General features: G+C 46.4%; 1 protein-coding gene across 1 annotated transcript; it reads left to right on the top strand.

The window, feature by feature from the left end:
- Positions 1-20,517: 20,517 nt before the first annotated feature.
- LOC309563778 (pancreatic triacylglycerol lipase-like) lies at positions 20,518-97,122 on the top strand (the record flags this gene model as incomplete). The annotated part of the gene is made up of 9 exons (XM_082268382.1): positions 20,518-20,566; positions 22,352-22,506; positions 91,565-91,690; positions 91,768-91,902; positions 92,078-92,186; positions 93,466-93,585; positions 94,238-94,354; positions 94,442-94,560; positions 96,972-97,122. The coding sequence occupies 9 exons, from the start codon at positions 20,518-20,520 to the stop codon at positions 97,119-97,121; spliced, it is 1,080 nt and encodes a 359-aa protein (XP_082124508.1). The 3' UTR covers position 97,122.
- Between the last annotated feature and the right edge of the window lie 47,057 nt (positions 97,123-144,179).

A 144,179-nucleotide genomic window follows, 5' to 3' on the forward strand; every position in this document is an offset into this window, starting at 1 on the left:
ATAAATAATACAATCTAATATGAGATATAAAAACATAACACTATAATAACAACATTCCTGGTACACTGTAGTCACGTGATGCTACAGTGTGACCCACTAACATTTGTGCAGTGTGTTATTTAATCACGCTGCAGGGTCTCCCCCTCCCACGCCGGCCGCGTGGGAGGCCTTGGTGAATGGGGCTCTCCCGATGTATAAACTTACCTACATCAACAGAAACTGTCCCCACAAGTTTGAGAAAATTTGGCAGCCCTGGTTAGATGGCACAGATTAATTCCTGGTCTGCATGTTACTATTTAATTGTGATATTTCTGTTTCTGTGAATTACATTTGTCCCTCCTGTGTTCTCTACTCTTTATTACTGCTGAGTTCCCCCTATGCAATTGTATTAGTGCTTCCGGCACACCTACCCTTCCCCTATTGATTGATGCTGTACAGCTTCTACAGCTACACGTATATTGTATACTGTTATTTGTTCCTGTTTTTTCTTTCAATAAAGAGCAATCTTGTTTGTAAAAAAAAAAAAAAATAACACCCCACTTCAATATGTGGCATTGGGGGGGCATTGGTGTATCACACCAGTTCAAAAAATTGGCCAATGAGTTTGGCACTGTGTGTACCAGACTTCACTCAGCAAACGAGGCAATATCGTTGCATGACACAAATAAACATGTAAAAGTATACTCAGAGAACACCCCACTTCAATATGTGGTATTGGGGGGGCATTGGTGTATCACACCGGTTCCAAAAATTGGCCAGTGAATTTGGCACTGTGTGTACCAGACTTCACTCAGCAAACGAGGCAATATTGTTGCATGACACAAATACACTTGAAAAAGTTTACTCAGAGAACACCCCACTTCAATATGTGGTATTGGGGGGAAGGGCCGCTGATAGGGGAGGACCACCAGCCCTCTTGTAGGGGGCCCTAGCACACAGGGGGCCCACACAGAGAGGGGGATTAGTGATGGACAACAATTACAGAAATCTTCCTCCAGCACCTGAATCTGATCTGTCCCTCTCCCTGCTATCAGCTTTTATCTGTTGAGAAAGAGACAGTTGTCCCTCACTAATCCCCCTCCCTTGTGTGGGCTCCCCCTCCCAGCACTGGCTCTAATGTTATCTCTGCTCAGGAGTTTATTTGTAAATTGTAACTTTGTTTCTCTCTCTCTCTGTCTCTCTGATCACTGAGCTCCAACTGCCCAGCCTGTATATTTTTCTCATCTCATCTTCATTTTTATTTAACATAGTTTTTTTTTTTTTTTAGATTTAGCAGGAATTATGCGAGTTATGTTATATTTGTGTCTGATAATAGTGATTTTGTTGTAATTTTAGCTAAATATATCTTTAAAATTTTCTTGAGGGGGCCCTGCCAGGTAGTCTGTACGGGGCCCCGCGTTTTCTAACAGCAGCCCTGTTGGGGGCCACAGGTTTATCACACCAGCTCTACAAATAATTGGCCAGTAACTGTTGTCACTGCGTGTAGCACTGTTTACACAGCAAGAGGCCAAATTTTTGCAGGACTAAAATACACTCTTATGTGTATGTTATATATAATTATACTGTTAAATAACACCCCACTTCAATATGTGGTATTGGGGGGGGGGGGGCATTGGTGTATCACACCAGTTCCAAAAATTGGCCAGTGAGTTTGGCACTGTGTGTACCAGACTTCACTCAGCAAACGAGGCAATATTGTTGCATGACACAAATAAACATGTAAAAGTATACTCAGATAACACCCCACTTCAATATGTGGTATTGGGGGGGGGGGGGCAATTGATCTATCACACCAGTTATAATACATTACAAGTGCTTTTGTCACTGTGTGTAGTGTTGCTGCAGAAACGCTCAGTCTCACCACCACACCTGTCACAATGCTGCACAGTGCACAATAATACTACTAATCCACTATAATATGCTTTCTACAATGTATATTATACTGTGGATTACCCCCCCCCTCCCTTTCTAGTGCTCTGCACAGCAATACCAAAACATTTGCAGACCTTTAAATTACTTTTGTGGACATTAACAGAGCGATTTGTGTCACTGCTGACAATCTCTAACTGCCCCTACAGCAACCACTGGATACCTTTCCCTATACTAAAGAGACTGTAATAGACCCTATAACGACATTGCAGCACTTTAAATTATTTTTGTGGACATCAACAGAGCGATTTGTGTCACTGCAGATGACGATCTCTAACTGCCCCTACAGCACAGACTGAATAACCTGTCCCTATACTGAAGAGAGACTGGACCTATACCGAAATACCAGCCCTGAAAAGGACTTTTGTGGACATTAACAGAGTGATTTGTGTGACTGCAGCCGATCTCTAACTGCCCCAAAAGCAACGGATACCTGTCCCTAACCTGAAAAGAGACTGTAGAAGGCCTATACCGAAATACATGCCCTGAAAAGGACTTGTTTGGATCTTCACAGTGCTATATGTGTCTAGCGAACTCTCTCTGATGAGCACAGCAGACCTCTTCCTACACTGGCAAAAAGCGGAATGTGAAATGGCTGCCAGGTCAGGTCTATTTATAGGGTAGGGGGACTGTCCAAGTGCTGGAATGTTTCAATTGGCTGTCCCGTTCCACCTGATGGCTATGTCATGGGTCAAAGTTCTCCCTAATGTAAACAAATGTGGCCGCCACGAACGACGTCATGTGTTCGCAAATTTGGCGGGTAGCAAACAAGCAAAATTCGCAAGGCCATCTCTAATCAGGAATATGAAACTCCAGTTAACCAATCCCAGCAACAGTTCTTTTGGGATCAAGGATATACATAAACACAAGATGATCATTGTAAGTCCCCTTCCCATTGGCAAATGACTTGACTCAACCCCCTAACTGCTACATCTGCAGGTCAGCTTTTTTTGTTGAAAAAACACTTACTGAATCACCAAGTGAAAATGGCCTAAAAATTAAAACTAATTTTTAAGAATTGGTAAACTGCAATGTTTGCTTTTGTGTTTTTTTTTTTATTCCTTTTTAAGCAGGTAAACGCTAAATAGCGCTGAAAGATACAGTATTTATTGAAGATATTGCTGATCTTTTTGTCCTGAAAATCGAACTGCTCGATTGTCATGCTAGCCTAATGGCTTGAATAAGCTCTACTAGCAACAAGATTGCTGCACGCTGAGATGCAAAATATTCTTTCTTTATTAACCTAGCCAGCAGGAAGAAGTTTTATTCTGACATGCTCTGCCCTAGGCTCCAAAGGAGAGGTGTCAGCATCTGAGATGTGATTGTGTGGAGCCTGATCTCGCATGTGAATTCTTAGATGTAAATAGGGTAAATAGTTGGTGACCCACAATAAGTATGCAGATGCATCAGTAGCTGATGTTTCAGGTCAGCAATTTGCTGCTGTTTGGGTATCAGCCAGGTGGAGCTGCACGATTAATCGTTACAAAATCGCGGTCTCGATTCAACCCCCCTCACAATCTTAATCCAGCATTTCCGCGCTTCAGTGCAGAGCTGCTGCCAAGCTGCACAGAGCTGTCAAAAAAAAAAAAAAAGAAGGCGGCAAATGTTTATCAACATTGCTCAGTGCTGGGAGATAAAAGGAAACATTGCAATATTTGGTTCTTTTAGATCTAAGGGATGAACTTCGATCTGTAAATGAGGGCAGTTTAACCACTTGAAGACCAGGCCTTTTTGTGACACTTGTTGCTTACAAGTTAATCAGTATTTCTCTAATCATCCTCCAGAGCAGCATCTGAGTTTGGCTCCTGATAGGCACCTGAAACTGGAAACACAATAGTCCACCATTATAAAAATGTCAGTCACACCTGTATGGCTCAGTTTGATTGTGTTTCCTCCGGATCCACAGGAGCTGCAGACGTTTATTTTTTTCTCCAGTCTCGGTGCTAATTGCAGGGGACTCCTATCTATCTCAGCGGGCTTTGGGTTGTGCAGGTCAGGGGCAGCAACTCGAGCCAAGCTGGCCTCCGCCTGAGGTTTCACCCCTACTCAGGGGTATGCAACCACCCCCCCCCCCCCCCCCAGCAGCAATAAATGTCGATGGTATTCCCCCAAAAGACCACTGCAACTGGAGTCAAGCCAGCTGTTCAGTCACCAGCATCTTAAGGGCTCTGGCTGACCATGAGCTTACCCTCTGGCCGCCAGCCTCATCAGAGAACAGCCAATCCACATTGCTGGAGGAGCAAGATGGCGGCATCATTTCCAGAGCCCCGCAGCACTTTCGGTGATGCACTTCTGGTCTGCAGCCATTTTGGTGAAGTCGGAACCCCCGGAGCTGGATGACAGAGCAGGGCACTTCTGCTTTCGTCATTTCCGGGCGGCGGTGCGTTTTTTTTTTAAAACAAGAAAGCGAAAAGAAAGGTAAAATGGGGGAGGGGGGGAGGCAGATGGACTCTCTTCCCTAAAGCAACACACATCGGGAAACCAGATGGCTGTGTACCAGCCTGCATGGGGTGAGCTGGGGGTGGGTCTGGAGCTGCAGCAGGAAGCAGTTGAAAAGTCCCTATGCAGGGCTTCTTTCTGAGGCTGACAGTGTCTGATGCTTCTCCAACCTGCCCTATAGAGCCTGCTTGTCAAGACAGCTCCAAGGTAAGCCAGAGCACTCTGGGGTTTCCTCTGTCTTTACCTCACTACAAACTGTTACTGTACTTATGTTTATGTAGCACCCTCCTAGACAGGTGCTAGGTAAAAGCATCTATTAGCTCCATTCTGCTTATCGGGGTAGCTTGTTCTGTTAGTTTTGCCAGTCGCAGGTGTGATTTACTGGGTCTGGGGGAGTGTCCCCACTGTATCCAATGAGGGAGCTTGTTGGACAGTGGAGGAAACCTAACCAGTATGGCACCAGGGTTTGTGGCTTTCTCAGTGGGTGGGCATTGTTGCAATGCATCCTGGGATTGGCTATAAACCTGGAGGGAGCATGTGACAGGTCGTCTTTTGGCGGGAGCAAAGTCCCAGGAGGAGGGGGACGGCTCTCTCTCTTCCTGCAGGTGTGAGGAAGGTGGTTCAGGCGGTCGGCCTTGTGAACCCAGTGTGTGGAGCTGAGCTGTAGATTATCCAGAGCGCTGACAAGTGGAGTCGCTGGCAGAGACTGTTGGGAAAAACAGTATTGTGAATACCAGGAGTTCTGATAAGAGTGGGGACCATTCCAGAGAGGTCAGGGGATCAAGGAGCTAGCTCACACTGGGAGTGTTACTGTGACAGTACTCACCATCACTGGAAGTTAAAGACAGGTGATTAATGGTTTGAATTGCTTCAGATGGGACGGTCATATTTGCCAGCCATATCTCCATATAGGAATATAAAGATTTATTCCCATTTGCCATGAAATCTGTTCTTCCTAAATGCTGTGTATCGTACATATCTTTCAATGTCAGACAGGTTTTCCTTTTGTTGTGTATGGGGAGGGAATGTGGATTGCCCTTTCGCATTGTTAAGTGTTAATGACCTTCCATTGTTCTGTGTCTGGCTATTGTGTACATTGATTGCCCCCTGGGGCTTCTGTCTCATTACACATAACAGTCCTTCTAATCAAGCTATCGGACCAATCCCTGCTGACTCATTTTCAAGTCCTCATTTGCATGGCTAAGGAGGACCTGAAGGAGGACTACATGTACTTTACAATTGACCAATAGGAAAACGGTTGTTGGGGGCGGGATGTTCCAAATTCTATATAAAAGTGTGTTGTGTACTTCCAATAAATGTCTTCCTGTTTGAACTTACATACAGCCTGCCTGGTGTTTGTTCTAATGGATTCCGAACGGCACATAGCTGTAGTTTGGATCCCGGAGCCTTGGATGAACGAACCATCAGACGTTGCGATCTGCAAGCTGACTCATTAGTAGCAGAGGAGTGTCGGGAGAGCGGAAGCAAGCGAGCAAGGGTCTCGTTACAGTTACAGTAAAGGGGGTGCCAGGAAGGGCCCTGAAGTTATTCAGCAGTAAAGTACAGATTACCTCAAAAAGTTCATTCAGTTGGAGTTGGAGTATCCCACTCATTCCCTTCTCTTATCCAAGTTCCAAATAAAAACACAAAAACCAAAGATACTGGACTGTTTCCTTTCTGAGCTAAAACACTTAGGAAAATGTCAAACTGTCATGTTGTTGCTAATGGTAACCCAGGGGATCCTGTAATCAGGAGCTCCCAAGGGAGTAGTGCTACATTTATGTATGGCAACCGCCTGTCTCACTGGGTCCTTTGTGCTTGTTTACAGACAAAGACCCCAGAAGAGAAGGGCAAAGACCAGTAGCAAGACATGCGCCTCTTGCGGGCGCAGGTTTCCTCCAGAATGGGAAAAAAACATCATGCCAAAAAATTCATCAGCAAAATGGTGGCTAAGAAATCACAGGGGTCCCTAAAGACATGCTCAACTCTTTGAAAAGGTAATAAAAATCATGATTGGGCTACTACGTTCGGTTATAGAAAAGTTGGAGGTTCCAGCCACACCAGTACCCAGTCTTTCAGTAAGCCATCCATCCCCTCATGCAGCGGGGAAGAGGTCGACCTAGCTGAGCAGGAAACCATTTCATATAGCTCAGAATCTGAATACAGCCTATGCTCTGACTCAGATGATGAAGACCCAGCATCAGAAGGCACCCTTTTTTTTCTTCGGAAGACCGTTGGCTGAGAGCCATAGCAGATACACTGGGCATAAATGAGTGAAAAGTCGCAGAGCTTTCCTTACACGATAAGATGTACAAAGGCTTACGACCAGAAATAATAAAGAACCATTTCCGGTCATGAGAAGCTGAAAAACCTAGTCAAGAAAGAATGGGAAGAGCCAGAAAAGACGCTCTTCACATCAGCTGCGATTAAGCACGAATATCTTTTCGCAGAGGAGAATAGGGAATCCTGGGCAAAATGCCCTAAAGTAGATGTCTTCCTTGCCAGTCGCAAACAAGTCCTACTTGGCCTTCGATTCTGGGACCTTCAGTGATCCCATGAATAAGAAGATGGAGGCACTGCTAAAAAGAGCTTGGGAAGCTGGAGCAGCGAACCTAAATCCGGCCATAGCCCACACTTGCACAGCTAGGACCTTGCTAGTCTTTGAAACAATTTTGGTGCCTCAGGTCAAGGGGGGCGGGACTTTAAGGGCCAGTCAAGTAGTAGACACGTAATAAAAGTATATAACAATTTATTTAAAGAAAATTGAGCAAGATATTATGTACACAAAGTAAAAAGTCATCATTTGTGCCAATGGGTTATAGACCCATGTGAGAGAGTGAGGTAAAATGAAGAGGTGACAAGGTGAATGGTGACTTGGAACTCTATCTATTTGCTCAAATGTGTGAGCTTATGTAGAGAGAGTATCTCAGGTACTTCCGACGCGTTTCGGCATTATTTGTGGTATATTGCCTTTATCAAGGAAGAGGAGGAGTCACCATGTCTGAAAGATATGGTTGATATATATCACAGAATTGCATTATTAGGGTGATACAACATAATTTGTAATTAATATAATAAGGTAAGTATGCACATACATGTGACTGGGTAGTCAGATCCCGAACCTTTGTATTTTCCGCTCTCCCAAAACTGATCACACAGGATTTAGGAGGATTTGCTATCTGAAAATATGAGATAATAAAGAGTGGTGATGGAGTGAAGTTTATCTGGCATAGTGTGGGGAAGTGTTTTTCACAGACTTACATGGAGTATTGATGCCGTCATATAAGGGAACCTTGATTACCTGAAATGTGAGGATAACACATTGTATCAGGAAATGGTTAATTGTGCGTGATTCACTTTGTTGTGCCAAGGATAAGTAATAGCCAGGGCTCGTAACTTACAATTATAATTGTTCCAGTGGGGGAAGCTCCAATCTGAGGTTTCAGTATTCCCAGTAAAATACAGATGGTCTGTGAAAAAGGGGTATTCCTTCTGGGTACCTCCTGCATAGTAATAATGATGGCAAGTTTATGCTGGAGTAATGTATAATTTTAGCTTTAATAGAGAGCTGTATAAAAAGTGTAGTCACTTACAGTTGTGGGTGTGTATTAGAGTATGCCACCAGGGGGAGCTCCGGTTAATGATTCCGGTGGTTCCCTGGTAAATGGAAAAAGTGCAAGTGAGCCATGAAGTAGCGGCTTTTAACACTTGAGGAAGATACATCCGACAATGCATAATATAGCATTGTCGGATGGATAACTTACGATTAGTTGCAGGAGGTAAGGAAGGTCCGGGGAAAGCACGTCCTAGGCGTCCGTCACGTTCCCTCTGCTGGAGGGAAGTGGCGCCCTATTGTAAATCCCCAGCTATTTATACCCACCTGCGCATAGCGCAGCGGGACGTCATGACGCCGATCCGGCTTCCGGGTCGGCGTATCGGTGTGATGCGCATGCAGATGGGTTGCGCGCGCATCTAGCCAGTGACGTGGTGGGGAGAAAGCTGTTCCGTAGCCGCCGGCACAGGGCTTGGATAGAGATACCACTCCCCATTGGGGGGTGCTGACGGAGGATACGATCCCCGAGTTCTCTATCGTTCCCCAGAGGGTTGGTCCTCTGGGATTACCTGTGCCGGGTGGGTTTGGGAGAGGCAGAAAAGAGTCCGGCTCTGGGATGCACAGACTAAATGGAGTCACATTGTGAGCAATATGCAATAAACAGTAATGCATTTAAAGAGAAATAACAAGTGTAAAAATGACAATTAATGATAAGTAGAAGTGTATACAATATATACAGCAATGTAAATTACTTCAAGAGGGTCAAGGGAAAACTCAAGTCAGGGGATATATTGGGCAGGGATGGGTAAGTCCCGACAAATAATTGGGCATGTTGTTGTGGATTTGTTTGGATACTGTCAGGGTTTGTAAGGGGGAGGAAAAGGAAAAGAGAGGAGGGCGTAATGGTTGGGGATTTTCATTTAGAAGTTATGTGGGAAAATGATTATTCAATCGGTTTTTCCGGAGGTAAAGCCCTCTAGGAATGGGCGATAACTCTCGCTTTCATTGAGTCCTGGGGGTCTGGTAGCATTAAGTTTTTTTATCCAGCGCATCTCAATTTGTAGAAGGGACTTATTCCAGTCCCCTCCTCTGGCTGGAATGTGGATGCGATCTTGTGCTGAAAAGGACACTTTGGGCATCTTGTATTTATGATAATAGGCTACGTGGCGGCCTAATGGAAGGTAAAAATTACCAATAGTCATGCTTTGTACATGTTTATTTACTCTGGATCCGAATTCTTGACGTGTCTTTCCAATGTAGAATGCGCCGCATTCACAATTCATGATGTAAACTACCCCCATGGTTTTGCAGTTAGCAAAATGGTGAGGAGTGAATGTTTCGCCGTCGGGAAGAGTGAAATTAGTGGATTTGCGTATTACTGCGCATTGAGCGCAGGAGCCACACGGAAAAGTCCCTTTGGTTTTACATGGATCTTTTTTGGGTTTCATTTCGCTATGTACTAAAGATTTATGTACAGAATGAGTTTTTTTGTAAGTGATTAGAGGATGATCGGGTACCAGATCTTTGAGCGTAGGATCTTCGGTGAGGATGGACCAGTTCCTTTGTAATATATTTCTGATTTTTTTGTGTTCATTAGAAAATCGCATGATGATTCTAGTAGACGATGATTCTGTTTTGATGTCTTTCCTTTTCTTATATAAGATCTCTTGTCTGTCCTGTTTATTGACCCGATTAAATGCCTTTTTGAGGCACGTTTTGGAGTATCCTCTATGTATTAATCTGTCGGTTAGGGCATTGGCTTCTTTTTGAAATTCTGAGGGACTGGTACAGTTTCTCTTGAGTCTTAGGAATTGGCTGTACGGTATGGATTTTTTGAGAGGGTCGGGGTGGAAGCTTTTGGCGTGGAGGATTGTATTGCCGGCAGTTTCTTTTCTAAAAAGGGTTGTCATGAGGTTACCAGAATTGTCTTTATAAATATAGGTGTCCAAAAATGGTATTCTTGTTTTGCTGTATGTCATAGTGAAATACATGTTGAATCTGTTTTGGTTCATTTTGTTGAGGCATTCGAGTAAAAGTGTTTCTGGTCCGGGCCATATGAGGAGTACATCATCGATGTATCTTTGCCATAGTAGGATGTGACTGATGTATATATTGTTATCGTCTGATGTTAGGAAGTCTTCTTCCCACTCGCCACGATATATGTTTGCGTAAGTGGGCGCACAGCTTGTGCCCATGGCAACTCCGCATGTTTGTACATAATATGTACCACAAAAGGAAAAGATATTATGATTGAGTATACATTCCAACATCTGTAGGATAAAAGAATTGAAGTTAGTGTCATATCTGCTTTGTTGTTGAAGTACTTTCTCGACCACTTGTAAACCTTTGGAGTGAGGAATATTATTGTAAAGTGTTTCGACGTCAATGGTGACCAGAATGGCGTCTGTTGGTATGGATATGTTGTCAAGGATTTGAAGTAGATGTCCAGTGTCCTTTATGTATGAGGCCAATTTTGTGACAAAGGGTTTGAGATGGGCGTCAATCACTTGACTAACTTTTTCGGTGATACTACCATTTCCGGAGATGATGGGTCGTCCGGGTGGGTTTAATGGGTCTTTGTGCACTTTGGGAAGTGCGTAAAATGTTGGAACTCGAGGATGTTTTGTTCAAATGAACTCCCAAGGGGTTTGTGTAATAGTTTTATTATTATATGCTTTGTCGACAAGGGTGTAGAATTTTTCATTGGAACTGTGTACCATTAAAGGAGAGATTTGTTTGTAATATTTTTTGTTTTGCAGAATGCTGAGGCACATTGCCTTGTAATTATCGTTACTCATAAGTACTACATTGCCTCCTTTGTCTGAGGGCTTTATTGTAATGGATTCATTATCTTGCAATTCCTTTAGTGCTTGTTTGTGTTCCAATGTTAGGTTAGTTGGGTAGGTGATTTTCCGTAATTGTTCTATGTCTTTGGTGGTTTGTCGTACAAAAAGTGCGATGGCGGGGTTTGTGTTGAGTGGGGGAAAAATGTGCGATTTTTTCTTAAATTGTGTGTTTGTCGTTGGTCCTGTATTGTTTTCTTCATCTTCACTGTCAATGGGTGGGTCTGCATCTTCCAGATTGTCTAATCCTCCTTCCTCTAGAAGTAAATTGAGGTCTCTGATGGCCCGGAATTCAGCAGCTGTTAATGGTGTGGGTGTTGGTTCTGTGGCGGGTTTTTTACTGTATGATACTTTTAGGAGCAGATTCCGAGCAAATAAATTGATGTCTTTAATAACTTCAAATTTATCCATGCCCTGATTGGGGCAGAATGAAAGCCCAAGAGATAATACTTCTTTTTGTGCTTATGTAAGTATATGTGGAGAGAGGTTGATAACGTTTAGTCCCTCTGGTCCTCCGGACCTTGCTAGTCTGGCTGACTCGGCTGCAAGAGCTGCCAGAAGGAGAAACCCCAAAAGAAGTGTTAGTAAGGACCATACCCACACTAGCCAGAGCAGCAGCATTCCCGCAGATGCTGAAGTTGTGAGGGTATCGGCCAGGATCACTGGCCTAATTAATTCGGCCAGGAGAGCCCTGTGGCTAAAGTCGTTGGGCGGAAACATTGCTTTCAAAAATAGATTGTGTGAAATTCCCTTCACAGGCAATTTACTGTTTGGACCGGACTTGGAAAAGGTTCTATACAGAGCCACAGCCAAAAATAAAGTGTTTCCTCAAACCAGAAAAGCAGGGCAAAGCATCCTTTCGTCCGTCCAGTAGATTTAATAAAGAAACGGGACCAAGGAAGTGCTGGACACAACAAAAAGGCAAGGGAGACTTTATCCTCAAACAGTAGCGGAACTATCAGGGTCGCAGCGGTCGCGGTTGCGACCGGGCCCTAGAGTTCCGCTACCTGAGGGGGGGCCCGCCAGCCCCTGTTTTCTTACAGCGGCCGCGGCGTGAGGGGGCCCGTCCGTCCGCCTGATGACTGTTTTCGCTAGTGGTGGCTGAGCGAGTGAGAGACTAGGCTGGATGCCGCCTTCCCCGATCGTTGTGCGGGGGGGGGGCGGAGAGGAGAGGTACAGGTATGTCATGTGTGCAGTCAGTGTACTGTAAAGCAATCTACGAGTACCTGCATTCTGTGCATCCTGCTGCTGTGCTGCCTGCACCGCCCTCAGCCCTGCCGATCCTCCAATCCGAGAGATGGCTGATGCAGTGAGGCAGCAGGGGTGGACAGTCACTGAAAGTCAGCTGACCAGCTGACACCAATAGAGTGCAGGGGGAGGAGGAGTTCTCCCCTCTGCCAGACGAATGTGAAGGGATCAATGCTGTGTCTGCCTGAGCCTGAGTGACTGACTGCTAATCGTAAGTGAACTTCAACTTGCCTTCCCAAACTCCACCCTTGCTGGCTTACTGGCTTGCTGCCTCTTAATGATCCCATCCCATGCCTGGCACAGAACAGATCTCATCCTCTACAACAGAGCTTTTGGGGGTGTAGGGATGAGATCTGCGGTGGTGGGGGGATGGGATCAGTAAGACAGAGGTAGTGGTGACACCACATCCCACCCCTCCTCCACCTCCCCCCCACTGAACCCTCTCTACCATCAACCCTTCACCACTGCCATTGATCCCACCCCCTCCAATCCATCACCCCCTCTCATAACCACCATTGATCCCACCCCAATATCCACCCACCCCCCTCACCATCGCCGCCACTAATCTCACCCCCCCTTCACCACCCCTGATCCCACACCCCTCCCCACCACCGCCGCCCCCGATCCCACACCCCTCCCCACCACCATTACCGTCCCCGATCCCACACCCCTCCCCACCACCATTACCGCCCCCGATCCCACACCCCTCACCACCATTACCGCCCCTGATCCCACACCCCTCCCCACCACCGCCGCCCCTGATCCCACACCCCTCCCCACCACCGCCGCCCCTGATCCCACACCCCTCCCCACCACCATTACCGCCCCCGATCCCACACCCCTCCCCACCACCATTACCGCCCCCGATCCCACACCCTTCACCACCATTACCGCCCCCGATCCCACACCCCTCACCACCATTACCGCCCCTGATCCCACACCCCTCCCCACCACCGCTGCCCCTGATCCCACACCCCTCCCCACCACCACCGCCCCTGATCCCACACCCCTCCCCACCACCATTACCATCCCCGATCCCACACCCCTCCCCACCACCATTACCGCCCCCGATCCCACACCCCTCCCCACCACCATTACCACCCCCGATACCACACCCCTCCCCACCACCATTACCGCCCCCGATCCCACACCCCTCCCCACCACCATTACTGTCCCCGATCCCACACCCCTCCCCACCACCATTACGGCCCCCGATCCCACACCTCTCACCACCATTACCGCCCCTGATCCCACACCCCTCCCCACCACCGCCGCCCCCGATCCCACACCCCTCCCCACCACCATTACCGTCCACGATCCCACACCCCTCCCCACCACCATTACTGCCCCCGATCCCACACCCCTCACCACCATTACCGCCCCTGATCCCACACCCCTCCCCACCACCATTACTGCCCCTGATCCCACACCCCTCCCCACCACCATTACTGCCCCTGATCCCACACCCCTCACCACCATTATCGCCCCTGATCCCACACCCCTCCCCACCACCAATACTGCCCCTGATCCCACACCCCTCCCCATCACCATTACTGCCCCCGATCCCACACCCCTCACCACCACCATTACCGTCCCCGATCCCACACCCCTCCCCACCACCATTACTGCCCCCGATCCCACACCCCTCACCACCATTACCGCCCCCGATCCCACACCCCTCCCCACCACCGCCGCCCCTGATCCCACACCCCTCCCCACCACCGCCGCCCCTGATCCCACACCCCTCCCCACCACCATTACCGTCCCCGATCCCACACCCCTCCCCACCACCATTACTGCCCCCGACCCCACACCCCTCACCACCATTACCGCCCCTGATCCCACACCCCTCCCCACCACCATTACTGCCCCTGATCCCACACCCCTCCCACCACCACCATTACCGTCCCCAATCCCACACCCCTCCCCACCACCATTACTGCCCCCGATCCCACACCCCTCACCACCATTACCGCCCCTGATCCCACACCCCTCCCCACCACCATTACTGCCCCTGATCCCACACCCCTCCCCACCACCATTACCGTCCCCGATCCCACACCCCTCCCCACCACCATTACCGTCCCCGATCCCACACCCCTCCCCACCACCATTACTGCCCCTGATCCCACACCCCTCCCCACCATTACCTCCCCTGATCCCACACCCCTCACCAGAAACCAGAAACATAAATGTTTTACTTTGTTATATTGCAAAAAAATAAAAAATAGGGTCAAAAACATGCTTTTTCGGGGGGGGCCCTTCATGATTTCTTGCACCGGGGCCCTGAGAAATCTAGTTACGCCACTGTCCTCAAACCTTCCATTCCAAGAAACAAAAAGCAATGACTGTCTCCAGGTGGGAGGCAGATTGGCGACCTTTGCTCATCAGTGGAGAAAGATCACAACAAGCAAATTTGTCCTTTGCACGCTAGTAGAAGGGTACTGGATAGAGTTTTCCACTCGTCCCCCAACCAAGTACCTGGAGACAACACTCCTGATAGGCACAGACCATGCAGATGCTTTTTTACTGCCCCTGATCCCACACCCCTCCCCACCACCATTACCGCCCCTGATCCCACACCCCTCCCCACCACCGCCGCCCCCGATCCCACACCCCTCCCCACCACCATTACCGTCCACGATCCCACACCCCTCCCCACCACCATTACTGCCCCCGATCCCACACCCCTCACCACCATTACCGCCCCTGATCCCACACCCCTCCCCACCACCATTACTGCCCCTGATCCCACACCCCTCCCCACCACCATTACTGCCCCTGATCCCACACCCCTCACCACCATTACCGCCCCTGATCCCACACCCCTCCCCACCACCAATACTGCCCCTGATCCCACACCCCTCCCCATCACCATTACTGCCCCCGATCCCACACCCCTCACCACCACCATTACCGTCCCCGATCCCACACCCCTCCCCACCACCATTACTGCCCCCGATCCCACACCCCTCACCACCATTACCGCCCCCGATCCCACACCCCTCCCCACCACCGCCGCCCCTGATCCCACACCCCTCCCCACCACCGCCGCCCCTGATCCCACCCCCCTCCCCACCACCATTACCGTCCCCGATCCCACACCCCTCCCCAACACCATTACTGCCCCCGATCCCACACCCCTCACCACCATTACCGCCCCTGATCCCACACCCCTCCCCACCACCATTACTGCCCCTGATCCCACACCCCTCCCACCACCACCATTACCGTCCCCAATCCCACACCCCTCCCCACCACCATTACTGCCCCCGATCCCACACCCCTCACCACCATTACCGCCCCTGATCCCACACCCCTCCCCACCACCATTACTGCCCCTGATCCCACACCCCTCCCCACCACCATTACTGCCCCTGATCCCACACCCCTCCCCACCACCATTACCGTCCCCGATCCCACACCCCTCCCCACCACCATTACCGTCCCCGATCCCACACCCCTCCCCACCACCATTACTGCCCCTGATCCCACACCCCTCCCCACCATTACCTCCCCTGATCCCACACCCCTCACCAGAAACCAGAAACATAAATGTTTTACTTTGTTATATTGCAAAAAAATAAAAAATAGGGTCAAAAACATGCTTTTTCGGGGGGGGGGGGCCCTTCATGATTTCTTGCACCGGGGCCCTGAGAAATCTAGTTACGCCACTGTCCTCAAACCTTCCATTCCAAGAAACAAAAAGCAATGACTGTCTCCAGGTGGGAGGCAGATTGGCGACCTTTGCTCATCAGTGGAGAAAGATCACAACAAGCAAATTTGTCCTTTGCACGCTAGTAGAAGGGTACTGGATAGAGTTTTCCACTCGTCCCCCAACCAAGTACCTGGAGACAACACTCCTGATAGGCACAGACCATGCAGATGCTTTTTTACTGCCCCTGATCCCACACCCCTCCCCACCACCATTACCGCCCCTGATCCCACACCCCTCCCCACCACCGCCGCCCCCGATCCCACACCCCTCCCCACCACCATTACCGTCCACGATCCCACACCCCTCCCCACCACCATTACTGCCCCCGATCCCACACCCCTCACCACCATTACCGCCCCTGATCCCACACCCCTCCCCACCACCATTACTGCCCCTGATCCCACACCCCTCCCCACCACCATTACTGCCCCTGATCCCACACCCCTCACCACCATTACCGCCCCTGATCCCACACCCCTCCCCACCACCAATACTGCCCCTGATCCCACACCCCTCCCCATCACCATTACTGCCCCCGATCCCACACCCCTCACCACCACCATTACCGTCCCCGATCCCACACCCCTCCCCACCACCATTACTGCCCCCGATCCCACACCCCTCACCACCATTACCGCCCCCGATCCCACACCCCTCCCCACCACCGCCGCCCCTGATCCCACACCCCTCCCCACCACCGCCGCCCCTGATCCCACACCCCTCCCCACCACCATTACCGTCCCCGATCCCACACCCCTCCCCAACACCATTACTGCCCCCGATCCCACACCCCTCTCCACCATTACCGCCCCTGATCCCACACCCCTCCCCACCACCATTACTGCCCCTGATCCCACACCCCTCCCACCACCACCATTACCGTCCCCAATCCCACACCCCTCCCCACCACCATTACTGCCCCCGATCCCACACCCCTCACCACCATTACCGCCCCTGATCCCACACCCCTCCCCACCACCATTACTGCCCCTGATCCCACATCCCTCCCCACCACCATTACTGCCCCTGATCCCACACCCCTCCCCACCACCATTACCGTCCCCGATCCCACACCCCTCCCCACCACCATTACCGTCCCCGATCCCACACCCCTCCCCACCACCATTACTGCCCCTGATCCCACACCCCTCCCCACCATTACCTCCCCTGATCCCACACCCCTCACCAGAAACCAGAAACATAAATGTTTTACTTTGTTATATTGCAAAAAAATAAAAAATAGGGTCAAAAACATGCTTTTTCGGGGGGGGGGGGCCCTTCATGATTTCTTGCACCGGGGCCCTGAGAAATCTAGTTACGCCACTGTCCTCAAACCTTCCATTCCAAGAAACAAAAAGCAATGACTGTCTCCAGGTGGGAGGCAGATTGGCGACCTTTGCTCATCAGTGGAGAAAGATCACAACAAGCAAATTTGTCCTTTGCACGCTAGTAGAAGGGTACTGGATAGAGTTTTCCACTCGTCCCCCAACCAAGTACCTGGAGACAACACTCCTGATAGGCACAGACCATGCAGATGCTTTTTTACTGCCCCTGATCCCACACCCCTCCCCACCACCATTACTGCCCCTGATCCCACACCCCTCACCACCATTACCGCCCCTGATCCCACACCCCTCCCCACCACCATTACTGCCCCTGATCCCACACCCCTCCCCATCACCATTACTGCCCCCGATCCCACACCCCTCACCACCACCATTACCGTCCCCGATCCCACACCCCTCCCCACCACCATTACTGCCCCCGATCCCACACCCCTCACCACCATTACCGCCCCTGATCCCACACCCCTCCCCACCACCGCCGCCCCTGATCCCACACCCCTCCCCACCACCGCCGCCCCTGATCCCACACCCCTCCCCACCACCATTACCGTCCCCGATCCCACACCCCTCCCCACCAACATTACTGCCCCCGATCCCACACCCCTCACCACCATTACCGCCCCTGATCCCACACCCCTCCCCACCACCATTACTGCCCCTGATCCCACACCCCTCCCCACCACCATTACTGCCCCCGATCCCACACCCCTCACTACCATTGCCGCCCCTGATCCCACACCCCTCCCCACCACCATTACTGCCCCTGATCCCACACCCCTCCCCATCACCATTACTGCCCCCGATCCCGCACCCCTCACCACCACCATTACCGTCCCCGATCCCACACCCCTCCCCACCACCATTACTGCCCCCGATCCCACACCCCTCACCACCATTACCGCCCCTGATCCCACACCCCTCCCCACCATTACTGCCCCTGATCCCACACCCCTCCCCACCACCATTACCGTCCCCGATCCCACACCCCTCCCCACCACCATTACTGCCCCCGATCCCACACCCCTCACCACCATTACCGCCCCTGATCCCACACCCCTCCCCACCACCATTACTGCCCCTGATCCCACACCCCTCCCCACCACCATTACTGCCCCCGATCCCACACCCCTCACCACCATTACCGCCCCTGATCCCACACCCCTCCCCACCACCATTACTGCCCCTGATCCCACACCCCTCCACATCACCATTACTGCCCCTGATCCCACACCCCTCACCACCACCATTACCGTCCCCGATCCCACACCCCTCCCCACCACCATTACTGCCCCCGATCCCACACCCCTCACCACCATTACCGCCCCTGATCCCACACCCCTCCCCACCACCATTACTGCCCCTGATCCCACACCCCTCCCCACCACCATTACTGCCCCTGATCCCACACCCCTCCCCACCACCATTACCGTCCCCGATCCCACACCCCTCCCCACCACCATTACCGTCCCCGATCCCACACCCCTCCCCACCACCATTACTGCCCCTGATCCCACACCCCTCCCCACCATTACCTCCCCTGATCCCACACCCCTCACCAGAAACCAGAAACATAAATGTTTTACTTTGTTATATTGCAAAAAAATAAAAAATAGGGTCAAAAACATGCTTTTTCGGGGGGGGGGGGCCCTTCATGATTTCTTGCACCGGGGCCCTGAGAAATCTAGTTACGCCACTGTCCTCAAACCTTCCATTCCAAGAAACAAAAAGCAATGACTGTCTCCAGGTGACCTTTGCTCATCAGTGGAGAAAGATCACAACAAGCAAATTTGTCCTTTGTGCACGCTAGTAGAAGGGTACTGGATAGAGTTTTCCACTCGTCCCCCAACCAAGTACCTGGAGACAACACTCCCGATAGGCACAGACCATGCAGATGCTTTTTTATCTGCACTAGAAAACCTACTAAAACAAAAAATTATTTTGTCACATACCACCGAAAGAAGAAAAAACAGGAGTTTATTCACACAGCTCAAACTTTTTAGCATTTTTACATGTGCCGATTTAAAAACCCTTTGAACCATGGGAAGAATGCTCAGATAAATACCTTGCCATAAAAACAGTACTCCTGGCGCTTGTGTCAGCGAAATACAGGCTCTATCTATGTTAGAAACTTATTGTCTGATTCAGACAGATAAAATAATCCTCACCCTAGACCCAGCTTTTCTACCTAAAGTCTCTTCAACATTCCACAGACCATTATCCGCTCCCTTCCAGGTTGGATGGATAGCAAGAAAAGTAATACATACAACAAGCTAGATGTAAGGAAAATTCTAATAGCTTACCTTGAGAGGACTAAGGATTGGCGAAAAACAACTACACTATTCGTTCTCCACACAGGAGTCAACAAAGGGAAACAGGCCTCAAAGTACAATAGTCAGATGGATAAAGCTTGCTATTCAGGCAGTCTACCAAGAACAAAACCTTGCCCCACCGAGCGGAGTCAAAGCCCCCTTGACAAGAGCTTGGGCATCCTCAAGCCCAGAAAGGGCCAGGGCAGATATGCAGGGCAGCAACATGGTCAAGCTTCAATACCTTCGCAAGGCATTACCGCATCGACCAGCTATCCAGTCAGGACCCGACATTTGGTCACAAGGTGCTCCAGACTTTATCCCTTCAAGAGTAAGTATTGCTTGATACATCCCCTCAGATGCTGCCCTGGAAGACTATTAGAGAAAACAGAGTTGGGTACCTGGTAACTATTTTTTTTTTTCTAAGAAGTCTTCCAGGGCAGCACTTGTTGCCGCCCTAAATAATACAAAAGGGTTTTGCGGATTTATAAGCTTACTGCGGATTCCTTCGGTGTTTTACTATTACTGAGGCACACAGGTGTGACTGACATTTTTATAATGGTGGACTATTGTGTTTCCTGTTTCAGGTGATTTCCTGTTTCAGGTGGAAGGAGCCTATCTCTCAGATGCTGCCCTGGAAGACTTCTTAGGCTGCATTCACATGTCAGCGTATTGATCGTGGGCAGAATCACCGCGATTCCGCCCGCAATCCAGAAATAATTGCAAATCGCGGGACGCATGTGCGTTGCCCGTGATTTGCAATAGCACCCCAAACGCTGTGCGATGTTGCCGCGATTTCCGCCTACCGAATCGCGGTAACATCGCGCAAAAAAAATTGCGGGGCGCATTACGCTCCAAAGAAGCTCTTGTACTTTTTTGGGCGTAATGCGTCCCGCGATTTTTTTTTTGCGCGATGTTACCGCGATTACAGGCGGAAATCGCGGCAACATCGCACAGCGTTTGGGGTGCTATTGCAAATCACGGGCAACGCACATGCGTCCCGCGATTTGCAATGATTTCCGGATCGCGGGTGGAATCGCGGTGATTCTGCCCGCGATCAATACGCTGACATGTGAATGCAGCCTTAGAGTTACCAGGTACCTAACTCTGGTGTGTTTGTTTGTTTTTTCCTCAGATGATTGTCAAACTGGTTCTGGTGCTGTCCATAGCAGCTGCTATCAAAGGTATGTGTGATTTACTTAATTGTATAATGAGATTGTCTCATCTGAAAAATAACTACCGTCCCACTTGGGGACACATGTGGTATTTTAATTACTATAAGCCTAACTGCAGCCAAACTTCTTCTCCTTTTGGACAGAGCAGGAAAGGATTAGTCAATCAGGGTTTTATTGCCATCTGTGTTACTACTACTGAGTTTATGAATAGCAGAGCAGTGGTTTAAGGGGTAACTCCACTTTTGTGAGTGGGAGGAAACCAAATTAAAATAGAATATACTATTAATAGAAGTCATAATGTAATTGAATGTTATTAAATTTACTATTCCTTTTCAACCTGTAGCTCTGTAATTTTCTGTAAAATCGCGATATGTGAGATACTTCCAATGCCCCCTTTTCAGTTTACACCTGCCTACCTTTGGGTCCAATTGGGACTGCTAAAAAGGCTGGAGAGGACTTTATCATCTTCATTTTGCTGGGTGTAAACGGGTCATCTATCCATGTCCGCCCTGCAGATAGTGGGCGAACACAGGTGTAATCGGCCACATGTGAAAAGTGCCAAAGGGATGCAGACCCTGCCACTTCACTGGAACACTGCAAGTGCAGCAGCTGATTGATAATTTCCGCCCATTCATTTTGCACAGGGACACAAAATACTTCTTCAGAGTAATAAGAAGATAAGAATCTGCAATTTAGGCTTTCACAATAAAAATGTGGAAGCTGACTGGTTTCTATGCAGAGCTGCACCAGATTTGCATGCTCCAGGTTTAGTAAACATCCCACATTCTTTCGTGACAGTGGGACTGCTCCACTGTCAAATACACTGATCAACATGAAGGACACAAGGTACAGATTTATTATGCAAAATCTTGGGACAAAAGTCCAGACCAAAGTCAGTAACACAGATGGGCAGCAAACATAAGCAGGCAAGGGTAATCTAGAGGCAGGTCATATAGAAGCTGGGTCAATAATCAAGCAGGATCAAGGACCTCAGATGCAAGCTGAGACTATCCAGCAATGATACCATGTAGAGCACAGGTTTAAATGGTCCATTAGGTGCCGGTATCTATGGTAGATGTGAACATGGTCCTGACATGATCTGACACTTGGAACAAAATTTGGCCTGTCCCTGCTGAACCAGCCACATTTTGACCCACCTATTGCCAACTTTAGAATATAAACATGGAAGCTACCACTGTAGGCTTGTTTTCAAAGGTGATTTGGGGGCTGTCAACTTGGGTTTTAGTAAAGGAGTTAATGACTTAAGTCCACTACCACACGAAAGTTTGGTTGCTGTCACTGTTGACCCCTTCCTTTGAGAAGGTTGGCTCTCTGGTTATAATCCTGATGATTGGACTTGCAAACTTGCAAGCTTGTCCTGGGACAGTTATAGCATTGAGAACTAACCTCTGATTACCTGCATGTTTCAGGTCTGACTGAAAAGCATTAAGCCATTATGTCCTGTCAAACTTGGAATCCTATGCTTACTTTTGCATATATGTAACCTCTTTAAAGGGATTAGCTAATCCAGGCACCAGCATTTCGTAAAGGTGGTTAGCAATGGACTTATCATACCTTCTCTGCTTAGTATTTTTATGTGGTACAGGAGACTTCACTGGCTGCATGCCTTTTCTGAGGCAGTAACTTGCTATATATTCAAGCTACGATTGGAACACCCTCTTAGAGGAATTCTGCATATCAAGCCCCCATATTTTATGTAGGGGCTCAGTAGATTTTTCTCGTGATGGTGCAGTGAAAGACCAATCTATAATCTCTCTTGTTTTCTCTGTCCAGCTAATGAGGTCTGCTATGCAAGGCTGGGATGTTTCACAGATAACCCACCCTATTCCCGAACATTGATCAGGCCTATCAGTCGCTTACCGTCATCACCAGAGGCGATCAACGCTCAATTCTTTCTCTTTACTAGAAGTAATCCTGATCAGTACCAAGTAAGTCTGATCCAAGCTGACCGTACACAGAGAGGAAATTTCCCTGGTAAATTAAACTATTGTTTAGTTAAAGGGGTAAATTTATAGGGACAATGGTGTGTGTGTGTGTGTGGTATGGATTGCAAGATGAAAAACAACATGGGTTTACTTCAGGGAGATCATGTCAAACAAATCTTATAGATTTTTTTGACTGGGTGACTAAAATAATAGACGGTGGAGGTGCAGTAGACATTGCATATCTAGATTTTAGTAAGGCTTTTGACACTGTCCCACATAGAAGACTTATCAATAAACTGCAGTCATTGAGCATGGACTCCCATATTGTTGAGTGGATTAGGCAGTGGCTGAGTGACAGACAACAGAGGGTTGTAGTCAATGGAGAACATTCAGAACAAGGTCATGTTACCAGTGGGGTACCTCAGGAATCTGTACTGGGACCAATTTTGTTTAATATCTTCATAAGTGATATTACAAAAGGCCTCGATGGTAAGGTTTGTCTTTTTGCTGATGACACAAAGATATGTAACAGGGTTGATGTTCCTGGAGGGAAACGCCAAATGGAAAAGGATTTAGGAAAACTAGAAGAATGGTCAGAACTCTGGCAACTGAAATTTAATGTGGATAAGTGCAAGATAAGGCACCTGGGGCGTAAAAACCCAAGGGCAGAATATAGAATATTTGACACAGTACTGGCCTCAGTATCTGAGGAAAGGGATTTAGGAGTAATTATTTCAGAAGATTTAAAGGTGGGAAGACAATGTAATAGAGCAGCACGAAATGCCAGCAGAATGCTTGGATGTATAGGGAGAGGTATAAGCAGTAGAAAGAGAGAAATGCTTATGCCGCTGTACAGAACACTGGTGAGACCTCACTTGGAGTATTGTGCGCAGTACTGGAGGCCATATCTCCAGAAGGATATAGATACTCTAGACCAGTGGTTCTTAACCTGGGTTCGATCGAACCCCAGGGGTTCGGTGAGTCAGTCTCGCGGGTTCGGCGGAGGTCATTTCTGAACTGGTCTCTGAAAGACAACAGCAGAAGTCACACTGGTTTGCAGTAAATATTCATTATTATGTTTTTGTGTGAAAATCAAGTTTTAATGGTTTTGTTCTTTGTTATTTATGGTTTTATTCTTTAATGGTTTTGTTCATTTTGTGCACCTATGTATAAATATAAACCTATGTTTTGAATTTGAAAAAATCATATTTTATTTTTCCAATTAAGAAGGGTTCGGTGAATGTGCATATGAAACTGGTGGGGTTCAGTACCTCCAACAAGGTTAAGAACCACTACTCTAGACAGAGTTCAGAGAAGAGCTACTAAACTAGTACATGGATTGCAGGAAAAAACTTACCAGGAAAGGTTAAAGGACCTTAACATGTATAGCTTGGAAGAAAGAAGAGACAGAGGGGATATGATAGAAACTTTTAAATACATAAAGGGAATCAACTCGGTAAAGGAGGAGAGCATATTTAAAAGAAGAAAAACTACCACAAGAGGACACAGTTTTAAATTAGAGGGGCAAAGGTTTAAAAGTAATATGAGGAAGTATTACTTTACTGAGAGAGTAGTGGATGCATGGAATAACCTTCCTGCAGAAGTGGTAGCTGCAAATACAGTGAAGGAGTTTAAGCATGCATGGGATAGGCATAAGGCTATCCTTCATATAAGATAGGGCCAGGGACTATTCATAGGATTCAGATATATTGGGCAGACTAGATGGGCCAAATGGTTCTTATCTGCCGACACATTCTATGTTTCTATGGTAAGAGTATTGCATTGCTGCAAGTAGCAATGTCTGTAAAATTTAATGCAATATGGAAACCTGGAGGCCTTCTGTACACAGTTGGTGAATGGAATGCCCCAGAAATGCAATATCCTGCTATGTGATTGGCTTACTGTTTTTACCCAAAGGTCTGCACTAACATACAAGCCATATTTAGACCTCCTCCTGCAATAAAAAAATAGTTTTTGAAGAGCTGTTCCAAAGGGTTAAAGCTGTGGTAAACTCAAAGAAAAAGTGGGCCCCCAGGGATAAGTATGCACCGCATACTAGCACATTATGACACACTTGCCTTAAAATTAAGCCCTACAGTAGTGCACTGGTCTTTCTGAGTTCTTGGGCTCCAACTGTTTGAATGGCCAGGCTGTGATGGTGTCCCTTTTTTGCATGGGAGCCAGCATTCGAAAGATGGCATACTGTGTGCTTTCAGTTCAAAGCACAGTGCCCATGCACTGGTGATGTCACGACTGCTTCCATGCAGTGCTGGTACAAGGTCATTTTGAGCCCAGGGCGAACATGCCAAACTGCCCCAATCCCCCCCCCAAAAAAAAGTCACTACTCCTAGCACAAATCCTTTAGCCCTAAAATCTCCCCTCCTAATACCCCCTGCCACCCCCAAATTCCCCCTTCCAAAACAAATCCCCCCCATTCTCCATGTGGTGCCCCTCCACTTCACATGATACCACAGCACCCAGGGCATCCGTCCCTCCTGCCCACCCATTGTCCCGGCCCTGCTTCCATGTTAATATCTTTTATTAGTGTAGCAGGTTTTCCTGGCCTGTGGCCTGATGTGGGTCTGCCATTGTTACCGGTAACCTTTCCAGCCCATGTGAGCGGCGACCCTGGGTGTGAGAACTGAGACATGGACGACTCCGGCATCTTGGTTTTGTGGTTTTTATTGTAGAAAAAGGGATGGAAGAAGAGAATGAGTGGAATATTCCTTTAGGCTTCCTTGACACCAGCCAACGCCAGACAACTCTCCTTAACACTTAGAACACACTGTAGTTTGATAGAAGTGCTGGATCTTCGACAATAAGTCCAGAAGACTAGAGATGTACCGAACGGTTCGCCGGCGAACGGTTCCCGGCGAACTTCGAACGTTCGCGTTCGCCGCTGCGGGCGAACATATGCGATGTTCGGTCCGCCTCCTATACATCATCATTGAGGCAAACTTTGACCCTGAACATCACAGTCAGCAGACACATTCCAGGCCAATCAGCATACCTCCCTCCCACACCCTCCCACCTCCTATAAATAAGCAAGGGCAGCATCCATTTTAGATCATTTCTGTGTTACTGAGAGCAGGGAAAGTGCTGGTGCTGCTGCTGCTGTTATAGCTGGGGACAGTTCCTGGTCTTGTTAGCCAGTGTTCTTGGTACACTCCTGCTGTAAGGACAGCACCCCAAAAAGCCCTTCCTAGGGCTGGTATTTGAGTTTTTTTTGTATATATATATATATATATATATATATATTGTCCCCAAAAGCCCTTTTGAGGGCTGGTATTTGTGTAATTTTTTTTGTTCTGTGATTATATATATATATATATATTGTCCCCAAAAGCCCCTTTGAGGGCTGGTATTTGAGTATTTTTATATATATATATATATATATATATATATATATATATATATATATGTAGCATGTCCAGAACCAGAAAAAAAGATCATATAGGTGTAAAAGGGGTTCCCACCATCCCTGCTCTACTGAAAAATTATCTTTTTTTCTGGTTCTGGACATGCTACAGAGCTGAAACTTCACAGGTACACTTTTTAGACCCCCTAGACACTAAATCACACAAAAAAGTTCTTAAAAATTGTCATTTTTGATAGAGAGCCAATTATTGGGAAAAAAAAAATAGATAGAAGTGCTGGATCTTCGACAATAACAAAAAAAAACTTAACAAAAAAAAAATTTCTTTGGATTTATTGTCTGGGGGGTCTAAAAAGTGTACCTGTGAAGTTTCAGCTCTGTAGCATGTCCAGAACCAGGAAAAAAATATCATATAGGTGTAAAAGGGGTTCCCACCATCCCTGCTCTACTGAAAAATTATCTTTTTTTCTGGTTCTGGACATGCTACAGAGCTGAAACTTCACAGGTACACTTTTTAGACCCCCCTAGACACTAAATCAAACAAAAAAGTTCTTAAAATTGTCATTTTTGATAGAGAGCCAATTATTGGAAAAAAAAAAACTTAACAAAAAAAAAATTCTTTGGATTTATTGTCTGGGGGGTCTAAAAAGTGTACCTGTGAAGTTTCAGCTCTGTAGCATGTCCAGAACCAGAAAAAAAATAGAATCAGGGTTAGGGCTAGGGTTAGGGTTAGGGCTAGGGTTAGGGTCAGGGCTAAGGTTAGGGTTATTTTTAGTGCTTAGGGTTAGAGTTAGAGGGGTAGGGGTAGGGCTACCAACTCTAACCCTAAGTATCTCACCGTAACCCTAACCCTAGCCCCTAACACTAAACCTAACCCTAACCCTCTAACCATAACCCTAACCCTCTAACCTTAACCCTCTAAGCCTAGCCATAAAAATAACCCTAAACCTAACCCTAACCCTAACCCTAGCCCTAACCCTAGCCCTAACCCTAATTCGTATTTTTTTCTGGTTCCGGACATGCTACAGAGCTGAAACTTCACAGGTACACTTTTTAGACCCACCAGATGCTAAATCCAAAGAAATTTTTTATTTTTATTTTTTTTTTAATTTTTCCAATAATTGGCTCTCTATCAAAAAATTACAATTTTTAAGAACTTTTTTTTGTGTGATCCCTCTCCGGCATGCCACAGTCCAGGTGTTTGTCCCCTTGAAACAACTTTTCCATTACTATTGTGGCCAGAAAGAGTCCCTGTGGGTTTTAAAATTCGCCTGCCTATTAAAGTCTATGGCGGTTCGCAATGTTCGCCGGTTCGCGAACATTCGCCGATGTTCGCGTTCGCCGTTCGCGAACAGCGAATTTTATGTTCGCGACATCACTACAGAAGACCCAAGACTGTGAATTGTAGAATTACTGACACTGCTATACTGCAAAGTCACTGAATACTCCCCTCCTGCCTTGCTCTGGCTTGAGGTAGTACACTGTAGATTTCTGTAAAGCTGCAACTCTCAACTGTCACACTCTGTCCAATTCAGGGCCCATATGCAGGTGCCCCCTTTAACCTTGAACTCTTCGGGGTTCACTGACTATGTACCCCCCTCTGTAACTTCAAGGTCCTAAACCTAGGTACCCCCTTTCAGCTAGCTGGCACTGGATCCCAGAACCTCTTCCGGAGTGGTCTGACTCTGGCAAACCCCAGGGGAAATCCGCAGTATTCACGACTAGAGTTGAGCGGACACCTGGATGTCCGTGTTCGGCGGCTTCGGCCGAACTTGAAAAAAAAGTCCGGGTCCGTGTGGTTTTCCGAACTTTACCTGGACACCGAACCACATTGAAGTCAATGGAGACCCGAACTTTCAGGCACTAAAATGGCTCTAAAAAAACAATGGAAAGGGCTAGAGTGCGGCAAATGGCAGCAAAATGTAGTTAAGAGCATGGCAAGTGCTCTACAAAAAATGTGGATAGGAAAATAACTTAAAACAACAAAAAAAAACAGAAAAATAAAACAATTTTCTTCATCTGTGAAGGACGAGGCCCATATGGAGTAGGAGGGTGGTTGAGGTGGTGGTGGATGTGGCGGTGTAGGTGGAAGCGGCGGTAGAGGGGGACGAGGTAGCCAACACTGCTTTTTTTTAGTCATTTTAAATTAGGGTACACCCCAAAAGAGTGAGAAAGATCAAAAATATAACAATGGCTGGGTAAGGTCGGTATCCATCTCTATTCTGCACAAGGTACGGAAAAGTCCTGTGGGATCCATGCCTGGTTCATTTTAATGAATGTGAGCTTGTCCACATTGTCTCTGGACAGGCGACTGCGCTTGTCTGTGATAACGCCCCCAGCCGTGCTAAATACACGTTCAGCACCTCCAAGGCGTAAAGGGCAAGCTCAGGCCATGTGCCCAATTTGGAGACCCAGAAATTGAAGGGGGCAGACCTGTCATTCACTACATGTAGGCGTGTGCAGACATACTGCTCCACCCTGTTGGTGAAATGCTGCCTCCTGCTAAGACGTTCCAAATGAGCTGCTGGTGCTGCTGTTTGTTGTGGCGTGCTGACAAAGCTTTTCCACATTTCGGCCATGCTAACCCTGCCTTCTGAGGTGCTGGCGGTGCCCTGGTTGCGTTGGCGACCTCTTCCTCCTCCTCCTCTGCCTTGGCCTTGTGCTTCCACTGTGGCCCCGCTGTCAGGTGGGAATGCCAGCAGCATCGCGTCTACCTGCGTGCGCTTGTACTCGCGCATCTTGCGATCACGCTCCAGTGAGTGAATTAAGGATGGTACGTTGTCCTTGTAACAGGGATCCAGCAGCGTGGCCACCCAGTAATCAGCACAAGTTAGAATGTGGGCAACTCGGCGGTCGTTGTGGAGACACTGCAGCATGTAATTGCTCATGTGTGCCAGGCTGCCCAGAGGCAACGAATGGCTGTCCTCTGTGGGAGGTGTATCGTCCATGTCCTCTGTATCCCCCCAGCCACGCACCAGTGATGGCCATGAGCTGGCCTGGGTGCCACCCTGCTGTGAACATGGTTCCATCTCCTCCTCCTCCAGAACTGTGCCCCTGCTGGACAATTGTGTACCTGGCGTTTGTGGGTGCAGGAAACCACCCTCGGAGCCACTTGTGAATGACTGCCCTGAAAGCCTTGGAAATTATCCCTCTTCCTCCTCCTCCTGTGCCACATCCTCTTCCATCATCGCCCGAATCGTTTTTTGAAGGAGGCATAGAAGTGGGATAGTTAAGCTGACAACGGCGTCATCGGCACTGGCCATGTTGGTGGAGTACTCAAAACAGTGCAACAAGGCACACAGGTCTCGCATGAATGCCCAGTTATTGGTGGTGAAGTGGTACTGTTCCGCAGAGCGACTCACGCGTGCGTGCTGCAGCTGAAACTCCACTATGGCCTGCTGCTGCTCGCACAGTCTTTCCAGCATGTGCAAGGTGGAGTTCCACCTTGTGGGCATGTCACATATGAGGCGGTGAGCGGGAAGGCCGAAGTTACGCTGCAGCGCTGACAAGCGAGCAGCAGCCGGGTGAGAACGCCGAAAGTGCGCACAGACGGCCCACACTTTCTGCAGCAGCTCTGACATATCGGGGTAATTTTTAAGGAACCTCTGCAACACCAAATTCAGCGCATGCGCCAGGCAAGGGATGTGCGTCAAACCGGCTAGGCCCAGAGCTGCTATGAGATTTCGCCCGTTATCGCACACCACCAGGCCGGGCTTGAGGCTCGATTGCAGCAACCACTCATCTGTCTGCTTTACCATGCTCCTCCACAACTCCTGCATGGCGTGTGGTTTTTCCCCCCAAACAGGCAAGTTTTAAAACTGCCTACTGTCGTTTACCCCTGGCTGTGCTGAAGTTGGTGGTGAAGGTGTTACGCTGACCGGATGAGGAGGCGGTAGAGGATGAGGAAGCGGAGTAGGAGGAGTTAGGAACAGGAGGCAAACTGAAGCGCCCTTCAATCCTCGGTGGTGGAAGGACATGCGCCAAATTGCTATCCGCCTCAGGCCCAGCCGCCACTGCATTTACCCAGTGTGCCGTTAGGGAGATATAACGCCCCTGACCGTGCTTACTGGTCCACGTATCGGTAGTTAGGTGGACCTTGGCACAGATGGCGTTGCGCAGTGCACACCTGATTTTTTTCCCCCACTTGGTTGTGCTGGGAAGGGATGGCTTGCCTGGAAAAGTAGTGGCGGCTGGGCATGACGTACTGTGGGACAGCCACCGACATAAGGCTTTTAAAACTGTGCGTCTCCACCAGACGGAATGACAGCATTTCAAAGGCCAAGAATTTTGAAATGCTGGCATTCAGGGCCAGGGATCGCGGGTGGGTAGGGGGGTACTTCCTCTTCCTCTGAAGTGTTTGGGAGATGGAAAGCTGAACGCTTCCACGGGACATTGTGGAGATGGTTGGTGACCCAGGTGGTGGTGTTGCTGACAGATCGTCTGTTTGCGGTGTGGCAGGTGTCGGTATCACTACAGAGGTGGATGAAGAGGCCGAGACTGCAGCAGAAGAGGAAGCAGGGGGAGCCAGAGACCTTTCTTGGTTTTGAAGGTGTCTACTCCACTGCAGCTCGTGCTTTGCACTTAGATGCCTGATCATGCAGGTTGTGCTCAGGTTGAGAAGGTTTATGCCTCGCTTCAGGCTCTGATTGCACAGGGGGCAAACCACTCGTGTCCTGTCATCAGCACATTGTCTGAAGAACTTCCACGCTAGAGAACTCCTTTGAGCTGACTTTGGTGCGCTCAGTCCCTTGCTGCGTTGGGCAGTAGCAGGCGTAGTGTCTAGGGCACGGCCGCTCCGCTTCTGCACCCTGCTCCCTCTTCTTCTGTGCTGGTGGCTCTGTGCGACCACCGCCTCTTCCTTCAAACTACTCAGGTCACCTGCATAACCTTCATTCCATGTGGGGTCGAGGACCTTATCGTCCTCCACATCATCTTCCACCCAGTCTTCACCCCTGCCCTCCTTGTCAGTCTCCACAATTCTGAGTGCCCCAGCAGTTGGCACCTGCGTTTCGTCATCATCTGAGACGTGCTGCGATGGTCCTTCCATGTACTCATCTTGAGAAATAAGTGGTTGGGCATCGCTGCACTCAATCTCTTCCACTTCTGGGGCAGGGCTAGGTGAATGGCCCTGGGAAACCCTGCTGACAGAGTCATCAAAAAGAAGAAGAGACTGCTGCATGACTTGGGGCTCAGACTGCTTGCCTGATTTGCAAGGGGGTGAGGTGAAAGACGGTTGGACATCGGCTGCAGGTGCCAACTCTGACCTTTCTGCAGTAGACTGGGTGGGAGACAATGTGAAGGAACTGGAGGCACTGTCAGCAAACCAATCTACTATCGCCTGTACTTGTTCTTGCCTCAACACTTGTAGAGGCGCATTATGCCCTACCAAATACTGCTGCAGGTTCTGTCGCCTACTCACACTTGAGGAAGGTGTTTCACTTGTGCGTGTAGCTGGCACAGATCGACCACGTCCTCTCCTTGCAACAGGAGCTCTACCAGCAGCACCACGACCCAGGCCACGGCCCCTATTTGACGTTCTCCTCATATTTCTGTAATTTATGATCTTGCCCTAGAAAGGTGTTTATTGAATAGAGGAACAAAACAACAACAGTATCGCACGGGTGTATCTCACAGTCAAATATGCAAACTATGCCGCAATTTAATTTTTTTTACCCCAAAAGAGTGTTTATTAAATAGCGGAATAGAAAAACAGTATACAAATACAACGGGTCTATCTCACAGTCAAATATGCAAAGTATGCCTCAATTTAATTTTTTTCACCCCAAAAGGGTGTATATTGAATAGCGGAAAAGAAAAAAATTTATAAAACGGTGTATCTCACACGTACAAACACAGACAAGGCCCCGATTACAATTTTTTGTATCCTAAAGGGAGGATGAGGAAGAGGAGTTCGGAACAGGAGGCAAACTGAAGCGCCCTGCAATCCTCGGCGGTGGAAGGAGATGCGCCAAACAAATTTAAAAGGTGTATCTCACACGTACCGATACAGACTATGCCGCAATTTAATTTTTTTTCACCCCAAAAGGGTGTATATTGAATAGCGGAATACAAAAAAGTATATAAAAAGGTGTATCTCACACGTACCGATACAGACTATGCCGCAATTTAATTTTTTTCACCCCAAAAGGGTGTATATTCAATAGCAGAATAGAAAAAATTATATAAAACGGTGTATCTCACACGTACAAACACAGACTAGGCCCCGATTACAATTTTTTGTACCCTAAAGGCAGGATGAGGATGAGGAAGAGGAGTAGGAGGAGTTCGGAACAGGAGGCAAACTGAAGCGCCCTGCAATCCTCGGCGGTGGAAGGAGATGCGCCAAACAAATTTAAAAGGTGTATCTCACACGTACCGATACAGACTATGCCGCAATTTAATTTTTTTCACCCCAAAACGGGTATATTGAATAGCGGAATAGAAAAAAGTATATAAAAAGTTGTATCTCACGTACAAACACAAACTATGCCGCAATTTAATTTTTTTTACCCCAAAAGGGTGTATATTGAATAGCGGAATAGAAAAATTTTTATAAAACGGTGTATCTCACACGTACAAACACAGACTAGGCCCCGATTACAATTTTTTGTACCCTAAAGGCAGGATGAGGAAGAGGAGTAGGAAGAGTTCGGAACAGGAGGCAAACTGAAGAACCCTGCAAACCTCGTCGGTGGAAGATGAGCCCAAAAAATTTGAAAGGTGTATCTCACATGTACAAACACAGACTATGCCGCAATTTAATTTTTTTCACCCCAAAAGGGTGTATATTGAATAGCGGAATAGAAAAAAAAGTATATAAAAAGGTGTATCTCACACGCACAAACACAGACTATGCCGCAATTTAATTTTTTTTACCCCAAAAGGGTGTATATTGAATAGCGGAATAGAAACATTTTATAAATACGGTGTATCTCACACGTACAAACACAGACTAGGCCCCGATTACAATTTTTTGTACCCTAAAGGCAGGATGAGGAAGAGGAGTAGGAGGAGTTCGGAACAGGAGGCATACTGAAGCACCCTGCAATCCTCGGCGGTGGAAGATGCGCCCCAAAAAATTTGAAAGATGTATCTCACACGTACAAACACAGACTATGCCGCAATTTTAATTTTTTCACCCCAAAAGGGTGTGTATTAAATAGCGGAATAGAAAAAAAATTATAAAACGGTGTATCTCACACGTACAAACACAGACTAGGCCCCGATTACAATTTTTTGTACCCTAAAGGCTGGATGAGGAAGAGGAGTAGGAGGAGTTCGGAACAGGAGGCAAACTGAAGCGCCCTGCACTCCTCAGTGGTGGAAGATGCACCCAAAAATTTGAAAGCTGTATCTCACACGTACCGATACAGACTATGCCGCAATTTAATTTTTTTTACCCCAAAAGGGTGTAGATTGACTGGTGGAATAGAAAATAGTATATAAAAAGGTGTATCTCACACGTACAAACACAGACTAGGCCCCGATTACAATTTTTTGTAAACTAAATGCAGGATGAGGATGAGGAGTAGGAGGAGTTCGGAACAGGAGGCAAACTGAAGCACCCTGCAATCCTCGGCGGTGGAAGATGCGCCCCAAAAATTTGAAAGGTGTATCTCACACGTACCGATACAGACTATGCCGCAATTAAATTTTTTTTACCCCAAAAGGGTGTATATTGAATAGCGGAATAGAAAAAAAGTATATAAAATTGGTGATTTTTTAATAGCACATGTGAACACAGCAGTGTCTTATATTTTATGTCACGGTCAGTTGCAGGCTATGAAGGGAAAAAAAAAATTCCCCTTTAAATTTAAAATTTTTAAATAGCAGATTAGTACAGACTATGCCGCAATTTAATTTTTTTTACCCCAAAAGGGTGTATATTTAATAGCGGAATCGAAAGATTTTTATAAAACGGTGTATCTCACACGTACAAACACAGACTAGGCCCCGATTACAATTTTTTGTACCCTAAAGGCAGGATGAGGAAGAGGAGTAGGAGGAGTTCGGAACAGGAGGCAAACTGAAGCGCCCTGCAATCCTCGGCGGTGGAAGATGCGCCCAAAAAATTTGAAAGGTGTATTTCACACGTACCGATACAGACTATGCCACAATTAAATTTTTTTTACCTCAAAAGGGTGTAGATTGAATAGCAGAATAGAAAATAGTATATACAAAGGTGTATCTCACACGTACAAACACAGACTAGGCCCCGATTACAATTTTTTGTACCCTAAAGGCAGGATGAGGAGTAGGAGGAGTTCGGAACAGGAGGCAAACTGAAGCACCCTGCAATCCTCGGCGGTGGAAGATGCGCCCAAAAAATTTGAAAGGTGTATCTCACACGTACCGATACAGACTATGCCGCAATTTAATTTTTTTTACCCCAAAAGGGTGTATATTGATCAGCAGCAGGCTATGAAGGGAAAAAAAAAAAATTCCCCTTTAAATTTGTAATTTTTAAATAGCAAATTAGAACAGCAATCTGTAGTAAAATATAGCTGAACGCTGCACACAACAGACTGATAAAAATATATTTTTTTCTCCCTCCTCCTCCTCCTCAGTGAGCTCAAGTGAGGGCAAAAAGATTGTTCACTGCACAACCCCCCACACAGCAAAATCGATGTAGATCGCTAACGGACGATTGTTCTGTCCTGTGTCTCCTATCTGTCCCTGCCTACTCTCTCCAGCCTGTCCCTAAAATGCTCAAATATCTTTCCCTGCCTACACTCCGACCTGTCCCTGCATTCTTTTCGGGCACAATGTTGTTTTTCCCTGTCTGTCCCTAATCAGCAGCAGCCAGCACCGTTATGATGTGTGCTCTCTCCCTACACTACAGCAGACTGACGCACCGCGCTGTGTCTCTCGAGCTTATAAAGACCTGGGTCACATGCTTCAGCTGGCCAATCACAGCCATGCCATTAGTAGGCATGGCTGGGATGGCTTCTAAGGCACACCAGTTAAACGCTTGTTGATTGGCTGTTGAAAGCCCGCCATTAAAAGCGCGCCATTACATACAAAACAGGAAATAAAATTACCGAACACGGATTTTAAACCCGAACAAACAGTAAAGTTTTCGGGTCCGTGTCCGGGTAGCAAAAATCCGAATAATACAGTCCGTGTTCGCTCAACACTACTCATGACCTATGTAGGCTTTCCTGGGACTGGACCCCTCTCACGCTCCACAGGCTTTCGGCACACCGGATCCCCTCAGCTCAGCTCAACACCCTCTGGATTCTCAGGCGACACCCCGAGACATCCACCTCCTCAGACAGGAGGAGAGACAGCTGTACTCTCCCTCCTGGGACTCTACTCCCGCCAAAGACACCCTGTCACGCACTTCCCCCAAACTTATACCCACTCCCAGAATCCTTTGCAGCATAATCTGCCTCCCAGAATCCTTTGCATAATCTGATCCCAGAATCCTTTGCAGCATAATCCCCCAAACTTATACCCACTTCCAGAATCCTTTGCAGCATAATCTGCCTTCCAGAATCCTTTGCATAATCTGATCCCAGAATCCTTTGCAGCATAATCCCCCAAACTTATACACACTCCCAGAATCCTTTGCAGCATAATCTGCCTCCCAGAATCCTTTGCATAATCTGATCCCAGAATCCTTTGCAGCATAATCTGGGGTTGTTACAAGCTTGGATGTGTCCCCTGATTGGGCTTCCTACACTGCCCTATGAGAAGCCTCTCACAGGAGCCAGTGGGGATACTTCTCCCCTCAGCAGGCACATCTGGAAGCCCTGACACCCTAACTAGATAAATCACAGCCCTGCTGTTAGGCAGACAAGGCCCACTATACATTTACCTAGCACCTACCTGTAGGGTGCTACACCCACCCCACACCAAATGAGTCAGGTCCCTCTGACTCCGAGGCAGCCGCCTCCTATCAAAATCTCTGCCAAAAAAAATGAGGAGTATCCCACAAACCTGGAGAAGGGGGGATAGGGAAAAATGAATTTACAAATAAATTAGCGTGAAAAAATATATCTTTACAATCTCCTGTACATGTATGATACACAGTTTAAGGTGTATGAAAACTGATGCACCCCCCACAAAATAAACTCACTTGGTGGGGAACAACAAGAAAAATACAATGCAAACATCCTGACTGTATATCTCTAAGGTGGTCCCACCTGAATAGAGAAAAAGGAAGCAGACGTTAGTCAACTGCATCACATATGAAATACAAGCCTAACTATCTGAACAGTTGAGTGGAAAGACCCTCCTCCATTAGATGCAAGTGCGACCTTTCCACTTCCTCCCTGACTGCCTCTGCTAACCAGTGTCTTGACACGCCGGGGTCCTCCTTTAACTTGGAAGAACTTGTCCCCTAACACTAGCTGTCTAGACAGAGTCCTCTTTGTCGAAGTGAAGCACAGCACCCTCTACTGTCCCTTTGAGCACTTCAGTGAGGAAACAGGGCAAGCTCACAGTCTTTCATGACCTACAGTCCTGCTGAGTCAGGGAAAACATCACAGGGGTTCAGCAGGGCACCCCACACCAAAGTTCATGCACGCATGAACTTTGTAGCAACATCTTCATTTGTACAGACTGTGGATGAAGTCCCACACAGCCATTTGCAATCCACAACAGGTCCTGGTCCGATGGCCCAAGGGACCCAGCACACAAAATAACTTTCCCGAAGACCCGGACCCGATGGTCCCAAAAGGTATGACATCAACACTTGGCTTTCTAAAAGGACCCTGGCCTGATGGCCCATGGGGTCCGCTTTAACATCAACAGCTGTGACTTGAATTCAGCATTATGTCATTTATATACTTCCTTGGTTAGTTGTGGTAGCCGGCCACACACATTTTTTTTTCTCTCTCGCTCCTGAAACTCCTCCTTGTTAATGAAACACTGAAACTTTTCCCTTCAGATATAGTACTCTGGATGAGGCACTTGAACATACTCTCCGTTCTCATTCTTGACCCGTATGGACCAAGCATGTCTTGAGCCGTCTGGGCAGCGAACCTCCACCCTATCTATGTAGATGGAGCACCCAAAATACCACTGAGCTTTGACTTTGTTGAATTTTCTTTCAGTCCTTCCTCTGGGGAGTCCCTGTAAGGCTTAGGGACAAATAGGTAGTCCCAGATAAGTTCATCGCACCAAAAGTTCCTGTATTTTTCCACTAGCAACATTACTTCCCTTGGTGCATAAGGGTAGTCATACCCGTATTCCAATGCAATCTTTTTCTGCATCCACCGCTGCATCCTGGATAACCGGGGGAGGGTCCTCTGGTTACCTCTCCCTGGTGGAGAAAATGGGGTGCATATTCTTTGAATTATTTCCTCATATGCTGCGTTCTGGTCCCTGGCCCTAGCAATGTTCCCAGCGGGCTGAGTTCTGGGACCTTTGTAATGAAGGTGTCGCAGAACCCCAATTTCTGGGCCAGTTCCCCTCTTTCAATGGCTTCCTTAGCTTCCTGGTCTAAAGGTACAGTCACATCGGGACCTGGGGAGCTGCTGCCAGTCTCTGACCCCCATTCCCACTCAGTCTCATCGATTTGATCCCCAGTCATCCATGCCTTCTTCAAAGGACCCGTGCTTCATGTAAAAGGATGGGGAATCAACTCTAATAGGGCACCTCCCACCCTCATTGCTGGTGTTGGAAGAGGACACCTGGGTGGCTTTTGTCTTTACAGGCTGTGGGACATTAATAGGGGTGGATCCTGTTATGGCCCTGGCTGCAGGTTTCTCTGGCCATTCTCCTGTAGTTTGGGTGGACACGGATCCCCTCCCTATGGAGCTCTGTGACCGAACTCCCTTCACGCAGACTGTAGGCCCACCGACTGCTGGCAGGACCTCCAACTGCATCATCAGCCTGAACATGCCCCTTCCCACTCCGCGGAGGAACTTGGACTTGTTCCCCATCACTTCCTGAGTGAGGCCTGTCTCCCACATAACCTTAAGCTTCCTGGGATGGCCCTCACCCTTCTCTGCCCTGAGCAGCTGATCGCCACATTGCCCACATTGAACCCATGCCTGCACTTGAAGTGTGATAGTGGAACATTGGGGACATACCACTCCAAGGAACTCTCGACCTCCTCCGGTGCACAACGTGAGTCCGCCATCCGGCACCATCCGGATACCGGTATCCCAAACTAGATGGAGATCGGGCTGGTGGATCTGCTCCAGGCTCTGCTTCGCAGGGTTTTCACCCATGGTGGCAGTAATAGCGGGAACACTCTTCGCTCCTCTCATGAACGACATGCCTCCTTCTCCTACACGTGTCTCCCGCACGGCCGCACCCGAAGGAGGGGGTATTAATAGAGTCCCTTGGATCACTCCTGATTGGCCGGATGTTCCCGCTGTCTCCACCCTTTCACCATATTGGGCGGTTACTCCTCCCACTGGGCAGACCTGCACTTGGCACGCTTTCCTGCGCGGTACTGTAACTCTTCCCCTGCCATGCTGCTTTGCTGTAAACACTTGGGAAGTAGCTGCAAAGCAGACTATGTCACTTGCTAGACAAACATCCGCCCATCTTAATTGCACTAGGGCCTCCACTGCGCTTTCCCTAACTGAAGCCAGCTGTCCCTTCTTGCTCGGCAAGAGTAGCATCCCGCTGCTGGTTGCACGGCTGATACTCCTCTTCCTCACCACACACATGCAATCCTAATCTTCCATACTGGCTGCGGGACTAGCCCCACTGCCCTTCTTTGCAGGGCCGACTACCATCCCCACAGTATGTGTGCAGCAACTATAAAGAATAAATGTCCTGCTGTCAAATGCACGGTCAACATCTTTCCACATAGCGTGCACCACCACCAGGCCCCTGGCACCTCTCTTCCCGTGCCCCCGGCCTCCATTTTCACCGTCCACACTAGGACCTCTGGCGTCCTCTTCTCCTTCCTCCCTGGGACTCCTGACTAGGGTTGAGCGGACACCTAGATGTCCGTGTTCGACGGGTTCGGCCGAACTTTAAAAAAAAGTCCGGGTCCGTGTCCCGGACTTTTACCGAACTTTTCCCGGACACCGAACCCCATTGAAGTCAATGGGGACCCGAACTTTAAGGCACTAAAATGGCTCTAAAACACCAAAGGAAAGGGCTAGAGTGCTGCAAATGGCAGCAAAACGTAATTAAGAGCATGGCAAGTGCTCTGCAAACAAATGTGGATAGGGAAATAACTTAAAACAACAAAAAAAAACAGAAAAATAAAACAATGTTCTTCTTCATCTCTGAAGGACGAGGCCCATATGGAGTAGGAGGGAGGTTGAGGTGGTGGTGGATGTGGCGGTGACATAGGCGTGCGCACAGGGTGTGCTGGGTGTGCCTGGGCACACCCTAATCACCTAGGGCACATAGCATTGCCAGTGAGGAGATGGGAAAGATCTCCCTGGGACCTGCTCTGCTCTATTTCTCCTTGCCTACAGGTACATGGCCCCGATACATTACTCTCCCTGCTGGCAAACACATGCATGTGTATTTCAACTTTGGGGTGCACACCTTAATGCAATAGGCTGCGCACACCTATGGGCGGTGTAGGTGGAAGCGGCGGTGGAGGAGGACCAGGGCCGGATTAACAGCATCATGGGCTTGGTGCTGAGGATTTTGAAGGGCCTTAGGGCCGTGCCTTGCCATGCACCCAGAGGAGGAAGGGTGCAGCCATGCATGCCTAATTCAACATGGGATGCTGTCTCTGAAGCCCATAAACACATCCATGCATCGCCAACTGTCCCTCCTTGTCCGGCCTTCACGCTGTGTGGGGAGGTTCTGAGGGTGCTGCCTGGGGAAGCGAGCATAGAAGCCAGACTTCTGTGTTTACAAGTGACAGAAGAGCGGTAACAGTGAATATGGCCAACCCGGGGCCTATATAAAAGGTAGGGGCCTGGAGCTGCAGCTCCAATAGCCCCTACATTAATCTGGCCCTGAGGAGGAGGACGAGGTAGCCAACACTGCTTCTTTTCACAAATTTTAAATGAGGGTACACCCCAAAAGAGTGAGAAAGAGCAAAAATGGAACAATGGGTGGGTAAGGTCGGTATCCATTGCTATTCTGCATAAGGTACGGAAAAGTCCCGTGGGATCCATGCCTGGTTCATTTTAATGAACGTGAGCTTGTCCACATTGTCTCTGGACAGGCGGCTGCGCTTGTCTGTTATAACGCCCCCAGCCGTGCTAAATACCCGTTCAGATAATACACTGGCTGCAGGGCACGCCAGCACCTCCAAGGCGTAAAGGGCAAGCTCAGGCCATGTGCCCAATTTGGAGACCCAGAAGTTGAAGGGGGCAGACCCGTCATTCACTACATGTAGGCGTGTGCACACATACTGCTCCACCATGTTGGTAAAATGCTGCCTCCTGCTAAGACGTTCCATCTGAGCTGCTGGTGCTGCTGTTTGTTGTGGCGTGCTGACAAAGCTTTTCCACATTTCGGCCATGCTAACCCTGCCTTCTGAGGTGCTGGCGGTGCCCTGGTTGCGTTGGCGACCTCCTCCTCCTCCTCCTCTGCCTTGTGCTTCCACTGTGGCCCCGCTGTCAGATGGGAATGCCAGCAGCATGGCGTCTACCAGCGTGCGCTTGTACTCGCGCATCTTGCGATCGCGCTCCAGTGAGTGAATTAAGGACGGTACGTTGTCCTTGTAACGGGGATCCAGCAGCGTGGCCACCCAGTAATCAGCACAAGTTAGAATGTGGGCAACTCGGCGGTCGTTGTGGAGACACTGCAGCATGTAATCGCTCATGTGTGCCAGGCTGCCCAGAGGCAACGAAAGGCTGTCCTCTGTGGGAGGTGTATGGTCCGTGTCCTCTGTATCCCCCCAGCCACGCACCAGTGATGGCCATGAGCTGGCCTGGGTGCCACCCTGCTGTGAACATGGTTCCATCTCCTCCTCCAGCTCCTCCTCCTCCTCATCCTCCTCATCCTCCAGAACTGTGCCCCTGCTGGACAATTGCGTCCCTGGCGTTTGCGTGTGCAGGAACCCACCCTCGGAGCCCCTTGCGAATGACTGCCCTGAAAGCCTTGGAAATGTTACCTCTTCATCCTCCTCCTCCTCCTCATCCTGTGCCACATCCTCTTCCATCATCGCCCGAATTGTTTTTTCAAGGAGGCATAGAAGTGGGATAGTTAAGCTGAGAACGGCGTCATTGCCACTGGCCATGTTGGTGGAGTACTCAAAACAGCGCAACAAGGCACACAGGTCTCGCATGGAGGCCCAGTTATTGGTGGTGAAGTGGTGCTGTTCCGCAGAGCGACTCACGCGTGCGTGCTGCAGCTGAAACTCCACTATGGCCTGCTGCTGCTCGCACAGTCTTTCCAGCATGTGCAAGGTGGAGTTCCACCTTGTGGGCACGTCACATATGAGGCGGTGAGCGGGAAGGCCGAAGTTACGCTGCAGCGCTGCCAGGCGAGCAGCAGCAGGGTGAGAACGCCGAAAGTGCGCACAAACGGCCCGCACTTTCTGCAGCAGCTCTGACATATCGGGGTAGTTTTTAAGGAACCTCTGCACCACCAAATTCAGCACATGCGCCAGGCAAGGGATGTGCGTCAAACCGGCTAGGCCCAGAGCTGCTATGAGATTTCGCCCGTTATCGCACACCACCAGGCCGGGCTTGAGGCTCGCTGGCAGCAACCACTCATTTGTCTGCTGTTCCATGCTCCTCCACAACTCCTGCGCGGTGTGTGGTTTGTCCCCCAAACAGGCAAGTTGTAAAACTGCCTGCTGTCGTTTACCCCTGGCCGTGCTGAAGTTGGTGGTGAAGGTGTTACGCTGTCCGGATGAGGAGGCGGTAGAGGATGAGGAAGCGGAGTAGGAGGAGTTAGGAACAGGAGGCAAACTGAAGCGCCCTGCAATCCTCGGTGGTGGAAGGACATGCGCCAAATTGCTATCCGCCTCAGGCCCATCCGCCACTGCATTTACCCAGTGTGCCGTTAGGGAGATATAACGCCCCTGACCGTGCTTACTGGTCCACGTATCCGTAGTTAGGTGGACCTTGGCACAGATGGCGTTGCGCAGTGCACACCTGATTTTTTCCCCCACTTGGTTGTGCAGGGAAGGGATGGCTTGCCTGGAAAAGTAGTGGCGGCTGGGCACGACGTACTGTGGGACAGCCACCGACATAAGGTTTTTAAAACTGTGCGTCTCCACCAGACGGAATGACAGCATTTCAAAGGCCAATAATTTTGAAATGCTGGCATTCAGGGCCAGGGATCGCGGGTGGGTAGGGGGGTACTTCCTCTTCCTCTCAAGTGTTTGGGAGATGGAAAGCTGAACGCTTCCACGGGACATTGTGGAGATGGTTGTTGGTGACCCAGGTGGTGGTGTTGCTGACAGATCGTCTGTTTGCGGGGTGGCAGGTGCCGGTATCACTACAGATGTGGCTGGAGCGGCCGAGACTGCAGCAGAAGAGGAAGCAGGATGAGCCAGAGACGTTTCTTGGTTTTGAAGGTGTGTACTCCACTGCAGCTCGTGCTTTGCACTTAGATGCCTGATCATGCAGGTTGTGCTCAGGTTGAGAAGGTTCATGCCTCGCTTCAAGCTCTGATTGCACAGGGTGCAAACCACTCGTGTCCTGTCATCAGCACATTTTCTAAAGAACTTCCACGCTAGAGAACTCCTTTGAGCTGACTTTGGTGCGCTCGTTCCCTTGCTGCGTTGGGCAGTAGCGGGCGTAGTGTCTAGGGCACGGCCGCTCCGCTTCTGCACCCTGCTCCCTCTTCTGCTGTGCTGGTGGCTCTGTGCGACCACCGCCTCTTCCTCCAAACTACTCAGTTCACCTGCATGACGTTCATTCCATGTGGGGTCGAGGACCTCATCGTCCTCCACATCATCTTCCACCCAGTCTTCACCCCTGCCCTCCTTGTCGGTCTCCACAATGCTGAACGCCGCAGCAGTTGGCACCTGCGTTTCGTCATCATCGGAGACGTGCTGCGATGATCCTTGCATGTACTCATCTTGAGAAATAAGTGGTTGGGCATCGCTGCACTCAATCTCTTCCACTTCTGGGGCAGGGCTAGGTGAATGGCCCTGGGAAACCCTGCTGACAGAGTCCTCAAAAAGAATAAGAGACTGCTGTATGGCTTGGGGCTCAGACTGCTGGCCTGATTTGCAAGGGGGTGAGGTGAAAGACGGTTGGACATTGGCTGCAGGTGCCAACTCTGACCTTTCTGCAGTAGACTGGGTGGGAGACAATGTGAAGGAACTGGAGGCACTGTCAGCAGCAAACCAATCTACTATCGCCTCAACTTGTTCTGGCCTCATCACTTCTAGGGGCGTTTGATGCCCTACCAAATACTGATGCAGGTTCTGTCGCCTACTCACACTTGAGGAAGGTGTTTCACTTGTGCGTGTAGCTGGCACAGATCGACCATGTCCTCTCCTTGCAACAGGAGCTCTACCAGCAGCACCACGACCCAGGCCACGGCCCTTATTTGACGGTCTCCTCATATTTCTGTAATTTAAGATCTTGCCCTAGAAAGGTTTTTATTGAATAGCGGAATAGAAAATATGATCCAAAAAAAGTGTATGTATATCACACGTACACAACCACACTAGGCCCCAATTACTATTGTTTGTACCCCTAAAAGGCTAGATGAGGAGTAGGGGGAGTATGGAACAGGCAGCACCCTCAAACCTTCAGAAGTATGAGATGAACCCCAACAACTTGGAAAGGTGGATCTCTCTCACACGTACCGACACAGACTATCCCGCAATTCAATTGATCCTCAAAGGTTTTTATTGAATAGCGGAATAGGAAATATGATCAAAAAAAGTGTATGTATCTCGCACGTACACAACCACACTAGGCCCCAATTACTATTGTTTGTACCCCTAAAAGGCTAGATGAGGAGTAGGGGGGGTATGGAACAGGCAGCACCCTCAAACCTTCAGAAGTATGAGATGAACCCCAACAACTTGGAAAGGTGGATCTCTCTCACACGTACCGACACAGACTATCCCGCAATTCAATTGATCCTCAAAGGTTTTTATTGAATAGCGGAATAGGAAATATGATCAAAAAAAGTGTATGTATCTCGCACGTACACAACCACACTAGGCCCCAATTACTATTGTTTGTACCCCTAAAAGGCTAGGAGTAGGGGGAGTATGGAACAGGCAGCACCCTCAAACCTTCAGAAGTATGAGATGAACCTCAACAACTTGGAAAGGTGGATCTCTCTCACACGTACCAACACAGACTATCCCCCAATTTAACTGATCCCCAAAGGTTTTTGATTAAATAGCGGAATAGAAAATATGATCCCAAAAAAGTGTATGTATATCACACGTACACAACCACACTAGGCCCCAATTACTATTGTTTGTACCCCTAAAAGGCTAGGAGTAGGGGGAGTATGGAACAGGCAGCACCCTCAAACCTTCAGAAGTATGAGATGAACCCCAACAACTTGGAAAGGTGGATCTCTCTCACACGTACCAACACAGACTATCCCCCAATTTAACTGATCCCCAAAGGTTTTTGATTAAATAGCGGAATAGAAAATATGATCCCAAAAAAGTGTATGTATATCACACGTACACAACCACACTAGGCCCCAATTACTATTGTTTGTACCCCTAAAAGGCTAGGAGTAGGGGGAGTATGGAACAGGCAGCACCCTCAAACCTTCAGAAGTATGAGATGAACCTCAACAACTTGGAAAGGTGGATCTCTCTCACACGTACCAACACAGACTATCCCCCAATTTAACTGATCCCCAAAGGTTTTTGATTAAATAGCGGAATAGAAAATATGATCCCAAAAAAGTGTATGTATATCACACGTACACAACCACACTAGGCCCCAATTACTATTGTTTGTACCCCTAAAAGGCTAGGAGTAGGGGGAGTATGGAACAGGCAGCACCCTCAAACCTTCAGAAGTATGAGATGAACCCCAACAACTTGGAAAGGTGGATCTCTCTCACACGTACCAACACAGACTATCCCCCAATTTAACTGATCCCCAAAGGTTTTTGATTAAATAGCGGAATAGAAAATATGATCCCAAAAAAGTGTATGTATATCACACGTACACAACCACACTAGGCCCCAATTACTATTGTTTGTACCCCTAAAAGGCTAGGAGTAGGGGGAGTATGGAACAGGCAGCACCCTCAAACCTTCAGAAGTATGAGATGAACCCCAACAACTTGGAAAGGTGGATCTCTCTCACACGTACCAACACAGACTATCCCCCAATTTAACTGATCCCCAAAGGTTTTTGATTAAATAGCGGAATAGAAAATATGATCCCAAAAAAGTGTATGTATATCACACGTACACAACCACACTAGGCCCCAATTACTATTGTTTGTACCCCTAAAAGGCTAGGAGTAGGGGGAGTATGGAACAGGCAGCACCCTCAAACCTTCAGAAGTATGAGATGAACCCCAACAACTTGGAAAGGTGGATCTCTCTCACACGTACCAACACAGACTATCCCCCAATTTAACTGATCCCCAAAGGTTTTTGATTAAATAGCGGAATAGAAAATATGATCCCAAAAAAGTGTATGTATATCACACGTACACAACCACACTAGGCCCCAATTACTATTGTTTGTACCCCTAAAAGGCTAGGAGTAGGGGGAGTATGGAACAGGCAGCACCCTCAAACCTTCAGAAGTATGAGATGAACCCCAACAACTTGGAAAGGTGGATCTCTCTCACACGTACCAACACAGACTATCCCCCAATTTAACTGATCCCCAAAGGTTTTTGATTAAATAGCGGAATAGAAAATATGATCCCAAAAAAGTGTATGTATATCACACGTACACAACCACACTAGGCCCCAATTACTATTGTTTGTACCCCTAAAAGGCTAGGAGTAGGGGGAGTATGGAACAGGCAGCACCCTCAAACCTTCAGAAGTATGAGATGAACCCCAACAACTTGGAAAGGTGGATCTCTCTCACACGTACCAACACAGACTATCCCCCAATTTAACTGATCCCCAAAGGTTTTTGATTAAATAGCGGAATAGAAAATATGATCCCAAAAAAGTGTATGTATATCACACGTACACAACCACACTAGGCCCCAATTACTATTGTTTGTACCCCTAAAAGGCTAGGAGTAGGGGGAGTATGGAACAGGCAGCACCCTCAAACCTTCAGAAGTATGAGATGAACCTCAACAACTTGGAAAGGTGGATCTCTCTCACACGTACCAACACAGACTATCCCCCAATTTAACTGATCCCCAAAGGTTTTTGATTAAATAGCGGAATAGAAAATATGATCCCAAAAAAGTGTATGTATATCACACGTACACAACCACACTAGGCCCCAATTACTATTGTTTGTACCCCTAAAAGGCTAGGAGTAGGGGGAGTATGGAACAGGCAGCACCCTCAAACCTTCAGAAGTATGAGATGAACCCCAACAACTTGGAAAGGTGGATCTCTCTCACACGTACCAACACAGACTATCCCCCAATTTAACTGATCCCCAAAGGTTTTTGATTAAATAGCGGAATAGAAAATATGATCCCAAAAAAGTGTATGTATATCACACGTACACAACCACACTAGGCCCCAATTACTATTGTTTGTACCCCTAAAAGGCTAGGAGTAGGGGGAGTATGGAACAGGCAGCACCCTCAAACCTTCAGAAGTATGAGATGAACCCCAACAACTTGGAAAGGTGGATCTCTCTCACACGTACCAACACAGACTATCCCCCAATTTAACTGATCCCCAAAGGTTTTTGATTAAATAGCGGAATAGAAAATATGATCCCAAAAAAGTGTATGTATATCACACGTACACAACCACACTAGGCCCCAATTACTATTGTTTGTACCCCTAAAAGGCTAGGAGTAGGGGGAGTATGGAACAGGCAGCACCCTCAAACCTTCAGAAGTATGAGATGAACCTCAACAACTTGGAAAGGTGGATCTCTCTCACACGTACCAACACAGACTATCCCCCAATTTAACTGATCCCCAAAGGTTTTTGATTAAATAGCGGAATAGAAAATATGATCCCAAAAAAGTGTATGTATATCACACGTACACAACCACACTAGGCCCCAATTACTATTGTTTGTACCCCTAAAAGGCTAGGAGTAGGGGGAGTATGGAACAGGCAGCACCCTCAAACCTTCAGAAGTATGAGATGAACCCCAACAACTTGGAAAGGTGGATCTCTCTCACACGTACCAACACAGACTATCCCCCAATTTAACTGATCCCCAAAGGTTTTTGATTAAATAGCGGAATAGAAAATATGATCCCAAAAAAGTGTATGTATATCACACGTACACAACCACACTAGGCCCCAATTACTATTGTTTGTACCCCTAAAAGGCTAGGAGTAGGGGGAGTATGGAACAGGCAGCACCCTCAAACCTTCAGAAGTATGAGATGAACCCCAACAACTTGGAAAGGTGGATCTCTCTCACACGTACCAACACAGACTATCCCCCAATTTAACTGATCCCCAAAGGTTTTTGATTAAATAGCGGAATAGAAAATATGATCCCAAAAAAGTGTATGTATATCACACGTACACAACCACACTAGGCCCCAATTACTATTGTTTGTACCCCTAAAAGGCTAGGAGTAGGGGGAGTATGGAACAGGCAGCACCCTCAAACCTTCAGAAGTATGAGATGAACCCCAACAACTTGGAAAGGTGGATCTCTCTCACACGTACCAACACAGACTATCCCCCAATTTAACTGATCCCCAAAGGTTTTTGATTAAATAGCGGAATAGAAAATATGATCCCAAAAAAGTGTATGTATATCACACGTACACAACCACACTAGGCCCCAATTACTATTGTTTGTACCCCTAAAAGGCTAGGAGTAGGGGGAGTATGGAACAGGCAGCACCCTCAAACCTTCAGAAGTATGAGATGAACCCCAACAACTTGGAAAGGTGGATCTCTCTCACACGTACCAACACAGACTATCCCCCAATTTAACTGATCCCCAAAGGTTTTTGATTAAATAGCGGAATAGAAAATATGATCCCAAAAAAGTGTATGTATATCACACGTACACAACCACACTAGGCCCCAATTACTATTGTTTGTACCCCTAAAAGGCTAGGAGTAGGGGGAGTATGGAACAGGCAGCACCCTCAAACCTTCAGAAGTATGAGATGAACCCCAACAACTTGGAAAGGTGGATCTCTCTCACACGTACCAACACAGACTATCCCCCAATTTAACTGATCCCCAAAGGTTTTTGATTAAATAGCGGAATAGAAAATATGATCCCAAAAAAGTGTATGTATATCACACGTACACAACCACACTAGGCCCCAATTACTATTGTTTGTACCCCTAAAAGGCTAGGAGTAGGGGGAGTATGGAACAGGCAGCACCCTCAAACCTTCAGAAGTATGAGATGAACCTCAACAACTTGGAAAGGTGGATCTCTCTCACACGTACCAACACAGACTATCCCCCAATTTAACTGATCCCCAAAGGTTTTTGATTAAATAGCGGAATAGAAAATATGATCCCAAAAAAGTGTATGTATATCACACGTACACAACCACACTAGGCCCCAATTACTATTGTTTGTACCCCTAAAAGGCTAGGAGTAGGGGGAGTATGGAACAGGCAGCACCCTCAAACCTTCAGAAGTATGAGATGAACCCCAACAACTTGGAAAGGTGGATCTCTCTCACACGTACCAACACAGACTATCCCCCAATTTAACTGATCCCCAAAGGTTTTTGATTAAATAGCGGAATAGAAAATATGATCCCAAAAAAGTGTATGTATATCACACGTACACAACCACACTAGGCCCCAATTACTATTGTTTGTACCCCTAAAAGGCTAGGAGTAGGGGGAGTATGGAACAGGCAGCACCCTCAAACCTTCAGAAGTATGAGATGAACCTCAACAACTTGGAAAGGTGGATCTCTCTCACACGTACCAACACAGACTATCCCCCAATTTAACTGATCCCCAAAGGTTTTTGATTAAATAGCGGAATAGAAAATATGATCCCAAAAAAGTGTATGTATATCACACGTACACAACCACACTAGGCCCCAATTACTATTGTTTGTACCCCTAAAAGGCTAGGAGTAGGGGGAGTATGGAACAGGCAGCACCCTCAAACCTTCAGAAGTATGAGATGAACCCCAACAACTTGGAAAGGTGGATCTCTCTCACACGTACCAACACAGACTATCCCCCAATTTAACTGATCCCCAAAGGTTTTTGATTAAATAGCGGAATAGAAAATATGATCCCAAAAAAGTGTATGTATATCACACGTACACAACCACACTAGGCCCCAATTACTATTGTTTGTACCCCTAAAAGGCTAGGAGTAGGGGGAGTATGGAACAGGCAGCACCCTCAAACCTTCAGAAGTATGAGATGAACCCCAACAACTTGGAAAGGTGGATCTCTCTCACACGTACCAACACAGACTATCCCCCAATTTAACTGATCCCCAAAGGTTTTTGATTAAATAGCGGAATAGAAAATATGATCCCAAAAAAGTGTATGTATATCACACGTACACAACCACACTAGGCCCCAATTACTATTGTTTGTACCCCTAAAAGGCTAGGAGTAGGGGGAGTATGGAACAGGCAGCACCCTCAAACCTTCAGAAGTATGAGATGAACCCCAACAACTTGGAAAGGTGGATCTCTCTCACACGTACCAACACAGACTATCCCCCAATTTAACTGATCCCCAAAGGTTTTTGATTAAATAGCGGAATAGAAAATATGATCCCAAAAAAGTGTATGTATATCACACGTACACAACCACACTAGGCCCCAATTACTATTGTTTGTACCCCTAAAAGGCTAGATGAGGAGTAGGGGGAGTATGGAACAGGCAGCACCCTCAAACCTTCAGTATGAGATTGTGTTCACTGTACCCCACAAAGATTGAGTTCACTGCACCCCACAATGATTGTGTTCACTGCACCCCACAAAGATTGTGTTCACTGCACCTCACAAAGATTGTGTTCACTGTACCCCCCAAAGATTGTGTTCACTGCACCCCACAAAGATTCTGTTCACTGTACCCCACAAAGATTGTGTTCACTGCACCCCAAAAAGATTGTGTTCACTGCACCCCAAAAAGGATGTTGTTCACTGCACCCCAAAAAGGATGTTGTTCACTCCACCCCAAAAAGATTGTGTTCACTGCACCCCACAAAGATTGTGTTCACTGCACCCCAAAAAGATTGTGTTCACTGCACCCCAAAAATGATTTTGTTCACTGCACCCCAAAAAGGATTTTGTTCACTGCACCCCAAAAAGGATGTTGTTCACTCCACCCCAAAAAGATTGTGTTCACTGCACCCCAAAAAGATTGTGTTCACTGCACCCCACAAAGGATTTTGTTCACTGCACCCCAAAAAGATTGTGTTCACTGCACCCCAAAAAGGATGTTGTTCACTGCACCCCAAAAAGGATTTTGTTCACTGCACCCCAAAAAGATTGTGTTCACTGCACCCCACAAAGGATTTTGTTCACTGCACCCCACAAAGATTGTGTTCACTGCACACCAAAAAGGATTGTGTTCACTGCACCCCAAAAAGATTTTGTTCACTGCACCCCAAAAAGATTGTGTTCACTGCAGCCCAAAAAGATTGTGTTCACTGCAGCCCAAAAAGATTGTGTTCACTGCAGCCCAAAAAGATTGTGTTCACTGCAGCCCAAAAAGATTGTGTTCACTGCAGCCCAAAAAGATTGTGTTCACTGCAGCTCACACACAGAAAAATGGATGTGGATCACTGACACCTGCCTATCTCCAATCCCACACCACACAGCAATATCGATTGTAGTTTGTAGAACACAGTTTCCCTAAAATTCAGCAGACTCTGTCCCTAACAGGATTGAGAAGAGATCGTAGATCAGGATTGAGTGCAGACCCCACCCCCCACACAGCAATATCGATTGTAGTTTGTAGAAGACACTGACCCTATATAATTCAGCAGACTCTATCCCTAAAATGCCTACAACTCGCCCTGCCTAAACACTCCGACCTGTCCCTCAATTCTATCCGGACACAAATGGTTTTTTCCTGCCTATCTTTCCCTAATCAGCAGCCAGCACGTTGATGTGTGCTCTGTCCCTGAATCTAAGCAGCATAATGACGCCGCTGCGGCTGCCTCGAACTTATAAAGACTTGGTCACATGCTTCAGACGGCCAATCACAGCTACTGAGACATTTGCAGGCATGGCTGGGATGGCTTAAGGCACACCAGTTAAACGATTGTTGATTGGCTGTTGAAAGCCCGCCATGAAAAGAGCGCCAAAGCATGCAAAACCCGGAAATAAAACGACCGAACACGGATTTTTACCCGAACATACAGTAAAGTGTCCGTGTCCGTGTTCGGGTACAAAAAATCCAATTATTCGGTACGAACACGAATAATACAGTCCGTGTTCGCTCAACACTACTCCTGACGCCATCTTCACTGCCCCCCCGGGACTTCTCACTGTTGAGCAGTTGCAGCACTCATACACTCGGACACACGTGCCCCCTGCTCTCCATTTTCTGATAGCAGAATACATTTCAGAATCCAGATGGAAAGTTTTTGTCACATCACAATTTTGCTTAGAACATTTTCGTTGCCACAAACATCCTTCCATGTGGGCTTCCAACTTCATCCCACTCTCCCTGCCTCCCATGGTTGCAGTATCACACCCGGCCTGGCGTTTGAATAACAATTCTGGACCCAAAAAGGATTTTTGGGATTTTTCTTTTTGCCGTTGCCAAGGGCAATTGGCCCAGTAACTAATGGCAAAATCCCGGACGAGGCCCCAAATGTAGCAGGTTTTCCAGGCCTGTGGCCTGATGTGGGTCTGCCATTGTTACCGGTTACCTCTCCAGCCAATGTGAGCTGCAACCCTGGGTGTGAGAACTGAGACATGGACGACTCCGGCATCTTGGTTTTGTGGTTTTTATTGTAGAAAAGGGGATGGGAGAAGGGAATGAGTGGGATACTTCTTTAGGCTTAACTAATTACACTTGGGACTCGATCCTAGAAAAATGCCCGTTGGCGCTTCCTTGACACCAGCCGACGCCAGCCAACGCTCCTTAACACTGAGAACACACTGATAGAAGTGCAGGATCCTCGAAAATAAGTCCAGAAGACCCAAGACTGTGAATTGTAGACTTATTCACACTGCTATACTGCAAAGTCACTGAATACTCCCCTCCTGCCTTGCACTGGCTTGAGGTAGTACACTGTAGATTTCTGTAAAGCTGCAACTCTCAACTGTCACACTCTGTCCAATTCAGGGCCATATGCAGGTGCCCCCTTTAACCTTGAACTCTTTGGGGTTCACTGACCATGTACCCCCCTCTGTAACTTCAGGGTCCTCAACCTAGGTACCCCCTTTCAGCTAGCAGAACCTCTTCCGGAGTGGTCCCCTCTGACTCTGGCAGACCCCCAGGGGCAATCCGCAGTGCTCACGACCTGTGTAGGCTTTCCTGGGACTGGACCCCTATCACGCTCCGCAGGCTCTCGACACACCGGATCCCTTCAGCTCAGCTCAACACTCTCTGGATTCTCAGGCGACACCCCGAGACATCCACCTCCTCAGACAGGAGGAGAGACAGCTGTACTCTCCCTCCTGGGACTCCCGCCAAAGACACCCTGTCACGCACTTCCCCCAAACTTATACCCACTCCCAGAATCCTTTGCAGCATAATCTGCCTTCTGGGGTAGTTACAAGCTTGGATGTGTCCCCTGATTGGGCTTCCCACACTGCCCTATGAGAAGCCTCTCACAGGAGCCAGTGGGGACACTTCTCCTCTCAGCAGGCACATCTGGAAGCCCTGACACCCTAACTAAATAAATCACTGCCCTGCTGTTAGGCAGACAAGGCCCACTATACATTTACCTAGCACCTACCTGTAGAGTGCTACAATAGGCTTACCTGTAGGTACAAGTTCTAAAGTGGAGTTGACTACCGGTTTAATAAACTCCCCTTCAGAATTCATATTTAAAGAGACAACGTGGAACAAACATGTGTTAGTAAAACCGTACATATCATCACAACTACTTTGTGCATGCATGTACCACCAAAGAACAGCCCAAAATACACTGCTCAAAAAAAAATTAAGGGAACTCTTTGAAAATGCTGAATGGGGAAAAATATCATCCTGGATATCTACACTGATATATGGACTGGGTAATTTGTTAGAAATTAAAGGATGTGGCATCATTTGATGGAAATTAAAATGATCTACCTATAGTGTGCTGAATTCAAAGACCCCCCAAAAATCAAAGTGAAAAAATCATGCAACAGGCTAGTCCATTTTGCTAAAATTTCAATGCAGGAACTCAGAATGGTAGTTAGTAGTTTGTATGGCCCCTACGTGCTTGTATGCATGCCTGACAATGTCGGGGCATGCTCCTAATGAGGTGACTGATGGTGTCCTTAGGTATTTTCTCCCAGATCAGGATCAAGGCATCACTGAGCCCCTAAACAGACTGAGGTGCAACCTGGTGAGATTGGATGGACTGAAACACAATGTCCCAGAGGTGTTCTATTGGATTTAGGTCAGGAGAGCATGGGGGGGCATTCAATGGTATCAATTCATTCATCCTTCAGGAACTGACTGCATACCCTTGCCACATGAGGCCGGGCACTGCCGTGCACCAGGAGGAACCCAGGACCCACTGGACCAGTATAGGGTCCGACAATGGGTCCAAGAATTTCATCCTGATGCTTAATGGCAGTCAGGGTACTATTGTGCAGCCTGTAGTGGTCTGTGCGTCCCTCCATGGATATGCTTCCCCAGACCATCATTGACCCACCACCAAACTGGTCATGCTGAGCGACCTTACAGGCAGCATAACCTTCTCCAGACCATTTCACGACTGTCACATGTGCTCAGGGTGAACTTGCACTCATCTGTGAAAATTACAGGGCTCCAGTGACAAACCTACCATATCTGATGTCCAATGGTAAATTCATTCTAAGCACCACGGTGCAGGGCAGTGAACACAGAGCCCACTAGAGGATGTTGGGCCCTCAGGCAACTCACATGAAGTCTGTTTCTGATTGTTTGGTCAGACATTCACACCAGTGGCCTGCTGGAGGTCATTATGTAAGGCTCTGGCAGTGCTCATCCTGTGTCATTCTTGAGGAGTTTGACTGCCTGTAAAACCTCTATAGGTTCCATGTATCGCCTCAAAATACCAGTAGTGACACTGACCCTAACCAAATGCAAAACTAGTGAAAAACGATCAGAAAAGATAATGGGGGGCCAAAAGGTGTGCACTTAAACCTCTCCTTCAAATCCTCCAGCGACACCGAGTACTCTATCTATGGGGTTTTCCGTTCTTAGTGCGATTTACTTATCAGAACACTAAATACACTTGCCATTCTTCAGACGAATTGCAAAATACTTTACAAGATCTACATCTGATGGAAAGATTGGTGGCTCCTGATGCTCATCGCTGACATTCTGCATCCTATTCCTCATTAGGATCTTCCAATATTAAGGGCAACAGTGGTCGAAAAAGTCCTTCTAAACCAGGGGTGGAGAATCTTTGTTCCACCAAGGGCCATTTGGATATTTATAACATCATTCGGGGGCCGTACAAAATTATCAACCTAATAATTTGCCTTTTATATTTGGTCAAACATTTAATTAACTCACCCCTAATGTGATAGCTGGAACTGCTTCTCTTTGGTGAGGTGTGTGATGTTCGCTGGCATTGATATTACTATTCGCAACTGGTTTTCCAGGTTTGCGTCGGTCAGTCTGGAGTGCAGTCGACACTTTGCGGAGGTAAGTTTTTTGAAAAGAAATGCTGGTGGGTACTGCTGGCGGGTACAGCTGATGGGTACAGCTGTCTGCTACAGCTGGCAGGTACTGCTGGTGTATACTGCTGCCTGGTACTGCTGGTGGGAAATGCTGGCTGGTACTGCTGTAGGTTACTGCTGGTTGGTACTGCTGGCTCAGGCTGGTACTGCTGGCTGGTACTGTGCTGTGGGTACTACTGGCTGGTACTGCTGTGGGTACTGCTGGCTGGTACTGCTGTGGGTAATGCTGGCTGGTACTACTGGCTCAGGCTGGTACTGCTGGCTTGTACTTCTGTCTGGTACTGCTGTGGGTACACTGGCTCAAGCTGGTACTGCTGGATGGTACTGCAGTGGATACTGCTGGCTCAGGCTGGTGCTGCTGGCTCAGGCTGAAAATGCTGGCTGGTACTGTGCTGTAGGTACTGCTGGCTGGTAGTGCTGTGGGTACTGCTGACTGGTAAGGCTGGTGGGTATGGCTGGCTGGTAAGGCTGGTGTGTATGGCTGGCTGGTACTGCTGGTGGGTACAGCTGGCTGGTACTGCTGGTGGGAAATGCTGGCTGATACTGCTGTGGGTACTGCTGTGGTTACTGATGGCTGGTACTGCTGGCTGGTCCTGCTGTGGGTACTGCTGGCTGGTACTGCTGTGGGTACTGCTGGCTGTTACTGCTGTGAGTACTGCTGGCCCAGGTTGGTACTGCTGGCTGGTAGTGCTGTGGGTACTTCTGGCTGGTACTGCTGGCTCAGGCTGGTACTGCTGGCTGGTACTGTGCTGTAGGCAGGGCCGGCCTTTAGGGTGTGCGAGCTGTGCAGCCGCACAGGGCGCCATGGGCAACAGGGGCGCCGTGCGGTCATCCCAGCTTGCAGATGATCAGGCCGCACAGCGTGAGGTAAGCGGGCAACTGCGGCCTGGAGAGGGTTAACACAGGCCGCGGTCGCTGCTTACCTCCCGCTGTGCGGCTGTGCCTGTGTCTTCTATAGCTGCAGGCTGAACTGTGTATGTCTCACACAGGGTCTATGGGGGGCTCTGATGTAAAGGGGCCTATGTGGGGGGTTTCTGATGTAAGGGGACTCCCTGGGGGGGTCTGTAATGTAAGGGGGGCTAAGTTATTAGTGATCATAAAAAGAAAAGTCAAATGAAGTGGAAAAAAAGTGCAAGAAAATGTGCAGGGCGTTGGGGGGGGGGGGGCACAGGATTAGCTTGCACAGGGCGCCTGAACACCTAAGGCCGGCCCTGGCTGTAGGTACTGCTGGCTGGTACTGCTTTGGGTACTGCTGGCTGGTATTGCTGTGGGTACTGCTGACTGGTACTGCTGTGGGTACTGCTGGTGGGTACTGCTGGCTGATACTGCTGATGGGTAAAGCTGACTGGTACTGCTGGTGGTTACTGCTGGCTGGTACTGCTGGTGGGAAATGCTGGCTGGTACTGCTGTGGGTACTGCTGGCTCAGGGTGGTACTCCTGGCTGGTACTGTGCTGTGGGTACTGCTGGCTGGTACTGCTGGCTCAGGCTGGTACTGCTGTGGGTACACTGGCTCAGGCTGGTACTGTGCTGTGGGGACTGCTGGCTGGTACTGCTGTGGGTACTGCTGGCTCAGGCTGGTACTGCTGGCTGGTATTGTGCTGTTGGTACTGCTGGCTGGTACTGCTGTGGGTACTGCTGGCTCAGACTGGTACAGCAGGCTGGTACTGCTGTGGGTACTGCTGGCTCTGGCTGGTACTGCTGTGGGTAATACTGGCTCTGGCTGGTACTGCTGTGGGTAATGCTGTGGGTACTGGTGGCTCTGTCTGGTACTGCTGTGGGTAATGCTAGCTCTGGCTGGTCCTGCTGTGGGTACTGCGGTGGGTACTGCTGGCTCTGGATGGTACTGCTGTGGGTACTGCTGGCTCTGGATGGTACTGCTGTAGGTACTGTTGGCTTAGGCTGGTACTGCTGTGGGTACTGCTGGTGGCAAATGCTGGCTAGGAACGATGCCATGCTTGAGGAAGAGGCAATGCTTCCTGTATTGGTCACAGGCGGAGCACATTTCATATCACTCCGCCTGTGACTCACTCAGACAGTCAGGACAGAACCAGAACTATACAGGAAACATTGGCTCCGTTTTGACAGCTCAGATGAGAGACAGACTCAGCGGCATGGGGTGGGGGGTTCTGGACCAAATTATTGTCCATAGGTTCCCCACCCCTGTTCTAAACAAAGTCACTTCCTCTCTCCTACTACTGATCCTGTGAATGCTATGGACTGACGGCTTTTTTCTTTTCCACAATGAATCCTCTCTCTCCTGTGTGTTCAGACTTCTCTTTTTTGAACACCTGGTAATTGGATGTTTTTGTGCACAGTTAAATATAAAGAATTAATTCTCCACATGAAGTGGGGCTGTTTGTCCCCCCCCCCCCCCAATGCATTTCATGATTACGCATGTATATTCCACTAAACTGGTTATGAGTTGCATCTAGTTAAATATAAACATGAATTGACACCTTACGATTACCTAATGGTACATAGCCTATGGAGTCGTTTTTCATACGATTAGTTTGGCATGTATTCTTGGAAAGGGGTCTACATATATGTGTTTTATGTGCATGTATATGTACTGTATGTATGTATGTATATATGTATGTATGTATGTATTAATATATATATATATTTTTTTATATACATATATAACCAGTGCAAGACCAATTAGCACTGCGGACTGCGAACACAATTAGCGGACAGTATGTCAGGGATGTTTCAGTCTTATGGGTTAGTCAGAGTACATCTAAACTTTACCAGTGTTTGGTTTATAGTTATTGATAGTCTTGGGACCAGTGGCGGCCTGTCCATAGGGGACGCAGGGGCAGAGACCCCCAAAATAAAGAAGAAGAAAAAAAAAAGATTAAAAAAAAAAATTCATTTTTAGCCCACTAGTGGTGGGTATGGGGGGTGGAGTTTTCTACCGCACGTGCAGCGGGCAGAGGTGCTGATTGGCAGCCTTCTGGGGGTCATCGGGGCGCAGAGCAATGCGTCCCGACACTCCCCACTTTACTGATGTCCTGGCTGTGATTGGTCCAGATTCCAGCCTGGACCAATCACAGGAGGACATCCCGGGACCTGGTGACGTGACGCGTGGGGGTCGTGCACCGCCCCGGCGTCACGTGATCACCTTCCCGCCCACTGGAGAGAGGAGAGCCGCCTCCGCGCCCGCGTGAGGAGTCGAAGTGGTCTGGACTGGGAAGTTCGCAGTCTCGCAGTTGCAGAAGAAGCACTGCTGCAGGTCACCGTCCGTCCGGTCCGTCCGTGAGTGTCAGTGAGGTAAGTTTGTGATGCCTCAGGGGGGCCCCGCCCGGCAAACACACTGTCACTGACAGCTTTGAAGGGGGCACGCACGCACGCTGATCTCTGCATTGGGGGCATCATGTATGCTGGTCACTACATTGGGGGAACGCATGCTGATCTCTGCATTGGGGGCATGTATGCTGGTCACTATATTGGGGGCACGAACGCTGATCTCTGCATTGCGGGCACGTATACTGGTCACTACATTGGGGGTACGCACGCTGATCTCTGCATTGGGGGCACCACGTATGCTGGTCACTACATTGGGGGCACGCACGCTGATCTCTGCATTGGGGGCACCACGTATGCTGGTCACTACATTGGTGGCACGCACGCTGATCTCTGCATTGGGGGCACAACGTATGCTGGTCACTACAATGGGGGCACGCATGCTGATCTCTGCATTGGGGGCATGTTTGCTGGTCACTACATTGGGGGCACGCACGCTGATCTCTGCATTGGGGGCATGTATGCTGGTCACTACATTGGGGGCACGGACGCTGATCTCTGCATTGGAGGCATGTATACTGGTCACTACATTGAAAGGGGGCATGTATACTGGTCTCTGCATTGAAAGGGGGCATGTATACTGGTCACTACATTGAAAGGGGAGATGTATACTGGTCACTGCATTGAAAGGGGGCATGTATACTGGTCACTACATTGAAAGGGGGCATGTATACTGGTCACTACATTGAAAGGGGCATGTACGCTGGTCACTGCATTGAAAGGGGGCATGTATCCTCTTTTAAATATACGCACTGCACTAACCACTGGGAAGGGGCTCTTAAAATATTGCATAGGAGCTACCTTACTCCATCCAGACTGGTCCATATGTACGAGGACTCTTCAGATGCTTGCTGGAGAGAATGTGGAGCGAGGGGCACTGTACTCCATACTTTTTGGGAATGTAGGAAACTACGGAGCTACTGGGTGGCCATCTACGCTTTGGTGGCCGCGGTTACGGGGCTAAAAATACCTATGACGCCGTCATTGGCCCTACTGAATTTAGGCATTCAGTCCGTCCCGAATGAACATAGATGTATTATCTCACATATTTTAACGGCGGCTAGAACTAATGTAGCGGCGGCATGGAAGTCTACCAAAATCCCTACGGTCTATGAAGTCATCAGCCGAGTGAAAATAATTCACTCATATGAAAATTTTTTTTTATTAGCTCGGGAAATAATTTCCAGACATTCCAGCAGCAATGGAGGGGGTGGCTAGATAAAAACCCTAATTGAGCACGTTTGCTATTCACTTGCTTGTGAATTGGTATTGCTGATTGTTTACTGAATACAGGAGGTTTTGTTTGTTTGGACTGTCCAGTTGATAGTCTACTGGTTTTCAACATTTGAGTTTGAGTTAAATATTTGTTATGTATCCTATCACAGCAGAGTCTTCGGAGACCGGTTCTATCCCATGCTCCCGGTTAGCCGGGAGGAAGAGATATGGGATATAGGACTAGTGTACTAGGGACCTGTGGACGCTTGCTGGAGATTTGGCTGGGGGGGGTGGGAGCCCGGGGGGCGTGGGCACAGTATGCTCCCGAAGGGGTGCTGAGCTCCTTGGGCTTCTCACCTGGGCCCTTTGGGGCAACCCGGCTATGTCGCCTGGCGCGGGCTTGAGGTTCCCTAGGGAATTGGCTAGAACTCTGAGGGGCTCTGTGTAATGTATGTACAAGTTGTGATATGAGCTATATTTTCTCATGTTGTATTATCCTGTTCTATGCAATGCTAACGAAATATGTTATTGTATGTTGAAAATCTTTAACAAAAACTTATTGAAAAGAAAGGGGGCATGTACGCTGGTCACTGCATTGAAAGGGGGCCTGTACTGTGGGATTAGTGCTAGGGGGTCTGTACTGTGGGGTTTGTGCTAGGGGGCCGGTACTGTGGGGTTTGTGCTAGGGGGTCTGTACTGTGGGGTTTGTGCTAGGGGGCCTGTACTGTGGGGTTTGTGCTAGGGGGCCTGTACTGTGGGATTAGTGCTAGGGGGTCTGTACTGTGGGGTTTGTGCTAGGGGGCCTGTACTGTGGGGTTTGTGCCTGGGGGTCTGTACTGTGGGATTAGTGTTAGGGGGCCTGTACTGTAGGGTTTGTGCTAGGGGGCCTGTACTGTGGGGTTTGTGCTAGGGGGCCTGTACTGTGGGATTAGTGCTAGGGGGTCTGTACTGTGGGGTTTGTGCTAGGGGGCCTGTACTGTGGGGTTTGTGCTAGGGGGTATGTACTGTGAGGTTTGTGCCAGGGGGTCTGTACTGTGGGGTTTGTGCTAGGGGGCCTGTACTGTGGGGTTTGTGCTAGGGGGCCTGTACTGTGGGGTTTGTGCTAGGGGTTCTGTACTGTGGGATTAATGCTAGGGGGCCTGTACTGTGGGGTTTGTGCTAGGGGGCCTGTACTGTGGGGTTTTTGCTTGGGGGCCTGTACTGTCGGGTTTGTGCTAGGGGGCCTGTACTGTGGGGTTTTTGCTAGGGGGCCGGTGCTGTTGGATTAGTGCTTGGGGGTCTGTACTGTAGGATTAGTGTTAGGGGGGCTGTACTATTGGATTAGTGCTAGGGGGTCTGTACTGTGGGATTAGTGCTAGGGGGGTCTGTACTGTGCGATTAGTGCTAGGGGGCCTGTACTGTGGGGTTTGTGCTAGGGGGCCTGTACTGTGGGGTTTGTGCTAGGGGTTCTGTACTGTGGGATTAATGCTAGGGGGCCTGTACTGTGGGGTTTGTGCTAGGGGGCCTGTACTGTGGGGTTTTTGCTTGGGGGCCTGTACTGTGGGGTTTGTACTAGGGGCCCTGTACTGTGGGGTTTGTGCTAGGGGGTCTGCACTGATACGTGGCACTGATACGTGGCACTGGTGGACACTGATTAGTGGCACTAGTGGACACTGATTCGTGGCACTGATACATGGCACTGATACGTGGCACTGGTGGACACTGATACATGGCACTGATATGTGGCACTGGTGGACACTGATTTGTGGCACTGATTCGTGGCACTGATACGTGGCACTGGTGGACACTGATTCGTGGCACTGGTGGGCAGTGGCACTGGTGGACACATACGTGGCAGTGGTGGGCAGTGGCACTGGTGGACAGTGATACGTGGCACGGACACATACGTGGCACTGGTGGGCAGTGGCACTGGTGGACACTGATACGTGGCACTGGTGGGCAATGAGGAAATTAGTAAAAAAAAAAACAGATAAGTTGCAGTAAAGTCACGGTAAAGTCGCTGTAAAATCGCGGTAAAATTGCGGTAAAGTCACGGTAAAAAGTCACTCCGACATGGGGTGACTTATGGTCACGGCAGTGTGAACCGGCTCTTAAAGCTATATATAGCTATAATTTTCTGGGTTTTTAAAAACACCCTTTTTGGGCTAAAATCCATATTTTTATAGCCCTTGCTAGCTGCATCTGTACATGTAGAATTCAAGCTGCTGTCCTACTGTGTTAGTCAAAAAACACAATTTTGGGGCAAAATACACAGTTTTACAGCCTTTGCTTGCTGCCTGTGTGATAAAAACAAGCTTGAAATACTGCAATAGTTTTCAGGGTTTAAAAAAACACCAATTTTTGGCATTACCCTCCATCTCTTCATCCTTGGGGCTCTGTCGCATTATCGAGTGCACATTTAAAGCTATATATAGCTATAATTTTCTGGGTTTTTAAAAACACACTTTTTGAGCTAAAATCCACAATTTTATAGCCCTTGCTTGCACATTTGTTTGCAGAACACTTACCATGCTCTTAACAATATTTATCTGCCATTTGCAGCCCTCTAGCCCTTTCCATTACTTTTTTAGAGCCATTTTAGTGCTCAAAAGTTCAGGTCCCCATTGACTTCAATGGGGTTCGGGTTCGGGGTCAAGTTCGGGTCACGAACTCGAACGTGTTTGCGAAGTTCGGCCGAACCCGTCGAACCCGAACATCCAGGTGTCCGCTCAACTCTAATCAAGGATGCCCTCTATCCCCACTTTTGTTCGCTTTACTTATAGAACCCCTTGCCCAATAAATTTGTTCTGATTCTTCAATTAGGGTCTTGAACTTGCTGGTCATCAACATAAACTTTGTTTATTCGCCGATGATATCCTAATTTTTATGTCTGCCCCGCATATTTCAGCTCCTAACCTCATTCGAAAACTTAAATCTGTTTTGCCCAAATTTCAGGTCTAACCATCAACCCTCATAAATCTACAGCATTAAAAATAGCCCTATCCTCTTCTGATTTACAACAAGCACAAGCATCACTCCCTTTTTAATGTTCCTCCTCTTACCTAGGTGTTACACTTACAACTGTAGCACCCTACAGGTAGGTGCTAGGTAAAAGTATAGTGGACCTTGGCTGCCTAACAGCAGGGCCATGATTTCAGACTGTCATGTCTCCCAGGTGTGTCTGCTGAGAGGGGAGTCTCCCCACTGACTCCATGAGAGGATTCTCATTGGACAGTGGAGGAAACCCAATCAGATACACACTCAGGCCTGTATCTACCCCAGAAGGCAGATTTTGCCACAGAGGATTCTGGGAGTGGGTATAAGTTTTGAGGGAACGCATGACGCAGTGTCTTTGGCGGGAAGCAGAGTCCCAGGAGGGAGAGTACGGCTGTCTCTCCTCCTGTCAGAAGGATCGGGTGTCTCAGGTGGCTGCCTGGGAATCCAGAGAGTGCTGAGTTGAGCTGAAGAAGGGATCCGGTGTGCCGAGGACCAGTGGAGGAAGAGGGGTTCAGTTCCAGCAAAGCCTGCGAAGGTCGTGAGTACTGTGAACTGCCCCTAGGGGTCTGCAAAGTGTAGAGGGGACCACTCCAGCGAAGGTTCCAGGGATCCAGGAGTCAGCTAGCTGTAAAGGGGGTGCCTAGTCAGACGACCCTGAAGTGTTAGAGGGGGTACCTAGTCAGAGAACCCTGAAGTGTACAGTGGGCACCAGTGATTGGGCCCTGAAGAGTCAGTGTGCAGTGTACAGAGTTAAGAGTTGCAGTATCACAAACAGTGACAGGGAGCTACCTCAGCCAGTGAAGGGCTGAAGGGAGCTGTTCAGTGGATTTTGAGCTAAATAGAGGGTCAAGTGTTCTACAGTCCTGGATCTTAACAAACAAGTTAAAGTCGAAGTTCTAGCACTATTCAGCAAGTCAGTATCTTTAGGCACCAGGAAGTGTTGGCCGGCATTCACCTTCTCCCATCCCCTAAATACAATAAACAAGAAAAACCAAAGATCCCGGAATGGTCATTTTCTCAGTTCTCACACCTGGGTTCACAACTTAAATGTGTTGGAAGTGTCACCAGTAACAATGGCAGAAACACCTCAGGCTCAAGGCCTGGAAATATTGCTACACAACCAACCTCTCTGAACTTTATGCCAAATTAATAACCTATTATCCCAATGGTCTTCTCTTCCCTTATCTTGGATGGTTAAAATGAATGTTATTAAGATGGCAATTTTACCTAAAATCCTTTATCTCTTCCGAGTCCTACCTATTCCAGATCGGCATATTGTTTAAGGAAAATACAGCACAAAGCAACCACTTTTTGTCTGGGGCTCTTCAAAACCCCAACTGCCGAAACGCACCTTATACCTTCCTAAGAATAGAGGTGGCCTCGGGTTTTCCAATTTTACTACCTATTACCATGCGACCCAATCAGCGCAACTACTCAAATATCACGCAACCTCTGAAGTCCCACTTTGAGTAATGTTAGAATCCATGGATTGTGATCCATTGTCTCTGGCTAACCTTTTATGTTTGCGCCCGTCAGAAAAACTCGCTTATAGTGTTGAGCGAACACGGACTGTATTATTCGTGTTCGTACCGAATAATTGGATTTTTGTTACCCGAACACGGACACGGACACTTTACTGTATGTTCGGGTAAAAATCCGTGTTCGGTCGTTTTATTTCCGGGTTTTGCATGTTTTGGCGCTCTTTTCATGGCGGGCTTTCAACAGCCAATCAACAATCGTTTAACTGGTGTGCCTTAAGCCATCCCAGCCATGCCTGCAAATGTATGAGTAGCTGTGATTGGCCGTCTGAAGCATGTGACCAAGTCTTTATAAGTTCGAGGCAGCCGCAGCGGCGTCATTCTGCTGCTTAGATCAGGGACAGAGCACACATACGTGCTGGCTGCTGATTAGGGAAAGACAGGCAGGGAAAACGAATTGGTGTCTGGATAGAATTGAGGGACAGGTCGGAGTGTTTAGGCAGGGCGAGTTGTAGGCATTTTAGGGATAGAGTCTGCTGAATTATAGGGTCAGTGTGTTCTACAAACTACAATCGATATTGCTGTGTGGGGTGGGGTCTGCACTTAATCCTGATCTACGATCTCTTCTCAATCCTGTTAGGGAGAGGCTGCTGCTGAATTTTAGGGAAACTGTGTTCTACAAACTACAATCGATATTGCTGTGTGGTGTGGGATAGGAGATAGGCAGGTGTCAGTGATCCACATCCATTTTTCTGTGTGTGGGCTGCAGTGAACACAATCTTTTTGGGGTGCAGTGAACACAATCTTTTTGGGGTGCAGTGAACAAAATCCTTTTTGGGGTGCAGTGAACACAATCTTTTTGGGGTGCAGTGAACAAAATCCTTTGTGGGGTGCAGTAAACACAATCTTTGTGGGGTGCAGTGAACAACATCCTTTTTGGGGTGCAGTGAACAACATCCTTTTAGGGTGCAGTGAAAACAATCTTTGTGGGGTACAGTGAACACAATCTTTTTGGGGTGCAGTGAACAAAATCTTTGTGGGGTGCAGTGAACACAATCTTTGTGGGGGTGCAGTGAACACAATCTTTGTGGGGTGCAGTGAACAAAATCCTTTTGGGGTGCAGTGAACACAATCTTTGTGGGGTGCAGTGAAGACAATCCTTTTGGGGTGCAGTGAACAAAATCCTTTTGGGGTGCAGTGAACACAAGCTTTGTGGGGGTGCAGTGAACACAATCTTTGTGGGGTGCAGTGAACAAAATCTTTGTGGGGTACAGTGAACACAATCTTTGTGGGGTGCAGTGAACAAAATCTTTGTGGGGTACAGTGAACACAATCTTTGTGGGGTGCAGTGAACACAATCTTTGTGGGGTGCAGTGAACAAAATCCTTTTGGGGTGCAGTGAACAAAATCTTTGTGGGGTGCAGTGAAGACAATCCTTTTGGGGTGCAGTGAACACAATCTTTGTGGGGTGCAGTGAACACAATCTTTGTGGGGGTGCAGTGAACACAATCTTTGTGGGGTGCAGTGAAGACAATCCTTTTGGGGTGCAGTGAACAAAATCCTTTTGGGTGCAGTGAACACAAGCTTTGTGGGGGTGCAGTGAACACAATCTTTGTGGGGGTGCAGTGAACACAATCTTTGTGGGGTGCAGTGAACAAAATCTTTGTGGGGTACAGTGAACACAATCTTTGTGGGGTGCAGTGAACAAAATCTTTGTGGGGTACAGTGAACACAATCTTTGTGGGGTGCAGTGAACAAAATCCTTTTGGGGTGCAGTGAACAAAATCCTTTTGGGGTGCAGTGAACACAATCTTTGTGGGGTGCAGTGAACACAATCTTTGTGGGGTACAGTGAACACAATCTCATACTTCTGAAGATTTGAGGGTGCTGCCTGTTTCATCCTCCTCCTCCTCATCCATCCTTTTAGGGGTACAAACAATAGTAATTGGGGCCTAGTGTGGTTGTGTACGTGTGAGATACATACACTTTTTTTATCATATTTCCTATTCCGCTAATCAAAAAAAAACCTTTGGGGATCAATTAAATTGCGGGATAGTCTGTGTCGGTACGTGTGAGATCCACCTTTCCAAGTTTTTGGGGTTCATCTCATACTCCTGAAGCTTTGAGGGTGGTGCCTGTTCCATACTCCTCCTCCTCCTCATCCATCCTTTTAGGGGTACAAACAATAGTAATTGGGGCCTAGTGTGGTTGTGTACGTGTGAGATACATACACTTTTTTTGATCATATTTCCTATTCCGCTATTCAATAAAAACCTTTGGGGATCAATTAAATTGCGGAATAGTCTGTGTCGGTACGTGTGAGATCCACCTTTCCAAGTTTTTGGAGTTCATCTCATACTTCTGAAGCTTTGAGGGTGCTGCCTGTTCCATACTCCTCCTCCTCCTCATCCATCCTTTTAGGGGTACAAACAATAGTAATTGGGGCCTAGTGTGCTTCTGTACGTGTGAGATACATACACTTTTTTTGATCATATTTCCTATTCCGCTATTCAATAAAAACCTTTGGGGATCAATTAAATTGCGGGATAGTCTGTGTCGGTACGTGTGAGATCCACCTTTCCAAGTTTTTAGGGTTCATCTCATACTTCTGAAGCTTTGAGGGTGCTGCCTGTTCCATACTCCTCCTCCTCCTCATCCATCCTTTTAGGGGTACAAACAATAGTAATTGGGGCCTAGTGTGCTTCTGTACGTGTGAGATACATACACTTTTTTGATCATATTTCCTATTCCGCTATTCAATAAAAACCTTTGGGGATCAATTAAATTGCGGAATAGTCTGTGTCGGTACGTGTGAGATCCACCTTTCCAAGTTTTTGGGGTTCATCTCATACTTCTGAAGCTTTGAGGGTGCTGCCTGTTCCATACTCCTCCTCCTCCTCATCCATCCTTTTAGGGGTACAAACAATAGTAATTGGGGCCTAGTGTGCTTCTATACGTGTGAGATACATACACTTTTTTTTGATCATATTTCCTATTCCGCTATTCAATAAAAACCTTTGGGGATCAATTAAATTGCGGAATAGTCTGTGTCGGTACGTGTGAGATCCACCTTTCCAAGTTTTTGGGGTTCATCTCATACTTCTGAAGCTTTGAGGGTGCTGCCTGTTCCATACTCCTCCTCATCCATCCTTTTAGGGGTACAAACAATAGTAATTGGGGCCTAGTGTGCTTCTGTACGTGTGAGATACATACACTTTTTTGATCATATTTCCTATTCCGCTATTCAATAAAAACCTTTGGGGATCAATTAAATTGCGGAATAGTCTGTGTCGGTACGTGTGAGATCCACCTTTCCAAGTTTTTGGGGTTCATCTCATACTTCTGAAGCTTTGAGGGTGCTGCCTGTTCCATACTCCTCCTCCTCCTCATCCATCCTTTTAGGGGTACAAACAATAGTAATTGGGGCTTAGTGTGCTTCTGTACGTGTGAGATACATACACTTTTTTTTGATTATATTTCCTATTCCGCTATTCAATAAAAACCTTTGGGGATCAATTAAATTGCGGAATAGTCTGTGTCGGTACGTGTGAGATCCACCTTTCCAAGTTTTTGGGGTTCATCTCATACTTCTGAAGCTTTGAGGGTGCTGCCTGTTCCATACTCCTCCTCATCCATCCTTTTAGGGGTACAAACAATAGTAATTGGGGCCTAGTGTGCTTCTGTACGTGTGAGATACATACACTTTTTTGATCATATTTCCTATTCCGCTATTCAATAGAAACCTTTGGGGATCAATTAAATTGCGGAATAGTCTGTGTCGGTACGTGTGAGATCCACCTTTCCAAGTTTTTGGGGTTCATCTCATACTTCTGAAGCTTTGAGGGTGCTGCCTGTTCCATACTCCTCCTCCTCCTCATCCATCCTTTTAGGGGTACAAACAATAGTAATTGGGGCCTAGTGTGCTTCTGTACGTGTGAGATACATACACTTTTTTTTGATCATATTTCCTATTCCGCTATTCAATAAAAACCTTTGGGGATCAATTAAATTGCGGAATAGTCTGTGTCGGTACGTGTGAGATCCACCTTTCCAAGTTTTTGGGGTTCATCTCATACTTCTGAAGCTTTGAGGGTGCTGCCTGTTCCATACTCCTCCTCATCCATCCTTTTAGGGGTACAAACAATAGTAATTGGGGCCTAGTGTGCTTCTGTACGTGTGAGATACATACACTTTTTTGATCATATTTCCTATTCCGCTATTCAATAAAAACCTTTGGGGATCAATTAAATTGCGGAATAGTCTGTGTCGGTACGTGTGAGATCCACCTTTCCAAGTTTTTGGGGTTCATCTCATACTTCTGAAGCTTTGAGGGTGCTGCCTGTTCCATACTCCTCCTCCTCCTCATCCATCCTTTTAGGGGTACAAACAATAGTAATTGGGGCCTAGTGTGCTTCTGTACGTGTGAGATACATACACTTTTTTTTGATCATATTTCCTATTCCGCTATTCAATAAAAACCTTTGGGGATCAATTAAATTGCGGAATAGTCTGTGTCGGTACGTGTGAGATCCACCTTTCCAAGTTTTTGGGGTTCATCTCATACTTCTGAAGCTTTGAGGGTTCTGCCTGTTCCATACTCCTCCTCCTCCTCATCCATCCTTTTAGGGGTACAAACAATAGTAATTGGAGCCTAGTGTGGTTGTGTACGTGTGAGATACATACACTTTTTTTGATCATATTTCCTATTCCGCTATTCAATAAAAACCTTTGGGGATCAATTAAATTGCGGAATAGTCTGTGTCGGTACGTGTGAGATCCACCTTTCCAAGTTTTTGGGGTTCATCTCATACTTCTGAAGCTTTGAGGGTGCTGCCTGTTCCATACTCCTCCTCCTCCTCATCCATCCTTTTAGGGATACAAACAATAGTAATTGGGGCCTAGTGTGCTTCTGTACGTGTGAGATACATACACTTTTTTTTGATCATATTTCCTATTCCGCTATTCAATAAAAACCTTTGGGGATCAATTAAATTGCGGAATAGTCTGTGTCGGTACGTGTGAGATCCACCTTTCCAAGTTTTTGGGGTTCATCTCATACTTCTGAAGCTTTGAGGGTGCTGCCTGTTCCATACTCCTCCTCATCCATCCTTTTAGGGGTACAAACAATAGTAATTGGGGCCTAGTGTGCTTCTGTACGTGTGAGATACATACACTTTTTTTTGATCATATTTCCTATTCCGCTATTCAATAAAAACCTTTGGGGATCAATTAAATTGCGGAATAGTCTGTGTCGGTACGTGTGAGATCCACCTTTCCAAGTTTTTGGGGTTCATCTCATACTTCTGAAGCTTTGAGGGTGCTGCCTGTTCCATACTCCTCCTCCTCCTCATCCATCCTTTTAGGGGTACAAACAATAGTAATTGGGGCCTAGTGTGCTTCTGTACGTGTGAGATACATACACTTTTTTTTGATCATATTTCCTATTCCGCTATTCAATAAAAACCTTTGGGGATCAATTAAATTGCGGAATAGTCTGTGTCGGTACGTGTGAGATCCACCTTTCCAAGTTTTTGGGGTTCATCTCATACTTCTGAAGCTTTGAGGGTGCTGCCTGTTCCATACTCCTCCTCATCCATCCTTTTAGGGGTACAAACAATAGTAATTGGGGCCTAGTGTGCTTCTGTACGTGTGAGATACATACACTTTTTTTTTTTATCATATTTCCTATTCCGCTATTCAATAAAAACCTTTGGGGATCAATTAAATTGCGGAATAGTCTGTGTCGGTACGTGTGAGATCCACCTTTCCAAGTTTTTGAGGTTCATCTCATACTTCTGAAGATTTGAGGGTGCTGCCTGTTCCATACTCCTCTTCCTCATCCTCCCTTTAGGGTAGGAAAAAATTTAATCGGGCCTAGTCTGTGTTTGTACGTGTGAGATACACAGTTTTTTATCCTATTCCGCTATTCAATACACACCCTTTTGGTGTAAAAAACATTAAATTGCGGCATAGTTTGCATATTTGACTGTGAGATACACCCGTGCGATACTGTTGTTCTTTTGTTCCGCTATTCAATAAACACCTTTCTAGGGCAAGATCTTAAATTACAGAAATATGAGGAGAGCGTCAAATAGGGGCCGTGGCCTGGGTCGTGGTGCTGCTGGTAGAGCTCCTGTTGCAAGGAGAGGACGTGGTCGATCTGTGCCAGCTACACGCACAAGTGAAACACCTTCCTCAAGTGTGAGTAGGCGACAGAACCTGCATCAGTATTTGGTAGGGCATCATACGCCTCTAGAAGTGATGAGGCCAGAACACGTAGAGGCGATATTAGATTGGTTTGCTGCTGACAGTGCCTCCAGTTCCTTCACATTGTCTCCCACCCAGTCTACTGCAGAAAGGTCAGAGTTGGCACCTGCAGCCAATGTCCAACCGTCTTTCACCTCTCCCCCTTGCAAATCAGGCAAGCAGTCTGAGCCCCAAGCCATACAGCAGTCTCTTATTCTTTTTGAGGACTCTGTCAGCAGGGTTTCCCAGGGCCATCCACCTAGCCCTGCCCCAGAAGTGGAAGAGATTGAGTGCAGCGATGCCCAACCACTTATTTCTCAAGATGAGTACATGGAAGGACCATCACAGCACGTCTCCGATGATGACGAAACGCAGGTGCCAACTGCTGCGGCGTTCAGCATTGTGGAGACCGACAGGGAGGGCAGGGGTGAAGACTGGGTGGAAGATGATGTGGAGGACGATGAGGTCCTCGACCCCACATGGAATGAAGGTCATGCAGGTGACCTGAGTAGTTTGGAGGAAGAGGCGGTGGTCGCACAGAGCCACCAGCACAGCAGAAGAGGGAGCAGGGTGCAGAAGCGGAGCGGCCGTGCCCTAGACACTACGCCTGCTACTGCCCAACGCAGCAAGGGAACTAGCGCACCAAAGTCAGCTTAAAAGAGTTCTCTAGCGTGGAAGTTCTTTAGAAAATGTGCTGATGACAGGACACGAGTGGTTTGCACCCTGTGCAATCAGAGCCTGAAGCGAGGCATAAACCTTCTCAACCTGAGCACAACCTGCATGATCAGGCATCTAAGTGCAAAGCACGAGCTGCAGTGGAGTACACACCTTCAAAACCAAGAAACGTCTCTGGCTCATCCTGCTTCCTCTTCTGCTGCAGTCACGGCCGCTCCAGCCACATCTGTAGTCATACCGGCACCTGCCACCCCGCAAACAGACGATCTGTCAGCAACACCACCACCTGAGTCACCAACAACCATCTCCACAATGTCCCCTGGAAGCGTTCAGCTTTCCATCTCCCAAACACTTGAGAGGAAGAGGAAGTACCCCCCTACCCACCCGCGATCCCTGGCCCTGAATGCCAGCATTTCACAATTATTGGCCTTTGAAATGCTGTCATTCCGTCTGGTGGAGACGCCCAGTTTTAAAAAGCTTATGTCGGTGGCTGTCCCACAGTACGTCGTGCCCAGCCGCCACTACTTTTCCAGGCAAGCCATCCCTTCCCTGCACAACCAAGTGGGGGAAAAAATCAGGTGTGCACTGCGCAACGCCATCTGTGCCAAGGTCCACCTAACTACCGATACGTGGACCAGTAAGCACGGTCAGGGGCGTTATATCTCCCTAACGGCACACTGGGTAAATGCAGTGGCGGATGGGCCTGAGGCGGATAGCAATTTGGCGCATGTCCTTCCACCACCGAGGATTGCAGGGCGCTTCAGTTTGCCTCCTGTTCCTAACTCATCCTACTCCGCTACCTCATCCTCTACCGCCTCCTCATCCGGACAGCGTAATAACTTCACCACCAACTTCAGCACGGCCAGGGCTAAACGACAGCAGGCAGTTTTACAACTTGCCTGTTTGGGGGACAAACCACACACCGCGCAGGAGTTGTGGAGGAGCATGGAACAGCAGACAAATGAGTGGTTGCTGCCAGCGAGCCTCAAGTCCGGCCTGGTGGTGTGCGATAACGGGCGATATCTCATAGCAGCTCTGGGCCTAGCCGGTTTGACGCACATCCCTTGCCTGGCGCACGTGCTGAATTTGGTGGTGCAGAGGTTCCTTAAAAACTACCCCGATATGTCAGAGCTGCTGCAGAAAGTGCGGGCCGTCTGTGCGCACTTTCGGCGTTCTCACCCTGCTGCTGCTCGCCTGGCAGCGCTGCAGCGTAACTTCGGCCTTCCCGCTCACCGCCTCATATGTGACGTGACGTGGAACTCCACCTTGCACATGCTGCAAAGACTGTGCGAGCAGCAGCAGGCCATAGTGGAGTTTCAGCTGCAGCACGCACGCGTGAGTCGCTCTGCGGAAGAGCACCACTTCACCACCAATAACTGGGCCTACATGCGAGACTTGTGTGCCTTGTTGCGCTGTTTTGAGTACTCCACCAACATGGCCAGTGGCAATGACGCCGTTCTCAGCTTAACTATCCCACTTCTATGCCTCCTTGAAAAAACAATTCGGGCGATGATGGAAGAGGATGTGGCACAGGATGAGGAGGAGGAGGATGAAGAGGTAACATTTCAAAGGCTTTCAGGGCAGTCATTCGCAAGGGGCTCCGAGGGTGGGTTCCTGCACACACAAACGCCAGGGACACAATTGTCCAGCAGGGGCACAGTTCTGGAGGATGAGGAGGATGAGGAGGAGGAGGAGCTGGAGGAGGAGATGGAACCATGTTCACAGCAGGGTGGCACCCAGGCCAGCTCATGGCCATCACTGGTGCGTGGCTGGGGGGATACAGAGGACACGGACGATACACCTCCCACAGAGGACAGCCTTTCGTCGCCTCTGGGCAGCCTGGCACACATGAGCGATTACATGCTGCAGTGTCTCCACAACGACGGCCGAGTTGCCCACATTCTAACTTGTGCTGATTACTGGGTGGCCACGCTGCTGGATCCCTGTTACAAGGACAACGTACCGTCCTTAATTCACTCACTGGAGCGCGATCGCAAGATGCGCGAGTACAAGCGCACGCTGGTAGACGCGATGCTGTTGGCATTCCCATCTGACAGCGGGGCCACAGTAGAAGCACAAGGCAGAGGAGGAGGAGGAGGAGGAGGTCGCCAACGCAACCAGGGCACCGCCAGCACCTCAGAAGGCAGGGTTAGCATGGCCGAAATGTGGAAAAGCTTTGTCAGCACGCCACAACAAACAGCAGCACCAGCAGCTCAGATGGAACGTCTTAGCAGGAGGCAGCATTTTACCAACATGGTGGAGCAGTATGTGTGCACACGCCTACATGTAGTGAATGAGGGGTCTGCCCCCTTCAACTTCTGGGTCTCCAAATTGGGCACATGGCCTGAGCTTGCCCTTTACGCCTTGGAGGTGCTGGCGTGCCCTGCAGCCAGTGTATTATCTGAACGGGTATTTAGCATGGCTGGGGGCGTTTTAACAGACAAGCGCAGCCGCCTGTCCAGAGACAATGTGGACAAGCTCACGTTCATTAAAATGAACCAGGCATGGATCCCACGGGACTTTTCCGTACCTTATGCAGAATAGCAATGGATACCGACCTTACCCACCCATTGTTCCATTTTTGCTCTTTCTCACTCTTTTGGGGTGTACCCTCATTTAAAATTTGTGAAAAGAAGCAGTGTTGGCTACCTCGTCCTCCTCCTCAGGGCCAGATTAACGTAGGGGCTATTGGAGCTGCAGCTCCAGGCCCCTACCTTTTATATAGGCCCCGGGTTGGCCATATTCACTGTTACCGCTCTTCTGTCACTTGTAAACACAGAAGTCTGGCTTCTATGCTCGCTTCCCCAGGCAGCACCCTCAGAACCTCCCCACACAGCGTGAAGGCCGGACAAGGAGGGACAGTTGCCGATGCATGGATGTGTTTATGGGCTTCAGAGACAGCATCCCATGTTGAATTAGGCATGCATGGCTGCACCCTTCCTCCTCTGGGTGCATGCCAAGGCACGGCCCTTAAGGCCCTTCAAAATCCTCAGCACCAAGACCATGATGCTCTTAATCCGGCCCTGGTCCTCCTCCACCGCTGCTTCCACCTACACCGCCCATAGGTGTGCGCAGCCTATTGCATTAGGGTGTGCACCCCAAAGTTGAAATACACATGCATGTGTTTGCCTACATGTACATGGCCCCGATACATTACTCTCCCTGCTGACAAAGAGAAATAGAGCAGAGCAGGTCCGAGGGAGATCTTTCCCATCTCCTCACTGGCAAACAGAGTGATAATGCTATGTGCCCTAGGTGATTAGGGTGTGCCCAGGTACACCCGGCACACCCTGTGCGCACGCCTATGACACCGCCACATCCACCACCACCTCAACCTCCCTCCTACTCCATATGGGCCTCGTCCTTCAGAGATGAAGAACATGTTTTATTTTTCTGTTTTTTTTTGTTGTTTTAAGTTATTTCCCTATCCACATTTGTTTGCAGAGCACTTGCCATGCTCTTAACTACGTTTTGCTGCCATTTGCAGCACTCTAGCCCTTTCCATTGGTGTTTTAGAGCCATTTTAGTGCCTTAAAGTTCGGGTCCCCATTGACTTCAATGGGGTTCGGTGTCCGGGAAAAGTTCGGTAAAAGTCCGGGACACGGATCCAGACTTTTTTTTAAAGTTCGGCCGAACCCGTCGAACACGGACATCTAGGTGTCCGCTCAACCCTACTCGCTTACCCAATCACCAAGCATCTTCTTGCTCTTTGGGACAAATTCAAATTAACGTACGGCTTGCAATCCCCTCATATCCTCACTATCCCACAATCATTTCTTAAAAACTCTTTTTTTTTATCCTGCCTGGATCTCCCCTAAATCATTTCGAGCATGGTCTACTTCTAATCTAACTAGATTCTGCTAATTGACATCTCCCACCTTAATCGAATCATTCCCCACTTTATGCGAAATGCATGGACTTCCGAAATAAAAACTCTTTCGATACCTTTAAATAAATTGTGTATACTATATATTCAAGACGCAGTTGGACTCGATAATCTATCCCGTTTTGAAGGCCTATGTAAACGTGATCCCCACACAAAAGGACTGGTTTCGACTCTCTATGCCCAGCTTATTGCCAAACCTGATGCTGAACCCCCTATGTAGCTAAATGGGAGTCTGACTTAGGGCTTAAGTTAGAAACAACTGATTGAAATGAGATATGGGATGCAACAAAATCATCCTCGCAAAAAACAGTTGCATTAAAAACAATTTATAAAGTTGCTCACACAATGGTATTTGGCCCCCAGTTAACCTGCATCGTTCTTCCGAGGTTGTACTGCCCTTAGGTCACATTCGCATATTTGGTGGGATTGCCCAATAGTTAAAACATTTTGGAAGGAAATATTCCATATGCTTTCTACATTGTTTGAAGAGCCCATTCCTCCTGACTAGTGTTGAGCGAACACGGACTGTATTATTCGTGTTCGTACCGAATAATTGGATTTTTTGTACCCGAACACGGACACGGACACTTTACTGTATGTTCGGGTAAAAATCCGTGTTCGGTCGTTTTATTTCCGGGTTTTGCATGCTTTGGCGCTCTTTTCATGGCGGGCTTTCAACAGCCAATCAACAATCGTTTAACTGGTGTGCCTTAAGCCATCCCAGCCATGCCTGCAAATGTCTCAGTAGCTGTGATTGGCCGTCTGAAGCATGTGACCAAGTCTTTATAAGTTCGAGGCAGCCGCAGCGGCGTCATTATGCTGCTTAGATTCAGGGACAGAGCACACATCAACGTGCTGGCTGCTGATTAGGGAAAGATAGGCAGGAAAAAACCATTTGTGTCCGGATAGAATTGAGGGACAGGTCGGAGTGTTTAGGCAGGGCGAGTTGTAGGCATTTTAGGGATAGAGTCTGCTGAATTATATAGGGTCAGTGTCTTCTACAAACTACAATCGATATTGCTGTGTGGGGGGTGGGGTCTGCACTCAATCCTGATCTACGATCTCTTCTCAATCCTGTTAGGGACAGAGTCTGCTGAATTTTAGGGAAACTGTGTTCTACAAACTACAATCGATATTGCTGTGTGGTGTGGGATTGGAGATAGGCAGGTGTCAGTGATCCACATCCATTTTTCTGTGTGTGAGCTGCAGTGAACACAATCTTTTTGGGCTGCAGTGAACACAATCTTTTTGGGCTGCAGTGAACACAATCTTTTTGGGCTGCAGTGAACACAATCTTTTTGGGCTGCAGTGAACACAATCTTTTTGGGGTGCAGTGAACAAAATCTTTTTGGGGTGCAGTGAACACAATCCTTTTTGGTGTGCAGTGAACACAATCTTTGTGGGGTGCAGTGAACAAAATCCTTTGTGGGGTGCAGTGAACACAATCTTTTTGGGGTGCAGTGAACAAAATCCTTTTTGGGGTGCAGGGAACAACATCCTTTTTGGGGTGCAGTGAACACAATCTTTTTGGGGTGCAGTGAACAAAATCCTTTGTGGGGTGCAGTGAACACAATCTTTTTGGGGTGCAGTGAACACAATCTTTTTGGGGTGGAGTGAACAACATCCTTTTTGGGGTGCAGTAAACAAAATCCTTTTTGGGGTGCAGTGAACAAAATCATTTTTGGGGTGCAGTGAACACAATCTTTTTGGGGTGCAGTGAACACAATCTTTGTGGGGTGCAGTGAACACAATCTTTTTGGAGTGGAGTGAACAACATCCTTTTTGGGGTGCAGTGAACAACATCCTTTTTGGGGTGCAGTGAACACAATCTTTTTGGGGTGCAGTGAACACAATCTTTGTGGGGTACAGTGAACAGAATCTTTGTGGGGTGCAGTGAACACAATCTTTGGGGGGTACAGTGAACACAATCTTTGTGAGGTGCAGTGAACACAATCTTTGTGGGGTGCAGTGAACACAATCATTGTGGGGTGCAGTGAACTCAATCTTTGTGGGGTACAGTGAACACAATCTCATACTGAAGGTTTGAGGGTGCTGCCTGTTCCATACTCCCCCTACTCCTAGCCTTTTAGGGGTACAAACAATAGTAATTGGGGCCTAGTGTGGTTGTGTACGTGTGATATACATACACTTTTTTGGGATCATATTTTCTATTCCGCTATTTAATCAAAAACCTTTGGGGATCAGTTAAATTGGGGGATAGTCTGTGTTGGTACGTGTGAGAGAGATCCACCTTTCCAAGTTGTTGGGGTTCATCTCATACTTCTGAAGGTTTGAGGGTGCTGCCTGTTCCATACTCCCCCTACTCCTAGCCTTTTAGGGGTACAAACAATAGTAATTGGGGCCTAGTGTGGTTGTGTACGTGTGATATACATACACTTTTTTGGGATCATATTTTCTATTCCGCTATTTAATCAAAAACCTTTGGGGATCAGTTAAATTGGGGGATAGTCTGTGTTGGTACGTGTGAGAGAGATCCACCTTTCCAAGTTGTTGGGGTTCATCTCATACTTCTGAAGGTTTGAGGGTGCTGCCTGTTCCATACTCCCCCTACTCCTAGCCTTTTAGGGGTACAAACAATAGTAATTGGGGCCTAGTGTGGTTGTGTACGTGTGATATACATACACTTTTTTGGGATCATATTTTCTATTCCGCTATTTAATCAAAAACCTTTGGGGATCAGTTAAATTGGGGGATAGTCTGTGTTGGTACGTGTGAGAGAGATCCACCTTTCCAAGTTGTTGGGGTTCATCTCATACTTCTGAAGGTTTGAGGGTGCTGCCTGTTCCATACTCCCCCTACTCCTAGCCTTTTAGGGGTACAAACAATAGTAATTGGGGCCTAGTGTGGTTGTGTACGTGTGATATACATACACTTTTTTGGGATCATATTTTCTATTCCGCTATTTAATCAAAAACCTTTGGGGATCAGTTAAATTGGGGGATAGTCTGTGTTGGTACGTGTGAGAGAGATCCACCTTTCCAAGTTGTTGGGGTTCATCTCATACTTCTGAAGGTTTGAGGGTGCTGCCTGTTCCATACTCCCCCTACTCCTAGCCTTTTAGGGGTACAAACAATAGTAATTGGGGCCTAGTGTGGTTGTGTACGTGTGATATACATACACTTTTTTGGGATCATATTTTCTATTCCGCTATTTAATCAAAAACCTTTGGGGATCAGTTAAATTGGGGGATAGTCTGTGTTGGTACGTGTGAGAGAGATCCACCTTTCCAAGTTGTTGAGGTTCATCTCATACTTCTGAAGGTTTGAGGGTGCTGCCTGTTCCATACTCCCCCTACTCCTAGCCTTTTAGGGGTACAAACAATAGTAATTGGGGCCTAGTGTGGTTGTGTACGTGTGATATACATACACTTTTTTGGGATCATATTTTCTATTCCGCTATTTAATCAAAAACCTTTGGGGATCAGTTAAATTGGGGGATAGTCTGTGTTGGTACGTGTGAGAGAGATCCACCTTTCCAAGTTGTTGGGGTTCATCTCATACTTCTGAAGGTTTGAGGGTGCTGCCTGTTCCATACTCCCCCTACTCCTAGCCTTTTAGGGGTACAAACAATAGTAATTGGGGCCTAGTGTGGTTGTGTACGTGTGATATACATACACTTTTTTGGGATCATATTTTCTATTCCGCTATTTAATCAAAAACCTTTGGGGATCAGTTAAATTGGGGGATAGTCTGTGTTGGTACGTGTGAGAGAGATCCACCTTTCCAAGTTGTTGGGGTTCATCTCATACTTCTGAAGGTTTGAGGGTGCTGCCTGTTCCATACTCCCCCTACTCCTAGCCTTTTAGGGGTACAAACAATAGTAATTGGGGCCTAGTGTGGTTGTGTACGTGTGATATACATACACTTTTTTGGGATCATATTTTCTATTCCGCTATTTAATCAAAAACCTTTGGGGATCAGTTAAATTGGGGGATAGTCTGTGTTGGTACGTGTGAGAGAGATCCACCTTTCCAAGTTGTTGGGGTTCATCTCATACTTCTGAAGGTTTGAGGGTGCTGCCTGTTCCATACTCCCCCTACTCCTAGCCTTTTAGGGGTACAAACAATAGTAATTGGGGCCTAGTGTGGTTGTGTACGTGTGATATACATACACTTTTTTGGGATCATATTTTCTATTCCGCTATTTAATCAAAAACCTTTGGGGATCAGTTAAATTGGGGGATAGTCTGTGTTGGTACGTGTGAGAGAGATCCACCTTTCCAAGTTGTTGGGGTTCATCTCATACTTCTGAAGGTTTGAGGGTGCTGCCTGTTCCATACTCCCCCTACTCCTAGCCTTTTAGGGGTACAAACAATAGTAATTGGGGCCTAGTGTGGTTGTGTACGTGTGATATACATACACTTTTTTGGGATCATATTTTCTATTCCGCTATTTAATCAAAAACCTTTGGGGATCAGTTAAATTGGGGGATAGTCTGTGTTGGTACGTGTGAGAGAGATCCACCTTTCCAAGTTGTTGGGGTTCATCTCATACTTCTGAAGGTTTGAGGGTGCTGCCTGTTCCATACTCCCCCTACTCCTAGCCTTTTAGGGGTACAAACAATAGTAATTGGGGCCTAGTGTGGTTGTGTACGTGTGATATACATACACTTTTTTGGGATCATATTTTCTATTCCGCTATTTAATCAAAAACCTTTGGGGATCAGTTAAATTGGGGGATAGTCTGTGTTGGTACGTGTGAGAGAGATCCACCTTTCCAAGTTGTTGGGGTTCATCTCATACTTCTGAAGGTTTGAGGGTGCTGCCTGTTCCATACTCCCCCTACTCCTAGCCTTTTAGGGGTACAAACAATAGTAATTGGGGCCTAGTGTGGTTGTGTACGTGTGATATACATACACTTTTTTGGGATCATATTTTCTATTCCGCTATTTAATCAAAAACCTTTGGGGATCAGTTAAATTGGGGGATAGTCTGTGTTGGTACGTGTGAGAGAGATCCACCTTTCCAAGTTGTTGAGGTTCATCTCATACTTCTGAAGGTTTGAGGGTGCTGCCTGTTCCATACTCCCCCTACTCCTAGCCTTTTAGGGGTACAAACAATAGTAATTGGGGCCTAGTGTGGTTGTGTACGTGTGATATACATACACTTTTTTGGGATCATATTTTCTATTCCGCTATTTAATCAAAAACCTTTGGGGATCAGTTAAATTGGGGGATAGTCTGTGTTGGTACGTGTGAGAGAGATCCACCTTTCCAAGTTGTTGGGGTTCATCTCATACTTCTGAAGGTTTGAGGGTGCTGCCTGTTCCATACTCCCCCTACTCCTAGCCTTTTAGGGGTACAAACAATAGTAATTGGGGCCTAGTGTGGTTGTGTACGTGTGATATACATACACTTTTTTGGGATCATATTTTCTATTCCGCTATTTAATCAAAAACCTTTGGGGATCAGTTAAATTGGGGGATAGTCTGTGTTGGTACGTGTGAGAGAGATCCACCTTTCCAAGTTGTTGGGGTTCATCTCATACTTCTGAAGGTTTGAGGGTGCTGCCTGTTCCATACTCCCCCTACTCCTAGCCTTTTAGGGGTACAAACAATAGTAATTGGGGCCTAGTGTGGTTGTGTACGTGTGATATACATACACTTTTTTGGGATCATATTTTCTATTCCGCTATTTAATCAAAAACCTTTGGGGATCAGTTAAATTGGGGGATAGTCTGTGTTGGTACGTGTGAGAGAGATCCACCTTTCCAAGTTGTTGGGGTTCATCTCATACTTCTGAAGGTTTGAGGGTGCTGCCTGTTCCATACTCCCCCTACTCCTAGCCTTTTAGGGGTACAAACAATAGTAATTGGGGCCTAGTGTGGTTGTGTACGTGTGATATACATACACTTTTTTGGGATCATATTTTCTATTCCGCTATTTAATCAAAAACCTTTGGGGATCAGTTAAATTGGGGGATAGTCTGTGTTGGTACGTGTGAGAGAGATCCACCTTTCCAAGTTGTTGAGGTTCATCTCATACTTCTGAAGGTTTGAGGGTGCTGCCTGTTCCATACTCCCCCTACTCCTAGCCTTTTAGGGGTACAAACAATAGTAATTGGGGCCTAGTGTGGTTGTGTACGTGTGATATACATACACTTTTTTGGGATCATATTTTCTATTCCGCTATTTAATCAAAAACCTTTGGGGATCAGTTAAATTGGGGGATAGTCTGTGTTGGTACGTGTGAGAGAGATCCACCTTTCCAAGTTGTTGGGGTTCATCTCATACTTCTGAAGGTTTGAGGGTGCTGCCTGTTCCATACTCCCCCTACTCCTAGCCTTTTAGGGGTACAAACAATAGTAATTGGGGCCTAGTGTGGTTGTGTACGTGTGATATACATACACTTTTTTGGGATCATATTTTCTATTCCGCTATTTAATCAAAAACCTTTGGGGATCAGTTAAATTGGGGGATAGTCTGTGTTGGTACGTGTGAGAGAGATCCACCTTTCCAAGTTGTTGGGGTTCATCTCATACTTCTGAAGGTTTGAGGGTGCTGCCTGTTCCATACTCCCCCTACTCCTAGCCTTTTAGGGGTACAAACAATAGTAATTGGGGCCTAGTGTGGTTGTGTACGTGTGATATACATACACTTTTTTGGGATCATATTTTCTATTCCGCTATTTAATCAAAAACCTTTGGGGATCAGTTAAATTGGGGGATAGTCTGTGTTGGTACGTGTGAGAGAGATCCACCTTTCCAAGTTGTTGGGGTTCATCTCATACTTCTGAAGGTTTGAGGGTGCTGCCTGTTCCATACTCCCCCTACTCCTAGCCTTTTAGGGGTACAAACAATAGTAATTGGGGCCTAGTGTGGTTGTGTACGTGTGATATACATACACTTTTTTGGGATCATATTTTCTATTCCGCTATTTAATCAAAAACCTTTGGGGATCAGTTAAATTGGGGGATAGTCTGTGTTGGTACGTGTGAGAGAGATCCACCTTTCCAAGTTGTTGGGGTTCATCTCATACTTCTGAAGGTTTGAGGGTGCTGCCTGTTCCATACTCCCCCTACTCCTAGCCTTTTAGGGGTACAAACAATAGTAATTGGGGCCTAGTGTGGTTGTGTACGTGTGATATACATACACTTTTTTGGGATCATATTTTCTATTCCGCTATTTAATCAAAAACCTTTGGGGATCAGTTAAATTGGGGGATAGTCTGTGTTGGTACGTGTGAGAGAGATCCACCTTTCCAAGTTGTTGAGGTTCATCTCATACTTCTGAAGGTTTGAGGGTGCTGCCTGTTCCATACTCCCCCTACTCCTAGCCTTTTAGGGGTACAAACAATAGTAATTGGGGCCTAGTGTGGTTGTGTACGTGTGATATACATACACTTTTTTGGGATCATATTTTCTATTCCGCTATTTAATCAAAAACCTTTGGGGATCAGTTAAATTGGGGGATAGTCTGTGTTGGTACGTGTGAGAGAGATCCACCTTTCCAAGTTGTTGGGGTTCATCTCATACTTCTGAAGGTTTGAGGGTGCTGCCTGTTCCATACTCCCCCTACTCCTAGCCTTTTAGGGGTACAAACAATAGTAATTGGGGCCTAGTGTGGTTGTGTACGTGTGATATACATACACTTTTTTGGGATCATATTTTCTATTCCGCTATTTAATCAAAAACCTTTGGGGATCAGTTAAATTGGGGGATAGTCTGTGTTGGTACGTGTGAGAGAGATCCACCTTTCCAAGTTGTTGGGGTTCATCTCATACTTCTGAAGGTTTGAGGGTGCTGCCTGTTCCATACTCCCCCTACTCCTAGCCTTTTAGGGGTACAAACAATAGTAATTGGGGCCTAGTGTGGTTGTGTACGTGTGATATACATACACTTTTTTGGGATCATATTTTCTATTCCGCTATTTAATCAAAAACCTTTGGGGATCAGTTAAATTGGGGGATAGTCTGTGTTGGTACGTGTGAGAGAGATCCACCTTTCCAAGTTGTTGGGGTTCATCTCATACTTCTGAAGGTTTGAGGGTGCTGCCTGTTCCATACCCCCCCTACTCCTCATCTAGCCTTTTAGGGGTACAAACAATAGTAATTGGGGCCTAGTGTGGTTGTGTACGTGCGAGATACATACACTTTTTTTGATCATATTTCCTATTCCGCTATTCAATAAAAACCTTTGAGGATCAATTGAATTGCGGGATAGTCTGTGTCGGTACGTGTGAGAGAGATCCACCTTTCCAAGTTGTTGGGGTTCATCTCATACTTCTGAAGGTTTGAGGGTGCTGCCTGTTCCATACCCCCCCTACTCCTCATCTAGCCTTTTAGGGGTACAAACAATAGTAATTGGGGCCTAGTGTGGTTGTGTACGTGCGAGATACATACACTTTTTTTGATCATATTTCCTATTCCGCTATTCAATAAAAACCTTTGAGGATCAATTGAATTGCGGGATAGTCTGTGTCGGTACGTGTGAGAGAGATCCACCTTTCCAAGTTGTTGGGGTTCATCTCATACTTCTGAAGGTTTGAGGGTGCTGCCTGTTCCATACCCCCCCTACTCCTCATCTAGCCTTTTAGGGGTACAAACAATAGTAATTGGGGCCTAGTGTGGTTGTGTACGTGCGAGATACATACACTTTTTTTGATCATATTTCCTATTCCGCTATTCAATAAAAACCTTTGAGGATCAATTGAATTGCGGGATAGTCTGTGTCGGTACGTGTGAGAGAGATCCACCTTTCCAAGTTGTTGGGGTTCATCTCATACTTCTGAAGGTTTGAGGGTGCTGCCTGTTCCATACCCCCCCTACTCCTCATCTAGCCTTTTAGGGGTACAAACAATAGTAATTGGGGCCTAGTGTGGTTGTGTACGTGCGAGATACATACACTTTTTTTGATCATATTTCCTATTCCGCTATTCAATAAAAACCTTTGAGGATCAATTGAATTGCGGGATAGTCTGTGTCGGTACGTGTGAGAGAGATCCACCTTTCCAAGTTGTTGGGGTTCATCTCATACTTCTGAAGGTTTGAGGGTGCTGCCTGTTCCATACCCCCCCTACTCCTCATCTAGCCTTTTAGGGGTACAAACAATAGTAATTGGGGCCTAGTGTGGTTGTGTACGTGCGAGATACATACACTTTTTTTGATCATATTTCCTATTCCGCTATTCAATAAAAACCTTTGAGGATCAATTGAATTGCGGGATAGTCTGTGTCGGTACGTGTGAGAGAGATCCACCTTTCCAAGTTGTTGGGGTTCATCTCATACTTCTGAAGGTTTGAGGGTGCTGCCTGTTCCATACCCCCCCTACTCCTCATCTAGCCTTTTAGGGGTACAAACAATAGTAATTGGGGCCTAGTGTGGTTGTGTACGTGCGAGATACATACACTTTTTTTGATCATATTTCCTATTCCGCTATTCAATAAAAACCTTTGAGGATCAATTGAATTGCGGGATAGTCTGTGTCGGTACGTGTGAGAGAGATCCACCTTTCCAAGTTGTTGGGGTTCATCTCATACTTCTGAAGGTTTGAGGGTGCTGCCTGTTCCATACCCCCCCTACTCCTCATCTAGCCTTTTAGGGGTACAAACAATAGTAATTGGGGCCTAGTGTGGTTGTGTACGTGCGAGATACATACACTTTTTTTGATCATATTTCCTATTCCGCTATTCAATAAAAACCTTTGAGGATCAATTGAATTGCGGGATAGTCTGTGTCGGTACGTGTGAGAGAGATCCACCTTTCCAAGTTGTTGGGGTTCATCTCATACTTCTGAAGGTTTGAGGGTGCTGCCTGTTCCATACTCCCCCTACTCCTCATCTAGCCTTTTAGGGGTACAAACAATAGTAATTGGGGCCTAGTGTGGTTGTGTACGTGTGATATACATACACTTTTTTTGGATCATATTTTCTATTCCGCTATTCAATAAAAACCTTTCTAGGGCAAGATCTTAAATTACAGAAATATGAGGAGACCGTCAAATAAGGGCCGTGGCCTGGGTCGTGGTGCTGCTGGTAGAGCTCCTGTTGCAAGGAGAGGACATGGTCGATCTGTGCCAGCTACACGCACAAGTGAAACACCTTCCTCAAGTGTGAGTAGGCGACAGAACCTGCATCAGTATTTGGTAGGGCATCAAACGCCCCTAGAAGTGATGAGGCCAGAACAAGTTGAGGCGATAGTAGATTGGTTTGCTGCTGACAGTGCCTCCAGTTCCTTCACATTGTCTCCCACCCAGTCTACTGCAGAAAGGTCAGAGTTGGCACCTGCAGCCAATGTCCAACCGTCTTTCACCTCACCCCCTTGCAAATCAGGCCAGCAGTCTGAGCCCCAAGCCATACAGCAGTCTCTTATTCTTTTTGAGGACTCTGTCAGCAGGGTTTCCCAGGGCCATCCACCTAGCCCTGCCCCAGAAGTGGAAGAGATTGAGTGCAGCGATGCCCAACCACTTATTTCTCAAGATGAGTACATGCAAGGATCATCGCAGCACGTCTCCGATGATGACGAAACGCAGGTGCCAACTGCTGCGGCGTTCAGCATTGTGGAGACCGACAAGGAGGGCAGGGGTGAAGACTGGGTGGAAGATGATGTGGAGGACGATGAGGTCCTCGACCCCACATGGAATGAACGTCATGCAGGTGAACTGAGTAGTTTGGAGGAAGAGGCGGTGGTCGCACAGAGCCACCAGCACAGCAGAAGAGGGAGCAGGGTGCAGAAGCGGAGCGGCCGTGCCCTAGACACTACGCCCGCTACTGCCCAACGCAGCAAGGGAACGAGCGCACCAAAGTCAGCTCAAAGGAGTTCTCTAGCGTGGAAGTTCTTTAGAAAATGTGCTGATGACAGGACACGAGTGGTTTGCACCCTGTGCAATCAGAGCTTGAAGCGAGGCATGAACCTTCTCAACCTGAGCACAACCTGCATGATCAGGCATCTAAGTGCAAAGCACGAGCTGCAGTGGAGTACACACCTTCAAAACCAAGAAACGTCTCTGGCTCATCCTGCTTCCTCTTCTGCTGCAGTCTCGGCCGCTCCAGCCACATCTGTAGTGATACCGGCACCTGCCACCCCGCAAACAGACGATCTGTCAGCAACACCACCACCTGGGTCACCAACAACCATCTCCACAATGTCCCGTGGAAGCGTTCAGCTTTCCATCTCCCAAACACTTGAGAGGAAGAGGAAGTACCCCCCTACCCACCCGCGATCCCTGGCCCTGAATGCCAGCATTTCAAAATTATTGGCCTTTGAAATGCTGTCATTCCGTCTGGTGGAGACGCACAGTTTTAAAAACCTTATGTCGGTGGCTGTCCCACAGTACGTCGTGCCCAGCCGCCACTACTTTTCCAGGCAAGCCATCCCTTCCCTGCACAACCAAGTGGGGGAAAAAATCAGGTGTGCACTGCGCAACGCCATCTGTGCCAAGGTCCACCTAACTACGGATACGTGGACCAGTAAGCACGGTCAGGGGCGTTATATCTCCCTAACGGCACACTGGGTAAATGCAGTGGCGGATGGGCCTGAGGCGGATAGCAATTTGGCGCATGTCCTTCCACCACCGAGGATTGCAGGGCGCTTCAGTTTGCCTCCTGTTCCTAACTCCTCCTACTCCGCTTCCTCATCCTCTACCGCCTCCTCATCCGGACAGCGTAACACCTTCACCACCAACTTCAGCACGGCCAGGGGTAAACGACAGCAGGCAGTTTTACAACTTGCCTGTTTGGGGGACAAACCACACACCGCGCAGGAGTTGTGGAGGAGCATGGAACAGCAGACAAATGAGTGGTTGCTGCCAGCGAGCCTCAAGCCCGGCCTGGTGGTGTGCGATAACGGGCGAAATCTCATAGCAGCTCTGGGCCTAGCCGGTTTGACGCACATCCCTTGCCTGGCGCATGTGCTGAATTTGGTGGTGCAGAGGTTCCTTAAAAACTACCCCGATATGTCAGAGCTGCTGCAGAAAGTGCGGGCCGTTTGTGCGCACTTTCGGCGTTCTCACCCTGCTGCTGCTCGCCTGGCAGCGCTGCAGCGTAACTTCGGCCTTCCCGCTCACCGCCTCATATGTGACGTGCCCACAAGGTGGAACTCCACCTTGCACATGCTGGAAAGACTGTGCGAGCAGCAGCAGGCCATAGTGGAGTTTCAGCTGCAGCACGCACGCGTGAGTCGCTCTGCGGAACAGCACCACTTCACCACCAATAACTGGGCCTCCATGCGAGACCTGTGTGCCTTGTTGCGCTGTTTTGAGTACTCCACCAACATGGCCAGTGGCAATGACGCCGTTCTCAGCTTAACTATCCCACTTCTATGCCTCCTTGAAAAAACAATTCGGGCGATGATGGAAGAGGATGTGGCACAGGATGAGGAGGAGGAGGAGGATGAAGAGGTAACATTTCCAAGGCTTTCAGGGCAGTCATTCGCAAGGGGCTCCGAGGGTGGGTTCCTGCACACGCAAACGCCAGGGACGCAATTGTCCAGCAGGGGCACAGTTCTGGAGGATGAGGAGGATGAGGAGGAGGAGGAGCTGGAGGAGGAGATGGAACCATGTTCACAGCAGGGTGGCACCCAGGCCAGCTCATGGCCATCACTGGTGCGTGGCTGGGGGGATACAGAGGACACGGACCATACACCTCCCACAGAGGACAGCCTTTCGTTGCCTCTGGGCAGCCTGGCACACATGAGCGATTACATGCTGCAGTGTCTCCACAACGACCGCCGAGTTGCCCACATTCTAACTTGTGCTGATTACTGGGTGGCCACGCTGCTGGATCCCCGTTACAAGGACAACGTACCGTCCTTAATTCACTCACTGGAGCGCGATCGCAAGATGCGCGAGTACAAGCGCACGCTGGTAGACGCCATGCTGCTGGCATTCCCATCTGACAGCGGGGCCACAGTGGAAGCACAAGGCAGAGGAGGAGGAGGAGGAGGTCGCCAACGCAACCAGGGCACCGCCAGCACCTCAGAAGGCAGGGTTAGCATGGCCGAAATGTGGAAAAGCTTTGTCAGCACGCCACAACAAACAGCAGCACCAGCAGCTCAGATGGAACGTCTTAGCAGGAGGCAGCATTTTACCAACATGGTGGAGCAGTATGTGTGCACACGCCTACATGTAGTGAATGACGGGTCTGCCCCCTTCAACTTCTGGGTCTCCAAATTGGGCACATGGCCTGAGCTTGCCCTTTACGCCTTGGAGGTGCTGGCGTGCCCTGCAGCCAGTGTATTATCTGAACGGGTATTTAGCACGGCTGGGGGCGTTATAACAGACAAGCGCAGCCGCCTGTCCAGAGACAATGTGGACAAGCTCACGTTCATTAAAATGAACCAGGCATGGATCCCACGGGACTTTTCCGTACCTTATGCAGAATAGCAATGGATACCGACCTTACCCACCCATTGTTCCATTTTTGCTCTTTCTCACTCTTTTGGGGTGTACCCTCATTTAAAATTTGTGAAAAGAAGCAGTGTTGGCTACCTCGTCCTCCTCCTCAGGGCCAGATTAATGTAGGGGCTATTGGAGCTGCAGCTCCAGGCCCCTACCTTTTATATAGGCCCCGGGTTGGCCATATTCACTGTTACCGCTCTTCTGTCACTTGTAAACACAGAAGTCTGGCTTCTATGCTCGCTTCCCCAGGCAGCACCCTCAGAACCTCCCCACACAGCGTGAAGGCCGGACAAGGAGGGACAGTTGGCGATGCATGGATGTGTTTATGGGCTTCAGAGACAGCATCCCATGTTGAATTAGGCATGCATGGCTGCACCCTTCCTCCTCTGGGTGCATGGCAAGGCACGGCCCTAAGGCCCTTCAAAATCCTCAGCACCAAGCCCATGATGCTGTTAATCCGGCCCTGGTCCTCCTCCACCGCCGCTTCCACCTACACCGCCCATAGGTGTGCGCAGCCTATTGCATTAAGGTGTGCACCCCAAAGTTGAAATACACATGCATGTGTTTGCCAGCAGGGAGAGTAATGTATCGGGGCCATGTACCTGTAGGCAAGGAGAAATAGAGCAGAGCAGGTCCCAGGGAGATCTTTCCCATCTCCTCACTGGCAATGCTATGTGCCCTAGGTGATTAGGGTGTGCCCAGGCACACCCAGCACACCCTGTGCGCACGCCTATGTCACCGCCACATCCACCACCACCTCAACCTCCCTCCTACTCCATATGGGCCTCGTCCTTCAGAGATGAAGAAGAACATTGTTTTATTTTTCTGTTTTTTTTTGTTGTTTTAAGTTATTTCCCTATCCACATTTGTTTGCAGAGCACTTGCCATGCTCTTAATTACGTTTTGCTGCCATTTGCAGCACTCTAGCCCTTTCCTTTGGTGTTTTAGAGCCATTTTAGTGCCTTAAAGTTCGGGTCCCCATTGACTTCAATGGGGTTCGGTGTCCGGGAAAAGTTCGGTAAAAGTCCGGGACACGGACCCGGACTTTTTTTTAAAGTTCGGCCGAACCCGTCGAACACGGACATCTAGGTGTCCGCTCAACCCTACTCCTGACCCCTCCGTAGCACTTCGAAATTTAAGACCGGCTAACCTCACCCAATCCCACCTTAAACTGCTTCTGCAAGTCACTATGGCTGCGAAACAGACCATCGCCAAAGCCTGGAAATCCCCAACGCTGATAATGGCTGAAGCCAAACAGACTTAACCAAGCTATGATCCATGCCAAAATAGGCCATCACTCTTGACAAAATTTGCAACTTTGAGAAAATATGGCGCCCTTGGGTCACACACTATTTACCCTCCAACTTTGATGAATCCTTATGGATGCCTTGGTGAAATATTTTTACATTTGAGCTTCTTGTATGTATATTAAACACTTCAGGTTGCACATTACCCCGGGGATTATCTTTATATATATATATATATATATATATATATATATATATATATATATATATACACACACACACACACACACACACACAATGCTTTGCAAAAGTATTCGCCCCCCTTGAACTTTTCGACCTTTTGCCACATTTCAGGCTTCAAACATAAAGATATAAAACAGGTGGGACACAATCATGAAGTGGGACGAAATTTATTGGATATTTCAAACTTCATTAACAAATAAAAAACTGAAAAATTGGGCGTGCAAAATTATTCAGCCCCCTTAAGTTAATACTTTGTAGCGCCACCTTTTGTTGCGATTATAGGGTATGTCTCTATCAGTTTTGCACATCGAGAGACTGAAATTTTTGCCCATTCCTCCTTGCAAAACAGCTCGAGCTCAGTGAGGTTGGATGGAGAGCGTTTGTGAACAGCAGTTTTCAGTTCTTTCCACAGATTCTCGATTGAATTCAGGTCTGGACTATAACTTGGCCATTCTAACACCTGGATATGTTTATTTGTGAACCATTCCATTGTAGATTTTGCTTTATGTTTTGGATCATTGTCTTGTTGGAAGACAAATCTCCGTCCCAGTCTCAGGTCTTTTGCAGACTTACATAGAAACATAGAATGTGTCGGCAGATAAGAACTATTTGGCCCATCTAGTCTGCCCAATATATCTGAATCCTTATGAATAGTCCCTGGTCCCTGGTCCCTAGTCCCTGGCCCTATCTCCATCAGGTTTTCTTCCAGAATGGTCCTGTATTTGGCTCCATCCATCTTCCCATCAATTTTAACCCTCTTCCCTGTCCCTGCTGAAGAAAAGCAGGTCCAAACCATGATGTTGCCACCACCATGTTTGACAGTGGGGATGGTGTGTTCAGGGTGATGAGCTGTGTTGCTTTTACGCCAAACATAACGTTTTGCATTGTTGCCAAAAAGTTTGATTTTGGTTTCATTTGACCAGATCACCTTCTTCCACATGTTTGGTGTGTCTATCAGGTGGCTTGTGGCAAACTTTAAACAACACTTTTATGGATATCTTTAAGAAATGGCTTTCTTCTTGCCACTCTTCCATAAAGGCCAGATTTGTGCAGTATACGACTGATTGTTGTCCTATAGACAGAGTCTCCCACCTCAGCTGTAGATCTCTGCAGTTCACCCAGAGTGATCATGGGCCTCTTGGCTGCATCTCTGATCAGTCTTCTCCTTGTATGAGCTGAAAGCTTAGAGGGACGGCCAGGTCTTCGTAGATTTGCAGTGGTCTGATACTCCTTTCATTTCAATATTATCACTTACACAGTGCTCCTTGGGATGTTTAAAGCTTGGGAAATCTTTTTGTATCCAAATCCGGCTTTAAACTTCTCCACAACAGTATCTCGGACCTGCCTGGTGTTTTCCTTGTTCTTCATGATGCTCTCTGCGCTTTAAACGGACCTCTGAGACTATCACAGTGTAGGTGCATTTATACGGAGGCTTGATTACACACAGGTGGATTCTGTTTATCATCATTAGTCATTTAGGTCAACATTGGATCATTCAGAGATCCTCACTGAATTTCTGGAGAGAGTTTGCTGCACTGAAAGTAAAGGGGCTGAATAATTTTGTACGCCCAATTTTTCAGTTTTTTATTTGTTAACAAAGTTTGAAATATCCAATAAATTTAGTTCCACTTCATGATTGTGTCCCACTTATTGTTGATTCTTCACAAAAAATTTTAATTTTTTTCTATCTTTATGTTTGAAGCCTGAAATGTGGCAAAAGGTTGAAAAGTTCAAGGGGGCTGAATACTTTCGCAAAGCACTGTATATATATCTCCTTTTTTTTTTTCTCTTATTCCTATTTCATTTGCCTATTCTTCTTACTTTTCTTGCTCCTCTTTTTCCCTTCTTTTACTCTTCCCATGTGGTTTAGGCAGCAACATTTATACCTTTGCTTTCTATACATTATATTGTTGTGCTTTAATAAGCTTCACATCTTAGTCGCTTATGATACTAGATTTGATCCTTTCTGGATATTTTCAAGGATACATTTTCTTATTTGCTATACCTATTTTTGAACTACATGGTATTCATTATATTACATTGTATCTGTAGTTATCTTTATACCTGTACTTTATGATGTTACTTTCTTATTGTTGCATCTAAACCTCCTTGTATAACATGTTAAAACTCAATAAAACAAATTAATAAAGCCTTCCTATTTTTCAGGAGCCACAAGTGTATTAAATCCTTTGATAACAACAAATACTCAATTTCCAATGACCATGCATTTTGCCAAATCATCAAGCACAGTCCAAAGTTAATTTCGTTTATCCCTAGTGTCTGAGTACTACATTTATAGCTGACGAGCATATCTCTTCCAGGTGATCAGCGCTCTCAATGTCTCCTCAATCACTGGCACCAACTTTAAACCCGGCCAGAAATCCATATTCATCATCCATGGGGCATTTGAGACTGGGGACAAGGCGTGGCTGGTGGAGATGTGTCAGGTCAGTGTGGCTGAAGAAAAGGGGTCCTTACTAACTGTCCTAAGAACTGACCTGTCTCACATGATTTCCCTTTGTAGACTCTCCTGGAGGTGTCGGATGTGAACTGCTTCTGTGTAGACTGGAGTGGAGGATCGTTTGCCCCTTATACACAAGCGTCCAACAATATCCGTGTAGTTGGGGCTGAAATTGCCTATTTATTGCGCTTTCTAGCGGTATGTACAATGCCAGCAAGTCAAACGCATCCATGCTCATTATTTCACTGTACGTTATTTACTGCATTCAATAAAAATCTTACACTATTAATGGTAAGCTAGAATAAATGGGGGTGGGGGTTGCATTAAACACAAACCTCAAAGCATGGCAAATAAAATGGTTCCTCTCTCCCAGGCAACATTTGACTATCAAATGAATGATGTCTACCTGATTGGGCACAGTCTGGGGTCACACGTTGCTGGTGAAGCTGGAAAGAGACAGAGGGGAATAAGAAGAATTTCTGGTAGGTGGAGTGGAGTTATGGTGCTTTTGAGAATCTTTTCAATTGATTGTAGCATCTGACAAAGGGACAGCAGGTGTACACTTGAACTGGCCATACACTGTGCAAATGTCAGCTGGTTACTGGTGGAATGTTGCTTAGCGGGTGGCCCTGTCAAGTATATTATTGGTATCATTATTTTAATAATACAGTATATATGGGGTTTCACCACTATTTGCACATTACAGCTCTGCAATATTTCTTAACTTTTGCAGATAGGGTGACACCATCACTACTATGTTCTAATACACTGGTTGATTTGCACCTCTGTTACTATTGTATGTAGAAGTTCCACTGTTTGCCCATTGCAGCTCTGCAATTTCTTGAAGTTTTTGCAGAGAGGGTGGCACCATCACTACTATATTTCAATACATTGGTTGCTTGCACTTGGATACTCCTATATAGGTTTTACCATTGCACTTCTCTCCATTTGTAGAATTGTATAAAGGAAGTGTAGGGTTGGGGTGTCTTCTGGGAGGGGGGGGGGGGCGTTATTGATCTACAGAGGTCAGGACATACTGATCACCTTGTACAGGGGGCCCACCAAGCACCATTGTGCTGATGCACACTGACAAACTATTATAATCCCACAGTCACAGCCATGAAAAAACATCCACTTGTTCTCAGGCTAAGCAATCTGTCCCTAAAAAGCAGGGCTCTGTCCCAGACCTACCCACCACACAAAATGTGTTCCAACCCGAGGAGGACAATGTTATATCAGTGTTGCCCACATCTAAGATGGCCCCTAGGTCATTCGGGGCCACAGCATCAGACCTCTACTTCCCTGATGACCTTTACAGAAGCCTTGAAGGGACCTGAATTCTGCCTGACCTCCACTTTCCCCACACAGTAGCCACCATACAGCACCATCCTTGCGGGGAGGTAAACCTATTCCTGCCTACAAGCTTGTATGGTTTGGGAACTGCTGCTGTAAATAGCCATAACTTGTATCCATCCATACAACACTTTTAGGAAATAAGCTTTCCATCAAGGAGCCTGCAAACCTCTAAGTATATAACATTTACATAATGCATCCAACTTCTTTTACTGCATTAAAGAAGCCTGTTACTTTGGTCTCAATGCATAAAATCACCATCTGCATTTGTGGTGTGCTGTAGTGATATGCGTGTTGGAAATGCAATACAGAATAACTGATTGCCATTGTGATGCACAAATATCCACCCTGTAAAGGGACCATTTAAATTAAATTTAAAACCTTTAATATTTTCATTTAACTATACAGTTTTGGATGCAGCTGGTCCCTACTTTGAAGGAACCCCACCTGAAGTGAGAGTGGACCCTACAGATGCAGTTTTTGTTGATGCCATTCACACCGATGGATCACCTGATGCCTTTCATCTTGGTAGGTTTTGCTTTCTGCACTTTAAACATTCTCATTCCAGGTGTATCGTGTGTGTTTGTGGTGGGTGTATGTGGTGTGTTTTTTTTTTCTTTTTTTAGTCACAGACGAAATAGATGGGGTGATGTTAGGCATGTATATGGGTTGCTGGGTTTGTTTTTTGGTGGGGGGGGGGGGGGGGGGGGTAGAGCAAAGTTTCACCTCCCCTTTAGACATTTTCGCCAAGGTAAGAATGATGGCCTGTGATGGTACTCAACTCCCAGATAGTTGACCATTAGAACGGTAGATGTAGATTTCTTTTTTTGGCAAAATGCATTGTAGTCAATGTGGAAGGCAAAACTATAAAGTGGTTAAGGGCCATCCTACTTTTAATGGTTCCAGGCTGTTTGAGAACTGCTTACATATTGCAAAAAAAAGGTAAGGGTTTTACCTAAACGAATTTGTTAAAACCGTGCAGCTCATGGTAAAATTGGGGGTGAATTTTGCTATGATAACCCTGCTCAAGCCTAATGAGAAGCCACATCTAAATCTAAACTGCAAGACTAAGTTGGGACACCCTCTGGCTTGCCTTCATTGCTCTAGTCTGAGGCTCATATTGGTATCTGATATTGGCTCATGTTGGTATCTTATAACATCTCTAACCTATTTGTCTTAGGCTTTGGCATGATGCAGACAGTTGGTAATGTTGACATTTTCCCCAATGGTGGTATAAACATGCCTGGATGCGAGAAAATATTTATTAAGCTTGACGATATTGATAACGTGTTAAAAGGTGAGTACCCTCATTGTCCCTATTTCACTATGCACTATTGAAGTGTTCAACCTTGTTTCTTAAAAACTGCTCAACTTGCTTTTCCAGGGGCCTATGAGAAGATCTTCTGCAACCACCAAATGAGTTTTAAGTTCTTTACAAGGAGCATTCTCAGTCCTGAAGGTTTCATTGGTTATCCTGCTTCATCATACAGGGATTTTCTAGAGGTTGGTCTTTATGCAAGTATGTGTTTCCTTTTGCGAATTAGATCTGTCATACAGCAAGCTAAAAACTTTCTTACAGTATAAATGGAAGACTAGCAAATGCTGAAATTATGGCAGCAAGCATAGTATATATTCCTTCTATTTAGTGTGGCTTGTCTAATTTTATAGCCAACACATGTATTTTGGATATATGCCAAATGCAACGATACACCAATTGCGTGATCATCTTTAGTGTTTTGAGAGCAAGCTGCTGCATTGGACAAAAAAGTGATGTAATCTGGCTTCTAATATAATGTAGCGCTACCCCCGTGAGAGCCGCTTGCTTGATCTGTACCCCACTGGGTGCCCGACCATGCAAGTCCTCTGACACCCAGGGTTCAGACTTTTTGATTTTATTTTTAAAAAAAGATTTAGATACACTTTAGGTGAAAAAGTTGAATAATGTTTACTGAAAAGCTATGAGCATAAATCCCCAGTGGTATAAACTTGACCCCTGAGGAAGTATCACAATAGCAAGAAAACCATAGTAGCAATAATATATAAACGGTGACCAAGAAGAAACAATTGATTGTAGAATCTGAAGGTTTTGTCCAAGCAACGCTCCATTCAACTGAAACCGTGACCGCTCTTGTGTCAAACCACTAGGCCTCAACACCACAGGCCAAATGGAGCAGCAAGATACAACAATATCCTTACATTAATAGAATTAACTCTTGAGCACATAAACCTACTCAGTCAGCAAATAGAGTCCTGGGTGTGGGCACTTGTACTTATGTTACTAACTGAACAGTCCCTTAGTTTATGTTGTAGTCTCTTTTAAAGAAGTGAAGCCCTTGAATCTTCAGCTAGCACTTTGACAATCTTTGTCTGAAGATGTCCTGAATCACAGAGTAAAGCCACTTAAGCTGATGAATCCTAGCAGGCAGGGGATGCAAAGTGTGCCTGTGTTAATTTGACACAAGATGAACACTGTAGCTGCTTAACCAGGTGTAAGTGTGGCACAGAGTTCGGTTTAGGCAGAAAGAAAGACCACATTGTCTGCATGCATGGTCTCTATCAGGAGAGAATGGGCAAGTACCCACTCACTGATCCTGGTAACTGGTGGTGTTGAAGACAAGGTGTGAAGGCTTTACAGGGACTCCCTCAGGGGGATGGCGTCCAAACTCGCGTTGCACCACAGCCCAGCCAGATCTGGTGTGGATGGAGCAGGAATAGCCTCCGGGCTGCTGCTGAGCAATCAGATGAGGCTGGCAATGGATGCCCCTTAAATGCACACGCATTCTTGCACAGGCTGCGACTCGCCCACAGCACCACCTGACAGAGTCCTTGCTTGCAGATCCAGGCCGGGGTCCCAAGAGGGGGATCTCACCCGCTCACAAGCCTTATCTCCTCTCCCAGCTGGCTGGTATTTACAGAGTTGTATAAAGTACTCGAAACCCAAACTTGAGTAAAATTACAAGTGCTCGATCAAAAAGTGACTTGAGTAGAAGTGGAAGTGCTCGATCAAAAAGTGACTTGAGTAGAAGTACTAAAGTATTCAACATTTTTTGTACTTAAGTATTGCAAGTAGTTTTTTTAAAAAATTTTGCTACTCAAGTACTGAAAGTAAAAGTACCAGTAGTTTTGAAACAAAAATTGCTACTCAAGTACTGAAAGTAAAAGTACAAGTACTGTGTTATGTAGTTATTAAAGAAAGAAGTCAAAAGTTTGAACATCATATTGTTTTTTATTATTTCAAATGCAGCTTTTATTTATACATACAGTAGCATTTATTTTCGTATGCGCTAATACACATGTTTTGAGCTTCATGAAACCTGCCATCTACTGTTCTGGCAGTGGTAATTTTTATAATTGTAATGAGTAACTATGCAGCACAAAAAAAAAATATCGGAGTAGAAGTATTGAAATCATTGAAAAAATTTAGTGAAGTAAAAGGGGAAGTAGGAGAAATAAATTATACTCTAGGAAAGTACAGATACCGCCTTTCGGTACTTAAGTACTGTAGTGAAGTAGTTCTACTTAGTTAATATACATCTCTGGGTATTTATAGTTCAAAACAGTCCAGCTGAAAGCAAATCTTTAAACTTGGAACTCAGTCACTTTATAGTCAGGAAGTGCAGCAGAGTTCAGGCTGAACACTAGGAGAAAATTGCTTCTCAGCAGTGATGCTGCACAGTGTCTCCTGAATGCAGGTAATAGCCGGCTCTTGGCTACAATAAGCTTTAAGCTTTTATGGTTTCCTTTCTGGTTGTGCAGTCTACATTCCAGTCATGGTAAACTTTTAACAGGGTTAAGGGTGAAACAGCTCCTCCTTCAGGATACATGTAAAATATTTGGCATAAATGAGCAGGATGGTAGGGGACACACATTTGGCATTGCTACTTAAATACAGTTTACCTTAACTTTTGTCCTAGGGATCTGGGTTCCCATGCACAGAGGAAAGTTGTGCCTTTATGGGGTACAAGGCAGATGAATATTTATTTGGTCATGATCAAGACTCTTCAGACAACCAGAAAATTTTCTTGAACACTGGAGACCCTTCAAACTTCATGCGTAAGTTCTAGAAAATATGTTTTATTGAAGAGAAAAAAAATACCAGAATCCTTGAGACATGTGTGTTTGAAATTCAGGCCGAGCTGTGGATTGCAGATCCATGCTTCTAATTACTCAGGGAGGCTGGATAAATCGGCAAGCTGCATCTCTGGTGACTCCCCCCTGCTTTCTGAAACCCTGGAGAAGCTTCTAGAAGTAGAGGGTGGAGTTTAGGAGGAGCTGCTTGGAATATTGATGAGGACCCCAGCAAAATGGGCTGGCAGAGATATGTGCAGGATGAAAATATGTTTTGTTTTGATGCTTTGTTTTTAAATAAATCAGTTTAGTTAAATTTATTCCATATTCGAAAAAAATCTGACCACATTGGGAAATTATTAAATCAGTATTTATTAAATTTTTATAACATTTTAAAATATATTTTTTTTATATATTTTTTTTTCCATTTAAATGCAGCTGTTGCATTAGGCTATTGATACTGACTGACAATTCAAAAATTAGAATAAAATAGAAAAAATATATAACCCTCTTCCAAATTTTAAAACAATAGAAAAACAATAGAACTGAATAGAATAACACCGAACACAGTATAGAACCATCTTCTAAAATTCAAATAGAATGGAAAATTAGAAAATCATAGTTACATAGTTACATAGTAGTTGAGGTTGAATAAAGACACCAGTCCATCCAGTTCAACCTGTACAGGTGTGTGTGCGTGTGTGTCAGTGGCCTGATCATTTTCCATAACCCTGAATGCTGTGATCTGTGAGATGCACGCCCAAGAGTCTTTTAAAAGTAGCCATACTCCCCGCAGCTACCACCAATTGTGGAAGAGAGTTCCACATTCTCACTGCCCTCACAGTGAAGAACCCCTTACGCAGCCCAAGGCTAAACCGCCTCTCCTCTAATCTCATTGTGTGGCCATGTATCCTCTTGCACTCCTTGAGAATAAATAGTTTTTTACCTATGCTGAGATCGCCATTGAGGTATTTGTAAATCGCTATCATGTCCCCTCTCAGGCATCTCCTCTCCAAGGAGAATAAATTAAGCACTTGTAATCTCTCCTCATAATTAAGGTCCTCCAATCCCCTAATTAGTTTAATTGCCCTTCTTTGGACTCTTTCCAATTCCAGCACATCCCTTCTGAGGATTGGCGACCAGAACTGGAAATAATACTAAAGGTGTGGCCGGACCAGGGTTTTATAAAGTGGTAGGATTATAACTTTGTCTCTGGAATATATCCCCTTCCTTATGCATGCTAATACTCTGCAAGCTTTGGCAGCTGCAGCTTGACATATCATGCTATTACTTAGTCTATCTTCTACTAGAACCCCCAAACCCTTCTCCATTCTGGATTCCCCCATAGGTCCCCCCCCCCCCCAGAGGATAATCTGCGTTTATGTTTTTTGCCCCCAAGTGCAATACCTTACACTTCTCTACATTAAATCTCATTTGCCACGTAGTTGCCCACTCTGTAGGATTTCTATATCTTGATGAGAAGTTATTGCCCTGCATATCTTTGTGTCATCCGCGAAAACTGAGATTGAGCTACTGACTCCGTCGTCTATGTTATTGATGAATAAATTGAACAAAATTGGTCCGAGGACTGAGCCCTGGGGGACCCCACTTACCAATCCAGACCAGTCTGAGTATGCGTTATTTATAACCACCCTTTGGACACGCCCATGTAACCAGTTTTCTATCCAAGAACAAACCTTGAGGTCGATGCCTTCAGACCTTAGTTTGTAGATTAAGGGCTGTTTCACACGGAGCGGACCGCATTGTGATCCGCTCAGGCACTTTTTTTTTTTTTTTCACGGAGCGGATGACACTTGTGTCATCCGCTCCGTATGTCCGCATATCATCCCATCTGTTTGCGGATGTTATACGGACATAATGTAAGTCTATGGGCATTGCGGATGTAAGCGGATGACACTGCTGACATCCGATTTTGCTTCCTTTCCGTTTTTTGAACGGAGGAAAATAGGGTTCTGTTCCGTTCCAAAAAACGGAACAGAACTGAAAGGAAGAAAATCGGATGTCAGCGGATGGTATTCCGCTGACATCCGCAATGCCATTGACTTACATTATGTCCCTAAATCATCCGCAAAAAAATAGGATGATTTGCGGACATACGGAGCGCCCGTGTGAAAGGGCCCTATGTGTTTGTGGGGAACTGTGTCAAATGCCTTAGCAAAATCCAGATACACCACATCCACATGTCTCCCTTTATCTAGCTCACAGCTCTCTTCCTCTTAAAATGTTAACAGTTTGGTTTGGCAGGAACGTCCTTTTGTGAACCGTGCTGATTACTGCTGATGATACTGTTGTCCTTAGCAAATTATTGGATATAGTCCCTTATCAACCCTTCCAATAATTTACATACAATTGATGTCAGGTTGACCGGTCTATAGTTTCCTGGAATATCCCTCCTCCCTTTTTTGAGTATTGGTATCATATTAGCTTTTCTCCAGTCACCTGGTACAGTGCCTGTCAATATACTGTCTGGGAAGATTAGGAACAACGGTCTAGATATAACCCTACTGAGTTCCTTGAGTATTCTCGGGTGCAAGCCATCCGGTCCTGGTGATTTATTAGTGTTAATGTTATTAAGTCTTCCTTCAGTTTGCCCTCTGATATCCACTGCGGCAAGTCTTGTGATGTTGTGCTAACCAGACAGTCCTGGTCAGTATACCCCTCCTTTTCATGTGTAAAAACCAAGTAGAAGAAAGTATTTAGCACAGTTGCCTTCTCTGTGTCCTCTGTAACCATCCTCCCATCATTGTTAATTATGTGTGCAACATGCTCTGACCTCGTTTTTTTGCTGTTAATGTATTTAAAGAATGTCTTAGGGTTTTTTTTACTCTCCTCTGCTATGTGTTTCTCAAAGTCATTTTTAGCCGTCCTGATTCCATTTTTACATTTCTTGTTAGATTCCTTGTATTGGTGGAAAGCTAATAATGTCCCCTCCATTTTGTATTTCTTGAATTCCATTTTCTCGCTCTAATAAGCATTTTTACATTACGGTTTAGCCAAACCGGTTTGACCTTGGCTCTTCTAAATGTATTTCCCATTGGCATGCACTGTGCAATACTTTTGTTTAATATGTTTCTAAAGCATTCCCATTTTTCCTCCGTGTTCAATGATCCTAGGGTTAGGTCCCAGTCTATGTTCTCAACTTTAGGAAAGTTTGCCTTTCTGAAGTTTAGAGTCCTTCCTTATATTCCCCTCTTGTCCTGTTGTCCTATGATTTACTTTAAATGTAATCATCCTGTGATCACTAGAGCCCAAGTTGTCCCATACTTCTACATCTGAGATTAGACCCAAATCATTTGTAATTAATAGATCTAACAATGCTTCTTTTCTTGTAGTAGAATCTACCATTTGTCACATGTAGTTGTCCTGTAAGACATTCATGAAATGACGGGCCTTTACTGAGTGAGCTGTCCCCTCTTTACAGTCAATGTTGGGATAATTGAAGTCCCCCATTATGATGACTTGTCCCTGCTTAGCCGCTATGCCCAACTGTGAAAAGAAATTCCAGCTCTACCTCCTCGCTTTGGTTGGTGGGCCTATAACATACCCCCACTATTACTTTCCCCCTTACTTCTTCCTTACGGAGTTCTACCCACACGGATTGCATCTCCGCCCTCGTCCCTTCCATAATGTCACTCCTCTCTACCACACTATAACGTTATTTTTGATATAGAGACATACCCCTCCCCCTCTTTTGCCTTCCCTGTCCTTCCTATACACAGAATACCCTTCAATATTTGCCAGCCAGTCGTGTGACGGGTCAAACCAAGTTTCTGTTATTCCCACAAGGTCTATGTCCTCCTCGTTTAATAACAGTTCAAATACCTCCATTTTATTAGCTAGGCTCCTGGTGTTTGTATATACCACTCTTAGTGTTGTAGGAGTTGATAGTGATTTATCGTTGCCTTTATTCCTGCTTGGTTTGTGGTGTGTCCGCTCATTCCCCCCAGTAGTTGTCAATACGGTTATATGGTCACTGCTGATCCCCATAGTAGCTTCTGTCCTTTGTTCAGTACTAACTGGCACTACCTCGGAGCCCTCCCCCCAACACCTAGTTTAAAAGCCCCTCCAACTTTGTGGCCATCTTTCTTCCCAATAGAGCTGTACCATCCCCATTAAGGTGCAGCCCATCCTTACTAAAGAGAGTCAGCCCAGTTCTCCAGGAACCCAAACCCCTTCTTCCTACACCAGTTCCTCAGCCACTTGTTTTGCTCCCTAAGCTCCTTCTACCTCTCTAGTGTGGCTCGAGGTACAGGCGGTATTTCAGAGAAAACCACCCTGAAGGTCCTTTTCTTCAATCTATTGCCTGAGGAAAAGTCCCCTAAGTCCCTGAAATCATTTTTTAGGATCCTCCATCTTTCTCTTACTTTGTCATTAGTGCCTACATGCACCATGACTGCTGGGTCCTTCCAACCCCTGCCCAATAATCTGTCTACCCGATCCGCAATGTGCCGAACCCGAGCGCCCAGTAAACAACATACTGTTCGGCACTCACGATCATTTTGACAGATAGCCCTCTCTATCCTCTTAATAATTGAGTCCCCTACCACCACTACCTGTCCAACCTTTCCTGAGTCTCTACCCCCCTCCTTCCAGGAGCCGTCGCTCCCCTGGCAGCTAGGGGAGGGCGCCTGCTCCAGCACTGCGACCCCTGAGCTGATATCCCCAACATCATGCAACCTGGCATATTTGTTGGGGTGTAACAACTCAGGACTGGCATCCCAGTAGACTATAACGGTTATATTCTATATTCTTTATATTTTTTTAGCTTCTATATTCATTGTTTTTCTATTCTAATCTTTTTTTTATTCAAATTCATTCTATTTAAAATTTGAATTTCTTAAAATGGCTAGGTTATACTTTTTTTTTTTTTTGGATTCTATTCTGCACTGTGACAGATGTTGATGGGACAATGGTACACTGGCAGATGTTGATGGGGCATAACTGTTCTATTTTATTCTATTGCTTTTCTGCTCTATTTTCTATTCAAATTCATTCTATTCTAAAATCAGAAGATAGTCAGAATATAACCATCTTAAGAAATTAAAATTTTGAATAGAATGAATTTGAATAGAAAAAATTAGAATAGAATTGGAAGAGTATAGAACCAACTTCCGAAATTCTAATTTCGACTAGAATGAATTCAAATAGAAGAGAATAGAATATAACAGTTGTATGTTGTAATTGTTCAATTCTTTTCTATTCTAATTTCTGAAGATGGTTATATTCTACTCTTATTTTCTATTGTGGATTCTAATTGAATTTTGGAAGACTGTTCTAGTCTATTTTTTACCCTGCTTTCTTTGCTTTTTTTTTTTATCTATATTTACTTTTTTCTAATTTGATTCAAATGGGATTTGTTTAAAGTCGTTGCTATTGTAATTTGGATAATTCAAATTTTCGAATAAGGACAAACTTGTCCGAATTGCGATTTGGAACAAAACAAACTGTACATGGTCTGGGGGGGTGGTGGCCTGAGGCTCGGGTGCTGGAGGGCCCTCTACAACACACGGAGGAAGTCCTGGGGGCAAGGAGAGGACAGCAGGAGCAGGTCAGCATGTCCAGGAGGTCTCCTGAGAAGTCAGCCAGGTGGGGTGGTGAGCAGTCTGGGAGGACTGTGGAGAAAAAGCCAGGAGGGCTAGTGAAGGGGCAGCTGCAACCAGGCTAGCTGGCAGGGTCCGAAGAGGTGGTGCTGGGATCAGTAGCCACAGGGAAGTAGGCTAGACACTGCCTTTTTTTTTTTTTTTTTACACACCTAAAGGGGCCTCGGGTTCCTTCCAATAACAGGCTTTTGCTCAAAAATACAGCTGGGTGCTGTGTAAGATCATTTATTAGTGTGCCAGCAGAGTTCTCCAAGCATGTGTGCTGGAGGAAGCAGAGTAGTGTATATAGGAAAAGGTGTCTAAGTCAAGTGGGCATCCCATAATACCCCCTCCTCCCCATCTAAGTTTTAATCCCCTTAATAACATAACAAAACAAAGTGCTGGACTGTTTTTTGACTCTGGGAGATTGAAATTCAGTGTGCCTAGCTGTGCAGGGTGGGGGAATCCCAATCCCATTTGGGGTGCTCTCTATATACAGGTGCATCTCATAAAATTAGAATATCAAAAAGTTAAATTATTTCAGTAACCTGTATTACTGTGTAACGCATATATACAATATGTGTTTCACTTTTTGAATTATTTCAAGCATTTCTTTTATTTTGATTATGGCTTAGAGCTAGTGAAAACCCCAAATTGATACCTTGATAAAACACAGTGGACCAACACCAGCAGATGACATGGCTCCTTAAAGCATCACTGACTTTGGATACTTCACACTGGACCTCATACAATGGAATTCTGTGCCTCTCCACACTTCCGCCAGACTCTGGGATTTTTATTTCCAAATATAATGCAACATTTTCAACAGTCAGTGGTAATTTGGGGAGCAATGTCAGCTGCTGATGTTGATCTATTGTGTTTCATCAAGTCCAAGTCAGTGCAACCCTCTACCAGGAAATTCTAAAGCACTTCATAATTCCCTCTGCTGACCAGCTTTATGGAGATGCTGATTTCATTTTCCAGCAGGACTTGGCACCTGCCCACACTGCCAAAAGTACCAATAACTGGTTTAATCATGGTATCACTGTGCTTGATTGGCCAGCAAGCTCACCTGAACTAAACCCCATAGAGAATCTGTGGGGTATTGTCAAGAGGAAGATGAGGCACCAGACTCAACAATGCAGATGAGCTGAAGGCCGCTATCAAAGCAACCTGGGCTTCCATAACACCTCAGCAGTGCCACAGGCTGATCACCTCCATGCCACACCGCATTGATGCAGTCATTCATGCAAAAGGAGCCCTGACCAAGTATTGAGTGTATACTTTTCAGTAAGCCAACATTTCTGTATTGAAAAACGTTTTTTTTTTTTTTTTTTTTTTTTTTATTGGTCCTAGACTCCTATGTAATCTAATTTTCTGAGATACTGAATTTTGGGTTTTCACTAACTGTAAGCCATAATCATGAAATTTAAAAAGAAATATTTGAACTATATCTCATTGTGTAACCCATCTATAGAAAATTAGTTTTACTCTTTGAATTACTGAAATTTTAACTTTTCGAGTTGTGTATGTACAGTATAGCTATGTCAAAAAGAACTACTCTGGGTACAGTTGCATGGCTGAGTAATTGTTAATCTAGTGTGATAGCACTGAAATCTGAAAATTGGCCTGGAACTTAAATGGGGTGAAAAGTGTCCAGATTTGAGGTGGTTAAGCTTTCCTCTGTAGGGTGGTACAGAGAAGGTTTTCGACCTGCCAAGAGTGATATTTATGTAACAGAATCGCTATTCCTTTTTTCAGGCTGGAGGTACAAGGTATCTATCACAGTCATTGGGTTGGATCTTGTTTCGGGGTCTCTTTCAATGTCTCTCTGTGGAGAAGTTGGATGTTCTAGTATGCATAAAACCTACAGGTATGTCAGTCTCAAATGTATATTTTGCTGTTCTGAGGCATGGTTGCCATCTTAGCATGTTCACTGGATTAGGTGTGGGGACACATTGGATGCCTTCAGCTGACATTGCTGGGTGCCTGTCTTTTGTGTTTTAAGGCGAAGTGGGATCTCTCCAGCCAAACCTGCCCTTATTTATCCACTGCCTAAGCTTGGAGATTCTCATAGTTGAGACAATACACAGAGGAGCCTTAGCAAAGCACTGTAGCTTCCTCATATTAACCCAGGATTCAGTTTTTTTTTATTTTTTTTCTATTTGGTAAATGCTCTAGTATTTTTTTTTTTTGTGGTATGGTAAAGGGAAACTGTGAATTATTGGCCTAAAATATATGTGAATACAGTTATAAAAAATCCTTAAACCTTGAAACTTTCATTAAAATCCCCTGTGACCCTGCCATGAGGGTCTTTTGAAGCACTTCTCTTCTAGGACAACTGCATGCTATCCCTGCATAGTTTTGCAGGCTTCCAGTTGAGAAAACAAGTGACCATTACACAGGTATGGTCCACTGCCACAATTGGGCATTTCTCCATTACCGATGTGCTTGTAGATAGGAAGTGGCTGCAGGAGACCAGCTGTTCTCTGATTTGTAGCAGGGATGATGGCTTGCTAGATGTCCACTCTAATCCCATTCAACATTGCTGGGCGTCACTCAAAACAAAGCTACTATGAAAGCAGAATGTGTCGCAGTCTGATCGTGGCCCCAAGTAAATAGTATTAAGCCCTACCTGTTGAAATGAGGATATTGAGATTGTATTAGGTTTGGATGTTCTTTTGATTTGAAGTGTCTGACCTGTATTTTATTTGGCCTTCCCTCAAAAGAAGCATATAACACTATGCTTGTTTGCAGTGGACCGCTTCGTTCTGGTTCAACCTACTCCTCTTTTGTTGATATGGAGTTGGAAGTTAACCGCATCCAGATGGTGGAATTTGTCTGGAAAAAAAGTATCATCTCCATCCTGCATTCCAAAATGGGTGCCTCAGCTGTCACACTGCAATACGGAACAAGTGGAGAGATGTATGTATTAAAATAGATTCTTTGTGACAGATTTTCTTTCAAAAACATTTTATTACATTTCTTGATAAACACAAACAGGTGAATAACAGCAGGTTTACAATGACCATATAATACAATGCAGAATATTGTTAGACATGTAACATGGTCATTAACAAAGGGGAAAAGAAAGAAATCACAAATTTGAAGAAAAAAATAAAATACAGTACCGCCAAAGGGTTAAAGTGATTGTATGGATAACTCTTATGGGGGAGACCTGGCATGATCATATTGTGAGTTGTACTGGATATGTAAGACTCAGGGGGACCCATCCCATACTCCAGACACCCCCATAGGGGATCATGCTGTGTCCGGGTCATGGGAGGACTCCCCGGAGGGGGGCCAGGTCTTCTTTAAATAGATAGGAGTGGGTCCGATTTTCTACTAGAGTAGACTTAAGTACAACCTGTTGGGATAAAACTGCAAGTGCCACAATGATTTCCAAGCTCAGGTGCAATTTAAGTCTTTTAACCACTTAAGCCCCGGAAGATTTTACCCCCTTCCTGACCAGGGAGTATTTTGCGATTCGGCACTGCGTGACTTTAACGGACAATTGCGCGGTCGTGCGAAGCTGTACTTAAATGAATTTGACGTCCTTTTTTTTCCCACAAACAGAGCTTTCTTTTGGAGGTATTTGATCACCTGTTCGATTTTTTGATTATGCGTTATAACCAAATAAAGAGCGACAATTTTGCAAAAATAACAATATTTTTCACATTTTTGTTATATGAAATTCCCCCCAAAAAAATGTAAAAATCAAAATTTTTCTTAATTTTTGGCCAATTTGGTTTCTGCTACCTATGTTTGGTAAAAAAAAATCTCAATAAGCGTATTTTGATTGGTTTGCGCAAAAGTTATTGCGTTTACTAACTAAGGGAAAGATTTTTGTCATTTTTGTTGTTTTTTTTTTTTTAACGAGTAATGGCGGCGATCTGCAATTTTTTTTTTCGGGACTGCGACATTGCGGCGGACAGATCAGACCCTTGACTGACATTTTTGACACTTTTGGGGGTACCAGTGACATTACTACAGTAATCAGTGCTATACATTTGCACTGTTACTGTAAAAATGACACTGGCAGTGAAGGGGTTAACTTTATTGGAGAGGGAGGGGTTAAGTGTGTCCCTAGGGGCGTGCTTCTAACTGTGCAGGGATGTGGCTGCGTGTGTGTAACAGCACAGATCAACGGTCCTACATAGCAGGACCATTAGATCAGTGCTTTTACACAGGGGAGAATGACAGGCGGCTTTGTTTACATTAGCCGCCTGCCTTTCTCCCTTCACAGCGGACGATCGCGAGTGACCGGGTCCGCCGGTCACACGTACGGAGGTGTCCGTGAATGAGCTGAGGCGGGAGCGCGCCTCCAGCGGCGCACGCCCGACAGCTATTGGCTCCCAGGCTAGTGACGTACCAATACGTCACTTTGCCTGGCCGGGGCTGACCGCCGCAGTATATGTACTTGATGTGGTCGGCAACCGGTTAAAAACAGGCCAACAGGGGGTCTAGTAAATGTTACTCCATTTGCATTGCATTGATTTGAGAGACATTTTATGTGGTGGTTGTGTGTGGAGCGTCTCCCCCCCAAGGTGAGGGTTTACATATACATTTCAATTATGTAATCTTCTCTTATCCCTGAAGAGGGCATTCTCAGAACCCTGAAAAGTTGACTTCAGTAAAGCCTTTGGCTGCCATTTTTTTCATAATTCTATATATTTTGTTTTATTTTTATTTTTTTACCACAATGGGAGGAGTTGCAGGGCAAAGTGTTAGGAAGGGAGAGGTGGGGGGTTCCTTTTTTCCCCCCAATTTAGCCTGCAAGTAATTTAGAAAGGAACAGGTTCATCATAGGAGTTTAATTCCTAGATATTAAATTAGCCTGACAGGTATGAGCCTGCAGACTAGCTTTTAGGACCTGTTCTGTTCTACAGCTTTCTTTTGTAATCTTGTGACGAAAAAAATTTAAGCTGCAGCGCCTACAAAGTTATTGGTCTGTTAACTGCTGGACTTTTACTCATATGTATTTGCTTTGAAGCTTCAACTGAATAAAATACTGGTTTTGTTTTATGTTCTTATCCAGGTTCAGGTTCTGTGGAGGTGACATGACTGAAGAAAATACAAAACAGACTCTGAAGGAATGTTAAACTTTCTGTAACTTTATAGCTTGCTAATAAAACAGAGGATGGGAATACAATTGGTGTGTGGGGGTGTATTGTTTTTTCTATTAGGAGATTGATGAGGTCTTCAAAACATTTTTTTCCTGTTCTATAATTGCCACAAGTGGTGACCCTAGGAACAATATATTGGGGGGGGCACACAAGATACCACAGTCAAAACTTGGGGGCACTCAGCATTTTCACCACTAACTCATACTTTGGAAAAAAGTGTGTGTACTTTGCTACAATGTAAAGTAGTGAGTGCACAGCTTGTATAACAGTGTAAATGTGCTGTCCCCTCAAAATAACACACAGCCAATAATGTCTAAACCACTGACAACAAAAGGGAGTACACCCCTAAGTGAAAATGTCCAAATTGGGCCTAATTAGCCATTTTCCCTCCCCGGTGTCATGTGACTCGTTAGTGTTACAAGGTCTCAGGTGTGAATGGGGAGCAGGTGTGTTAAAATTGGTGTTATTGCTCTCACTCTCTCATACTGGTTACTGGAATTTCAACATGGTACCTCATGGCAAAGAACTCCCTGAGGATCTGAAAAAAAGAACTGTTGCTAGACATAAAGATGGCTCAGGCTATAAGAAGATTGCCAAGACCTAAAAATGAGCTGCAGCACGGTGGCCAAAACCATACAGCAGTTTAACAGGACAGGTTCCACTCAAAACAGGCCTCGCCATGGTCAACCAAAGAAGTTGAGTGCACATGCTCAGCGTCATATCCAGAGGTTGTCTTTGGGAAATAGGCATAGGAGTGCTGCTAGCATTGCTGCAGAGGTTGAAGGGGTGGGGGGTCGGCCTGTCAGTGCTCAGACCATACGCCGCACACTGCATCAAAATTGGTCTGCATAGCTGTCATCCCGAAGGAAGCCTCTTCTAAAGATGATGCACAAGTAAGCCCGCAAACAGTTTGCTGAAGACAAGCAGACTAAGGACATGGATTACTGGAACCATGCCCTGTGGTCTGATGAGACCAAGATAAACTTATTTGGTTCAGATGGTGTCAAGTGTGTGTGTTAGCAACTAGGTTAGAAGTACAAAGACAAGTGTGTCTTGCCTACAGTTATGCATTGTGGTGGGAGTGTCATGGTCTGGGGTCTTGGGAACTAGAGTTCATTAAGGGAAACCAAGAATGCTAACATGCACTGTGACATACTGAAGCAGAGCATGATCCCCTCCCTTAAGAGACTTTTCCGCAGGGTAGTATTCCAACATGATAATGACCCCAAACACACCTCCAAGACGACCACTGCCTTGCTAAAGAAGCTGAGGATAAAGGTGATGGACTGGCCAAGCATGTCTCCGGACCAAAACCCTATTGAGCATCTGTGGGTCCTCCTCAAATGGAAGGTGGAGGAGCGCAAGGTCTCTAACATCCACCAGCTCCATGATGTTGTTATGGAGGAGTGGAAGAGGACTCTTGTGGCAACCTGTGAAGCTTTGGTGAACTCACGCCCAAGAGGGTTAAGGCAGTGCTGGAAAATAATGGTGGACACATAAAATATTGACACTTTTGGCTCAATTTTGATATTTCTACTTAGGGATGTACTTACTTTTGTTTAGACATTAACGGCTGTGTGTTGAGTTATTTTGAGGGGACAGCAAATTTACACTGTTATACAACCTGTACACTCACTACTTTACATTGTAGCAAAGTGTAATTTCTTCACTGTTGTCACATGAAAAGATATAATAAAATATTTACAAAAATGTGAAGTTTGTACTCACGTTTGTGAGATACTGTAAATAAAATATAGAATGATCCAAAACTATACTTTCTCTAGCACCTACGTAGGAGCGAGCTACCCAGTAATCACCCCCTAGTATTGGTGCCAATTTACACAGTAATCACCCCTAGTATTGGTGCCATGCTATCAGCAAGGAGGAAGTAGGAAAGAATAGTGAGATCTGTCAACTAGTGATGAAAGTGTTAAGGCCAGCCGCGATAGTGGCGGCAGACTTACCACTTTTTTCAACTTCATGGAAGATCTTTATGATTTCCCAGTGGGTCTCCTGATGCGCTACAGTACAGCGCACCTCTCCATCCAGGACTCCTTTCCTCTGCCACACACCGTGGAGAAACTAAGGGGAAAGGCTGCTACAGCGCACCTCTCCATCCAGGACTCCTTTCCTCTGTCACACACCGTGGAGAAACTAAGGGGAAAGGCTGCTACAGCGCATCTCTCCATCTGGGACTCTTGCCCCTACAGTAGGGATGCCCCACCTTTTGAGGCGTGAGGGCCACTTTAGCGACCTGGTAACCAGTTGCAGGCCACAAGGATTGGAGCTGGCAACTGTAAACAGTGTTCAAACCACACTTGTGAGGTATCACCACGATTGTTAGAGCTAGAGCAATAATTCTAGCACAAGACCTTCTCTGTAACTCAAAACTGTAGAAATTTTTAAAGTACCGCCTATGGCAATTTTTAAGTACCATAGTTTATCGCCATTCCACGAGTGTGCGCAATTTTAAAGCATGACATGTTAGGTATCTATTTACTTGGCATAACATCATATTTTGCATTCAACAAAAAATTAGGCTAACTTTACTGATTTGTTTTTTTTTAATTCATTAAAGTGTATTTTTTCCCCAAAAAAATGAGTTTGAAAGACAAATCGTCAATTGTGTATTGTTTTGCAACAGAGGTAAATTAATAGTATATTGTTACATAGAGGAACTTGGATTCAGCAAAATGAAAAGTGAACTTAGTCTTTAAAGCGCAACTCCAATTTTGTTGAGAAAAAAAAAACAATCCCCTCTCTGTGATTTATTTACATTACAAGGATTTTAACAAGCTTTGTGGCAGATTCCTCCCTTTTGTTATTCTGAAGAAATCATTGTTTGTTTCTCTGTTCTCCACTTGATTAGTGGGTCTAATGGGAAGGGTTTCATAATTATCTTTCAGCTGTGGCAGCTGCAGGGCTCTAATGAGGAAATTTGCTGGGCCTGCATCCCTTTAGACGTGTTCCTATTGGGAGTATCTCACCAAAAATTACATTTTTGTTGCAGGAGATACCAGAAATCTGTCTTGTATCTTAGGCAGACTTCTGGGAAAATTGGTGAGCCAATCACACAAGCAGGAAATTATGTTTATGTCAGTATACATTCGGTGTACAGAACACCTCCAGGTAGCCATATTGCATTGCATTTTCAGAAAGTTACAACAGCTGCAGATTGAAAAGGAAAGGAAATTTTTATCAACATTCAATTACAATATGACTTATATCGTAATTGTATACGGTATATTGTTTTTTCTTTATTTGCTATTTTATTTCTCCATGAAAGTGGAGTTACCCTTTAGGTGAGGCATATGCAGACACACTCAGCTGTCAGGGAAAACTGTTAAAATGTGACCAGAGATGACTCATTTGTGGCATTTTCTGTGAATGGTGAACTTTTGGATTGGGTGACATGTGAACAACCAAAAATAAGACATGTATGTATGGGGTGGTGAAAATTGCTAACTAAGTTACATGTGCATAGAGTTCATTAGGGCTATACAGCATTTGATTTTAGCCAACAGTTTGCATACCTCCCAACCGTCCCGGAATTCGCGGGACTGTCCCGCAATTCGAAGTGAGTCCCGGAGTCCCGCAGAGCCGGGCTGAGGTCCCGGAAAACCTGGCTGGCCATCTCTCTGCTTCCCCCTCCTCCTCCCAGCTCCGCCCCCGTCTTCTGCGCCTGATCCTGCCTCTCAGCGGCAGTGGCTAGCGTGCGGGGAACAGCCGCTACTTTCGCACCGGGCAAAATGTAAGGGGTTATTTGTTTTGTGGCTGTGTCGTCCCTGGGTCCGATGTCCCTGCCAGCCGCGATAGTTTAGAGTCAGCACCCACTGCCTGCACTGAACTGTGAGGGGGATCGCTGCAGCGGGGACCAATCAGAGGAACCAAGTCAGGGAAAGATAGCTCCGTGGCCGCCTGACACAGACTATAGGTAAAAAGTGCTTTCAGCTGCGGGAGGGACAAAGATACAACAGGCATGATTTCTGTAATAGTTCCATGCTGCAGCGGGCTGTCTTCACTCCGGCACTTTTTAACTACCATCTGTGTCAGATGGCCGCGGAGTTATCTTCCCCTGACTGTCATTACATGAAGTGCTGGCTGAAAACAGGACCTGCGGGCGGGTGCAGCGGGACTCGGAAGTAGCCCTGGAAGTACACGCTGAGAGTGAGTAGACGGCTGTGTGTGAGATAGAGGCAGAGCCTGAGCGGGATTGTCGTGTGCCCCATTGTAGAGGGGAGTTTGTGGGACTACAGTGATCAGCATGTCTATGGAGGAAGAGCTCTCCCTCCTTTCACCCCTCTGTCCTCACTTCTCTGTCCTCACCCCTCCTCCTCCTCCTCCTTCCCTCCCCCCTCCTCCCCCTCCTCCTCCCCCTCCTCCTCCCCCTCCTCCCCCTCCTCCCCCTCCTCCTCCTCTTCTCCCCCCCCCTCCTCCCCCCCCTCTCCTCCCCCCCTCTTCCTCCCCCCCCTCTTCCTCCCCCCCTCTCCTCCCCCCCTCTTCCTCCCCCTCTTCCTCCCCCCCCTCTTCCTCCCCCTCTCCTCCCCCCTCTTCCTCCCCCTCTCCTCCCCCCCCTCTTCCTCCCCCTCTCCTCCCCCCTCTTCCTCCCCCTCTCTCCTCTCTCCCCCCCTCCTCCTCCTGCCCCTCTCTCCCCCCCTCCTCTCTCCTCCCCCTCCTCTCTCCTCCCTCCCCCCCTCTCTCCTCCCCCTCTCTCCCCCCTCCTCCTCCCCCTCTCTCCCCCCTCCTCCTCCCCCTCTCCCCCCCTCTCTCCCCCCTCTCTCCCTCCCTCTCCTCCCCCCTCCTCCTCCTCCCCCTCCCCCCTCCCTCTCCTCCTCCCTCTCTCTGTCCTCCTGCCCTCTCTTCCCCCCCTATCCCACCCTCCCTCTGTCCTCTCTCCACCCTCTCCCGCCCTCCTTCTGTCCTCTCTCCCGCGCTCCCTCTGTCCTCTCTCCCTCTCTCTGTCCTCTCTCCCCCCCTTCCTCCCTCTCTCTGTCCTCTCTCCCCCCCTTCCTTCCTCTCTCTGTTCTCTCTCCCCCCTTCCTCCCTCTCTCTGTCCTCTTTCCCCCCTTCCTCCCTCTCTCTGTCCTCTCTCCCCCCCCTTCCTCCCTCTCTCTGTCCTCTCTCTGTCCTCTCTCCCCTCTTCCTCCCTCGCTCTGTCCTCTCCCCACCCCCTTCCTCCCTCGCTCTGTCCTCTCCCCACCCCCTTCCCTCCCTCCCGTCCTCTCCTTCCCACTCCCTCTCTCCCTCCTGTCCTCTCCCTCCCTCTCTCCCTCCTGTCCCCTCCCTCCCTCTGTCCTCTCTCTCCCCCCTCCCTCTGTCCCCTCTCTCTCTCTCCCTCCCTCTTCTCTCTCCCCCCTCCCTCTGTCCTCTCTCCCCCCTCCCTCTGTCCTCTCTCCCCCCCTCTGTCCTCTCTCCCCCCCTCTGTCCTCTATCCTCCGTCCCTCCACCCTCTCTCTCTCCCTCCCTCCCTCCTCTCTCTCCCTCCCTCCACCCTCTCTCTCCCTTCCTCCCTTCCTCTGTCCTCTCTCCCCCTCCCTCTCTCCGTCCTCTCTCAGTCCTCTCCCCCCCTCCCTCCTCTCCCCCCTCCCTCTCTCTCCATCCTCTCCCCCCCTCCCACCCCATCTCTGTCCTCAGTCCTCTCCCTCCTCCCTCTCCCCTCCCTCTCTCTCCATTCCTCCCTCTCTCTGTCCTCTCTCCCCCCTTCCTCCCTCTCTCTGTCCTCTTTCCCCCCCTTCCTCCCTCTCTCTGTCCTCTCTCCCCCCCTTCCTCCCTCTCTCTGTCCTCTCTCTGTCCTCTCCCCCCCTTCCTCCCTCTCTCTGTCCTATCTTCCCCCTTCCTCCCTCTCTCTGTCCTCTCTCCCCCCCTTCCTCCCTCGCTCTGTCCTCTCTCCCCCCCTTCCTCCCTCCTGTCCTCTCCCTCCCTCTCTCCCCTCCTGTCCTCTCCCTCCCTCTCTCCCTCCTGTCCCCTCCCTCCCTCTGTCCTCTCTCTCCCCCTCCCTCTGTCCTCTCTCTCCCTCCCTCTTCTCTCTCCCCCCTCCCTCTGTCCTCTCTCCTCTCTCCCCCCTCCCTCTGTCCTCTATCCTCCGTCCCTCCACCCTCTCTCTCTCCCTCCCTCCCTCCACTCTCTCTCTCCCTCCCTCCCTCCACCCTCTCTCTCCCTTCCTCCCTTCCTCTGTCCTCTCTCCCCCTCCCTCTCTCCGTCCTCTCCCCCCCTCCCTCCTCTCCCCCTCCCTCTCTCTCCATCCTCTCCCCCCTCCCACCCCATCTCTGTCCTCAGTCCTCTCCCTCCTCCCTCTCCCCTCCCTCTCTCTCCCTTCCTCCCTCTCTCTGTACTCTCTCCGTCCTCCCTCTCTGTCCTCTCTCCCCTACTCCCTCCCTCTGTCTTTTATCCCCCTTCTGTCTTCTATCCCCCCTTCCTCCCCCCCGTTCTGCATTAAAGGGATCACGCTGGTCATTCTGCACTGAAAGGGATCACGCTGGCCATTCTGCATTGAAAGGGGTCACGCTGGTCATTCTGCATTGAAAGGGGTCACGCTGGTTATTCTGCATTGAAAGGGGTCACGCTGGTCATTCTGTATTGAAAGGGGTTACGCTGGTTATTCTGCATTGAAAGGGGTCACGCTGGTTATTCTGCATTGAAAGGGGTCACGGTGGTTATTTTCCATTAAAGGGGGTCACGCTGGCCATTCTGCATTAAAGGGGTCACGCTGGTTATTCTGCATTGAAAGGGGTCACGCTGGTTATTCTGCATTAAAGGGGTCACGCTGGTTATTCTGCATTAAAGGGGTCACGCTGGTCATTCTGCATTGAAAGAGGTCACGCTGGTCATTCTGCATTGAAAGGGGTCATGCTGGTTATTCTGCATTGAAAGGGGGCACGCTGGCCATTCTGCATTGAAAGGGGGCACGCTGGCCATTCTGCATTGAAAGGGGGCACGCCGGCCATTCTGCATTGAAAGGGGGCACGCCGGCCATTCTGCATTGAAAGGGGGCATGCCGGCCATTCTGCATTGAAAGGGGGCACGCTGGCCATTCTGCATTGAATGGGGTCACGCTGGATATTCTGCATTGAAAGGGGTCACGCTGGATATTCTGCATTGAAAGGGGTCACGCTGGATATTCTGCATTGAAAGGGGTCATGCTGGTTATTCTGCATTGAAAGGGGTCATGCTGGTTATTCTGCATTGAAAGGGGTCATGCTGGTTATTCTGCATTGAAAGGGGTCACGCTGGCCATTCTGCATTGAAAGGGGGCACGCTGGCCATTCTGCATTGAAAGGGGGCACGCCGGCCATTCTGCATTGAAAGGGGGCACTCCGGCCATTCTACATTGAAAGGGGGCACGCTGGCCATTCTGCATTGAAAGGGGGCACGCTGGCCATTCTGCATTGAAAGGGGTCACGCTGGTTATTCTGCATTGAAAGGGGTCACGCTGGCCATTCTGCATTGAAAGGGGTCACGCTGGCCATTCTGCATTGAATGGGGTCACGCTGGCTATTCTGCATTGAAAGGGGTCACGCTGGATATTCTGCATTGAAAGGAGGCCCAATGATCTCTCTGCATTGAAGGGGGGCACGGCATGCTGGTCATTCTGCATTGAAAGGGGGCACACTGGCCATTCTGCATTGAAAGGGGGCACGCTGGTCTCTCTACATTGAAGGGGGGCACGGCATGCTGGTCACTCTGCATTGAAGGGGGCACGCTCTACCTTGATTACTGAAGGCCCCTTTCACACTTTTGTTACCTCAAAGTCACGCAATTTTTAACATAGTTTTTTCCCGCAAAGCAATGCCTATTACATTTTTCTGTTTGCGCCCCCCAAAAGGGGGCATTTAGGTTGGATGGAGCTGGGGTGGGCATATGGGGTGAATGGAGCTGGGGTGGGCATTTGGAGTGTTTAGAGGTAGGATGGGTGTTTGGGATAGATAGTGCTAGGGTGGGCATTTGGGGTGGATGGAGCTAAGGTGGGCATTTGAGGTGGATAGAGCTGCTGGGGGCATTTGGGGTGGATGGGGGGGGGGTGTATGGAGCTGGGTGGGCATTTGGGGTGTATAGAGCTGGGGGGGGTGGATGGTGCAGAGTCCAACCCCTGCATTCTGTACATTACATACTCCTGTCTCCTGCATTCTGTACATTACACTCTCTTGCACTATATACACAATACTGTACATTATATACCTCTCACCAAAGTCTTCATTGTCTCAACAGTTGCTGGTTGCTATGCAGTCTCTGACTATTTTAATGAAGTTCTTCTTTAAGGTAGGCTGAGCAATCAAAGCTTATTTTATGAGTACTAGGAAGTCTGGGTTTTGTTTACCCTATCCCTTAAGCCCCTCCCACTGCTAAGCAATTGGCCACACCCACAATTTGCCGCGGCTTTACTTTCATTTTCAGTGTCCCTCATTGCGAAGTTCAAAAGTTGGGAGGTATGAGTTTGTGGAGCACTTGCTAAAATGCATACACACATTCCACACTGTATTTACAGGAACATGTACAAATGCAGGAAGTCCCCTGTGCATAGAATCCGAAGTGACGTGTGTCCTGAGGATCATCAAACAGAAAATTCCAATACTACACATCCCCCTAATCCCTGGGAACACCAAGACATCTCCCACACACTTACCTTGCCATTCAGCAACATCTCCTCATGATAAAAAAAAGGGATCTTACCATGTACTAATATGACATGTTCAATAGTTTACCTAGGTCATAGCAAAAATCATTGGGACCTGAAAATCAGCATTGGAGCTGTTAAAAGCTTGCTCTTTTAGTTTTTTCTCTAATTAATGACTTAGTGGTGTGCAGAATAAAATGATTTTGTAGCAAAGTAGATCTAAAATAGTTTATTAAACCTCAACAAAAAAAAAAAAACTAATTCAAAACCAATTCTACGTTTTATTTGGACAATAGGAACACTATTTCGTTCATTCAGTTACTTTGCCCAAAAAAGTGACTGGCATTTATTGTTGCAACATTTTTCACAGCACTTTACAATATGGTTAGAAGGGCCCTGCTCTAAAGAGCTTACAATCTAAAAGAAACACTTAAATTTGACAGCTTAACCGCTTGCCGACCGCCGCAAGTACATATACTGCGGCGGTCAGCCCCGTGCAGGCAAAGCGACGTATGGGTACATCACTCGCCTGTGAGCCAATAGGGGGTGAGCGCGCGCCGCCAGAGGTGCGCTCCCGCCCCCGCTCGTTCACGGACACCTCCACGTGAGTGACCGGCGGACCCGATGTCCGCCGGTCACTCGCGATCGTAAGTTACAGAGGGAGAAAGGCAGGCGGCTAATGTAAACAAAGCCGCCTGTCATTCTCCCCTGTGTAACAGCAGAGATCATACGGTCCTGCTATGTAGTATCATAGATCTCTTCTGTTACATGAAAAGCCACATCCCTGCATTGTTAGAAGCACGCCCCTAGGGACACACTTAACCCCTCCTTCTCCAATAAAGTTAACCCCTTCCCTGCAAGTGTCATTTTTTCAGTAACAGTGCATATGTATAGCACTGATTACTGTAGTAATGTCACTGGTACCCCCAAAAGTGTCAAAAATGTCAGTCAAGGGTCCGATCTGTTCACCGAAATGTCGCAGTCCCGCAAAAATAAATAAATAAATAAAAGCGCAGATCGCCGCCATTACTCGTTAAAAAAAAACAACAAAAATGACAAAAATCTTTCCCTTAGTTAGTAATAACTTTTCTTTTGCGCAAACCAATCAAAATACGCTTATTGTGTTGTTTTTTTTTTTTTTTTACCAAACATATGTAGCAGAAAACAAATTGGCCAAAAATGTTAAAAAATTTTGATTTTTAAATTTTTTTGGGGAATTTCATATAAAAAAATGTGAAAAATATTGTTATTTTTGCAAAATTGTTGCTTTTTTTTGTTTATAGCGCATGATCAAAAAATGGCACAGGTGATCAAATACCTCCAAAAGAAACTCTGTTTGTGGGAAAAAAAGGACGTTAAATTCGTTTAGGTATAGCATCGCACGACCGCACAATTGTCCGTTAAAGTCACGCAGTGCCGAATCGCAAAATAGGGCCTGGTCAGGAAAGGGGTAAAATCTTCCGGGGCAAATAGGGCCTGGTCAGGAAAGGGGTAAAATCTTCCGGGGCTTAAGTGGTTAAATTTCATAGTGTACAGCAGGGCCAAAAAAAAAAAAAAGTGAGCACTAACCATGTCAAACATTTTAGGGTATAACAACTCTCACCGCCCCAATCAAAAGTTTAAGTGCAGGATTAAACAAACAAAACAGACAAGATAAAATTTGACAAAATAAAAGGCAGCGCAATACCTACACCCCACCAAATTCACACACACATACATTTCTGGTTAGGGTTAGCAGGAAGCGTCATTTTTATCAAAACAATTTAGGAAACTAGATTAACATTAGGAGTTGTAGACTATAGCCAAGACATTTCTCTGCCCCATCTGCTGCAGCAGAAAAAAAAATAGTCACTGCCACCCACATGCCCAGCGTCTAAATGCAAGCTTATCAAAGCTCATGTTAAAAAAAGAAGAAAAACCTTTAGCGCAAACAGAAAATATATATGTAGCCTCAATATGCCTATAACATGGAAAATGTCATTAAAAAATGTATTAAAAAATTTCACTGTATGAACAACTGCAGCACTTCTTCAATAAAGGTATTGGAAGACTTTATGAACTGTAAATACAAAATGAAAAAGAAGGTGCAGCCATCTAAGTGAATATATTTAATGGTTTAAAAACATACATAAATAAAATATTGCACTCACAAGATTTTAGGAATATTCAGGGCTTTTTTTCAGCTGGAACTTGGTGGAACTCAGTTTTACCACCTTTGGCTCAGGCCCTCTGCTCCCTGCTCATCACTATCACTTGTAAACAGGGTCATGGTTGAGTTTCTGCACCTTTTTTCTGAGAAAAAAAGCCCTGGGAATATTCATGCAGATCATCATCCTCCTCGGGAAGCTATTCACTTTAACACTGTCTCGAGAGATGGATGAGTCAGTTCCAGATCACCGTTGCGCCAGGCAGAGTCACCGGTGATGGTGTCAGATGAATCTGTGCTGGATGGCTCAGTCTGTGAACGGGTGAGAGAGAGCTGTGTTTTTTTTGGAGTAAGCCAGGCTGGAACGCTATGATTAGGGAGTGGGCCAGGTTGGAACACATGCCGGCATGGAAACCGACACAGAGACTGGGGTCGGAAGACATTGGGACGCGATGACGTCACAAAGTAGGCTTCAACATGTTTCAGGGCAGTCTTGCTCCTTCATCAAAAAGATAGGCAGGGCAAGAGAATCAGAGCTGGATTTATAAAGTGCAAATGAGTGGAAAGGGGAGTGGTTGGGTGGCCAAGGAGATCTATATTAATGTAAAACTCCACACTACAAGTTTATGCTAGTAATAAAATAACTTAATTCTATAGAAATAACATGTATAAAAGAGAGGAAAAGAATAAATAATTTAAATGGATTCATAATTAAATTCTAGAGATAGTCTCTATTAAAGGGGAATTATACACTACGATCCAATTATTAGAAGTTCATGAGGGAATCAGACAATGGAATCCAACCTGGCTCACTCCAATGCGTTCCAACCTGGCTCACTTCAGCGTGGCTCACTCCAAAAACCATAGCTCTCTCTGGCCTCCAGTGTTTTCTGACTTCCAGGTTACAACTTCCTCTGCCCGCAGCCCGCATGGTTAGGACTAGGGTTGAGCGGACACCTAGATGTCCGTGTTCGACGGGTTCGGCCGAACTTTAAAAAAAAGTCCGGGTCCGTGTCCCGGACTTTTACCGAACTTTTCCCGGACACCGAACCCCATTGAAGTCAATGGGGACCCGAACTTTAAGGCACTAAAATGGCTCTAAAACACCAAAGGAAAGGGCTAGAGTGCTGCAAATGGCAGCAAAACGTAATTAAGAGCATGGCAAGTGCTCTGCAAACAAATGTGGATAGGGAAACAACTTAAAACAACAAAAAAAAACAGAAAAATAAAACAATGTTCTTCTTCATCTCTGAAGGACGAGGCCCATATGGAGTAGGAGGGAGGTTGAGGTGGTGGTGGATGTGGCGGTGACATAGGCGTGCGCACAGGGTGTGCTGGGTGTGCCTGGGCACACCCTAATCACCTAGGGCACATAGCATTGCCAGTGAGGAGATGGGAAAGATCTCCCTGGGACCTGCTCTGCTCTATTTCTCCTTGCCTACAGGTACATGGCCCCGATACATTACTCTCCCTGCTGGCAAACACATGCATGTGTATTTCAACTTTGGGGTGCACACCTTAATGCAATAGGCTGCGCACACCTATGGGCGGTGTAGGTGGAAGCGGCGGTGGAGGAGGACCAGGGCCGGATTAACAGCATCATGGGCTTGGTGCTGAGGATTTTGAAGGGCCTTAAGGGCCGTGCCTTGCCATGCACCCAGAGGAGGAAGGGTGCAGCCATGCATGCCTAATTCAACATGGGATGCTGTCTCTGAAGCCCATAAACACATCCATGCATCGCCAACTGTCCCTCCTTGTCCGGCCTTCACGCTGTGTGGGGAGGTTCTGAGGGTGCTGCCTGGGGAAGCGAGCATAGAAGCCAGACTTCTGTGTTTACAAGTGACAGAAGAGCGGTAACAGTGAATATGGCCAACCCGGGGCCTATATAAAAGGTAGGGGCCTGGAGCTGCAGCTCCAATAGCCCCTACATTAATCTGGCCCTGAGGAGGAGGACGAGGTAGCCAACACTGCTTCTTTTCAAAAATTTTAAATGAGGGTACACCCCAAAAGAGTGAGAAAGAGCAAAAATGGAACAATGGGTGGGTAAGGTCGGTATCCATTGCTATTCTGCATAAGGTACGGAAAAGTCCCGTGGGATCCATGCCTGGTTCATTTTAATGAACGTGAGCTTGTCCACATTGTCTCTGGACAGGCGGCTGCGCTTGTCTGTTATAACGCCCCCAGCCGTGCTAAATACCCGTTCAGATAATACACTGGCTGCAGGGCACGCCAGCACCTCCAAGGCGTAAAGGGCAAGCTCAGGCCATGTGCCCAATTTGGAGACCCAGAAGTTGAAGGGGGCAGACCCGTCATTCACTACATGTAGGCGTGTGCACACATACTGCTCCACCATGTTGGTAAAATGCTGCCTCCTGCTAAGACGTTCCATCTGAGCTGCTGGTGCTGCTGTTTGTTGTGGCGTGCTGACAAAGCTTTTCCACATTTCGGCCATGCTAACCCTGCCTTCTGAGGTGCTGGCGGTGCCCTGGTTGCGTTGGCGACCTCCTCCTCCTCCTCCTCTGCCTTGTGCTTCCACTGTGGCCCCGCTGTCAGATGGGAATGCCAGCAGCATGGCGTCTACCAGCGTGCGCTTGTACTCGCGCATCTTGCGATCGCGCTCCAGTGAGTGAATTAAGGACGGTACGTTGTCCTTGTAACGGGGATCCAGCAGCGTGGCCACCCAGTAATCAGCACAAGTTAGAATGTGGGCAACTCGGCGGTCGTTGTGGAGACACTGCAGCATGTAATCGCTCATGTGTGCCAGGCTGCCCAGAGGCGACGAAAGGCTGTCCTCTGTGGGAGGTGTATCGTCCGTGTCCTCTGTATCCCCCCAGCCACGCACCAGTGATGGCCATGAGCTGGCCTGGGTGCCACCCTGCTGTGAACATGGTTCCATCTCCTCCTCCAGCTCCTCCTCCTCCTCATCCTCCTCATCCTCCAGAACTGTGCCCCTGCTGGACAATTGCGTCCCTGGCGTTTGCGTGTGCAGGAACCCACCCTCGGAGCCCCTTGCGAATGACTGCCCTGAAAGCCTTGGAAATGTTACCTCTTCATCCTCCTCCTCCTCCTCATCCTGTGCCACATCCTCTTCCATCATCGCCCGAATTGTTTTTTCAAGGAGGCATAGAAGTGGGATAGTTAAGCTGAGAACGGCGTCATTGCCACTGGCCATGTTGGTGGAGTACTCAAAACAGCGCAACAAGGCACACAGGTCTCGCATGGAGGCCCAGTTATTGGTGGTGAAGTGGTGCTGTTCCGCAGAGCGACTCACGCGTGCGTGCTGCAGCTGAAACTCCACTATGGCCTGCTGCTGCTCGCACAGTCTTTCCAGCATGTGCAAGGTGGAGTTCCACCTTGTGGGCACGTCACATATGAGGCGGTGAGCGGGAAGGCCGAAGTTACGCTGCAGCGCTGCCAGGCGAGCAGCAGCAGGGTGAGAACGCCGAAAGTGCGCACAAACGGCCCGCACTTTCTGCAGCAGCTCTGACATATCGGGGTAGTTTTTAAGGAACCTCTGCACCACCAAATTCAGCACATGCGCCAGGCAAGGGATGTGCGTCAAACCGGCTAGGCCCAGAGCTGCTATGAGATTTCGCCCGTTATCGCACACCACCAGGCCAGGCTTGAGGCTCGCTGGCAGCAACCACTCATTTGTCTGCTGTTCCATGCTCCTCCACAACTCCTGCGCGGTGTGTGGTTTGTCCCCCAAACAGGCAAGTTGTAAAACTGCCTGCTGTCGTTTACCCCTGGCCGTGCTGAAGTTGGTGGTGAAGGTGTTACGCTGTCCGGATGAGGAGGCGGTAGAGGATGAGGAAGCGGAGTAGGAGGAGTTAGGAACAGGAGGCAAACTGAAGCGCCCTGCAATCCTCGGTGGTGGAAGGACATGCGCCAAATTGCTATCCGCCTCAGGCCCATCCGCCACTGCATTTACCCAGTGTGCCGTTAGGGAGATATAACGCCCCTGACCGTGCTTACTGGTCCACGTATCCGTAGTTAGGTGGACCTTGGCACAGATGGCGTTGCGCAGTGCACACCTGATATTTTCCCCCACTTGGTTGTGCAGGGAAGGGATGGCTTGCCTGGAAAAGTAGTGGCGGCTGGGCACGACGTACTGTGGGACAGCCACCGACATAAGGTTTTTAAAACTGTGCGTCTCCACCAGACGGAATGACAGCATTTCAAAGGCCAATAATTTTGAAATGCTGGCATTCAGGGCCAGGGATCGCGGGTGGGTAGGGGGGTACTTCCTCTTCCTCTCAAGTGTTTGGGAGATGGAAAGCTGAACGCTTCCACGGGACATTGTGGAGATGGTTGTTGGTGACCCAGGTGGTGGTGTTGCTGACAGATCGTCTGTTTGCGGGGTGGCAGGTGCCGGTATCACTACAGATGTGGCTGGAGCGGCCGAGACTGCAGCAGAAGAGGAAGCAGGATGAGCCAGAGACGTTTCTTGGTTTTGAAGGTGTGTACTCCACTGCAGCTCGTGCTTTGCACTTAGATGCCTGATCATGCAGGTTGTGCTCAGGTTGAGAAGGTTTATGCCTCGCTTCAAGCTCTGATTGCACAGGGTGCAAACCACTCGTGTCCTGTCATCAGCACATTTTCTAAAGAACTTCCACGCTAGAGAACTCCTTTGAGCTGACTTTGGTGCGCTCGTTCCCTTGCTGCGTTGGGCAGTAGCGGGCGTAGTGTCTAGGGCACGGCCGCTCCGCTTCTGCACCCTGCTCCCTCTTCTGCTGTGCTGGTGGCTCTGTGCGACCACCGCCTCTTCCTCCAAACTACTCAGGTCACCTGCATGACGTTCATTCCATGTGGGGTCGAGGACCTCATCGTCCTCCACATCATCTTCCACCCAGTCTTCACCCCTGCCCTCCTTGTCGGTCTCCACAATGCTGAACGCCGCAGCAGTTGGCACCTGCGTTTCGTCATCATCGGAGACGTGCTGCGATGATCCTTGCATGTACTCATCTTGAGAAATAAGTGGTTGGGCATCGCTGCACTCAATCTCTTCCACTTCTGGGGCAGGGCTAGGTGGATGGCCCTGGGAAACCCTGCTGACAGAGTCCTCAAAAAGAATAAGAGACTGCTGTATGGCTTGGGGCTCAGACTGCTGGCCTGATTTGCAAGGGGGTGAGGTGAAAGACGGTTGGACATTGGCTGCAGGTGCCAACTCTGACCTTTCTGCAGTAGACTGGGTGGGAGACAATGTGAAGGAACTGGAGGCACTGTCAGCAGCAAACCAATCTACTATCGCCTCAACTTGTTCTGGCCTCATCACTTCTAGGGGCGTTTGATGCCCTACCAAATACTGATGCAGGTTCTGTCGCCTACTCACACTTGAGGAAGGTGTTTCACTTGTGCGTGTAGCTGGCACAGATCGACCACGTCCTCTCCTTGCAACAGGAGCTCTACCAGCAGCACCACGACCCAGGCCACGGCCCTTATTTGACGGTCTCCTCATATTTCTGTAATTTAAGATCTTGCCCTAGAAAGGTTTTTATTGAATAGCGGAATAGGAAATATGATCCAAAAAAGTGTATGTATCTCGCACGTACAAAACCACACTAGGCCCCAATTACTATTGTTTCTACCCCTAAAAGGATGGATGAGGAGTAGGAGGAGTATGGAACAGACAGCACCCTCAAATCTTCAGAAGTATGAGATGAACCCCAAAAACTTGGAAAGGTGGATCTCACACGTACCGACACAGACTATCCCGCAATTCAATTGATCCTCAAAGGTTTTTATTGAATAGCGGAATAGGAAATATGATCAAAAAAAGTGTATGTATCTCGCACGTACACAACCACACTAGGCCCCAATTACTATTGTTTGTACCCCTAAAAGGATGGATGAGGAGTAGGAGGAGGAGTATGGAACAGGCAGCACCCTCAAATCTTCAGAAGTATGAGATGAACCCCAAAAACTTGGAAAGGTGGATCTCACACGTACCGACACAGACTATCCCGCAATTCAATTGATCCTCAAAGGTTTTTATTGAATAGCGGAATAGGAAATATGATCAAAAAAAGTGTATGTATCTCGCACGTACACAACCACACTAGGCCCCAATTACTATTGTTTGTACCCCTAAAAGGATGGATGAGGAGTAGGAGGAGGAGTATGGAACAGGCAGCACCCTCAAATCTTCAGAAGTATGAGATGAACCCCAAAAACTTGGAAAGGTGGATCTCACACGTACCGACACAGACTATCCCGCAATTCAATTGATCCTCAAAGGTTTTTATTGAATAGCGGAATAGGAAATATGATCAAAAAAAGTGTATGTATCTCGCACGTACACAACCACACTAGGCCCCAATTACTATTGTTTGTACCCCTAAAAGGATGGATGAGGAGTAGGAGGAGGAGTATGGAACAGGCAGCACCCTCAAATCTTCAGAAGTATGAGATGAACCCCAAAAACTTGGAAAGGTGGATCTCACACGTACCGACACAGACTATCCCGCAATTCAATTGATCCTCAAAGGTTTTTATTGAATAGCGGAATAGGAAATATGATCAAAAAAAGTGTATGTATCTCGCACGTACACAACCACACTAGGCCCCAATTACTATTGTTTGTACCCCTAAAAGGATGGATGAGGAGTAGGAGGAGGAGTATGGAACAGGCAGCACCCTCAAATCTTCAGAAGTATGAGATGAACCCCAAAAACTTGGAAAGGTGGATCTCACACGTACCGACACAGACTATCCCGCAATTCAATTGATCCTCAAAGGTTTTTATTGAATAGCGGAATAGGAAATATGATCAAAAAAAGTGTATGTATCTCGCACGTACACAACCACACTAGGCCCCAATTACTATTGTTTGTACCCCTAAAAGGATGGTTGAGCAGTAGGAGCAGGAGTATGGAACAGGCAGCACCCTCAAATCTTCAGAAGTATGAGATGAACCCCAACAACTTGGAAAGGTGGATCTCACACGTACCGACACAGACTATCTCGCAATTGAATTGATCCCCAAAGGTTTTAATTGAATAGCGGAATAGAAAATATGATCAAAAAGAAAGTGTATGTATCTCGCACGTACACCACCACACTAGGCCCCAACTACTATTGTTTGTACCCCTAAAAGGATGGTTGAGCAGTAGGAGGAGGAGTATGGAACAGGCAGCACCCTCAAATCTTCAGAAGTATGAGATGAACCCCAAAAACTTGGAAAGGTGGATCTCTCTCACACGTACCAACACAGACTATCCCCCAATTTAACTGATCCCCAAAGGTTTTTGATTAAATAGCGGAATAGAAAATATGATCCAAAAAAAGTGTATGTATATCACACGTACACAACCACACTAGGCCCCAATTACTATTGTTTGTACCCCTAAAAGGCTAGATGAGGAGTAGGGGGGGTATGGAACAGGCAGCACCCTCAAACCTTCAGAAGTATGAGATGAACCCCAACAACTTGGAAAGGTGGATCTCTCTCACACGTACCAACACAGACTATCCCCCAATTTAACTGATCCCCAAAGGTTTTTGATTAAATAGCGGAATAGAAAATATGATCCAAAAAAAGTGTATGTATATCACACGTACACAACCACACTAGGCCCCAATTACTATTGTTTGTACCCCTAAAAGGCTAGATGAGGAGTAGGGGGGGTATGGAACAGGCAGCACCCTCAAACCTTCAGAAGTATGAGATGAACCCCAACAACTTGGAAAGGTGGATCTCTCTCACACGTACCAACACAGACTATCCCCCAATTTAACTGATCCCCAAAGGTTTTTGATTAAATAGCGGAATAGAAAATATGATCCAAAAAAAGTGTATGTATATCACACGTACACAACCACACTGGGCCCCAATTACTATTGTTTGTACCCCTAAAAGGCTAGATGAGGAGTAGGGGGAGTATGGAACAGGCAGCACCCTCAAACCTTCAGAAGTATGAGATGAACCCCAACAACTTGGAAAGGTGGATCTCTCTCACACGTACCAACACAGACTATCCCCCAATTTAACTGATCCCCAAAGGTTTTTGATTAAATAGCGGAATAGAAAATATGATCCAAAAAAAGTGTATGTATATCACACGTACACAACCACACTAGGCCCCAATTACTATTGTTTGTACCCCTAAAAGGCTAGATGAGGAGTAGGGGGAGTATGGAACAGGCAGCACCCTCAAACCTTCAGAAGTATGAGATGAACCCCAACAACTTGGAAAGGTGGATCTCTCTCACACGTACCAACACAGACTATCCCCCAATTTAACTGATCCCCAAAGGTTTTTGATTAAATAGCGGAATAGAAAATATGATCCAAAAAAAGTGTATGTATATCACACGTACACAACCACACTAGGCCCCAATTACTATTGTTTGTACCCCTAAAAGGCTAGATGAGGAGTAGGGGGGGTATGGAACAGGCAGCACCCTCAAACCTTCAGAAGTATGAGATGAACCCCAACAACTTGGAAAGGTGGATCTCTCTCACACGTACCAACACAGACTATCCCCCAATTTAACTGATCCCCAAAGGTTTTTGATTAAATAGCGGAATAGAAAATATGATCCAAAAAAAGTGTATGTATATCACACGTACACAACCACACTAGGCCCCAATTACTATTGTTTGTACCCCTAAAAGGCTAGGAGTAGGGGGAGTATGGAACAGGCAGCACCCTCAAACCTTCAGAAGTATGAGATGAACCCCAACAACTTGGAAAGGTGGATCTCTCTCACACGTACCAACACAGACTATCCCCCAATTTAACTGATCCCCAAAGGTTTTTGATTAAATAGCGGAATAGAAAATATGATCCAAAAAAAGTGTATGTATATCACACGTACACAACCACACTAGGCCCCAATTACTATTGTTTGTACCCCTAAAAGGCTAGGAGTAGGGGGAGTATGGAACAGGCAGCACCCTCAAACCTTCAGAAGTATGAGATGAACCCCAACAACTTGGAAAGGTGGATCTCTCTCACACATACCAACACAGACTATCCCCCAATTTAACTGATCCCCAAAGGTTTTTGATTAAATAGCGGAATAGAAAATATGATCCAAAAAAAGTGTATGTATATCACACGTACACAACCACACTAGGCCCCAATTACTATTGTTTGTACCCCTAAAAGGCTAGATGAGGAGTAGGGGGGGTATGGAACAGGCAGCACCCTCAAACCTTCAGAAGTATGAGATGAACCCCAACAACTTGGAAAGGTGGATCTCTCTCACACGTACCAACACAGACTATCCCCCAATTTAACTGATCCCCAAAGGTTTTTGATTAAATAGCGGAATAGAAAATATGATCCAAAAAAAGTGTATGTATATCACACGTACACAACCACACTAGGCCCCAATTACTATTGTTTGTACCCCTAAAAGGCTAGATGAGGAGTAGGGGGGGTATGGAACAGGCAGCACCCTCAAACCTTCAGAAGTATGAGATGAACCCCAACAACTTGGAAAGGTGGATCTCTCTCACACGTACCAACACAGACTATCCCCCAATTTAACTGATCCCCAAAGGTTTTTGATTAAATAGCGGAATAGAAAATATGATCCAAAAAAAGTGTATGTATATCACACGTACACAACCACACTAGGCCCCAATTACTATTGTTTGTACCCCTAAAAGGCTAGATGAGGAGTAGGGGGAGTATGGAACAGGCAGCACCCTCAAATCTTCAGAAGTATGAGATTGTGTTCACTGTACCCCACAAAGATTGAGTTCACTGCACCCCACAATGATTGTGTTCACTGCACCCCACAAAGATTGTGTTCACTGCACCTCACAAAGATTGTGTTCACTGTACCCCCCAAAGATTGTGTTCACTGCACCCCACAAAGATTCTGTTCACTGTACCCCACAAAGATTGTGTTCACTGCACCCTAAAAGGATGTTGTTCACTGCACCCCACAAAGATTGTGTTCACTGCACCCTAAAAGGATGTTGTTCACTGCACCCCAAAAAGATTGTGTTCACTGTACCCCCCCAAAGATTGTGTTCACTGCACCCCACAAAGATTGTGTTCACTGCACCCCAAAAAGATTGTGTTCACTGTACCCCCCAAAGATTGTGTTCACTGCACCCCAAAAAGATTGTGTTCACTGTACCCCCCAAAGATTGTGTTCACTGCACCCCACAAAGATTCTGTTCACTGTACCCCACAAAGATTGTGTTCACTGCACCCCAAAAAGATTGTGTTCACTGTACCCCCCCAAAGATTGTGTTCACTGCACCCCACAAAGATTCTGTTCACTGCACCCCACAAAGGATTTTGTTCACTGCACCCCAAAAAGATTGTGTTCACTGCACCCCAAAAAGGATTTTGATCACTGCACCCCAAAAAGGATGTTGTTCACTGCACCCCAAAAATGATTTTGTTCACTCCACCCCAAAAAGATTGTGTTCACTGCACCCCACAAAGATTGTGTTCACTGCACCCCAAAAAGATTGTGTTCACTGTACCCCCCAAAGATTGTGTTCACTGCACCCCACAAAGATTCTGTTCACTGTACCCCACAAAGATTGTGTTCACTGCACCCCAAAAAGATTGTGTTCACTGCACCCCAAAAAGGATGTTGTTCACTGCACCCCAAAAAGGATGTTGTTCACTCCACCCCAAAAAGATTGTGTTCACTGCACCCCAAAAAGATTGTGTTCACTGCACCCCAAAAAGGATTTTGTTCACTGCACCCCAAAAAGGATGTTGTTCACTGCACCCCAAAAAGGATGTTGTTCACTCCACCCCAAAAAGATTGTGTTCACTGCACCCCAAAAAGATTGTGTTCACTGCACCCCACAAAGGATTTTGTTCACTGCACCCCAAAAAGATTGTGTTCACTGCACCCCAAAAAGGATGTTGTTCACTGCACCCCAAAAAGGATTTTGTTCACTGCACCCCAAAAAGATTGTGTTCACTGCACCCCACAAAGGATTTTGTTCACTGCACCCCACAAAGATTGTGTTCACTGCACACCAAAAAGGATTGTGTTCACTGCACCCCAAAAAGATTTTGTTCACTGCACCCCAAAAAGATTGTGTTCACTGCAGCCCAAAAAGATTGTGTTCACTGCAGCCCAAAAAGATTGTGTTCACTGCAGCCCAAAAAGATTGTGTTCACTGCAGCCCAAAAAGATTGTGTTCACTGCAGCCCAAAAAGATTGTGTTCACTGCAGCTCACACACAGAAAAATGGATGTGGATCACTGACACCTGCCTATCTCCAATCCCACACCACACAGCAATATCGATTGTAGTTTGTAGAACACAGTTTCCCTAAAATTCAGCAGACTCTGTCCCTAACAGGATTGAGAAGAGATCGTAGATCAGGATTGAGTGCAGATTCACCCCACCCCCCACACAGCAATATCGATTGTAGTTTGTAGAAGACACTGACCCTATAATTCAGCAGACTCTATCCCTAAAATGCCTACAACTCGCCCTGCCTAAACACTCCGACCTGTCCCTCAATTCTATCCGGACACAAATGGTTTTTTCCTGCCTATCTTTCCCTAATCAGCAGCCAGCACGTTGATGTGTGCTCTGTCCCTGATATAAGCAGCATAATGACGCCGCTGCGGCTGCCTCGAACTTATAAAGACTTGGTCACATGCTTCAGACGGCCAATCACAGCTACTAAGACATTTGCAGGCATGGCTGGGATGGCTTAAGGCACACCAGTTAAACGATTGTTGATTGGCTGTTGAAAGCCCACCATGAAAAGAGCGCCAAAGCATGCAAAACCCGGAAATAAAACGACCGAACACGGATTTTTACCCGAACATACAGTAAAGTGTCCGTGTCCGTGTTCGGGTACAAAAAATCCAATTATTCGGTACGAACACGAATAATACAGTCCGTGTTCGCTCAACACTAGTTAGGACCTTCAGCTCATTTACCTGCTCCTGGTGGACACCCATTCACAGACTAAGCCATCCAGTACAGCTCCCACTGACACCATCACCGGTGACTCTGCTTGGTGCAGCAGTGATCTGGAATTGACTCAGCCATCCCTCTGGACCTTTGTTAAAGCCACTAGCTTCTGGAGAAGGATGATGATCTGCATGAATATTCCTAAAATGTGAGTGCACTCTTATTTATGTATGTTTTTAAACCAATTAAATAAATACACTTAGATACACTTAGATGGCTGTGCCTTCTTTTTCATTTTGTATTATGTGAAAGCTGAAAATTGGTCTAGGCAGGAAGGGGGTGAAAGTGTTCTGTATTTAAGTGGTTAAGGGGAACCCTACGACAGAATATAAAAAAAAAATGGTGTGCCCCCCTCCCCCCCCCCCCAAAATCCATACCAGGCCCTTTGGGTCTGGAACAGATTTTAAGGGGAACTCCACGCCAAAATTGAAAAAACAAATGGCGTGGGATCCCCCCCAAAATCCATACCAGACCCTTATCCGAGCAATCAGCCTGGCTGGCCAGGATGGGGGAGGAACAAGCGAGCGCCCCCTCCTGAACCATACCAGGCCGTTTTTTTTTTTCATTTTTTTATCTGTATTGCCGGGAGCCGACAATACATTACAGCCGCAAACAAGTTTAAATTACATTTTTTCCTTTTTCAATTTGCTGCAGCAGGCTACATAAATCATACAAATGCGCGACCTTACAGGCACATTAAGGGGACCCCCCAGGCACGATATTTAAAATCATTTTTCATTTTTATTGCTTCACTTTAAGCATTATTAAAATTACTGCTTCTGCAAAAATGATCATTTAAAAAAAAAAAATTTGCATTGATACATGTCCTCCAGGACAGTACCCAGGTTCATATACACTTTTTACGGCAATAAATTGCATATAAGCCTTTACAATGAGGACTTTTGATTTTTCATGTTTGTGTCTCATAGACTTTAATAGAGTTTGCATGTTCACTAGAACTTTTTCCCTGTTCCAGATGTTCTGGTGCGAACCGAATAAGGGGGTGTTCGGCCCATCACTACCAGCATGCTTTCCCAACGGGCATTCAGTGCTGCTGGAGCTTTTGTTACTGATAATGGAACATGTCTGTCCACAGACTCCATAGACCGTCTGACATTTATCAAAATTAATCAGTCCTGGACTACCAGCAGCTATGAAGCCTCTGATGCAGATGTCATTAATTAAGTGTTTTTGGGATGTGGAAACTCTGCAAGACTTTTAAGCTGCCTAGTGTTGTGGGTGTTGATTTCATCTAGAATAATTTTTTGGGTGTAGGTTTCATGGGCACAATTAACAACCAAAAACCTATTTTTCCGCACCTGTCTGACAGGTGCATATCATTTCAATTTGTGACAGCAAGGCTAATTCTCGCTTTCATCAAGGGTACCTATATAGGGTTGGTAACGGTGTGAAGGCACCACAGACATCTAAAGACCAATTTTTCTGCACCTGTTTGACAGGTGCATATCATTTCACTTTTTGACAGCAAGGTAATTCTTGCTTTTATCAAGACTACCTCTATAGAGTTACAGTGTGAAGGCACCTTAGTCACACAGATCAATTTTTCTGCACCTGCTACGTCTATCCAAAGTCTGCGGAAGAGACATCAGAATTCATCTAAAAAATCTCTAATATTGTTCCCAGTGCACTTCATTGTGGCCTCATCATACAGACTGGCTCCCCAAGCCGTTGTTTACAAAATAAAGAAAGCTTGCAAATGGAAATAAAGAAAGCTTGGAAAATTACGTTTTTTACAAACTTTTTTTCATTGATACCCCCAGGGCAGTACCCATTACTTGCATATAAGCCTTCAACATGGGCACTTTTGATTTTTCCAGTTTGGGTTCTATAGACTTCAATGGGGTTTGTTATTCGGTTCTGAACTTTCGTGATGTTCAAAAGTTCTGGTGCGAACCGAACAGGGGTTCATTCAGCCAATCCCCAGTGCTCACCACCATTCTTCATCAGTTTGGCAAAAGGTGGTCCAGGCTTTAACAACAGTAGACACCAAGCATTCCTAAAACAGGACTAAACTTCAAGTGGGCCAGATCTCTATGCTATGCTACACAGGCAGATTCCCCCCAGTCGCAGATGGATAGCAGGATAGTGCAGTAACCCCAACAGGCTCAGTCCATCGATCTGAAATGGGAACTATCAGCTCTTCTTATGGGCAGGGTCTACTGCACCCGTGTATATGGAGGCATACTCATCAATGCCCAGGATCAGGCAGGGACTGCAGTCATGTGGAGAATCGAACATTAAAGCCCCATACACACAGGCTGAATGTTGGGAGACATCTGCCAATTCAATAAAAACCAGTTGACATTTGGCCTGTGTGCATGCCAGTCGGTCCAAACTGAAGCTGTTTGGCCAGCTTCTGTCAGATGAGCATGCTGGAAAACCAGCAGCCGACCGGCTCTGGATCAATGCTCTCAGCCAAATGGCTGAGAGCACTGATCAGAGTGTTCTGGAGGGGGACACAACATCTCAACAGGCGAGATCGCTGTACTAATATTGGATTGTTAGTACAGTGACTCCGAGCAGAGCTATCAATTTTTTTTTTGTTCAACCCGCTGGGTTGAAAGAAAAAAAACTAAGTGTGTACCAGGCTTAAGGCAGTTCCATGAATGGGCTTTGCTGTGTGTAGTGTTGAAGTGAAGAGTTCCTCTGATAGGTGGTTTGTTCATTGTTGCTACACACTATACTTATAGGTTTTGCATTAGGAGAGACGTGCTGAGCCTGCACCTACTCCAGTGTTTCTCAATTTCCGGGCCTCAGGGCACACTAACAGGCCAAGTTTGCAAGAAAACTGAAATAAATCACAGGTGATATAATTTGCTGCTCAGTGATTGCAGTATTCTAGACTGCATCTCCCCAAGGTAATACTTAAAATCTGGGCTGTTAGTGTGCCCTGAGGACCGGAGTTGAGAAACTCTGACCTACTCCACCAGTCCAGCTACTTCTGTTACCTGACTCCCAGTAACAAAATGAAGTCCCGCCGAGTGCAGGAGGACATTATGCATGCTCATTAAATCTATCCTTTTTGTAACTTCTAATCAGGCCCTAGATCTGTGTAATGCTAGTCTGCTCCCGCTGACCAGGGGAGACAGACTGCTAGGGAGAGAGCAAGAGTACCGACCCAGAGAAAGGAAAAGTTCTGAAAGGCCGCACTCCAATGCAAACACCTTTATTGACGTGATAAGTCCATAGATTGTAAGCTCTAACGAGCAGGGCCCTCTGATTCCTTTTGTTCCAAATTGTATTGTAACTGTAATGTCTGCCTTCATTTTGTTAAGCGCTGCGCAAACTGTTGGCACTATATAAATCCTGTATAATAATACAGCATAAAAGCATAGGAGACACTAACAGCAAACAGCTAACGTGTTTCACACCCTTCACTGGTGCTTAATCATAGCTGACTTAAACCACAAATGAATGGGCAAATATATATGCATACAAAGGCTGCAAACCAATTAGCTTAATAGCCCAATCCACAGCCAAATCTCCGCCCATAATCATGTGTGGTTTAATGAGCTCAAATGGATGATATATTAGCAAAAGAGACCGGACCAAAACACCAAGACTGGGTCACAATCCTATCTCCTCACCAAATATACCATTCATATACGGTAAGTATAATAAATATTAAAACTTAATAAAATTCATAAATGCACATATAAACAAATAAACTGATAAATGCTGTAGGATTCAATCAATGCATATTATTAAAAACAAACTGATTCCTCATCATAAATATGATTACTAAAGGTATCATAAAAAGTATCATTATATTTCATTTTCCAAACAGCAAAAATAACATAAATCCGTCATGATACACGTTATACAAAATGCCTCTAATCAAAACTCCATATGTGACATCATTAAAGAATAATAGGAAATGTATATATGTTTATACCATATACAATATATAATCAATTATTGATTGCTATAGAACAGAACGTATCCACTATATAAACCCATACATTTCCCATCTCTCAAAGGTGAACACTAACCAAACCAATGATGACCGAGACCCTTTTAAACTAACGAGTAAAACCCCTCCATGGACAGAAAATGTCATTACACGGTAGCAACGCATGGAACCACAGAACCATACATCATAACTGATAAAAATGAGACACATCCCATTCAAAATTCAATCCTGCTGGCTTCCTAGTATTGAGGCTAAAAATCCAAAATACCTCTTTTACACAGAATCCTGAATTTATTGTCTCCTCTGTTAGGTGACACCACCTTTTCCAATCCCTGGATTACAAGACTGGAGACGTCTCCCAAATGACATTCATTCCAATATTTAGCTACATTTGTGGCATGATGTTTCTTTATATCGTAAAGATGATCGCGAAGGCGATCCCTCAGCCTGCGAGTAGTTCATCCCACATATTGAATTTGGCATTGGGTACATGTAATAACAAACTAAATATTTAGTATATTTAGTATATTTTTTTTAATTAATTAATTTTTTTTTTAATTAATTAATTTTTGAATTTAATGTCAATAATTATATGTATATTAATTCACATATTGGATATATTTGCACTAATAATCTATTTGATTGGCATATATTGCAAGTAATTTTTCACAAGTTTGCATTTGCACTTTAGTGGATGATTTATCACAATTAGACTTCATTGTTTACATTATTTATTCCATTTGCATCAGGATCGATATATTTATTTATTTATTACTTTAAGAATTGATTACACGTTTGCACGTGCACCTTTCTTGGTTTACTAATATTAGGTTAGCACAGTAAAATACACCTCTTCATTTTCTTAAGATCACTTTCTACCAGCTAGGGTCTTTGATTACTTGCTGCTTTCCCATATTTACCTGAATATTTACCTAGGCGCGAGTATAACCATCTCTTATATCCAAGTAGAGTCCTTGTGGGCAAAGTTCATAGATGAAAAGTCCATAAAGACAGTGTCCATAATAATGGTGTCCCGATGAGCTGGCATTTCCTGGAGCAGAAAACAATTCCCAGCGGTCCTCTTCTCTCTCTCTTTATCTATACCTCTAGCCCCCTGGGGATCCGGACCCCTCTCCCTTTTTTAACACACAGGATGGGAAGCCGGACCCCAGAAAACTCACAAACTTAGCCTGGGGAAGTTGGTTAAAACATTATTCCCTTCCCCCTGACTTAGGGCAGCCAAAACTGACTAAGCAGCTCACAGTAGGCAACCTGCCTACATCTGGATTGTGTAAGCCTTCCAGCTATGCTCAGCAGTAAAACCTTCAAACTGCTCTCCTCAATCTTGGTAACAACTCCTCTCTGGTTGGCAGTGATCTCCCAACTGCCCCCGTTCATTCCTGGGCTTTTTATTATACACCCCATTCTCTGGCTCCACCTACATCCTGGTACATTGGGTCTGATAATTCTTTTCTAGCAATTCTAATGGCACCACTTATTGCTCCGACTTTATTTGCCAGAGATCAATATTGTTTTTTTTTGTTTTTTTCTAACAATCAAGTTTATTGATAACATGAAGTACAATACAACCAAAAAAGTATAAAAGTAGCAATGGTACAAACATGTCAAACAGGTTGGGAGCAATAGCTTCCGAAAGCCTTGATAAGACAAAAGAATTCTTCAAGTTAAGGAAAACTGAGTTCGGAAGAATAACAAAGGAAGGGTGACAAAATAATGCACGAGCGTATGAAAGACTCATGAAATACAATCACAGCAGTAAACAATGCAAAAATAGTGAACCACGGTCAGGTTGAACATGAAATCCATCCGTTACCCAGCAGCGCAATAACTACTTGTATTCTGGATACTCTTAAAACTACGGAAATAAATTCCAAGAGGTAGTTCTTGCTCAGGATAACACGGAAAAAAACCTCATGTAAACAGTAAGACAATTGAGACATTATGTAAAAGTTAAGGGGGAACACCACAAGGGATTTTAGAAAGCAAGGAAAGGTCAAAGTAGGCAGCCGGCTCAAGGTGGCCCCCCGGAAGAAAAGTGAATGTTGTGGGGAGGCGTGAAAAGTAATCCACATATTCCAACAGGAGAGAAATTTGGGGATTCTGCCATTTGCTAAAGCGCTGACCCTCTCCATCTCAAAAATTTCCTGGACTTTCCTCAACCAGTCAGAAATAGTAGGGGTAGAGCTGGTTTTCCAATATAAGGGGATAAGCGATCTGGCCACATTAATGAGGTGAATAAGCAAGGAGTTTTTGTATCTATGAAGCGGTGTGGAGTTTAGGTGCAGTAAACAGAGACCAATATTGTAAGTTTACAGTTTAGTAATATTACAGAAAGTATCCAATATTTCCATCTTGTGGCAGAAAATAAGATCTGCACTCTGGAATTTCCACCATAGTAAACTTCAGGCTCTTTTTCAGTAACAGTGGTTCTGGTTACATTTAAAAAAAAAAAAAAAAGAAATAGCTCACTGCGCTGTGCTAGAGTTGTGTAATCTGTTTTTTTTTTAATTAATAAACATATCTTTGAAAAAAAAATTATAAGATTTGGCTAGTGTTGGGTGCCCACAATATTCTCCTTGTTAGATTGTAAAATTCCAACTTGTAAAATCTTTGAGGAATAAAAAGTTTCCATAACTCTGTTATCACTTCTCAGTGTTCCCAAGGTTTGATGTTCCGGCAGTAGCTCCAAACATGATTTCAGCCAAGGATAACAATGTCTCCATATAAGTAAATGGACAGTGAGTGACCTTACACACTCTCTACCTCCCTCCCTCTCTCGCTCTCTTTCCCTTTCCTGCTCCCCTCTTTTACTCCCCCCTCTCTCCCTGTCCCCCCATATCTCTGTGAAAAAAAAAAAAAAAAACTGATGTAGGGAGGGTGGACTATTCACAAACATCGATAAACATATCCTGCCCACAGCTGACTGTGAACAGCCCAAAAAAAATAAAAATAAAAAACTTGCATGCATTACAGAAATAAAGCTGTTAAACATAAAATACAGGCCATATTAAAAGACAATATGGACATTTCTCACCTAGGTAAAACCCTCAAGTTTCATTTGTTCAGACAGCAACTGGGGAGTTACGCAAGAAAACAAATGAATACCCATTTTTGCCCATGGGTGGTCACACTGGGGTCGGGAATCTATTAGGTCTGTGGCAATAAAGCCTATAGTGGTCTTCCTCAGCGTGCCGCAGAAACATGTACTATAGCCTCCCTGATCCCAATGGTGTCCGCTCATCCTGATGAACACAGTCCTTTAGAGGTTCTACCTTATCCTAAATATCTCCTAAAATACAGAGTCTGGGGGTATTCATATTGATGTTTATGATAATTCTGATCTTTGGTTAATTGTTGAATTAAAATAGTTATATGTGTAGCAGGTTTTCCAGGCATTGAGCCTGATGTGGGTCTGCCATTGTTACCGGTTACCTCTCCAGCCCATGTGAGCTGCGACCCTGGGTGTGAGAACTGAGACATTGACAACTCCGGCATCTTTGTTTTGTGGTTTTATTGTAGATAAGGGGATGGGAGAAGGGAATGAGTGGGATACTCCTTAGGCTCAGCTAAATACACTTGGGATTTTATCCAGGAAAAATGTCTGTTAGCGCTGCCTTGATGCCAGTCGACGCTAGCCAATGCTCACTGACTCTCAGAACACACTATAACTTGATAGAAGTGCTGAATCCCCGACTTTAAGTCCAGAAGATCCAGGACTGTGGATTATAGAACTACTGACACTGCTGTACTGCAAAGTCACTGGCTACTCCCCCCAGCCTGTCACTGGCTTGAGGTCGTTTGTTGTAGGTTCCTGTATGGCTGCAACTCTCAACTGACACTCTGTACAATCCAGGGCCCAAACTGCAGGTGCCCCCTTTAACCTTGAACTCTTTGGGGTTCACTCACTATGCACCCCCTCGGTAACTTCAGGGTCCTCAACCTAGGTACCCCCTTTCCTCAGCTAGCTGACACTGGATCCTAGAACCTCTTCCGGAGTGGTCCCCTCTGACTTTAGGCAGACCCCCAGGGGCAATCCTCAGTACTCACGACTAAGGATGATTGAACTTTTGAAAAATTCGGTTCGGACAGAACATCCGAACTTCCTGAAAGTTCAGCCCGGATTTCAGAACCCCATTGAAATCAATGGGACCCGAACTTCGGTAATCAAAAAACACAATTTTTAAGCCCTAAAACCCAATAAATGCCCCTAAAAAGTGCCTAGGGTTCTGGGTCATGCCCCATTAACTATTAATCACACAAAACAAAAGTTCTTAAAAATTGTCATTTTTGATAAAAAAAGCCAATTATTGAAAAAAAAAAAAAAAAAAAAAAAAAAGATTTTTTGATTTTGACTTTGGATTTAGTATCTGGGGGGTCTAAAATGTGTACATGTGAAGTTTCAGCTCTGTAGCATGTCCAGAACCATGAAAAAACAAAAAGATAATTTTTCAGTAGAACAGGGATGTGGAACCCTCCTTTAACCCCTATATGATCTTTTTTTCTGGATCTGGACATGCTACAGAGCTGAAACTTCACAGGTACACATTTTAGACCCCCCAGACACAAAATCACACAAAAAAAAATTCTTAAAAATTGTCATTTTTGATAAAAAAAGTCAATTATTGAAAAATTAAAAAAATTAAATAAAAATGGATTTAGTATCTGGGGGGTCTAAAAAGTGTACATGTGAAGTTTCAGCTCTGTAGCATGTCCAGAACCATAAAAAAAAAAAAGATTGTTTGTATTAGAAAACTTTCAGCACAGGAGGTTGGCTTCGCTGCTGTAACACCTTGCCGGTTTAATAGCAGGCATTTTTTTGGGTTCTTTGCAGTCAGGAAAAACATCTGAACGTGTGTATAGTGGTACTGTGCACAAGTTCTGATGTTTTGCCTGCCTCCAAAAACCCCCAAAAAAAGCCAGCAAAAACACACCTGGGAATTTTTTTTTTTTGACGCTAGCGTTTTTTTTGGCATTTTTTGGGGTTCTTTTGAGGCAGGCAAAACATCTGAACTTGTGTATAGTGGTGTATATACACACATCCATATATTTATATACACACCTAGACATATAAAGGTGTGATAGTAGCAGAAATATATGCTTGCGCTAATGAAATCATTTACAGTAATATATTTCTGCTACTATCACACCTATATATGTCTAGGTGTGTATATAAATATATGTATGTGTGTATATATACCACTATACACAAGTTCAGATGTTTTTCCTGCCTCAAAAGAACCCAAAAAAATGCCAAAAAAACGCTAGCGTCAAAAAAAAAAAAATGCCCAGGTGTGTTTTTGCTTGCATTTTTTGGGGGGTTTTGGAGGCAGGCAAAACATCTGAACTTGTGCACAGTACCACTATACACAAGTTCAGATGTTTTTCCTGACTGCAAAGAACCCAAAAAAATGCCTGCTTTGAAACCGGCAAGGTGTGAAAACCGAGGAGAGAAGCCAACCCCCTGAGCTGAAAGTTTTCTAATACATACAATCCTTTTTTTTCTGGTTCTGGACATGCTACAGAGCTGAAACTTCACAGGTACACCTTTGAGACCCCCCAGACACAAAATCACACAAAAAAGTTCTTAAAAATTGTCATTTTTGATAAAAAAAAAAGCCAATGATTAAAAAAAAAAAAAGAGATTTTTGATTTTTACTTTGGATTTCAGATCTGGGGGGTCTAAAAGGTGTACATGTGAAGTTTCAGCTCTGTAGCATGTCCAGAACCATAAAAAAAAGATAGTTTGCATTAGAAAACTTTCAGATCACCAATATGGCTTCTCGGTTTTCACACCTTGCCGGTTTAATAGCAGGCATTTTTTTGGGTTCTTTGCAGTCAGGAAAAACATCTGAACTTGTGTATAGTGGTACTGTGCACAAGTTCAGATGTTTTGCCTGCCTCCAAAACCCCCCAAAAAATGCCAGCAAAAACACACCTGGGCATTTTTTTTTTTTTGACGCTAGCGTTTTTTTGGCATTTTTTTGGGTTCTTTTGAGGCAGGCAAAACATCTGAACTTGTGTATAGTGGTATATATACACACATACATATATTTATATACACACCTAGACATATATAGGTGTGATAGTAGCAGAAATATATTACTGTAAATGATTTCATTAGCGCAAGCATATATTTCTGCTACTATCACACCTATATATGTCTAGGTGTGTATATAAATATATGGATGTGTGTATATACACCACTATACACAAGTTCAGATGTTTTGCCTGCCTCCAAACCCCCCAAAAAATGGCAGCAAAAACACACCTGGGCATTTTTTTTTGACGCTAGCGTTTTTTTTGGCATTTTTTTGGGTTCTTTTGAGGCAGGCAAAACATCTGAACATGTGTATAGGGGGTATATATACACATATATGTCTGAATATCTACCCCTAGACATATATAGGTGTGATAGTAGCAGAAATATATTACTGTAAAATGATTTCATTAGCACAAGCATTTATTTCTGCTACTATCACACCTATATATGTCTAGGGGTATATATTCAGACATATATGTGTATATATACCCCCTATACACATGTTCAGATGTCTATGTCTGACATCAAACATGTCCTCAAAAAAGCACTGGCAGTGGCAGCCCCTGCAGCATAAAAAATGCTTGGCTGGTGAGAAGCCATATGGTGTGCCGAAGCAATTCAGAGAAATGATCATTTCTCTATAGCGGTCACCCTGCTATGGAAGGGTTTTGTCACCCTGCCATAGCAGTCACTGCCAGTTAACCCTACACTACACTACACTACGGTCCCCTTACACTTAACACTTTCCCTACAGAAACTAAATTTTTGAAGCTAACTTAAGTGTAAAGGAGCACTCTAACTACACTAGATATCCCTTTCCTCACACTAAAAATAGCTAAATGACACTTTTAAAGTAAAATTAACAGAACTGCTTCCACTCTCTTCCATGTCCCGTATAACAATGCTAGGAATATGGCGGGGCGATCTTATATACTGGGGGACGTATTCACTAATGATTGGTCTAGGGACCCCCTAGTCACTCCAATCACATTCCTAGCATTCTCCTGCCCCCTCAATTGGCTTTTGCTAATGGTTCTGGTCCAATCACAGGCTTTTAAAGCCCATTTCCTGAAGCATTGCATTTTGGGCGGTTCTGGTTGCTGAATTCCGAACTTTTTGGGCAAAAAGTTCTAAATTCGGCCGAACCTCGAACACCGAATGTTCGGGCCGAACCGATGGTCGACCCGAACCGTTCGATCATCCCTACTCACGACCTGTGCAGGCTTTCCTGGGACTGGACCCCTCTCACTCTCCGGAGGTTCTCGGCACATCGGATCCCCTCAGCTCAACTCAGCACTCTCTGGATTCCCAGACGACACCCCGAGACATACGCGTCCTCAGACAGTAGGAGACACAGCCGTTCTCTCCCTCCTGGAACTCTGTTTCCGCCAAAGACGCTGTGTCACGCCATTCCCCCAAACTTATACCCACTCCCAGAATCCTTTGCTGCATAATCTGCTTTCTGGGGTTGTTCCAAGCTTGAATGTGTCCCCTGATTGGGCTTCCTCCACTACACTATGAGAAGCCTCTCACAGGAGCCAGTGGGGAGACTTCCCCTTCAGCAAACACATCTGGAACTCATGACACCCTAACTAAAAGAAATCATGGCCCTGCTGTTAGGCAGACAAGGCCCACTATACATTTACCTAGCACCTATCTGTAGGGTGCTACATATGTTTGATTGATAAAGTTACCAAGGCCAAGGCGACAACCTATTCCAGCTCTATACGGAAATAAGAAGTGATTTATGATAATGAGTATGCTGTAATGAGACATCTGTCACCTCAACCCCCCATGTATGAAGAAACAATTTCCGCCTCAGAACCTTACCAAGAATCGGACACCCTCCACTGAGGTTTGCCCTCTAGGCCAGTGTCCCAAGCGTAAGGGGCTGCTCCCTTAGAAGGATCTGATGAGTGGACAGGTAGTTAGGGTGATCAGTAAATTCTCAAGAGGGGGAAAATGAGGTGGCAAGATGGCTGCTTAGAACAAAATGGCTTTGAAGAATTAATCTCTTGTTTTCTATCTCTTTATGTGTTATGCAAACTTGCAAAATGAATCTGATGACTGATGAAATATTCTACAACAAATGAGGAACTGTTTGGACGTGAACAAGATGGTCGTCTGGGATTATGACCACAAGACATTTATATCTTTGATGGCAAATCGCCTCCAAAAAAGTTGCAAACACTGAATTATTGACTTTTAACTCTGAGCTTGCCGAAGTCTTTACTAACCTTTGATTGGTCAAATAATATCTTTGATACAACCCATTTTATATACGTCATATTGCATATTTAATATCAAACGCGGAACAATAAAATTCAGATCACTCTGATTCAACCTTACTAATTCTTGTTGATCTCTATGTAGCTACATATCTGATTTGGTATCACTGACTAATAGGTGTCAGGTATCTGTATTAAGAGGAAAAGATTCCACAACAATTGTAAAATATTTGAGTAAAAAGTTTCCGTAACTCTGTTATCACTTCTCAGTGTTCCCAAGATTTGATGTTCCAACAGTAGCTCCAAACATGATTTCAGTCAAGGATAACAATGTCTCCATATAAGTAAATAGACGGTCAGTGACCTTACACTCTCTACCTCCCTGCCTCTCCTTCTCTTTCCTGCTCCCCTCTTTCACTCCCCCCTCTCTCCCTGTCCCCCCATATCTCGCTTTCCCCATCCCTCCCCCCTCTCTCTCTCTCTCCCTCTCACCTTCCCTCACCCCCTTTCTTTCTCCCCCTCTCTCTTTCTTCCTCACTCCATCTCTCTCCCTCTCTCTCTCTTTTCCCCATCCTGCCTCCCCCCCCTTTCCCTCTCCCCCTGCTTGCCTCTCTCTCCCTTTCTCCACCCCTCCTCTCTGTCCCTCCACCCCCCCCCTCCACCCATCTCTCTCCCTCCCTCTCTTTTGAAGTGGTTATACAAGAGCATGGCTGCAGCTGCAGTCATGACCCCGGTATGAATCTTTTCAGCCAGTGATGCTGAATAACGATCCTAGAAGCCATTTAGCCACTTTATCACTTTTACATGGGGAAGAAGTTGGCTCTTCCCTCACACAGCCTTCAGCCTTCATGGGCTCTCCAGTTCCACCAGGGATGACTGACCATAGAGATGAATGAGGAATGGAAATTCCACTATCATCTCTATGGTCTATATAAACCAGAAGCGATGAGGATTTTGTCACTTCCGGTTTCGCTTTGTTGTAGGTACCTTCTTGTAACAGAATTTTATCAAACCGATCTTAGATTGATCAGATGCTTTTAAGGGCAGAGGAGAGATCTGGAGTTTAATGTACTCCAGATCTCTCACGTAAACATGGCCTGCCACCACAGGGGATGTTGTTTGTCCCCTTGTGATAGAAAAAAGTAAGTGATCAAAAAAAAAAAAAATGTAAAGAAAAACTGTAAAAACATTATGGAATAGTGCAGGTGCCATTTTCTAGTAGACTACAGGCAGTGTTGGGGGTAACTAGTTACAAAGTAACTGATTACAGTAACTACATTACTTTTTTTGGTAACTAAGTAAAGTAACTAGTTACAATACTAATATTGGTAACTACACTACTTTACTAGGCTATAGGAGGTAACTACACTACTTTACTAGGCTATAGGAACGCGCTTTCCTGTGTCACCCAAGCCGTGCGATACAATCG

This window comes from Pelophylax lessonae, assembly GCF_965119305.1.
Source record: "Pelophylax lessonae genome assembly, chromosome: 9".
Classification (NCBI taxonomy): Eukaryota; Metazoa; Chordata; class Amphibia; order Anura; family Ranidae; genus Pelophylax; species Pelophylax lessonae.